Genomic DNA, 144,179 nt, shown 5'->3' with positions numbered 1-144,179 from the left:
AAACCTGGCCAGGAATCCTGGGCAAGCATGGCGTCGGCAAGTGCAACGACAATGGGCGCCTCCTGTTGGAGCTCTGCGCAGAACAGCGGCTTGTCATTACAAACACCCTTTTTCAGCCAAGGGACAGCCTTAAGACCACCTGGATGCATCCCCGATCCAAACACTGGCACCTCCTGGACTACATCCTGGTGCGAGAAAGTGACAAACGAGATGTGCTCCACACCAGGGTCATGCCTAGCGCGGAATGCCACACTGACCACCGGCTGGTTCGCTGCAAGCTCAACCTTCACTACGAGGCTCTAAAGGCTGTGTACGGCCCCTCACCCCAAGTCCAAAGCCCACTGCGCAGCTCAGACGGCAAAGTCCTCCTCAGCGACAAGATCTCCATCCTCAACCGATGGTCAGAACACTTCCAATCTCTTTTCAGTGCCAACCGCTCAGTCCAAGATTCCGCCCTGCTCCAGCTCCCTCAACAGCCCCTAAGGCTAGAGCTGGATGAGGTTCCCACCCTGGATGAGACATATAAGGCAATCGAACAACTGAAAAGTGGCAAAGCAGCAGGTATGGATGGAATCCCCCCAGAAGTCTGGAAGGCTGGCGGCAAAACTCTGCATGCCAAACTGCATGAGTTTTTCAAGCTTTGTTGGGACCAAGGTAAACTGCCTCAGGATCTTCGTGATGCCACCATCATCACCCTGTACAAAAACAAAGGTGAGAAATCAGACTGCTCAAACTACAGGGGAATCACGTTGCTCTCCATTGCAGGCAAAATCTTCGCTAGGATTCTACTAAATAGAATAATACCTAGTGTCGCCGAGAATATTCTCCCAGAATCACAGTGCGGCTTTTGCGCAAACAGAGGAACTACTGACATGGTCTTTGCCCTCAGACAGCTCCAAGAAAAGTGCAGAGAACAAAACAAAGGACTCTACATCACCTTTGTTGACCTCACCAAAGCCTTCGACACATTAAAAAGATAATACATTAAAAAGGTACATAATAAATATTGAGTGACCACAGTGCAAGAAAAGGTGGTGTTCTGACTTTGTAATAGGGAAATGATTTGATCATACAGCCTGTTTAGAAGGTTCAGCTGATGTCCCAGTGCACTTTATCATTTAAATTATATTGCTGTATTTTTCACTTCTGACATCATTGTTCTCTTGTTCGATAAACCAACAGCCTTTCATTCACCCTCAGGCACTGGCCATTTCGCCAGTTTCGTGTTGGAACCGAGGGAATTGGTCGAAGTGAACCGAGTCTGGTCGGACCGTGGAGGCGGCGATCGCCAGCGATTCCCCGCCCCACGGGCTCGGTCTTCGCGCTGGGTGGGAGCCCGGGCGAGCAACCACGGTTCTGCGACGGTGACTCGCGCGGTTTGGGAAGGTGAGATGAAGTTTTAATATCCTATTCCACTCGTACTGGTCGACATAGACACATTTAACATTCAACGGGGCTCGGGAGGGACGTCCTGTAACGTTGCCTTCAACTGGAGAGAGGCTTGGACGGGAAAATCTCCAAGCTGCTGCTTTGTGCACTTTGTAAATTTCTTTTCCATTGATTAATAATTTCCCCTTTTGAGGTTGCAGTTGGGGTAAAACCCGTATTTATTACAGCTGATGACCTGCAAAGCAACGTCGTCCAGAAATGCGACCCAACCCTTCCTTAAAGTAGAATCTGAAACATTAAAACAGGCCAAATAAACTATGGTTGGGGCCACGTATCTGGGAAATACGTTGTGAAACAAGACGCTGTTCTTCTTTGGCTTGGCTTCGCAGACGAAGATTTATGGAGGGGTAAATGTCCACGTCAACTGCAGTAAAAACAGCAAAGTGCTGCGGAAACTCAGCAGGTCCCGCAGCGTCCACCACAGAGAAAGGGTCGAGACTCTTCGACCAGGTAGGAGCAAAAACCAGGCAGGCCCCCTGCGTTTCTTCCGCAGTATTTTTTTGTTGTACTTATTAGAAAATACGCTAGGAGGACTATGTGGACGTCAAAGTGTCCACCCCTCACATCCTACGATCTGCATGTTAAGCCCCTTTCACACTTGCAGTCCCACTAAATTGGCCGTTCAGTGTCCTGGGATAGGAATGGGGGTTTGACTCTTCACGCTAGACCACTCCTAACTGGGGACACTAAACGCTTTCACACTTGCAAGGAGCCATCCCGAGGGTTTGGACTCTTCTACCTTCTACTGGTGGCATCATGGCACATTGAGCTTTAACGCTTGCAAGGAGCCATCCCCGGGGTTAGGACTCTTCTACCTTCTACTGGTGGTATCATGCCGCATTGAGCTTTTACACTTGCGAGGAGCCATCCCCAGGATTTGGACTTTTCTACCTTCTACTGGTGGCATCATGGCACATTGAGTTTTCACACTTGCAAGGAGCCATCCCCGAGGTTAGGACTCTTCTACCTTCTATTGGTGGCATCATGGCGCATTGAGCTTTCACACTTGCAAGGAGCCATCCCCGGAGTTAGGACTCTTCTACCTTCCACCGGTGCAATTACTCGTTTCACACGCCTGATTGCAACGTCGGCATCTGCAGACGAATCCGGCATTGACCTTATTTTGTTTTCACACTTGGCACTTTTAAAGGCCGATTGGCGATTGATTTCTGGGATCACTTGCAAGTGTGAAAGTGGCTTTATTTTACATTGAAAGATCACAATATGTGGATTTGAGAAACCTAAAAGCTGTAGTTGCTGGAATTTTGAGTAAAGGGAACTGCTGGAGGAATTTGGCATCCATGGGTGGAAATGATCAGTCAACAGGCACTTTCACACTTGCGTCCCACTAAATTGGCCGTTCAGTGTCCCGGGATAGGAATGGGGGTTTGGCTTTTCACATTTGACCATGCCTAACTGGGGACACTGAACACTTCCACACTTGCAAGGAGCCATCCCTGGGGTTAGGACTCTTCTACCTTCTACTGGTGGCATAATGACGGATCGAGCGATAGTGGACCTGCCCTAAATCCTGATCAATGTATTATATTTGAACAAAATTAATCATGATAATTATAACATAATTAAACTTTATGTACAGCACAGTATGAGCCCTTCAGCTCCTGTTGTCGTTGTGCTGACCTATATAAACCTTTATAAGGGACTGTGGGAAAGTGCGCGCAATAAATAGAAATAGCGCACAATTTTTAAACAGGGAGGGAAAGTTTGTCGCTCTATAGCACACTATTTATATAGTGTGGGAAAGTTGGTAGCACTATCACATACGATTTATAAATACCATGGGGAAAAACAATGGTGGACCTGCCCTCCCAGAATTCCATGCAGCAGAGAAAGGGCTGTATGCCCAGCTGCATTCATGGAGGGGTTTCTCGGCCACTGGCATTCTGGGAAGCCATTGCTTTTTCCCACGGTCTTTATAAATTGTGCACTATAGCACTACCAATTTTCCCACACTGTTTAAAAATTGTCCGCTATTGCTATTTATTTCCTCTCTCACTCTCTTCTGCTGCAACTTACCCATGGCAAAGTTTATACCTTCATTTTAATCTTTTCTTCCTTCAAATTCCTGCACTCACACAAAAACTTGGGTTATTTGAATCCCACAATGCAATTATATGTTTCACACTTGCCTGATTGCAATGCCAGCATCTGCAAACGCCGGGGATTGTACTAAGGCTACTCGGTGAATCTGGGGGACTCTCTTTTGCTTTTCTTTCTCTGACTGTAAGAAATGTGAGAGGCGAGGCGAATCTGTCTGCCTTGCAGCAGACAAAAGGGATTTTAATGTAATGGGACACTGCTTTATTATTATGACAATAAATTGAAACTTGAATCTTGAGACTCGTTCTGTGCAGTTGAAGCCTTGTCTGACCCATGATCTCTGGATACAGTCTGAAAACAAATCTTTCAGCCCACCAAATCTGTACCACCAAACATTTACACTAATCCCATATTATTCTCCTCCCTCACTTCTCCCTCCTCTCCTTGATCATCACTGTCCCCTCCCTCCCTTCTCCACCTATCACCTCCTGCCTTTGCGACCACCCATCCCCCCTCCCTTACTCTTTTGCTCAGACGCCTGGCAACATTTTTCCAAAACTTAATAAAGGCCTCAAGCCGAAATGACAGTTATGTATTTTTCTTCTTTGGCTTGGCTTCGCGGACGAAGATTTATGGAGGGGGTAAAAAGTCCACGTCAGCTGCAGGCTCGTTTGTGGCTGACAAGTCCGATGCGGGACAGGCAGACACGGTTGCAGCGGTTGCAGGGGAAAATTGGTGGGTTGGGGTTGGGTGTTGGGTTTTTCCTCCTTTGCCTTTTGTCAGTGAGGTGGGCTCTGCGGTCTTCTTCAAAGGAGGTTGCTGCCCGCCAAACTGTGGGGCGCCAAGATGCACGGTTGGAGGCGATATCAGCCCACTGGCGGTGGTCAATGTGGCAGGCACCAAGAGATTTCTTTAGGCAGTCCTTGTACCTTTTCTTTGGTGCACCTCTGTCACGGTGGCCAGTGGAGAGCTCGCCATATAACACGATCTTGGGAAGGCGATGGTCCTCCATTCTGGAGATGTGACCCATCCAGCGCAGCTGGATCTTCAGCAGCGTGGACTCAATGCTATATTTTTACTGTTGCTATATAAAGAACACTGCTTGACCTGCTGAGATTCTCCAGCTTTATGTGTTCTTACTTCAACCACAGTGTCTACAGATTTTCGTGTTTTACTTTCATATTATTCTCCCCACATTCTCATCAACTTCTCACAGATTCTGCTACATACTGAAACATGAGGGCTTATTCACAGTGGCCAATTAACCTATCTGCATGTATTTGGGATTAATGGGGCACCTGAAAATGACTCTCATAATCACAAGAGAAAATACATACATCATTGAGACAGCACTAGAGGTCAGGATTAGAGCTGTGAGGGAGCATCTATACAACTCCTAAATTAAAAAGATCTGAACAAAAACAAGAAGTATTACAGGATGATTACATTTAAAAAATTTTAAAAGAATTTCATCTATGTTTTTACAATTTAAAATTTTCTAATCCAGATAACATTGATTGAAAAGAATCATCTTTACATCTTGTGAGTCACTTAAATAATAATGGCTCATCCTAGACACACCAGATGAAAGTCCGATGTGAGATTTGTCATGTATTTAAGTGCAAATGTAAGGAAAGTTAATGAATATATAAATGTAAACTTGGGTGAAGCCGGCCGAATAATTAACAAAGATCAAAAGGTACAAAGTTCAGTACGTTAACCGTCCTTGATCATCTTCAATCTCTCTTTAAATGATGAGGCCTTTAATAAGCATATTATTGTTTTAAAAGTTAAGCAGATCACAATTTTAAAAATGAATTTGCATCATGAAATATATTGTTTCTCAAATTTAAAGTACAATTTTTAAGATGTGAATTATATAAAGCAACTTCCAGAATTAGCAATATAGAAGATACTGTCAACAATTGTTAAATTACTTAGATCAAATGATCTACTAATTCATCAGTAGCTTGTATGTCAATTTATCCTTTGCTAAGATAAGTAAAGAAAGTTGTAGTGAAACACTAAGGTCTGCAAACACTAATTGTTATAGAAACACAGAGATGTTGGAGGAACTCAGCAGGTCTTGCAGCATCCATATGAGGTAAAGATATATGACCGATGTTTCAGGCCTGAACCCTTCTTCAGGGTCTGAGTTTAAAAATAGCAGCCGGGCATCTGAATGAAAAGGCTGGGGAGAATGAATAAAAGGGCAGGGGGAGGAAACCAGACCAACAGGCAAAAGGTTTTAATTGGATATGGACAGGAAAGGTGAGAATTGATCAGAGGTGGTTTGGCTCTGAATGCAGAGCAAGGAGACACAGAAAAGGAAAGAGAGAGAGAGAGAGAGAGAAAGAGAGCATATGGATAGATTGGGTTGGAGGGAGGGGCTAATGGAAACTGGAGAAGTCGATGTTAATGCTGACTCCTTGCACATTGCCCATGATATGAGCTGTTGTTTCCCCAATTTGTGCGTGGTCTCAATCTGGCAGAGCATTAAGACCATGGACAGACATGTCATCGTGGGAATGGGTGGGGAATTGAAATGGATGGCCACTGGGAGATCCCTGCTATTGCATCGGATAGAGAAAACCTGCATTTAAATTGTAAACCAGTTCCTTTTCTAGATTTCTCCATACTCAGAGCATTCCTCCCTCATTCATCCTAATCTGCGCATGACTAAATGGAAGAAATTTAATTTGAAATTAGGCCCCTATTCTAATCTAGGTTTATTTTTAAATAATGCTAAATGTTTTAATTGTCCTCAATTTTAAATAAAGCAATAAACATCTCTTCTTTTTTGAAAATCTTTATTGTCTTCAAATTCATCTTCACTCTAACACTGAGAAGTTCTTATGAATTTTTATATTTTGACTTCTTGAATGCTTCTTTGAATCTCATCGACCAAAACTTAATTCAGTAACTGGGGTGCAATTTGACCACAGCACTGAACTGTTTGATGAAAATTGTTTCTACAATTTTATGTTGGATTTTCTTTATTGCTTGTCAAAGGCAGGATTGAACCCAACACAAGCAAATTGAACAGACCTTTTTCAAGGTTATTTCTAATAACTAGTTGCATTATTTCTCAGTGTGCTAAAATGAAATGATTCAGTTAACTTTGTTACCTTTTATGGAAATATGTTATGCAGTGTTAACTTACTAATCCGAAGGGTATCTCCCAATTTTCATTGACTTTCTTGTTTTGATTAGTTGAACCTCAATCTCATTGAAGGATTTGTTCAACATTCAAATTAACATTTTCTCTTTGTTTTAAACCGTTTTGGTTTGATTGGGATTAGAAATCACAAATTAATTCTAAAACTTGGCTCTGATACTTTTGTGGGAAGGAAAGATTCATGATTTGGAGAAAATAGGTTATCAGATTATCTTGGACAGTTCCCCAGATTCAATCTTATTTCCTCTAAATGATCAAAAAATGCAAGGTCCAGGTCACATTAGTCCTGATCCATGGTCTTGACTTGAAACATCAATCATTTTTTTTTAACCTCCACAGTTCTTCCAGGAGCTTGTTTTTGCTCCACGTTAGTCATGGACTTGAGTGCCAAGAGCCTAATGTTGGAATTACAATCTCATAAACATAATATCTAGCTGGAGTCCGCACTGTCTGTCATCAAGAATCCTGTGGTAGCACCAGCCCTAACCAAGTTGGGTCCTGAAGGACTGAGCTGTGGCAAATCGTAAATTAACAACATGAGAAATGAATCCCCTACATGGCCTCGTCCTTACCTGTGGTGGATACATTTATTTGTCCACGATAACATTGATATAAGTGACCATTGCACAGTCCTGGTGGAGACAAAATCATGTCTTCACAGAGTAGATGCCTTGTATTAGATCAGTAGTTCTCAACCTTTTTCTTTCCACTTTAAGTAATCTCTATGCCATCAGTGCTCTGTGATTAGAAAGGGATTGATTAAGGTGGTCTGTGAGTGGGAAGAGAAGGTTGAGAATCCCTGCTTGAGTAAGACCCAATTCTTACTGAAATATTTGGCTTGATAAAAATTGTCATTGGTCCATTTCCTTTGGAGTTATGAAACTGCGCACATAATGGATCAATGAGGTACGATGAAAACAGTGGTTTTCAACCTTTTTCTTTCCATCCACATACCACCTTAAGCAATCCCTTACTAATCACAGAGAACCTATGGCATAAGGAATGTGAGTGGAAAGAAAAAGGTTGTGAACCACTGAATTAGGTGATATCATCACAATTGTATTTTAATTGGAACAAATGTTGGAGCTCTTTAGGATGTAGCTGTATGTAGGTTGGTGCAGTCTTGTCAAACAGGAGGATTATAAGGGAGTTATGGACAGGTAAGAGGTTCAATATTTAGGGCTGGACATGTAAGGACAGGGATTTGGTTAATCAAGAATGACCAGAATTAAAGGAGTGATGTACTCAGAGGGTTGTGCATATGGCAGGTTGTAAACATAGGGAAGGATTTGAACACAGCTTTTATCTTTAATGTATACTTTCTTGAACTGGAAATCAAACTTGAACATGAAGATTAGAGTGATGAGTGAACAGCTTTGCATTGGTTAAGGATTGGGATATGCCCATCGCTATTCCATCATGGAATAGTCTATGAAATCTTTGGAGAAGCCTAAATCTGCCTACTGTGTGGAAGGCTAGTTTTCTTCTGGCATTAACAAGGTTAAAAGAATGCTCAGAATAGAAAATGAACTTATGTAAACTAAAAAACTTCAGGTTATCCAATATCTGTTTCCAAAAGTTCATCTTCTATCTCCTGAATCCTTTCCAATCTTTTTAGTTCCCCAATTTCTGGGTGTAGTATTGAATAATTCTGAGCACAATGTCCTCTTTTGATCTTTGTGCAACATAAAAATGTTGTTTGTACACCAGGTGGTTTGAGCTGGAGGGTTGGTCACCATATACTTATGCTAATATGTGGAAATATGGAGAGGCCTGCTGTTCCTGATTAGAACCATGAAATTTTGTTCCCATCAAAGAAAACTGGGTTTTCTGGGTTTTGATGCCTCAATGAAGTAAATAATTTGCCAATCAAAGTGGTGCCTATTTGAATAAAGTAGGAGAAGATATCAGATCACAGTTCTAATGAAAGGACCTTTCAAGTGCTCTGAACACCCCCTTGTGAAGCCACATAATCTCCCCCCTTGCGGCTAAAGACCTACTCACCTGAATGCAGCAGAAGCGCCTCCGAGACGCCAACCCTCCTCAGGAGTGCCAGGCTTCGCCGAGGCAGCTGAACGTGCAGTCGACGTAAGCAGCTGCTTGGGGGGGGGGCTGATGACTCATCAGCTGGCGACCTAACTCCCTGCTGCCTGACAGCTGCCCCCCATCCTGCTACCTGACAGATCTCACCCCACGAGGGAGGGGCGACCGGCGGGAGACGTCGGGCCAGGGGCAGCTGGCAGGAAATGTTGGGGCAGAGGTGGCCGGTGGGGAACGTAGGGGTGGTGGATTGTCAGCAGGGCAGCGGTGGCCAGCAGGGAATGGCCAGTGCGAGCTGTCACAGCCCGGCTGGCCGCTCCTGCAGCGGGGCCGCTCTCTGCGGCTCAAAATGTTACATAAGCAATGGTGGTCTTCCCTATCCATAATTCCCCCATGCAGCTGGAACTATTGTGGGAAACACAGAATGGTTCCACCTGTGTAGGGGAATATGCTATGCTGCATATTTATGATGGGTGGCGCTGCGGCACCAGTCTCCATCAGATCTGGAGGCGCTAATGAGGTGCCTCTGGATACGAATAGTCCCTTTCAGGTGGACCAGGCAACGCTGCAGCAGCCTTTTTGGGCTGCCACCTGAAAGGTGAGTCCAGGTTGGGATCCCTCCTGCTGCCATCCTCAAGGCAGAGGGTCTACCTGAAATGGCCTGAAATGTTAACTCTCACTCTTCACAGATGCTGTTTGACCTGCTGAGCATTTTCCAACATTTTTATTTTTAAACTGTACCTTCAACTAAAGCAACACCTTCAGAATTGGGAAGAAATGAAATGAAGAAATAAAATTAAAGTGATATGGAGCCAGCAATATATTAATTCATTGTGCCATCAATTTTCCACATAAAATTTGTCAAGTGATTTAATTAAAGTGTCAAGTCACTATAGATTTCTAATATGGATGAGATCTTTAAATATAGCGATGGTAATAGTGCCAAATACTTTCTGATTTGCAGTAAGTTTAGCTACTTCTATTCTCCTAAATAAAGTTTCATATGGCTACTGTGTTGAAAGTAATTTTCATTTTCTTCTTAGTTTGACTTGGATTCCTGGCTATCTCCATATTTCAAAGCTAACCCCCTGTGATCCTTATTGAGCTCAGCCTGGCCATCTAAGTGCTTTGATTCTCAATGCTAAGGGGGTTAAGAACCTTTACTGGCCTAAATCACACACTCAGCCTTAATGAAATACAGTAGTTTAATAAGTAATGTTGAATGATTTATGGTCCAACTGGTGATTTATCACAAGGATAAGCGAATATATGCAGACACTGGCTATATCACACTGTGCAGACTGCCTTCACTGTCACCACACTTATTAAATCTTTGATTTTTTTTTCTGCAGATTAATGAATTTCAGTGGCAAGTATTCATTTGAGAGTCAGGAAAACTATGAAGAATTTATGAAGGCTTTAGGTAAGGGATCGTTTGTGATGAAACCTATAACGACATTAAGAGAGGATTTTTGCCTTTTCAAGCTTTAAAGAGGAGAAAATACCAGAAATTTGTATTGGACTGATATTGAAAAGTCAATTTATTTAAACAAGGAAGAATCAAAAGATTTGTTTCAGACTTGAGAGCAGAATTAGGCCGTAAGTCTATCGTGTATGCTTTGCCATTTGGAACTGCCATTACGGCAGTTAGCACAACATCTTTAAAGCACCAACAATCGGGACCAGATCAGGGTTCGAATCCCACACTGTAAGGAGTTTGTACTTTCTCCCTGTGTCTGCATGGGTTTTCTCTGGGGGCTCTGGTTCCCTCCCACCCTTCTAAAAAGTGCTGGGGTTTAGGTTAATGGGGTGTAAATTGGGCAGCACGGACTTGTAGGGCTGAATTGGCCTGTTACAGTGCAGTATGTCTAAATGTTTAAAAAAAAATCATGGCTCATGCATTTTTCCTTTCAACCCACTTTCCTGCCTTCTCTCCCTAATCTTTGACACCCTGGCCCAATGACTTGGCCTCTCCAGTCAAAGGTGGCAACAAATTCCACAGATTCACCACCATCTGGCTGAACTAATTCACTTATTTCTGTTCAAAAGGGAAGTCCTTTTATTCTCAGACTGGGCCCTGGACTCTCCCATGACTGGAAACATCTTCACTTGATTCTAGTCGAGTAGTTTTCAACCTTTTTCTTTCTACTCACATACCACTTAAAGTAATCCCTATACCATAGGTGCCCTGTGATTAATAAGGGATTGCTTAAGGTGGTATGTGGGTGGAAAGAAAAAGGTTGAGAACCACTGATCTAGCCCTTTCAATATCCAGCACCAGGGATTTTCTGCTGCATCAGCTTTTCTAGGAAGAAAGTTTGAAATACAGTATGTGGAAGAACAACTTAATACCAATAGTTTAAAATGAGAGATCAGTAACCAATTCTGTTTATTTAATCTAGAAGGTGAATTCCACTGATAGCATATTTTAATGAAATATAATAAAATCATAATGTCCCCACTTTTTTTGTAAGTTCTCACTAGAAATTCCTATATTTATAATTTCATTTTCTAAATCCATTGAAGCCATGATTTGATGAAATACTGCCCTTTACTGTGAACTGTATAATAAATACAAAACATGTTCATTTAAACCCACCAACAAAAACTGGGTCTCAAAATACTCCAGGGACATGACAAGAGGCAGAATCAATAAGGACTTTCATCCTCGGAGTTTTGGGAGGTCTAGGCATGTTAATCTTGGTTGAATAAAATGCATCTTTATCTTGCACACACTCTCCTGACCAAATTGCACATTTGAAAGGAATACAAACATCTAAGTGTTGCAGGTAGCAGTAAAAACACAAAATTCTGGGGAGCCTCAGCAGGTCAAAGAGCGTCCTCTATGTAGCAAAGGTAAAGATACAGAACTGATGTTTCATTTGGTTTTCCTCCTTCAACAGTCCCACTTGGTTGAGCTGCCCCATTTCTCCCATTCCCCATATTTTTTTTGTGACTGATGTCCTGAGTTTGTTCACATCATTGACCAAGAGATTAATCTTTCCTACATGGACACGGCGTCCTCCTACTGGGTGTGTGGCATGCGCTTGTGACAAACAAAACAAGAAGACATGGGAAGGGCAGACATTTTCCTCCTTTGGGTTATTTGTTTTAGAACTGAAGAGCAAAAATTATTTTTCTGTGTTTGTAATGTGTATTACACATTGGGAGCTGTAGAACTTCCTGAACACTCAATTTCAGAGCTGACTGAGCAATCTGTGAGTGTGTAACTATTTGTCCGTGCTAATCTTAGTTCTGAACAATCTATTAGCTCTGCAGGACTGTTGGAAGCTGTTATTTTTGCTACTCTTGTACTATTAAAATATCCAGATGACCACCACCAAAAAAATGAAGCAGCAATTTCTATAGTATTAATCATCTTTGGATTTTGCATTAATTTGACACAATGTATTATTATTCAGGTGTACCTGAAGATGCCATTGACCATGGGAAGAAAATGAAGTTTGACACAGTGGTGGTCCAGAATGGGGATGAATTTTCATGGTCTCAAATTTATCCATGTCATACTACGACCAATCAGTTTACTATTGGGAAGGAATCTGAATTTGAGATGCTGAACTGTGAAAAGGTTAAGGTAAAGCTGGAAGTTGTATGCTGTTGATTTGCTTTTGTATTAGGTTTTTAAAGATTTGAAGTTCCATCCACTTTGAATTTCTGTCACTCTTCTGAATTAACCATTTGTGAGCCTTGACATGGAGGATGAGTGAGATTAGTGATTTGCAGTGGACTATTTTACAGTGGAAGTGTTATCACGAAGACTGATGTGGTCCAATATCCATACATTGGCGTGATCTGTGAGAGAATGCCAACCTCATACTAGGGCAGAGAATGCTGAGGATACGTCTAATATCCCGTTGGTTTGAACAGTTTATTCTATGTATGGTGAGGATTCGATGGAGTTGGTACTCATTGCTTAAGATTGTTCTCACATCAGACTTGAATTAAGTTGTAGCTGGCATCTCAAATCAGGAGCTGTCCACCTACATACTCACTGCAGTCTCTTGACCAATGGTGAAACAAATTGCCTGCCATCTTGTGATATTTTGAGAACCTTTTTTCTTAAATATAAGTTTTCTAATTTTTTTTCCAAACTTGTATATACTGGAGGAAAAACTCCATATTCTTTCAGCCTTAAACCTAATGGCATGAACATTATTTTTTCCCATTTTCCATCTCCTCCTTCCCAACTTTCATTCTTTTCATTTGAATCTTTCTCCCTACCCTGGATCATCAATTGTCTCTCCCTCCACCAGTCTATCTACCTCTCCCACCTTCTGTCCAAAACCCTACCCCTTAGCCCCTCCCCAGCTTGTTCTCTCCCCCATCCCAGATGTACTTTACATCACTCCTTCCTACCTTATTCTTGATAAAGGATCCCCAACTCAAAACATTGCCTGAACTGTTGAATTGTTCTAGCTTCTCATTATTTGCTCAAGACACCAGCATGTGTTTCTGTCACCAATTCTTTGACAATCAAAATTTAATGGCTTTTTTTTCCATTTCTGGTTCTTTCAGATAAATGAAGACTGGAATGAGAGAGTAGAGAACAAAACAGACAGTGGACAGGTTGACGTGACATGTAGTGAGGAAGGTCAAGCAGTGAAAGGAGCATAAATGTAGCCAGTTGGAGGTTTGAAATTTGTTTAATGCAACAAGTATTAGGAATAAGGGAGATGAACTTAGACATGGATCAGTATGTGGAATCAGTATGTGAAAGTTCTGAGTGAAACAATCTTGAATGGAAGTCATAATTTCAGGATATGTGGTTGCCTATTTAAGATGGATGTGGGGTGAAATTTCTCCTCTGAAGGTTTTGAATCTTTGAACTGTTGAAGAGGATTGTGACCACTGAATAAATGAAAACATTTAAAACACTTGGATACATTTTTGGTCTGCTATGAATAGGAAGGAGGATAGAAATAAGATTCAAGGTTCCTTTTATTGTTATGTAATAGTACATGGAAAAATTTACATACTGTGCATGCTATACTTTAACTTCTGTCTGTCAAAATACACAGTCGCCATTAGTGTCACCTGGCGCTCCTTAAAGAATGAGAGAAAGAGAAGCAAAAGAGAGTCCCTTCAGAGGCACGGTCTGTGGTTTCATCTTCAGCGCTTCTGCTGCCTCTGCAGCTGCAGACTCCTGTTCGATTCATCGGCAACTTGCTCCAGATCCAAACTTATGATGCGATCAGGAAACCTTCAGCACCTGAGGCTCTTCAAGAGCCCTTCTTGCCCTCAACTACCTCTTGAATCCCAGCTCCAATACTTGGTTCCCATGAGCCAGTCCCCAGCAGCCTGCAGCCAATGCAGGTCCCTGACTGCAAGATGCTCACAGCCTGTGTGGGTCCCTAAGCCACCCATTTATTTATTTTTCTTTTTTTTGGTTTGTTGTTGCAAGGTTGTTTATATGAATGTTTACACTGTGACGCTGCTGCAAAACAACAAATTCCTTGACTTGTTCATGACAATATATTCTGATTCTGAGCCCCAGGCTGGTCCACCACCATGGTGAGCATCCTGTAGGGTCATCTCCTCTCAACAGGGGTGTTCTCCCAGTTTTTCTGATGCCCTGCACCCACAGAGTCTGCAAGCCCAGCATAAGTGCTGCCATCTGGGGCACCGAACCTGCCATTGCAGGATTTTACTTTCAAACACTGTCAGCTCCCTTAACAGACCATGTATAGTCCATATCGAGACACCAGTATTAGGTCGGTGCATTTGAACCTTTCAGAATAGCACTGGGTAAAATGCTTGTGGAATATGGTTCATTTGATGCAAGGAAATAAGGGAAGCTTCAGAAGTACATGAGGGATGTCAATAGAGCAGGCTTAGTGATAGGTTCAATTGGAGAGACAGCTCAGGTAGATATGCATCTCATCATGAATTACCTTTTTCCAAATGATGCTGAATGACTTATTTTTTATTTTCTGTAGATTACTGCAAAAATAGAAGGAGAAAAACTTGTCATGAAATTTCCCAAGTACTTTCATACTGTTACAATTGAAGGGGACAAACTGATTGAAGTGAGTCATTGGTTTTAATCATTTAAATGTTCAATTTTTTTCTTTTTTTTTTCAAAACTTTATTTATTAATTTTAACATATGAAGAAAGTAAGTAATTCACGTACAGAAAAAATACAAAATAAAGTTATACAAGTACAAAGTAACATAGTTAATACAATACCAATCTCGGCATCTCTCCAGTTATTTTTTTCTTTGAAGGATTGTTTTATAGGTCTTAAAATTTTTATTCTAAACAGACTTCAGTGTCCGGCAAGATAACATTAAGAAGATTCCACACAAAAACAACTTAAGAAGATGAAAACATAAGCATCACTCAACAGTAAATATATAACTCAGGACACAGTTTTTTTTGGTAAAAGACATGGTTATATCATGGATTAAATTAAGACGTGCTCTTGGAAAAATATTTTCCAGCCTTTTTTTCTGATGCCTGCTTGAAATAATTCTAGGGAAGCCAAGAAAATTATGAGACCTCCATGCAAATCTTGTTTTGCTGAAAATTTATCTCATCCAGAACAGCTTGAAAATGAAATTTTGCTTTTTTGCTATCTGAGTGGTACTTTTCATTCTGTGGAAGCACATCAATGCAGTTTTATTACTTACTGTGTCTGAATACTTCAATAAAACAAATTGATTACAGAAACCTCTTGTGTTTTGTGAAGTTTTATCCACAACTTATGCTATTCAGTTTAAATGCACCTTGTGAATGGTATTGTGCAGGGTGCACACAAGTTCAATCAATCAATTGATATCCATGTTTTTCAAAATAATAGATCACTGAGCAGTTTGTGATCTCATTTTCCTCTGAAACTTTCCAGTGCTGGTTATTATTCTTCAACCTTGAGATTCTACAGATTATATTTGCTACTGAACGAACAGCAACTATTCTCATTTTATTACCAACATTCAGAGAACAGTAAATTAAATATGAACAGTGAAATGAAATAGAAAACACAGGGTGGTAGATATTAAGTATTTTCACCTCCCTCCATCAACTCCATGTTTACGAGAATGGACCAGCTGCTGTAGTCGAAATGAACAGGCAGCCAGTTTCTGCATCTTTAGGTAATCAATGTAGATAACTGGCATGAATATTCTCTATACATATTTGTATGGCTTCAACATTTAGATGGTCCATAAAACTCTACAGATTTTCATTCTTTGATCTTTTCACTCTTCATCATTTTCTTCATACTTTCTCGCATCTGATTTCCATTTCCTTCTCTCAACGGATGGGGTTGCCACATAATTTGCTCTTTGAGTTGATGCGAGAAGCAAAAAGGGAGTCCCCCAGAGTCACCGAGTGACTGTAGATCTGCAGCGTCCTGTCCAAACCATTGGCCACCTGAGCTCTAGATCCGAACCTCTGACACGGTCAGGAACCCTTTTGTGCCCTTGCCGCCACCTCACATCCTGGTTCCGATACCTGATCTCCAGCCAGTTTGAGCCAGACTCCTGTTCGATTCATCAGCAACTTGAGCTCCAGAGCTCAAGGGATTTTGAATAAAACCACGTCGACTCCCTCAATGGGCCATTCAAAGCCCTTGCGGAGCCGATGGTAGTCAACTGGAATTATGGACCCTGGGGGAGCGCTGCATCTCTGCTCCCTCGCTCCCCATGGGTCTGCTCTTACTTTTACCCAGAGTGTGTTCCTCTGCCATTAAACATGGTCAAGGCTGATTATCTAAATTTGGTAACCTATCCTAACCTTAACCCTTCCCCGCCCTCATCCCTTGATCCCTCCAACCCAAAGAATAATTTTCAACTTTTGATTGAATATATTTAATTATTGGGATTGTCGGCTTTCAAAGACAAAATATTCCACAGATTCACCGTTCTCTGAGAGAAGAAATCTCTCACCTCAGTTATTATGATCACCTTTACTGCAGCTAATCTATCCAGCTCATAAGTGTTCCAGAACTTCCAATTAAGAGAGTGGGAGCTTCAGAATCCCCAAGGCATTTATATATTTAATTATCTAATTTATTAGAAAGATCCAAAATTATAGAACACCAAATTATTTTGATAACTTCTAAGTGTTTGCAAAGAAATGTTACAGCCCTAATGCACAGAAGGAGGCACCAATAACAAACATTTTTCAGTGATGGCAATTGCAAAAATAATGTTGGTCAGGATAACCTGAAAAGTCACTGCCTATAATAGTTCAATGTCTTACCATCCAGTTGAACCAACAGTTCCACCGATGTCAGCTTGAATGAAATGTGAGTTCCTTGCCCACTTCCCATTTCCTTCTCTGCTGGCGGGCAGCCTCCTTTTTTTGGAACATCATAAATATTAGCTGCTGGAATACATCTTCTCTTCAAACTGATGAAAAAGTTACTGACCTGAATCATTAATGTTGTTTCTTTCTCCACAGATGTACAAAACATTGTTAAGACTATATTTGAGAATGGTATACAGTTTTGGTCACTATACTACAAGGGAGGATGTGGCAGCAAAAGAGATTCACCAGGAGGTTGCCTGGAATAGAGGGCTGTGGTTATAAACAGAGATTGGACAGGCAGGGTTTATTCTCACTGTAACATAAAAGATTGAGGGATAACTGAGGGGCAGAGATAGGATTTTTTGCCAGGACATGTACAATTTAAGGTGAAGGGGTGGCTATTTGGATCAAGTTTCCAAAAAAAGTAAAAGCATTTTCTGTGACAAAGTTTAAAATGCATATGAATAGATTCTTGACTGGGGAATTGAGGATACAGACCCAATGTGAGCAAATGGGACTAGAGCAGATGGGCCTCATGGACAGCACGAGCAACATGAGCTGTATGGGCTTTCTTTGTGCTGTGTGATATTGTCTTGACTCCTAGGAACGCAGAAGGTTACAAACATATTGCCAACCTCCCATCCATTGACTGCATTTATGTGAGGTGCTTCCTCAAGAAGGCAGTCATGAATCACCCTGGCACAAGCTCTCTCACTGATACCTTAAGGCAGAAGATCAGAAGCCTGAAGTCGAGCACCTGCTGGTTCAAGTAGAGTTTCTTTTCAATAGTTATATAAGAACTCTTACAACTCCCGCACTTGTTACACTAATCAGAGATTCCTCAGACACTGCAAAATAATTGTCTGCATTGTTACAAAGTCATTATTTTTCACAGAAGGATAACATATCTAATTTGTGAATTATCTTTTTAATTACTGTAAGTATACTATTGTTTTTAGTTTTCTTTTCCAAAGTATCTGTTCAGCTACAGCAAGTATGAAATAAAATATTCATATGAACATTGATAATAAACTCATGAACATTATTTCCTGCATTTCCAATTTTAAATGTTTAGCACCTGTGGAATTTTGCATTTGGCTGCTACTGAATACCTGCACTTGGAATTGTTTAAAGCAATTTTCAATGTTCTTAAAATTGTTTTCTTCTTGTTCATGCAAACATGGCTCTCTCGATTGCCAGTACAGTTGTCCCTTCAACCTTTAAGGGATTCAGCAAAATACAAAATTGGAACATTCTTGAGGTGTATGAGTTAATACAAATCACATTATCATTTCAAACTGTTAGTACGCCAGGGTTCTGGGGACTGTATACTCTTACACTGTGGTCTTTACAGAGGATTTCATGCAAGTTTAGCCAATGCAAACCAACCAATATGTGAGCTCTCAATGTTCTGGCAACAGAAGGGATGGTCAGCAACACCAACAGTGGTGGAAACCAAATGGAAAAACTGAATGCATCTAGATTCTAGAAGTACAAGGTACCAAGCAGATGGGAATTTTATGTATCTGGGAGATGTGTAACAAGCCACCTGTCCTTCACTATCTCTACCAGAAACTCTGCAAGTGGAACTAAAAGTAAAAGCAATGTCATTCATATCTGGAGAAAAACAATCTAACTGAAAAGACTGCAATAGGAAAGAATACTTTATTTAATGACTCCAATCAACATAGATGCGACTGATACATATTAGCATCCAAACCAAAGTTAAAATTGTTGGCTACAGGCACAAATGTGTCACAAAAATGTCCATGCTGGTTTAGGCAGGCTGACCACAGAATGTGCTAAGGCAGTGGGGGAAAAGGAATCTAGTGCATGCATCATAGAAATGGGATTGTTTTTATTCAGTAATATCTCAGTCGTCTTTTATAATTGGGTACTTTGTCTAAAACCAACAGAGAGAAACAACTAGGATAAAGTAGATAATGTCAAATCATAACAAATAAAACCATGTAGATAATGTTGTTTCTAACTTCCTGAATCTTTTATCCTTAATTTTACAGGGTTTCATGACAGCACATCCCATCACGACATGATCATTTGCCTGTGAAAAATATCCAATCCAGAGATTTTCATTTCAAAATGTATTTAGAAAATGTGCCTTAAGACACAGTTAAATTTCTCTAAATCAAATTTTGAAATTTGTTCCAACTTGTAATATCCATCTGACACTATCAGAAATTGTTGATGGCAAACAGAGTAGCAGTCTTTTAACTCTTACACTTCCAATAAATGGCTAGCATATTGGGCAAAAAACACATATTCCATATGGATTAAGGGCTCACCCCAGGAATGGTCAGAGACAATGCATCCAATAACCAAATATTAACTACTCAACTGATTTAGTCTTGGACTCAAAAGTAGAATGTAATTCAAGCACTCATGTAGAATCCATTCCAAAACTAATGCTCCTTCTTATCCCAAGCTTTTTAATTTTGAACTGCTCTCTTTTATTCTCCTCTGAAAAATATTCAACAGATATTTTTATAATTCAGTATGATGTGCAAAATTCAGATGGGCTGAGCTATTACTATTGAGCAAGTACAATTGGCTCAGTACAACTCATCTTCAGTTGACATTTGTAGCCACAAAGCTCAAATAAAATAACTAACATTCCTCCAGTTTGCCTCCGACTAGTTGCATGATACAATTAAGATAGTTTAGAGCACACATGTCAAACTCAGGCCCGTGGGCCAAATTTGGCCAGTGATATAATTATATTTGGCCCGCAAGATCATATCAAATATGTATTAGAGCTGGCCCGCTGGCCGCCACGCCAGTATAGCGCATGCACAGCTAATACTACAAATCCCAGAATGCTTTGCAAATGCTTTGGCGTCAGCCCGCTAATCGCCCCCACCTCCTCTCTTTACTTTCATTAGCATCTGCGACCTGTCGCCCAACTCACATGTAATAAACCCCTTACGAAAAATGGCCAAACTAAAGACAGGAAACAGGACCTTTCAAGGCAGGTGGGAGGCAAACTGACCCCAGAGTTTGATGAACTTGCATCTAAGAAGAGATGCCAAGTATCTGGTTTAGACCCAGGTGCATCAGAGTAAATCACAATGTAGCAAGCGAAGCTTGGATTAATATTTTCTTTGGTTCACTTTGGACTGTTCATAGTTGAAAGATTGGATTTTCATTGAAGCAAGTTGTTATTTTTTTGACTTGTTGGCTTGTGAAAAAAAATACATTTAAAAGGAGCTTAAAGGCTATAGAGAAATATTATTTATTGAATATTTTATTTCTCATTTGTTAATGCTTCTTCTGGAAAGAGTTTAACCAAAACTATTATTAAACATTTATTTTAATAAGAAAAAGTTTAACATTACTTATGTTGAAAGAAGAGAAAACATGCAGATGTTGTTGAAAATTTTCAATAAATATTTAGTTTGACCCACGACTTAGTCCAAGTTTTTAATTTTGGCCCTCTGTGAATTTGAGTTTGACACCCTTGGCTTAGAGGTTTGTGTTGGGGAACATTTTGGGTCTAGTGATCACAATACTGTTAGTTTTAGGGTAGTAATGGAAAAGAATAGAGATGGGCCAAAGGTTAAGATTCTTGATTGGAAGAAAGCAAATTTCAAGGGGATGAGAAAAGATTTGGAGGGTGTGGGATAAGATATTTTCAGGGAAGAATGTATAATAAATGGAAGATATTCAAAGGAGAAGTTCTGAGAGTGAAGAGTTGATATCTCCCTGAGAGGATTAAAGGAAAGGTTAGAAACTTAAAAAGATATTGGGAACTTGGTTTGGAGGAAGAGGGATGTGTACAACAGGTAGACACAGCCAGGAATGGATGAACTGCTTGAGGAATGTAAGGAGTGTTTAAATAATATTAAGAAGGAAATCAGAAAAGCTGAAAGGAGATATGAAGCTGCCTTGGCAATAAAAATAAATTCAAGGGTTTCTATAGGTACATTAAAAGTAAAACAATAGAGAGGGATAAAATTGGATCATTTGTAGATGAGGGGGTAGGCTCCGTGAGAAGCCAGAGGAGATAGGTGAAATTTTAAATGATTTTTTTTTTCTTCAGTATCCACTAAGGAAAAGAATATTGAATCAGATGAAGTGAAGAAATATGGTAAAGAGGTCATGGATAATATAAGAATTAATGAGGAGGTAGTTTTGGCTATATTGAAAAAGATCAAGGTGGATAAATCTTCAGGTCCTGACAAAATATTCCTTAGTATCCTAAAGGAGGTTATTGAACAAATAGTGGGGGCGTTGACAGAAATATTTAAATTGTCACTGGCCACAGGGGAAGTGCCAGAGTACTGGAGGGTGGCTCATGTTGTTCTGCTGTTCAAAAAAATGATCCAAAGTAAACCTGGTAATTATAGGCCTTTAAGTCTGATGTTGGTGGGGGGTAAATTAATGGAGAGTGTTCTTAGAGAAGGTATATAAAACTTTTTTGGAAAGACAGGTTGATTCGGAGTAGTCACCATAGTTTTGTACATGGTAGATCATGACTAACAAATCTTAGAGTTTTTTGAGGAGCTAACTAAAAAGATTGATGAGGGAAGGTGGTGGATGTTGTCTATTTGGACTTTGGTAAAGGCTTCCCCATAAGAGTTTAGTAAGGAAGGTGGAAGCATTAGGTATTACTGATGAAGTAGTGAAATGGATTCTACAATGGTTGGATGGGAGATGACAGAGTAGTGGTGGAAAATTGCTTGAAGGCCGGTGTCTAGTGGAGTGCCTCAGGGATTGGTACTGGGTCCACTGCTGTTTGTCATATATATTAATGATCTAGATGATAGGGTGGCAAATTAGATTAGTAAATTTGCAGATGATACAAAGGTTGGCAGTGTTGTGGACAGTGAAGAAGATTATCAAAGCTTACAGGGTGATATAGGATAGTTGGAAGGGTGGGCTGAAAGATGGCAGATGGAGTTTAATACTGATAAATCTGAGGTGCTACATTTTGGTAGGGATTTAGGAGTCATGGTACATTATTCCCTGAAATTTGAATCACATGTGGATAGAGTGGTGAAAAAGGCATTTAGTATGTTGGCTTTCATAAATCAGAGTATACAATACAGAGGTTGGGATGTCATGTTGAAATTGTATAAGGCATTGGTGAGGCCAAATTTGGAATATTGTGTGCTGTTTCGGTCACCGAATTACAGGAAGGATATAAACAGTATTGAGATAGTGCAGAGGAGGTTTACGAGAATTTTGCCAGGGTTTCAGTACAGGGAAAGGTTGAGCAGTCTGGGACTTTATTCCCTCGAGCACAGAAGGTTGAGGGGTGATTTGATAGAGGTATTCAAAATTATAAGGGGGACAGATAAAGTCGATGTGAATAGGCTTTTTCCACTGAGAGTGGGGGACATTCAAACAAGAGGGCATGGATTGAGAGTAAAAGCGGGAAACAAAAGGGGGAATTTCTTCACTCAGAGGGTGATGGGGGTGTGGAATGAACTTCCGGCAGAGGTGGTAGAAGCGAGATCGATGTTAATAGTCAAGGAAAGGTTGGATAGGTATATGAATGAGAGATGTGTGGAGGGTTATAGGCCAAATGCGGGTCAGTGGGACTAGGTGGGAGAAGATGTTTGGCATGGACTAGTAGGGCCAAACTGGCCTGTTTCTGTGCTGTAAATGGTTATATGGTTAACCAACCATAATAAGCAATTTTTAAATCAAGTGTAGAGAAATAGTCATTTTCTGACCATTTCTCTCCATGGATGCTGCCTCATCCACCGAGTTCCTCCAGCTTCTTATTATTTGCTCATAGATTCCAAAATCTACAGATCTTGTGTTTCTCTAATTCTCATCAATGAGTCTACAACAGACCCAAACATAGGATGAAGTAAATATTAGTGTTGGAGGTCTTTAGGAATTTTACATGCAAAACACATTTATTTTACTAGCGTGGTGCAATTACCAATTGCATCCATTGGACAATCCAAGAGTACTTTCAAAGGGAAATAGCTTGTGGAATCAAAAATCAAATTAAAATATTGAGGTTCTTGAAAAGGTGTTTTTTTTTAAATAAGTGTCACTGTAGCAGGCAGAATATGTTGTGTAACATCAGCTCAGTGAGCCTGTGGAAGGAACTACTGCTCATCCATTGTCCCAAAGAGACATTCTAAGAGAGATCCCACTTGGCAGGTGGGCTATGATTGACAGAAAAATCCTTTGCACTGATCTGTGCTTCCATAGCAGGTGGAGAAACATCAACCCAGAAGCTTCAAGGAAAATAGACAGCCCAAGGCTAAGAGAATCAGAATTTATTGTCATGAACAAGTCATGAAATTTGATATTTTACAACAGCATCATAGAGCAAACATTCATATTATAATCATCTTACAACATTACTATAAAAAAGTAAAAATAATTGTGAACGAAAAGTAAGGCAGTGTCGTTGGTTCACTGATTATTCAGGAATCTGATGGCAGCGGGGAAGAAGTTCTCCTTGTGCCGTTGAGTCCTTGTCTTCAGGCTCCTGTACATTTTTCTCGATGGTAGCAGAGTGAAGAGGTCATGGCCTGGGTGGTGGGAGTCTTTGAGGATAGAGGCTGCTTTTTTTTTTAAGACCGCCTTGTGAACATGTCCTCAATGGAGTGAAGTCTGGTGTCTGTGATGTCACAGGTAGAGTTAACAACCCTCTGGAGTTTATTCTTGTCCTGAGAAAGTCCTCAAACACCTCACAAAGTATAGCATCTGGCGAGCCTTCTTGGTGATTGCATCAACGTGGAGGCTCCAGGACAGATCCTTGAAGTTATTGACATCCAGGAATTTAAAGTTCTTGACCCTCTCCACTACGGAGTCCTCGATGAGAACTGGGTCGTGTTCTCCTGACTTCCTCCTGAAGTCCACAATCATTCTCCTGGGTTTTGCTAACTGAGTGCAAGGTTGTTGGTGTGACACCATTTAAAAAGCTGATCTATCTCCCACTTGTACTCTTCCTTGTTGCCATTTGTGATTCTGCTGACAACTGTGGGGTCACCAGCAAACTTGTAGATGGCATTGGAATTGTGTCTGGCCACACAGTACAATGGGCTGAGTATGCATCCTTAGGATGCGCCTGTGTTGATAATCAGTGAAGAGGAGACATTGTTTCCAATTCCTACTGACTGTGGTCTTCAGATGAGAAAGTCCAAGGTTTGCAGTCCAAATACTTACAGGCTAAATTGTTGAGCGATACTAGACAAGAATGCTGGCAGAGCATTTTTCTGCTCCTATTTACCAAACACACGCCGGTTGGCATTTGGGCCTTTAACAGCCTTCCAATTCTTTCTTAAATAGGAGGGTAATGGGAACAGAGTGGAAAAGGGGATGAATTTCATTGCTGTTTTAAAGAGCTGGCAAAGGTTCGATAGGCTGAATGGCATTTTTTGTGCTCTGCCACTGTTTTACGATATGAAAGAAAACACGGTGCATATTTTGTATGCTTTGTTCCATCGTTCTAAAACTTAAGAGGTGAATTGTTGGTTTGCCTTTAGTCAGCTGACTTGCTGTACATTTCTATTTTATCTGAGGCTTTTCTTGCAAAGTTACTCCAGTTCACATTTAGAGGAGTCAAGTTGAAGGACAATGACTTTGGTGTCAATGACATTATACATTTAATGGCATAAAATTATGCAATTGCCTCATATTACAGAAAGGAAAATAAAAAAATCTGGTTAATAAATCACTAAGGTGTGACTGCTGGGTCTGTATATATAATCAGGCAGCTTGGTCACTACACTCACTGACTTCTTCATCTCCAGACTCCACCTGATTGGAACCTCATCATCATGGCTTTCACTGGCAAATACGAAGTTACAAGTCAGGAAAACTATGACGATTTTATGAAGATACTAAGTAAGTTTATGTCAATTCACATTCATAGATGGGTCAAAAGGATTGTATTAGGTACAGTTAAGAAGTTATATTTGTGCAAATGATGGCCATTTTAGGGGTACAGAATTGAACTACAAAGGATCTTGTAAGTTTTGCTTCACTGTACTTTGTACCAGAGATGAATGCAAAATGGGAATGGTAATTTGAGGCCAACATTTTTGCATCACCTTCGTCGCACAAGATGCAGAGGCAGTAGTGCAACACATAGGTGCGTTGAAACCTTTAGGGAAAGACTGGATTTTCAAAGGCTTGTCACAGAGCTGTAGCTGGTAATAATTTCTTGCTCACATTGTTACACTTATCACCAGTTTTAGCTGAGTTTGCAGAGGAACCTAACTGTCACACAGTTCTGAAAAATTGTTTTTGGTTCTGATCTTTGTGGCAGATAAAGGGCAAGTCAGATTTAAAGGTGAGTTGATGTCCTTTCAAGTTTCTTTCATCTCACAAAACTGTTCGTGAATTCAAAATTTAATTTAACTTTTTAAAATCTTGATAGAACTAGCATAAACAGTCAATTAAAATACTGCACAGCTTGAAAATCTTTGCAGAATAATTGGAGCAGGCTGAAAGTTTTCATTCAGTAAGTCATAAGAATCTCAGTTTTCTTCAGGAAAATTTACCAATAAAAGAAAATGTTGGAACTACTCATAGTGAGGTAGCACCTATGGGGATATTAGATCAATGACCTTTCAGCAGAAAATGAAGGTCATCAACTTGACAGACTGTCTCCGTTACCCACTCCACTGCTATCTGACTTTCTGAGTATTGCTTTTCTATCGGGGTTCCAGCCTGCTCAGTTTTTTTTTGTTTTACACTAAACATGGAACATAATATTGGCCGGTCGAATCCATCGAACTGAAGTTTGGAAGCAGAGTGCAGCCATTTATATGAATGCTCATTTAACCCAAGTAACCGAGGAACATTTCAATGCAAACTACCTCTACTTCTGACAATAGGGGCCTTAGGTTTTCTTCTATATTTATTTAAATTTCATTGTTGTTGACACCAAAATTAAATGCTGAACAGTCTGATCAGTGATCCCTCTCAACTTGATAAATTCTATTGTTTAAAAAAGACAACATCAGTGGTTCTGATATTATTATCTGCTGGAGATTCTTTCACATTCTTCCTTAATCATTTATGCATCATTCTCCACATGCCACTCCTTTTGCCTTGTTTTTTTAATTTTTTTTATTTTTCACACTATGAACCATACTGACCAAAATACACACAAACATTTCCTTCTTGAATATATAGTGTCATTTTCTCCCCTTTTCCCCCCTCCTTTCCCTCCCTCCTTCACCCCCCCCACCCACTCAACGTTCAACATATATGATACATTAAACCCATTAAACAATGAAAATAAACAAGAAATTTGTGTCTTCTACTTTTACACACTGAGTCAGTTCATTTCGTCTTCTTCTCCTTCTGTCATTTTAGGGGGTGGAGGTCCGCGGTAGGACTTCCCTGTGGTGTTCCATGTACAGTTCCCAAATTTGTTCGAATACTGTGATGTTATTTCTTAAATTATATGTTATTTTTTCCAATGGAATACATTTATTCATTTCTATGTACCATTGCTGTACTCTCAGGCTATCTTCTGATTTCCAGGTTGACATAATACATTTTTTTGCTCCAGCTAAGGCTATCATAATAAATATTTTTTGTGCTCAATCCAAGTCGAGTCCAAGTTCTTTACTTCTTATATTACTTAGAAGAAAAATCTCTGGATTTTTTGGTATGTTGCTTTTTGTGATTTTATTTAACATCTGGTTTAGATCTTCCCAAAACGTTTCCACTTTCTCACATGCCCAAATTCCCGTTTCCTTCTTACAGCGAAAACATCTGTCTGATCCTGTTGGGTCCCATTTATTTAACTTTTGGGGCGTGGTATATAACCTGTGTATGCCTTGTTTATGAAACAATTCATATCACCTTTCACAAAGAGTCATTCAACATTGTCTGAGCTTTAAATTTCATTCATCTACCATTTTTTGACAATTAGGATTGAATTTCTAATTAACTTATATAATCAGAAACACAAAATAACACAGCCAACTATTACCCACCTTGGCTCTCTATCACTGTTCTAAGCAGTACCCTCTTTTCTTATATTCTAACCTTGACAAAAGAACTAAACATTCAGTAGTGAGTGCATGAAAGCCACAGCTGCCAAGCATATATATTTTGAGGAAAAAAAAATTATATGAACCAAAAATAAAAACTTTTTAAAGCAAGTTAGAAATTAAAAATGTGGAAGTCAACATAAGCTTAATTATTTCCCCTCAGAGTATTCTGGTGATATCATTGAGAAGGGAAGGAATGCGAAGGTCATTACGGAGGTCACCCAAAATGGAAATGATTTTACCTGGACCCAAATTTATCCTGGAGGAAAATCCATGAAGAATGCATTTGCTGTTGGCCAGGAATCAGAGATGGAAACCATGGATGGCAAAAAATTCAAGGTGAGAAGATCAGACCAAAGCTGAGGAAGATTCCCTCCCTACAATAACATAACATAACAATTACAGCACGGAAACAGGCCATTAGGCCCTTCTAGTCCGCACCGAACCAAACACCCCTTTCTAGTCCCACCTCCCTGCACAATGCCCATAACCCTCCATCTTTTTCTCATCCATATACCTGTCCAACCTTTTCTTAAATAATACAATTGACTCCACCGCCACTATTTCTCCCGGAAGCTCATTCCACACGGCTACCACTCTCTGAGTAAAGAAGTTCCCCCTCATGTTACCTCTAAACCTCTGCCCCTTAATTCTTAACTCATGTCCTCTTGTTTTAATCTTTCCTCCTCTTAACGGAAATAGTCTATCCACATCCACTCTGTCTATCCCTTTCATAATCTTAAATACTTCTATCAAATCCCCTCTCAACCTTCTACGCTCCAAAGAATAAAGACCTAATCTGTTCAATCTCTCCCTATACTCTAGATGCTTAAACCCAAGGTCTCAGAGGGTTAATATAAGCAATGAAATGTCATTGTTTCATTGCATTTGATATGGAGCTAATGAATTTCCAGGTCTCTGTGTCTTACTCATTCTCTGTGTCTTCAAAATCAGTGAGCCGAGAAAAGGTTTTACCTGATAACAGAAAATATTTTCATGTTTATTAAGATAATATCTTGTGAGTGAGCAAAGCATTAACAAATAAAACTAAGTAAGGAGACAATTATTATCAAATATCCACCTTTTTAATCACTGAACCAGCACTTCCACATGGGATCAGTGCTAAAATTACTCAAAAATGAACATTTACTCTGTCAGCTAAAGATTCCTATTTAACATTTTCTGGGGTAAAATGGTATTGTACATCCTGAAAATGCTCAATGGCTGAGTAAGAAATAACACCATAATTGCACCGCTCTACACATTCATGCCTACCAACGTGTTAGTGGTTAATATTAGGATCTAATATTTAGCCATTGAGGCAAACTTAATGTCTTAGGTTGTTCTTCTGAATGCCGGCAGCAAGAACCTCTGCTGTTGGATTCCATCTTTCCCATTCTGTAGTGAACAATACAAATGCATATTTCATCTGAGGTGATTCAATGTTATTTCATTTATAACAAATCTAAATTTTAGAAACTACTTTAAAAAAAATGATCTGATTGTTGCAAATAGGCAATATGGTTGGCGTAGCAGTTAGTGCAACCCCTTTACAGTGGCAGTGATTGGGACCTGGGTTCTAATCCCGCGCTGTCAGCGCCTGCATTGATTTTCCCTGGGGGCTGCGGTATCCTCTCACTGTTCAAAACAAATTTGGTGCAAATTGGGTGGCACAGGCTGGCCATTTACTGTACTGTTATGTCCAAATTTGAATTTAAAATAAAGATTTTCCTTGAAAATTGAATGGAAAAAAAAATCACAAAATGCTGACTCTGTTCAACTCTCCCTTTGGATTTTTTGTTTAAATAAATCAGGCAACAGTCAAAATGGAAGGAAATGCACTCGTTTGTGACTTTCCAAACTATCACCACACTTCAGAGATCTCAGGAGGAAATCTCGTTGAGGTAAGTGATTTTTTTTGAGTTAAAATTAAATTTCAAATATAAGCTGAAAATTACGCATATGCCATTTTTATGGTTTTTTTTCTGGCAGATTTCAACATGTGGTGGTGTGGTTTATAAGAGAATTAGCAAGAAAATCGCCTAACAAAACATCATTACTCCTTTTGGGATGAAAAATGCATTTCCATTGTGCATTGTTTTTCCTGCTGTATATTAAAGTTACATCATTCCTGGAATCTGGCTGCTTCTTGTCTTTAACTGTACTATGTATTTAAATGGTACATCCTAACCATTCAGGAATTGTACTGGCTCGCACAGGAACTGATAATCTCAACCATTCCCTTCTCCGATTACATTTGTTTCATCAGTTCCCAGAAAGTGAATTGCGCTCTGATGCTGTAGGTGCAAGGAAACCCATTTGGAAAAGGCTTGGAAAGAAGTCCAAATGAGATATAGGAGAGGGCTTAGTAAAAGCACAGAAATGCTGGAGGAACTCAGCCGGCCTCACAGCATCCATCGAAGGTAAAGATATAAAACCGACATTTTAGGCCTCTTCAAGGTGTGAGCAAAAAGCAGGAACGTGCCAGAGTATAAATGCTTGGAGAGAGGAAAGAAATGGCAGGGGGAAGGAGTACTGACAAAAGGTGATCATTGGACATGGAGAGGGCAGGAGAGGAAAAGTGAGAGTTGAGTAGGGGAGGGAGAGTGTAATCCAGCATGAAACACTTTTAGGTGCAGGAAGGTCGAAGTTAAGACACTTGAAAGAATAGTTGGTATGCAAATACTCATGGAATCTAAACCAGCATCATTCATGGCCTTCATAAAACAACTTGGCAAATGGAGAAAAAGAGAACTATTAAACACTTTTGTTTTAAAAACTCAGATGAGAATAACCTGAAGTCATGTGTATGTAGGAAGTCCCCATGTTACAATGGGGTTCTGTTCCTGAGAACTGTCCCTAATCTGAACAGTTGGCAAGTTGGAAATGAACAAGAACAGTGTGTAGAAAAGGATCTCAGAATCAGCTGTGATGAGAGAGCAAGGGGATGTGGGAGAGTGGCCTCCAGCCAGCTTCAATGACTCAAGGCTTCCAGCTCAGTTTGGTGTGACCGAGTCCTTGATTGTTTAAAATCAGAGAGGGAGGGGATTGGTGGGGAGGAATAAAGACGCATGGAAATGCCCTACTCCCACCCCACTGTAACCTTGTAGTAGCCAGAAAATCCATTTCCAACCATCCTACCTGTCTCACAAATGCTCAATCCATGTGTATCGGGTGTACAAGTCATGCATTCAATAACCAGACCTGTAATGATTTAATGGGTTAAGTATAGATTTTCAGTTTCAATTCACAATCCAGCTAGGATCAGTTAATCTTGGGCATATGGTCAAGAATTCAAGATTAGCTTGGCCAAAATTCTCATATTAAAAAAGTGCATGTGTTCGATGGGATACTCCCTGTGGAAAACCCTGATAACATTTATTATAAAGAACAATCATGTCAGCAAAGTTCCTAAACATACCAAAGGAAATGACAGTCAACTTCAAGGTGAAGTGAATCCCAACAAGGGGATAGGCATTCACCAGGGTCTCTTGGTATGAAGAATATTTGGTTCACGTAGGAATAATCGACTTTGGAGGGGAAAGATTTAAACTGGGGCAATGGAGATGGACTACTGCCAATATCACAGCCTTGTGGGACACAGAAGAAAACAAGTTATAGCATGGGTGGAGAAATAGCTAGGAAGGAAAAGCTTCAGTTTCCAGGGGCATTGGCTCAAGGTGATGGGTTGAATTATTCTCAATATTCAATACCCTTATGACACTTCCAGAAAGGAGGGTTTAAAATAATATCAAGAGGATAGATACCAGGTTGGAACACCAAAGCGGGAAAACTAAGCGTTTGTACAATCTGTAGAGACAAGTACTACCAAGGAAAGAATAGTTCAGAAATGGGGGGTATTGAAAGTGGTAAATAAGAAGCAGTTTAATAAAATAGAAAAAAAACAAGTTAAATGTGAACAATATGGCTGGGATCTATAAAAATGTGGATTTCGAGGGTAAAGAACAACAAATGGAATAGATTACACAGATCACTTCAAAATCAGAATTTACAAAATTTGGTGCTTTGGTCCGGGCTGCTGGGAGTACAAGTGCAGCCCAGCAGCCTGCAATAAACCAGTCTGCTCACTGAGCTAAACACATCTGGTTGTGTGTGTGTGTGTGTGTGTGTGTGTGTGTGTGTGTGTGTGTGTGTGTGTGTGTGTGTGTGTGTGTGTGTGTGTGTGTGTGTGTGTGTTATTGCTGAAGTAGTGTAGGTGCCACTACAATTGGTGACCCCGACTGGTTCAAACATCTTTGAACCCATCATGAGCCAGCCTGGGATCAGCGCTATAGCTGTGAAACTGCCTGAATTCTGAGTTCAGGAGCCGGAGGCTCAGTTTCAACTCTGACACGACCAAATTCTACCATGTGGTCACTGCCCTGGACCAGGCCTCCACCAGACGCGTGCTGCACCGCCGAGGACAAATATGAGACCATCAAGCGAGTGCTTACTAGGTCCCTCGGACTATCCAGACACCAGCGGGCTGCTCAGATGCTGCACCTCGACGCCCTGGGGGACAGGTCCCCGATGGAGCTGATGGATGAAATGCTCGTGCTCATGGGAGATCACACCAACTGCCCACTCTTCGAACGCATCTTCCTCGACCATATGCCCGGGGACATCTGGCCGCTGCTAGTCCAGGAGAGCTTCACCGACATCAGGAATGTCACCCAGGAGGCCCAAGAGCTATGGCTCGCATGATTCCCAGAGGGCTCAGTGGTCCAGCAGGTCACGAGGCACGGGCATGACCACGCCAAGCCTGGTAGAGCACCTGGCCCCTGCAGGGCCCCCAAAGAGCATAACCAAGGCCACTGCATCCGCTCCAAGTCTCTACTTCTACCACCAGCGCTGGGGAGCCAAGGCTCAGAAGTGTCGTCAGCCCTGCTCGTTCCAGGGAAATGACCAGGCCAGCAACTGTTAATGGCTGCGGCGGTTGGCCAAGGACACAGCCTCCTCTACCGGCAGTTCCTCGTTGACACTGAAGCCCAGATCTGCGTCATCCCGGCCATGGCCATAGAGTCCAGGAACCGATGTCGTGGACCTCACCTCTGTTGGCCAAAGTAACGGCAATCTGGACATATGGAGACAAGACAGTACACTTCCAGATCAGCCAACAGATTTCGCGTGGAGGTTCACCATCTCGTCCCTCCCAACTGCCATCCTGGGTGCAGACTTCCTCCTCGCACATGGGCTTCTGGTGGACATTCGGAGGTAGGCGCCTGCTGGACACCCGTACCTTCCAGGCCGTTCGCCTCGACGCCTCCCGCTCGGAGCAACCACAGATGGCCACGATCAGCACGCCCAGAGACAAGTTCCAGCGAATCCTGGACAAGTTCCCGACACTCCTCAGGCCACAGATCTCCACTGCCTCACCGCACCATGGGGTGTTCCACCACATCCCTGCCCAGGGCCCACCGGTTCACGCCAAGGCACGCTGGCTCCTGCGTGACAAGCTCCAGGTAGTGAAGGAGGAGTTTGCACACCTATTGGAGCTGGAGATCATTCGGCGGTCTGACAGCCCGTGGGCCTCGCTGTTCCTCCTGGTCCTGAAAGCCTCTGGCAGCTGGCGTCCATGTGGAGACTATCAACGCTTAACGAAGCAACCGTTCCTGACTGTTACCCCATCCCTCACATCCAAGACTTTACGGCCAACCTGCATGATGTGAAGGTTTTCTCCAAGGTTGACCTTATGAGCGGATATCACCAGATCCCGGTGCACCCGAGGACATACCCAAGATGGCCATCATCACCCCCTTTAACTTGTTTTAATTCCTGCACATGCCGTTTGGGCTCAAGAACGCCGCTCAGACCTTCCAGTGCCTCATGGACTCTGTGGGCAGGTACTTGGATTTCGTCTTTATTTATTTGGACAACATCCTCATCTCCAGCAAGGACCGGGTGCAACACAAGGCCCATCTACGTTCCCTTTTCTCCCAGCTGGCCGACTTCCGCCTTAACATCAACCCGGCCAAGTGCCAGTTCGGGAAAAAGTCCATACAGTTCCTGGGCCATACCATCACGACCAAAGGAGCCATGCCCGTCACTGCGAAGGTTGTTGCTATCAGGGAGTTCCCACGCCCAGTCAGCATTAAGGGGCTGCAGGAGTTTGCGGTATGGTCAACTTTTACAACCGCTTCATCCCGGGAGCTGCGCGCATCATGCAGCCACTATTCGCCCTCTTCACGACCAAACACAAGAAGGTCGCTTGGAATCCAGAAGCCTGCGCCGCATTCGAGGCCACCAAGGACGCCCTCGCGAAGGCCACCATGCTCGCTCACCCGCACACCGACCTGCATATGGCACTCTCTGCCGGTGCCGTCATGGAGCAGCAGGTGAATGAACATTGGAAGCCGCTGGCATTCTTCAGCCGCCTGCTCCGCCCACCGAAATGCAAGTATAGTGCCTTCGACCGTGAGTTACTGGGCACGTACTTGGCGGTATTTCCACTATTTTTTTGGAGGGGAGGACTTTTACCATCTTCACTGACCATGATCCCCTCACCCAGGCACTCGCGATAGCAAAGGATCCCTGGTCAGCCCGCCAGCAGCATTACCTCTCCTTAGTGTCGGACTTTACTACCGATATTTGGCACAAGGCGGGGAAGGACAATGTGGTTACCGATGCACTCTCACGACCGGCCATCTGCGTGCTGACGCACGGCCTCGACTTTGACCAGCTCGCTCGGGACCAGGAATCTGATGAGGAGACCGCCATCACGGGCCTGCGGTTCTGAGACCTCCCAACTCCGAGTGGTGAAGGCACCATCCTGTGCGATATCTCCCCGCAGCCAGTGGTTCCCCAGGAGTGGCACAAGCAGGTCTTCCATCACATCCACGACCTTTCACATCCGTCCATCAAATCCACAGTCTGGATGGTGGCAGAATGGTTCGAATAGCATGGATTGCGGAAGCAGATCACGGGCTGGGCCAGAATGTGCACCCATTGCCAGACGTCAAAGGTGCACAGGCACACTAGGGCGCCTGTACAGGAGTTCGAGTACGTCTGGGAACAGATCAGCCACATTCACATGGACATAGTCGGGCCCTTACCCATTTCCCGGGACAACCGTTACCTGTTTACGATGGTAAACTGCACCACTCGCTGGCCCGAGGTGATCCCGATGCCAGACCCCTCCACCGACTCCTGCTCCCAAGCACTGTTGCATGGTTGGGTCGCCCGGTTCGACGTCCCGGGTCACCTCACCAGCGATCAGGGTGCCCAGTTCACATCTGCACTCTGGGCACAGCTCGTCAACAGGTTGGGGATCCAGCTACACCGCACCACAGCCTACCACCTGCAGGCCAATGGATTGGTCGAACGTCTGCACCGCCACCTTAAGTCGGCACTCATGGCCCGCTTCACCAGTCCTGACTGGGCAGATGAACTGCCTTGGGTGCTCCTGGGCATCCAATCCACTCCAAAGGAAGATCTGCAGGCATCATCAGCTGAGCTGGTCTACGGTGTGCCGCTGGCACTACCTGGTGAGTTTGTCAAAGCACCTCATAATCCCTCACTACTTCCTCACCTCAGGGCAAACTTGAATTCGTTCAAACCCCCACCACCACCTAGGCATGGCACCCACCCGTCTCACATTCCCGGCGAACTGCTTTCCGTGGTGTACGTTTTCGTTCAGTGGGGCCCGACCGCGGTACCTCTGCAGCGACCGTACGAGGGTCCATACTGGGTTGTTTAGCATTCTGGCTCGACATTCACACTGGACATTGGCGGCAGGTGGGAGCTGTTTAACATGGACAGGCTGATGCCAGCGCACCTCGATCCCACTGAGCCCGTGGTCGTTGCCCAGCCCAAGAAGCGAGGACGTCTGGCGAAAAAGGACATTGGCGCCAGTTCTGGTGGGGGTGGGGGGGACTGTGTGGTGGCTCACCACGAGGCAGGCATACTGGCTCCGCTTGTAAGCCACGCAGCGGGGCAGCCAGCCAAAAAGGCGCCGTCAGGGGTTTCTTCCAGCACGGGGCTCAGAAACTCGTGCTGGGGGACCACATGATGCCCAGGTGATGCCAGCGCCCTCCAGCGTGGTTCTCAGATATGTCAGCATTGGGAGTATAAGTGCAACCCAGCATGTGGAGTTTGATATGTGTATCCTGGAATAGATGTACAGGCCAGTATTTAACGAACACTGCTTGCCACATACTTGGCAAGTGAGGCCTGGAGGGGCAACAGGCAGAAGCTCTGTTGTGGAACTTACTATGCCTTTCCTCTGTTGCCTCTTTGGACTTTTTCTTAGCAGCGTCCACATCTTTCTGATGACGTCCCTCCACTGTGAGTGATCCTCCCATGTTGATGGGACAATGTCAGCTTTCTTGAGGCTCCTGTGCAGAACATTCTTGTACTGTAGTCACTGGCCTCGTTTTTGGGAACGACTGGACAGTTGGCTGTACAACATGTCCTTGGGCAGTCTTCGAACAGGCATTCTGACAACGTGTCCTGCCCAGCGCAGTTGGGCTGACATCACCAAGGTTGAAACTGTTGCCATTTCAGCTCGAGAAAAGACATTGGAGAACTTGTCTCACCAGGTGATCTTCATCAGAGGAAGTAGGTGACGCTGCTGCCGTTGGTCAAGCTGATATGAGCACCACTTCTCACATCCATATAGCAAGGCTGATACGACAAAGACCCTGTGCACCTTGCACTCGGTGGCCAACCTGAAATTCTGTGACCAAATCTGATCTTTCAGCTGATCAAAGGCCACGCAGGCCTTTCTAGTTCCTGACTCAATCTCGACATCGAGAGAAGCTGAGGATGTTATTGCTCTGCCCCAGGAACCAAAACTTGTTGGTAGCATCGAGACGAGTGTCATCAATGAGGACAGTTTGTTCTTCATCGCTTGAGCCAGAGGTTGGTTGGTACAAAACTTCCATCTTTCTCATGCAGTTTGTCAGTCCGTAGCTCTAAGCGGCTCTGGCAGACTGACTGATGATTTGCTGGCAATTTAGATGATCTTAGAGGAAATTAAATTTTATATTTTCATGAGATTGGTTCAGTGCACATGGTCTAATAATTAATTGAGCTATTGTGAGGATAAGTATCATTAGAATAGCTTCTAATATTTTTAAGTGCCCTATCTAATTAAATAAATTGCAACCACACTGAACAGCGAAGATTTTGCTTCCTGAATACTTTTAAGTGTTATTGTGGACTTTGGGCACAACAAAATCACCCTAAAATTTTCTTATCACTTTTTTTTTAGATATAGCCTATTTTTGTGATTTCCTGTCATTTTTAAAGTCTACTTCAAGCAGACAAAACCATGAAGTGGAACATGTCATTACAAATTCATTTTCTGGATTGGCACTTGAACTTCTTCCCTGGTGATCTTGGAGATGTCAGTGATGAATATGGTGAAAGGTTTCACCAGGACATTGCGACCATTGAAAAGTGGCAACTGGAATCCATCAGTGCTGGCCAACTATTTTTAGATATTGACAAGCAAGGCATCAAATGCCGAGTGCAAAAGAAAATCAGTGGCAAAATATTTCCAGGTGAGTTAAACTTGCACCATGTGTCAGCATCATTATGCAATTAAACATGCTAAATTCAATAAAAGTTAAGTAAATGTTTCTCCAACTTCCTACATGATGCAGCAAATCTGAAATTATCTTTTGTGTTCAGCTTGAAATTGTCTATCATTATCTTTTTAGAAAGCCAATCAGTGTAATTTGCACCTCTATAAAAAATGAAATTAAAAAATTGAAACATGTGTTTTCATCTTAAGACTAAATATTATTAATCACACAGTCTGCTGCCACAAAATTGATAGCCCATTCCCATTTTAATCCAAAAACACAACCTTTTGCAAAAATTCAACTAAAATAATAGCTTCCTAAATAGGGACCTCATGTGACTGACAGCATCTGATCCTAAATCACTCACCACCAAAATTTTTCTTCCTATTGCATCAGAAATTCCACACATCAAGGCAAAGGGAAAACACCAATTTTGTAAAGGAAATTCATTCAGATTCGTATCATTCTGCAGTTTGTAGAATAATTTGAATGTTTCAGCTTAACCACTGAAGAATGCTGAATATCCTCTCTGTAATATGTTTGTGTACTGTTTACCTTCAATAATGCTGCATAGGCAAATCTTTATTCACTGTTCAAAATTAAGTTTTAATCCACATGTTTTTTTTTGTTGTCTGACCCTGTCCAATATTAATACTTGATTTAGCTGCCCGAGCTTGAGGCTGGCAATAACAATGTCAATATTAGCAGGATTTCTCCAGGCATAGTTACAGCTCGCAACTACTGTATGAGAAAAAAATTGGCAAAGGAATCTTCTCACTGCCCAAAGGAGAATTAGTTGTTCAGTTGACTGATTTGCCTCAAGATAAAGGAGAGCATAGTAAATGATAGAAATATCCAGTTGATACCACTTAAATTGTTCAGGTGTGCTATCTTGTAATATACTGAAAGATGTTCCAGATGTCAAAAGCAACCACATTTAATCTCAGTGACAGCTTTGAGAGCTAATGAGCCTCACTGGCTAGTAGCACAACCAGCCACTTGGAGTCAGTGGGTAAAGCATCAAGGGAGGATCACTTTTGAGTCCTTTAATAATAAAATGGAGAGGGTGTTCATCCAATCATTGATTCTAATGGAAACAACTGCCAGCTAAGCATAATCTGCTGGAGCAACTCAGTGGATCAAGCAGCATCAGTGAGAGAAAAAGAATGGTGAACATTTTGAGTGAAACCCATTATGGAGACTGGCTTCTCTTCTTCTATGTTTAACCAATGTAAAGATTGCAGGGTTGGTGGGGAATATATGGAATCAGTGGACTAGGTCAGGATGAAACCTGGACAGGGCAGCCAGATGCCAGACCAATGGAGAAAAAGGGCAGGAAAAAGTCAGTTGGAGGAAGATGTCACACAGGGTGGAGTGGGTGATCAGAAGACAAAGGGAAGATGAGAATGGTGGTATGGAGATGGAGCTGAAGCAACTGTCTAAAATGGAAGAGAGACTATTTTGAATGAATGCATTCAAACACCAAGGACATGCCTTCTTATTGCCATGTCAATTCAGTCCTTCATACTGGGAGATGGTTTAGGGAAGTCCAAAGGCTGGTTCAGTGTTTTCTTTAATTGACTTTATTTTTGTATTTTAAATATCCTGCTTCCATTTAATTTTAGATCTGTCAATTGAATTGTAATGAATTGATTGATTAACCAATGGGAAACAGCCATTGGCAGCAACAAAAAAAAAAGCACTTCCTTGCAATAGTAACAAAAATCATTGCCACTTGTATCATGCTTCTGAGATCCTGCAATATCTATACACAGTCTGGGGATCCTCCTCAGTGCTAAACAAAACAATGCTTGCATGTGAACCTGAACTCCATGTTAAATGCTGAGTTCTTTAACTTGGCGTATGCACCTTCAGTCCCATTTCACAAACATTTTGCTTCGTAGAATTCTGGAAAATATCTCTGCCTCACCCCCAAGCCCCTACTATGGACACAAATAACATTGACAACACCCTCTTCTTCAGTAGATGAGTGTAAAGTGCTCACTCCGTGTCACTGCCATGCTCTGTGCTGCCCACAAATATTTGTTTTTATTTCTAAATCTCTTCATAGTTCTTGAATGATCTTTAATTTATAAATATTTTTCACAGCTTTTTGGTTTCCTTTTAAGTGCCGGCAGAATCACAAAATGCAATAAGTGTACAAGGAGTGAGATCAGCTCATTGAGTGGTGTCACACCAACAACCTTGTGCTCAATGTTAGCAAAACCAAGGAGGTGATTGCGAACTTCAGGAGGAAGTTGGGGGAACTCAACACAGTCCGCATTTAGGGCTCAGTAGTGGAGAAGGTTCAAATTCCTGGGTGTCAACATCTCTGAGGATCTGTCCTGGAGCCTCCGTGTTATATGTAATTTGTTTGTCCTTTTTCCTTGATGCCAATACCATTCTTTTTGTTCTGTCTTAAGCTGCCAAGCTAGTATTTTGTGTGTTTTTTCTCCTAGCTCATAATTCTGTTTTGTCTTCATTATGTTCTTCACCACCTTGTATGTTTGTAGTGTTTCATATTTTATTTTTTTGTCTGCCAATTCTCTTCTTTTTGTTGTATCTTCCCTTGTTGCTAATTCTTTTTCTGTACTTGCTATTTCCCTTTCCAGCTGTTCTATTTCCCGATTGTAGACCTTCTTCATCTTAGTTACATAACTTATTATCTGCCCTCTGATGAACGCTTTCATTGCATCCCATAGTATAAATTTATCTTTCACTGATTCCGTATTTATTTCAAAGTACATTTTAATTTGTCGCTCAATGAATTCTCTAAAATCCTGTCTTTTAAGTAGCATGGAGTTTAATCTCCATCTATACATTCTTGGTGGGATGTCCTCCAGCTCTATTGCTAATAACAGGGGTGAATGATCCGATAACAATCTAGCTTTATATTCTGTTTTTCTAACTCTTCCTTGGATGTGGGCTGACAACAGGAACAGGTCTATCCTTGAGTATGTTTTGTGTCTACCTGAATAATATGAGTATTCCTTGTCCTTTGGGTGTTGTCTCCTCCATATATCCAAAAGTTGCATTTCCTGCATCGATTTAACCATAAATTTGGTTACTTTGTTCTTACTGCTAGTCTTTTGTCCAGTTTTGTCCATCTTTGAGTCCAAATTAAGGTTAAAGTCCCCTCCTATCAGTATATTCCCCTGCATATCTGCAATCTTCAAAAAGATATCTTGCATAAATTTTTGATTCTCTTCATTAGGTGCATATACATTGAGCAAATTCCAAAATTCTGAATATATCTGACACTTTATCATTACGTACCTCCCTGCTGGATCTATTATTTCCTCTTCTATTTTGAATTATACATTTTTATTGATTAATATAGCTACTCCTCTAGCTTTTGAATTATATGATGCTGTCGTTACCTGCCCTACCCAGTCTGTCCTTAATTTCTTGTGTTCCCCTTCAGTTAGATGTGTTTCCTGCACAAATGCGATATCAAATTTTTCTTTCTTCAGTAAATTTAACAGCCTCTTCCTTTTGATTTGGTTATGTATTCCGTTAATATTTATAGTCATATAGTTCAACATGGCCATTTCATACTTTGTTTACCTCTCATTTCCTCTTCCTCATCACCACCTTTCCTCCTTATCCATTTCTGTTTTTTTTGAACACACTGTAAGACAACACTTCTAAAACATAAAATATTTCCACTATTCCCACATCTAAAATTCCCTTAACCACAAATGTCCCCTAGTTCTTACTTATACATTATTTTTCTTCTTTATATGAAGTTTGTCGTCATTCTTGTTCTTGTTATATCTCTTCATCTCTCTGTCTGTTTTGCAGACGTTCTGCAAATTGTCGTGCTTTTTCCGGATCCGAGAACAGTCTGCTTTGCTGCCCCGGGATAAATATTTTAAGCACCGCTGGATATCTTAACATAAATTTATAGCCTTTCTTCCATAGGATCGATTTTTGTCTTCTCTCATTTTTTTCATTGCCTTCTCCAATATATTTTCTCTTGTCGTATATCTCAGGAATTTTACTAGAATGGATCTTGGTTTTTGTTGTGGCTGTGGTTTTGGAGCTAATGTTCTGTGTGCCCTTTCTATTTCCATTCCTTCCTGTATTCCTAGGACCCTGGGGATCCATTCTTTTATAAATTCTTTCATATCTTTGCCTTCTTCATCTTCCTTAAGGCCCACTATCTTTATATTGTTTCTCCTATTACAGTTTTCCATTATATCCACCTTCTGAGCTAACAACTCCTGTGTTTCTTTAACTTTTTTTATCAGTTTCTTCCAATTTTCTTTTTAAGTCGTCCACTTCCATTTCTGCGGCTGTTTCTCGTTCTTCCACCTTGTCTACTCTTTTCCCTATTTCTGTCATGACCATCTCTAATTACTCACTTTTTCTTCTGTACCTTTTATTCTTTTTATTTCATTAAATTCTCATGTCTGCCATTCTTTTACTGCTTCCATATATTCTTGAAATTTTTTTAAATCTATGTACAGTCCATTGCCTTTATCTTCTATTTCTCTGTGCAGAGTTTGATGTTCTCCTTCTTCTTCTGTGTCTGCTCTAGGGTTTGTGTCTTCTTCATCTCTTCCTTGTATTTGTGTCTCTTCTGACTTTCTTGTTGGGCTGTTTGTCTCAGTTTGTTGGGTAGTATTTTTTTTTATTATGGTGTCTTGATGTTGGTCCTCTTCCTCTGGGCTGGTCATCTGTTGAGTCTCTAATTTCCTTTTTTCATTCTCCTCCCTCCCATTCCCATTATTTTCTATATCTTCCTGCTGGGAGCCCTGCTGTTGGGTCTTACTCAGCTGTTCAAGCTTTGGAGTTCCACTGCATAGCTGGTCCCCCCTCCCGTCGGTGTTCTCTTTGTCGTGTGCATCGCGCACCTCTGTTTGGCTCTGTGAGCCATCTTTGTAGTCCTGTGGTGAGTGCGTCGCGACCCTGCAGGGTTACACTGACCTCAGGGAGTGGGCTCCTCTTTCCATGGCGGGTCCCTGCTTCTTCGTACAGGTAAGGCCTTCACCTTTCTCTTCAGGTGTCTTTCCTTCTTTTCTTCTTGTTGTTTTTGGCTTTTCTTTCTTTGGTGCATTTCCTCCACACCTTTATTTTTTTTATTTGCTGTGGTTTGTGTGTCTGGGACTTTGCTTTTTCTTTACTTTTTTCCTTCTTTTCTGGAAAGGGCTCCATGTTGATGCATCACAAAGAAGGCTCACCAGCGGCTATGCTTTGTGAGGTGTTTGAGGAGATTCAGTTTGTCACCGAAGACTCTCAGAAACTTCTACAGGTGTACCGTGGAGAGCATTCTGACTGGTTGGAGGCACCAATAGTCAGGACAAGAATAAACACCAGAGGGTTGTTAACTTGGTTTGCAACATCACAGGTACCAGACTTCACTCCATTGAGGACATCTCTATGAGGCAGTGTCTTTTTTTTAAAAAAAAAAGCATCCTCTACCCTCAAAGACCCCCACCACCATTGGGGGAAAAGGTGCAGGAGCCTAAAGGCAAGCACTCAGTAGCATAAGGACAGCTTCTTCCACGCTGCCATCAGATTCCTGAATAATCAATGAACCAAAGACACTGCCTTACTTTTCATGCCCTGTTATTTTCACTTATATTTATTGGTGTAAGATGGTTTATAATATGATTGTTTGCACTAATGATGTCAGTGCCCTCCAGCGCAGGTTTCTGAGCCCCATGCTGGAAGGAAGGGAAACCCCCGACTGCACCATTTTGGCAGGCTGCCCCACGGCGTGACTTACAAGTGGGGCCGGTTCGCCTGCCTCGTAGTAAGCCACCACACCCTCATATTTATCTCCTCAATCTAACTGGATAAAGCCTACTCACATCCACTGTCTAGACCCCTCAATCTTGTAAACCATTATCAAATCTCCCCTCATTCTTCTTTTCTCCAAGGATTAAAGTCCTAACCTGTTTAATCTTTCTTTCCTTGTAACCAAACCCCCTGAAGACCTGCCAACATCCTAGTAAATCTTTCTGCCCTTTTTCAATCTTATTGATATCTTCCTGTAGTTAGGCAACCAGAACTGCAATTTTCCAAATTTGGCCTCACCAATGTCTTAAAAAAACATAACATCACAATTCCTATACTTTGATTTATAAAGGGCAAAAATACCAAAAGCTTTCTTTACAATCCTGTCCACCTGCGATGCCACCTTCATGGAACAATGTATCTGTATTCCCAGGTCTCCTCCGCACCCCTCAGTGCCCTACCATTTACTGTGCATGTCCTACCTTCGTTTGCCCTTCCAAAATGCATCACCTTACACTTGTCTGCATAAAACTCCATCTGCTATTTTTTGGCCCATCCTCCCAGATGGTCCAGGTCCCTCTGCAAGCTTTTAAAATCTTCCTTGCTGTCCATAACAACTCCTATCTTTGTGTTATCACATTATCATTGTTGTTTGTTTTCTATATCAATGGTTCCAGCACCAATCCCTGAGGCACACCAGTCCCTGAGGCACATGTCACTAGTCACATGGTTCCAGTCTGCTAGGCAACTATTCCACCACTTATTTTTCTGTAACCTATTCTCATTAGCTCTAACATGATTTCCCTGCCTCTCATCTGTACCAGGGTAATTTTTTTAGCAGCGAAGAACCTACCAACCAACACTCTTTAAGAGGTGGGGAAAAAGCTGAGAAAACTGGCATGGTTATGGGAGAATGGATAGCACTACAAGTCCTGTTTTTGGCCATAGATCTTACCCCCATTTCTGTCTGTCTCCTGACTCCCCAAATCAAGCCACACACCCAAATCATGATCTTACTACACTCATAGCCCTTACCCCAGACCCAGCCCTGGTCAAACACCTAATCTGCAGTCCACCTCAGAAACAGCTGCACACTGGCCTGAATTTGTGGTCCTCAGCTCAAGCTGAGGACACCCTCCATTGTAAACCCCAGTCCCAATCAGACACCTGATCAGTGACATGTCTGGCTAATGTTCTAGCCCTCCAGCTTTGACTGCACCCCTGCCTATGTACCCAACTACTTACCCTCCTCCACCATTTTGCTCCTTCAAGCTTGTCACTGGTTTCTTAATTTACAATTTATAAAATATGTATATTACTTTAAGTTCATATAGATGTGCAAGACCCAGTGTGGACCAACTGTTGAGAAGTGCTGATGTGCAGAAAGTAACATCACAGGGGTATCCATTCTCGGTGCTCAATTTAGCATACAAAGGTTGGAGTTGAGACAATTAAAATAAATCTGTTCATAGAACATATATTTCTGTCATAATTAATTGTATAAACTCACATGAATGAAGGCATATAAATATTTAAATATATATTAGTGCCATTTGCATCCATTTAATGTTTCATCTAAAAATGGAAATTTCCATGGAATATACAAATATACCAATAAAAGTGGTGTACACTATTTGATATGTCTGGTTATATTGTTCTTTCAACCTCTGCAGCTAGTTTTACGGTGACAATCTTCAATAGAGGATGTTTTGGTGGAAGCCCTTTTTGCGACATTGCTTCAGTGATATGTAAAAAGTGTAAAACAGCTCCCTCTTCAGGACCCTTTAACAAACAGCATCTATACCAAATGTTTCCTTTTATCAATGCAGGAAGTACTCTTAGGATTCAGGTCAGCCAGCATCTGTAGAGCAAATCCCTGAAGTCCGCGATCATTCATTCGAATATTTGCCATATTTTACTTTGGAATGCTGTTGAAAGCATCCACCCAAATTTCAAACCGTCAATGTTCAGCTAATTCACATCGTTATTGTTTACCACTTGTCTCAAGATCATGACATTTAACCTTTAGTATTTCCAGCCAATCTGGGTTTAAAATTCCTTCACTCCGGTGACAAGTGTGGGATGCTACAGCATCAGAGGCTCTTGACAATTGGGATTCTCTTTTTCAGTGTGCTTCCTCCATTCTATCCTCACGTGGGGAAAATGTGCCCAACAGGATGATCTTTTGCTTGTGAAACATACGATAGGCTGCAGACACTGTGATTGAACACCAAAACGCTGGAGGAACTCAGCTGCACTATTCAGCAACTACAGCAGACAAAGATATATTGCTGACGCTTCAGGACTGAGCCCTTCAAGGGAAAAAAAATCAGATAAGGCAGAAGCAGGAGATATCAGAAAGTCACAGAATTTAAACAACCGGAGACAAATCCAGGACCAACAAAAGGTGTTAATTGGATGTGATAAGGGACGAAGTGTAATGAAACTAGTTTCTGCAGCTGCAAGGCTGAGAACCTGCTTGTTTTTTAAGAATCAGCAGACATAATCTAATTTACACCATGAGGCCCAGAATACATATTTAGTAGACACCCTAAATTCCACCATGGGGCCCAGGATGCAGTTGAATCAGAAGACATTATCTAAATTGACACTATGGGGCCCAGGGATGCATATGAATCAGTAGACATTATCCAACTTCCACCATGAGGCCCAGAGACGCAGTTGTCTTTTGTTGGTCGCAGACTGTCAGGAGACCTTGAAGATAATTAAATCATTTGTTCAAAGAGATAAGATCTGAAGTAAACAACTTTTGGGTAATATAACCCATGGTCCCACTGCTGAAGTTTGAGAGTCTCCAAGAGGTGGCAACATCTCTCAGCAAGAAGAACTTCAAGAGTCCAGCTAACGTCCCGGTCGAGGGAGGTAGAGAAGCTGCTATGGCGCCCCGACAACCTATACAAGCGTGCAGTCGTTGCCTCGCTTCGGCAGTATAATTGGGAAGGGCTTGCATATTGTAGTTTGAATTCAGCTTTAGATTTAGTAATAAAGCCTTGTATAAACTGAAATGCTCTAGGTGTGTATTTTCTTTTGGTAGCTCAAACACTGTGACCAATCTAAAATGAACAAAATGAGAGGTATAAGTTTACCCAAGACAATGACTAGGTATCATGAAAGGAGACTACATGGAGAGACTACAGGGTGGGGGTGATTAATGATAGCTAGAGAAGCCGATATTAATGCTATCTGGTTGAAGGGTGCCCAGTCGGAGGGCAAGGTGTTGTTCCTCCAATTTATGGGTGGTCTCAGTCTGGCAGTACATGAGACCATAGACAGATCCTTGCTGACATGTTCTATAGCAGAAGTGGCCAAATTTGCCACATACGATAAACTTCAGATGTTTGAGAGACACAAGACATTAAAAAAAATATTATAATCATTTCACTGACATGCAGATTTAGTTACAAATATTTTATGTAAAATTAAGAAATGCATGCAACAATTCATTTATGTAGTTTTTAAACTGCTAATTTGTAATAGTTTCAAATAATCAAAAAGTACACATACAGTATATACTCATGTAATAGTCACATTTTGTGGACCAATTTTTAGGGTAAAATTTAGGGGAGGGGGGGAAACTATTACACATGTACTACTTTTGACCATGGTGCTTGTTGTATCTTTGGGGCATTGGGTACTGTAATGGAGAGGCAGCATTCACCACCTGGTGGCGCTGCTGTGCTCTTGTTCAGAGGACACTACCTGCCAATCAAGATCAAAGATACCCCAAGCCATCAAGGTGATTCTTACAATTGGTCCACCTGAATCACCAGGTGCTGGAGTCCGGACAACCTGCCCAGACCTTCATCCAATTGGCCCAAGTGAAACACCTTGGCTGACCCCTGCACCTGGCTTCAAGCCAATGGCCACAGCAGCCAACAGGGCCCCGCCTGCCCCCCCCCCCCCCAATACTGCCATCAGAACTATAAAGGGCCACATGCCCCTTTGTTCTGCCTCTTCTGGACTCCTCGTGGCATGCAAGTAACACCTTTCGCACTGGGTTGGGGTGAGTCCCAAGGTTAGGTAGCAAGAGCCTTCTCTGTATCGGTCAAGGGGTGGGGACACATAGTATCACCTTGATCCTGACTGTTGAATGTGTGTATTCATGTAATTTCCCCCAGTCTTCTGGAAGTTTCTCCCTCATTATCCAAAGTGTTCATTTACCCCTTGCGTATTGTGTATGTGTGCATAGGCTTGCCTAGCACATTGACCCTGTTCTGTTTGCATCCCCAAAATAAACATGTGTTTTGTACCTTGACTTTGGTCTGGTTCTTAACCTGTGGGACCCACACGAACCCTTACAACAGGAACTCTGATGGGTGATTGGGCGTCTGGGTTGCAAGTCCATGTTCAGGGCATCGGGAGCTCCGGTAGGTGGGTGGCCAGGGGATCAGGAGCTCGGATGGGCAGGTGGCTAAACCATCAGGAGCTCGGATGGGCAAGGTCAAAATAGGATGGGGTCGACTTTTATATGGTATCAACTATTACATGCGTATATGCAGTATACATACCAAATATTTTCAATCGCATCCCATGCCCACTAACACTATCTTTGTGAACACCGATTTGTACGATTCCTGTCTCAGCCAACACATTTCTGCGAGCCCAACATTATATGTCAGAGAGCTGCATGTGGCTTTCCAGCCGTGGTTTGGCCACCTGTCTATAGGAATAAAAATAAAAACATTCCATCTCCTTTCATAATTATTCAAATCAAGGATATTACAATGTTACAAGCTGTTTTTTTTTAATTTATCAACCAATAAGAGCTGATGTGAAGCAGGAAGGAAGAAGCACTGTCGCAAGTTTTCAAATAGTTACATTAGTGAAGGACAAGTAGATTAGTCGAACATCAGAATGGTACACAGTGGCACAAAGTTCACTTATTGAAAAACAACAGATTAGAATGAAATAATTGCCACTGAATCAAATTTCATGGATAATTTGCAACCAGACTTTGACAAATAAACACCATGGAATATAGTATGCAGTTCTGTATTTTACATTAACACATGCAATGAACTCAGCAAAGCCAAACCAACACAGCCTACCTTCAAGCTTGAATATTTGGCAAACATTGCTGTTGAAGACAATGCTAAATTTCTGCAAGGGCTTATTATCCCAGTAAACTCACTTGAACTGGTTGGTTCTCTTTGCTGATGCCTATCCAGAAATAATGTAAGAACACTCATTTGTATTGTGATGGATCAAAGTCAGGTAGACAGTTTTGTTAAAACTCATAAGGAAGTATATGAGCTTAGGTGTGCTAGTCATGGTTTCTAGCTAATCACCTTGCAGTTGATCGAGGCTGGCACTAAAGGGCAGCCAAGAGGAGTGGATTGCAAACAAGCCTCATGATATTGTTGAGCTGCATGAAAACCAGTTTTACATGAGGTTACAAAATCCTCGTTGGCTTGGGTTGCAGTATTTTATCATTGGAAAGCAGAGATGAAAGACAGACGAACAAGGCAAAAAACAGGATCTAGTCAGGAAACTGTATATGCAGTAACATGAATACAGAGACAAATTAAGTTTAAATGATGAGAACAGGTTTAAATATTCTGGCATTTATTTTTTTTAATGTACACAAGATTTCACATCAGTCATGTGCTTAAACTTCAATTAGCCAGATCTACTGTTTGTTTAAATACTAGGAAATATTAGTGTATCACTCAGCAGGTAACTGACTCTTTCTTGCATTACAGTTCTGGAAAATTAGCAGTTATTTGGCAAACTTCACCAAATTAAAGAAATCTCTTTTAAACAGTGTGGAATAAAATGAATTTTGTATAGCAGAATGGAACTACAACAACATTTTTGGTCATGAGTTAGTTCACTTGGTTTTTCACGGGTTAAACATTTTGTAGCATTTTCAAAGCTTCACAATTCCTTCACAAATTCATTAGAATGCATTTTACATCATACAGTCCTGTCTGATACAATGTGTATTACCCTATTTCTATCCAGTAAACAAGTTACTGATTGTAATGTCTATTGAATAGGATATGTGTATAGCACCACATACATAATACATCACAATTCGAGTGCCCGGTTATCGCAAAGTCTCAAACAAAGTCTGCATTTGAAAGAAGACAGTATCATCCTCGGTCAAGCAAAGTCTCAAACAAAGTCTGCATTTGAAAGAAGATATATTATATTAGGTCAACCAATCGAGTAAATGTTGTGTGGAAGACTTCCAAGCTCTTAATTGGCAAGCCACACAATAGGACTTTATTCACATTCCTCATCACATTTCATACAGTTTAGATTGATCCATGTCACAACTCACAACACAAGATGCTAATTTTAATTAGCAAAAGATTGTAAGTTCAAATTGGCATTCATTACTTCTTTGATGGTACTCTACACAATTTATATTATGAAGTATTAAACAAATTGGTAATACTTAAATGCAGAAGGCACTTTAAACACCATTGCATGTGAAATCTTCCTGGGTAGCACCCTTCAATGTATGTATTTTGTAATTAGATTGTTTCATTGTCTAAAAATATTTTAGGTAAAAAAAATACCATAATAACCAAAAACTTTGAGATTGAGGTCAGAAATGTGTGAGAGGTTTAAAAAAAGTTCTGCATGGGAGTTCATCCCAACATTATATTTAACAAGCTCTTTAAAAAAATAAATAATTTATCAAAAGTCAAATTTTTGGACACACTAAAACTATCTCTATACTTTTAAAAGTACAAGATGCTTACTCAGCACACATTTGATGGCAAGTGCAGTTATGTCATAACAGCATGCTGACTGAATTTCAGCTGTCTCCAATTGTACTGTCAATTAAGAAATGGAACTTGCCCTCTAGCTGCTCCAATCCATGTAAAGCAACAGCAATGCGTGATCCAAAATAATTTGTGCAATAACCCAGCGTGGGCAATCCAAAGTTGTTTCATCACTTGCAACAGTAGATTATTATTCCACATGCACTAAAGCATTTCCAAAAACTACTGTGGTTCCAAATTAAACTTCAAGCCATTAAATTATTTGGCATGCGTTTGCTTGCATTCACTTCCACACGATCACCAGTAAAACAGATACTGAAACAACCATTTCATTGGGACAAGCCTTGATGTGACACAAAAGGAAAAAAAAGACTTTTAAAATGATATCATTGCACAATTCACTCGAAAGGACTTAAAATTTTCACTGCATTAAAAAAACATATATATGGTGAACATTTTAAGTCTTTTTTGTGGTAACGAAGTAAATTACATTCACCTACAATTTCAAAATTATGGCTAAGGTCCAATCACATAAATCTGGAAAAGAGGTTTCTTTAAACTCATTTTTCTTCCTTTTCAGGAAATGTAAACCCTCTGATATTTTGGTAATTTTTAATACATGAGGATGGATCACGAACGTTAGAGAAAATTTCTGGCACAGAGACCATCACCGCCAAGCCTCATTCCATCCACAAATGTACAATCCTGCAGTGAACTTTAGGATAAGTTACCGGAATGGAGTCTGGACTAATAAATATTTCCTTGCTCAGTAATTTGGGCTCCTGTAGCCTTGGGGTCCAGCAACCACCATTGGATGGATATGGTTAAATTACGTAGCGCAGAACCAAATAATAGCTTGCTTTTTCAATTGGATAATAATACTGACTTATATAGGATAATTAAAAAATTTAAACAATTCTACAGTGCCAATTTTTGCATATTCTACTGTTCTCAATAAGAGCGGTAAATAAAAGGACACTGAAAACAAAAACTGCTGCATAGTCTCAAAAACAAAAGGTTTATGAAGGTGGTGACTAGTTGATCATTAGGTTTGATAGTTCTAATTCACATATTAGTGAAAGATTTAAAACCTTACTGCTTAAATGAATTTCATTTGTTAGTTTACAATAAAGCCTGTTTAAGACAATCAAGCGCTGTTCTCAAAAATAGGCATTTTAAAAATAGCAGGTAAAGCCTTTTGCATAAAAATATACAAAATGAAAATTGTGAAGGTATATGTTTATGCTCTGGCACTGCTATTTGTTGCCTTCAATACTAAGGAATCAAAATACAAGCCAAATACAAGTTATTCCGAGGTAATTATCATACATTTATGTTAGGCAACAAGACTGCAAGAGGTATTAAATACATTTTCCCTTATGTAAAATCTTATAACCTGAATAAATTTATTGAGTTCACCTTTGCATTCGTAATGCAAATCTTTCCTCATTTACACACAGGAGACTGCAGATGCTGGAATCGAAAGCCAATACTATTTGGTGGAGGAACCCAGTGGGTCTAGCAACATCAGGGAGAGAAAAAGGATGGCTGGCCTTTCAAAGCTGAGATTATTCCTCAGCACTAAGTATAAAGAAGCAATGTCTGAAGGACAGGGTGTGAGGGGTGAGACAGGGGCCCCCACCCAGGATTGGTCAACCAGAGGTGATAATATGACAGAGGCAGATGAGTTTGTAAATGCCAGAGGGTCAAGAGAAACAAAAAATGGGCCAAGTGGAGGAAGATAAGCCATACAGGATGATTAGAAGTCAAAGGCTGCCAGCATTGGATAGTTTAGATGACAAGATGGGGGACTGTTTCACAGAACATCTACGCTCTGTCCACAATAGTCATCCTAAGCTCCCGTTGTATGACATTTTAATTTGCCTTCCTATTTGCACACTTACCACTGACAGGGTGATGCCCAATATAAGCTAGAGGATCAACACTTCATTCAACTGGGCACTCTGCAGCCCAATGGTACGAACACAGAATTTTCTAATTTCCAGTAATTAAGCCCCCTCTCTCTTCTGTACTATTTCTGCTCTCCCCTTCCACCTCCCCATTTTCATCTCCCCTCTCTTTGGTTACACCTTCCCACCCCCATCTCTTTCATCTCAACTCCCTCACCCCTCTGGTTCCATCTGGTCGCTCCAGACCACCATTCTCACCTTGTGAGATTCCAGCACTGGCAGCCTTCGTTTGTTCCTCCCCTGATCCATTTGCTTTCCTTGCCTCTGCCTAGCCTCTCTGCCAGCCCTCTACCTGTCATATTTAACCATTGCCTGGTTAGTTAATCCAACGTGTGGCCCCTATCTCACTCACCCTGTCCTCTTTACGCTGCTTCTGTACAACTTTCCTTAGTCCTGATTAAGAGTTTTGGGTCGAAACCTCAACCATTATTTTTTTCTCACTGATGCTGCTTTACCCTCCAAGTCCTTGCAGCAGATTGACTTTGTCTGGTTTGATCATGTCAGCTCCCTGGATGCCCCTTCAATAAACCAGCAGACTTCTCTTGATCCCTTTACAAAGCAGTGACGGAGTAATTATGAATCAAAATATTGTTTAATATTTTACTAATCTATCGTCTAAAGAGCTCAACTTTTAAACTTCCAAATCTCAGTAGGCTTTCCTTCCTGAAGAGCAGAATGATAACCCAGTGAAAACAGCTCTCACGTCATTCACATCCCCCAACTCTCCCTGCAAATGAAGTTAAAATTCACAAATGTAAGAGGAAACCATTGTCTAGTAAAGGTTACAATTCTTACTGTGATTAGTAGCATTCTTAATGCAAGAGTTGGACATCTACATCACTGCTTTGCCTGTTATTCAACTGAAACAAGGTACAGTGCTGTAAACAGTATAAAGTGAAGGTACAGCTTAGATACAAACCATATTGCACTTGGAAATGTCTCAATAGCCCCTGGGCTATACATCAGGATATCACAGGCAGCCAGTGATAAATTAAAACAAGTGGGGGCAACAGCATCATCTTCAAGTTTAAAAAAAACTGTGCCCCCAAATAGCTTTTATGTAAACAATATAAAAATGTCACAGTAATAACAGCCCTTTATGTGAGTTAAGGCAGCAGCTTAAAAATGCTCTTTACAAAAAAATTCTTCAAATCTATCAAAATATTTTATATGGCTTCCTGACATCCCATTGGACTACTTTGTCTCAAAAATGTCTGTTGAGAATACCAAATTGGGTGCATTCTCAGAGTCTCAAATAATTAGCATACTTCCATCACAGGAAATTTAACAAAAGCTACACTGTTAATGCACTCTTTTGCATATCCAAAATAAAAAGTTCAATCCATGTAACAAATTGTATCTCTTCTGAGAGACAGCTTCCACGGTCAAGAAGTAGCTGGCACTTAACAGTTCAGAAGGATGTCAAAAAATAATGTTCGTACTTGTCATCTGTCAAAGCAACCAGTTGTATATGTGTGATGTCCACTTAAGAAATTACCACCATAAGCCACAGTTATGCAGTGTCTTGGTTCTGTGGTTATGGCAACCTGCATAGCAATGGGTCCCTGAACAGGTAGTGCCCTTACCGTCGGTTGTATACTGGCCTGCAAACTTGGGTACGACTGTAGAGCATAGTTGCTGCCAGCACTTCCTGAGACAATAGTAGCCCGGCGGCCCTGCACATGGCTCCTATGGGCCTGCATTGAAGCCTGAGGTTGCAATGGTGAATGGAACTGTACCAGCTGGGATGTGGAGTTCTGGGTGAGATGTTGGTACGGAGTCTGCTGGAACAGAAGCTGCGGAGAGGATTGGGGTTGATGCTGCTGTTGTACTGTCGTTTGCTGCTGTAGAGATGACTGTTGTCCTTTGGTTTTGTTGGCTTCTTTAACATCATTATCATGGGCACTGGGACAAAACACAACACTTCAAATCAGATGCTCTCTAATATATTTTGCATTTTGACCAGCTACTGGCAAGATAATAGGTCAAGTTTCAACAGGCCTTTATGGCCCACAATCCTGCACCGCTCAAATACTGTATATTCACTCATATAATGCCCACATGCATATAACACGCAGAAAATCAAATTGTGTAAAAACATTTTCGTATAGCATTAACTGGTGTAGTTTTCTAAATTCCAACTGACAAAAGCAATTTGCGTTTAATTGGGACAGGAGACAAAATATTCCCATTGTCCCAAATGTTTGCCACAGTTAATCTCCTGCTATTTGCATCCATTCAACTTCTTCCAGGTGTTAATTAGCCATTATATTAGGCCATTTCGTGTCAGGCCTCTGCCTGACGGTTGGCAATAAGAGTGGATCGAAAACTTAAAACTTACCTTTCAGATAGCAGCCCTAAAAGGCTCCACCAGCATCCCATTCATATTGAGAGGTGCCTCATAGTGCCCTCTGGAGCCAATGGAGGCAGAGCGACTGGTGCCGTAGCGTCACCCGTCATAAACATGCCGCAGAGCAATGGCCGTCTTCCCTACCCATAATCCCCCCACGCAGCTAGAACCACTGTGGTTCCCAGAACAGTTTCAGCTGCCTTGGGGATAATGGGTAGTAGGGAAGACAGATTATTGCTCTGCCACATTTTGAGCCACAGAGAGTGGCCCTGAAGCAGCCCGCACTAGCCACCCCCTGATGGCTCTCATCGGCTCCTGTCTGCCACTCCTGCCTGGAGGGAGAGGAGTGAGTCGGGAAATTGGTCGCAGACTGATGGCATCATCAGCCCGCCCCTAACCAGCCGCTTGCAGTGGCTGTACATTCAGGTCAGTTGGCAGAGCACAGTGCTCCGCCGATTATCCTTCCCTGAGAAGGGTTCGAATCGGCCACAGCACATTCAGAAAGGTATGTATGTCTTTAGGCGGAAGGGTGGAGACCCTCCGCCTTTAATGACAGGTATTTTCCCTGCTTGAAAATGCCTATCGATGATATCCTCCTGCAACACATTAACAAGCTTTGGAGTGAATCAATTAAACAGATCGAAGACGGGCTTCAGAGTTAAGCAGATTTTTAATCGTTAATTTAAAAAACCTTTCTTTAAAAGAAACTTTGTCTTGTTAATCTCCTCCCTCAGGGGACATGTCTGTGCAATTAACATTGATAAGGTGCACTGCCCTAGCCAGACGTCCTGTTTCTCGGAATAAATACCATGGCACTCAGTCCAAAGAGATACTCCCAAAATCAAAATTTTGAATTTTGTATGTACTCAATTCCCCACACTCGCTTTAAATTGTGTGCATTTTTCATTGCCAACTATTACATTCCTATGCTAGCTATAAATTGAGTGCTTCTTTCATGAAAACAGGCATGTCATGGCCCAAAAGCTAGATGGCCCCAGTTAGAGTCTGACTTGAAGGAGTGGGTTATTAGTCATAAGGCTTTTTCAGGTGCATTCTACGCTAAGAATGCGCCTGAAGAAGCAGAAGCAGCCTTTTAAATTGCCGTTCAGGTGGCAGCGTTTGAAGTGCAACGCTGGCCCCCTGAAGGCCACAGCTGCGCAGGATGCAGCTCTGAGCAGACTCCGGCTCCTGCCCAGTGTCAGCTGTGATCAGCAGCCTGACCCTTTAACATCCGCTTTCAGTCAGCTGCATTCAGATGGTTGGGGGACCCACTGAGCTGAGCTGATTATCCCTCTTGGAGGAGGGTTACGTAGCTCGCCTCAAGAGCACCTCCTGCACATTCAGGTGGCCTCAAAACAGCCGCATATTGCCTAAACATACGGCTTTACATGCGGGGCAATTGGCCACCTGAAAGTGCCTAAAGAGAACAAAAATCAGGCTGCATCTACAGTCGTCATTCAGATAAAAGACCATTGGCATGTGAAAGAGGCATCCTGTTTTTCAAAGCAGGATTCCCCTAGATATCAAAGTTCATTAAGTGAAACTGATTGTCGATTAAAAAAAACCAAAACAACTGCATTTCAGTAATTTCCAGATGAAGGGAAACAAAAAAAAACACTGATTTTCGCAACTTCGTCACCATTGAAATATGTGAACTTAAAATCACACCTGTGGACGTCATTAACATGGATGAAGTCCCAATGGCCTTTGACACCCCTGCTACAAGAAATGTGACTGCCTCTGGAACAAGAATCGTGGTTATAAACACGACCAGACATGAAAGGTTGAGTTTTACTGTAGTCCTTGGCTTCAGTGGCACTAAATTGAAGCCAATTATCATATTTAAAAGAGTAATATTGCCATAAGAAAAAAATGCCCAATCCTGCAATTGTGCACCTGTAACAAGGTTAGATGGACTCCAATGTTATGAAACTGTGGGTAGAAAGGTGTTACAGGCCCAGATCAGGCAGTCTCCCCTCTCCCCCCTCCCCCAAATAAATTGTTACTCATATTTGATTCCATGGCAGCTCACGGAGAGCGTTCAGCACAAAAGACTTTGGCTTTGTACAAAAAAATTGTTCCCCATGATGCAAGATACCAAAGTTTACTCACAATAAGAGCACTGCCCCAAATTTTATCCCATTGTACTTTAGCCATTACTTCCTATATATCTTTAAGCTGCAAAAAAAAAAAAAAACCACAATACACCTCAGTATTGAGAGCTCTAAGCAATACTATTTCAACATTGGTGCAAATCTTCCAAGTCACTCAAGAAGTACAAATTGAGTTGTAATGGAAGTTAAACATCCAAATGACAATGTTAATCAAAAAAGGTAGTTCCAAGGTTGCAATTTTCTAGTTCTCTTTGACCAGTTTTTTTTTGTTGAATGGTTTCAATTTCAAGGAGTGCAACAAAAGTTCCAAGCATGATTTAAACATTTAAATCTTTCAGTTAATTGTGAACGTAAAAATTACACTGGAGGGAACACAGAACCAAGTGTACACAGGACTAGCTGACTTTTCCATGGAAGCTGCATTTCAGAGACAAATATTTCTTTATACATTCACTTATTTCTCTCTGGATAGTAAGCCCTCTGTCATGTGTCGTAAGATTACCAGAAAGAACTGTGTGGATGCCTGAAGGTTCATAATTAAGGCGTTAAACCCAGAGAGGTTTTCGGGAACAGAAATTAATAAGTTTCAATAAATTGCTCTACTCTGAAAACAACCAATTTCTATTCACCAAATTCTGAAGGAACGAGGATAAAGATGGGAAAAGTGAGTGAGAGAAGTATTGAGGAGAGGGAAAAGTTGAAGGTAAAATGAAGACAGGGAAAGAATGGGGTAGGGGAAGATGGGAAAGGAATGAATATACTGGTGTGTGGGGGGGGGGGCACAAGGCAAAAAAAGTAGAAAAGCAAAATATTCAAATTGAGTTTTATTTTTGTTTACTAATTTTATTCTGGGCATATGCACTATGTACTTAAATCAACATGGAACTTACTTCAAGCAACCAAAACAGGAAAGATATTCATAGGTGGAAATATATATTTTCAATTTATTAATCTGAACCATAGACACTAATATCCCTCTCAAGTATCATGGCCTTGTATCTGTTAAACTGAATTTCTCAGCGACATTACTGCGCCTGGTATTACCAAGGCCTAGAAACACAAGTGGGTAAAAATGCTACTGCAAATTACCAAGCACAACTTGAAAACATCACCAGAAACACTTCAGTATTATTCTGCGAGCAGCAATGACCAATTTAATTAAGATAATTAGACTCTCAAGATGAGAAGGCAGTTAACTTGTTTGGATGCTGGATTGGAACAATAGTTATTAACAAAATTTCTCACATTGTTTGTGGATCAACAGGTGCAGCTGAAATTCAAACTACAATAAATGCACTGTCTCTGGAAATATCCGCTATACATTATTAAAACAATTTTTAGTTGAGGTTTCAATTTTCTTGTTAAGTAGTTTATATGCAATAGTGCAGGGTCCTATTTATTCTGCTTATCTTTCCATATTTCAGTAGTACAAAGTTGAAAAAAATCTAAATGCTGGAAATTTAAAATTAAAATAGAACATGTTCTAATGAAAGGTCTTCAACCTGAAATGTTAACTTCACTTCTCATCCCACAGATGCAACATGATCTACCGAGCATTTCCAGCATTTTGTTTTCATTGAAAAAGAATGGTTTATGTCCACGCACCAGGCATTGTAGTCAAAGCCTCTAATTTATTCAAGCATGCTCCATCAACATATTACCTGAAGATAATGAACATGCCAAACACTTTCAAAAAGGCGGTGCTTCACATGTTAAATACTCAATGTTAGATTTAGCAACATTCTCATGTTCTTGCACTTTTAACAATCAAAAGGATGTATGTTGTGATTCAGCATTGTTTAAGTAACATTAGAACAAGGTGCAGTAAGATTTTCTAGCACTGCTTAAATTCCATTCAGAGCTTACAAAAATTGTACAAGGAATAAAACACACTCTTAAATAACTTCCTCTTTTCAAGTGGGGGAAAAAAGTGGATGCAACTTACATCAGCATGAGCTCAACACATGGAGTCAAGTGCTCCCATGTATATCCAGTCAGCAAGTGAAGATGAGTGGTCAGAGATGGACTGATGTGTAAACAAATGCGAGATGCTGTTATGCAGGCTGCAGCAACCAGTGACGGACGAAAACTCAGAAAGTTGTGATCTTAAAAAAGAGTAGCACACAATATCAATCATCGGAAAGAAATGACTCATTAAATCCATAATTTCAGTTCAACTTCTGAATCTAATATCTTGATTTAAATTTGAATGCTTTTGTTTTCTGCATTCAGGTGCAGAAACAAGTCCTTTCTTCATTGAGTATGTGCCAACTACTGCACTAATTATGACTAATCCCATATTATTTTTTCCCACGTTATCAACAACTTATTCAAGATTCTATTATTCACTTTAAAATATTACATTATTTTCTTTGCTCATTCAAAATTATTCAGTCTGCAATCCAATGTTCTTTGTAGTCATCCTGCTCTTTTCTCCATGGACCTAGATCAGGTCCAAGTTTTTTTAAAGCACTTAGAAGTGTGCAGGCATATACAGATATAATCTATTTGATAATGAAATCCCATTGATTTATTACCCTTCGCCATCCCTAAATAGCAGTATCCCCATTAAACTCTGGATTACAAGGCAAAATGAGAGCATTCACTATTTTGTTTTTACCTCTGCCACAAATTATTCAAAAAGGAAAAGCAAACAAATGAACAAATTTTCACTTGTATTAGTTGCTCTTTACATCTTGGATAATATTCTAAGGTGCTTCACAATCAACATGTTTATTGAGAATAGCATCTAGCACGGCAGCATCCACATTAAATGTTTTTTTCTGGTGCTACTGGTGAAGAAGTGAACAGCTTTCAATGTGCTTGCTGTGGAACGAGAGTGAGGCCCATTAGCTGGATGAGTTATGTGAAAGATGGCATTTATGATAATGTAATTTTGTTTCACGTTTTACTACATAGAGCAATGATTTTTAACCTTTTTTCCCCACTCACATCTTCTTTCTTTGGCTTGGCTTCGCGGACGAAGATTTATGGAGGGGTAATGTCCACGTCAGCTGCAGGCTCGTCTGTGGCTGACAAGTCCGATGCGGGACAGACAGACACGGTTGCAGCGGTTGCAAGGGAAAATTGGTTGGTTGGGGTTGGGTGTTATGTTTTTCCTCCTTTGTCTTTTGTCAGTGAGGTGGGCTCTGCGGTCTTCTTCAAAGGAGGTTGCTGCCTGCCGAACTGTGAGGCGCCAAGATGCACAGTTTGAGGCGATATTAGCCCACTGGCGGTGGACAATGTGGCAGGCATCAAGAGATTTCTTTAGGCAGTCCTTGTACCTCTTCTTTGGTGCACCTCTGTCTCGGTGGCCAGTGGAGAGCTCGCCATAGAACACGATCTTGGGAAGGCGATGGTCCTCCATTCTGGAGACGTGACATACCCACCGCAGTTGGATCTTCAGCAGCGTGGATTCGATGCTGTCAGCCTCTGCCATCTCAAGTACTTCGATGTTGGTGATGAAGTCGCTCCAATGAATGTTGAGGATGGAGCGGAGACAACGCTGGTGGAAGCCTTCTAGGAGCCATAGGTGATGCCGGTAGAGGACCCATGATTCGGAGCCGAACAGGAGTGTGGGTATGACAACGGCTCTGTATACGCTAATCTTTGAGGTTTTTCAGTTGGTTGTTTTTCCAGACTCTTTTGTATAGTCTTCCAAGGCGCTATTTGCCTTGGCGAGTCTGTTGAGATAGATAACAGACTCGCCACTCACATACCACCTTAAGTAATCCCTATGCCATAGATGCTCTGATTAATAATTACTTAAAGTGGTACTTGAGTGGAAAGAAAAAGGTTGAAAACCAGTGTTTTCACCATACCTAATTGACTTGTTATATGCACCATTTCATAACTCCAAAAGAAATGGGCCAATGACAATTTTTCTCAAGCAAAATATTTCAGTAGCAAATGAGCCGTGAGGAGTGGTTTTCAACCTTTTTTCCCCCCATTCACATACCACTTTAAGCAATCCCTTACTAATCACAGAGCACCTATGGCATAGGGAATATTTAAAGTGGTCTGTGAGTGGAGAGAAAAAGGTTGAGATAGAGGCACTCTTTCCTGCAATGCGCCTGCAACAAAACAAACCGATCATCTGGAGTCTCATTTATCTCAGAATCTTAACTGCAAATTACTCAATGGTCCACATTTTCTAATCACCTGATCTTCAGCAAAGTTAGCTGAACATAGATGAAATCAACTAAGAGGGCAGTTGGAATGCTACATTTTACCCTGATGCAGATTGAATCCCCCCAAAGGTGCATATCTGGAAATTGTGAGCACGCACAAATGTGATTTTTTTTTCGCCTGATGAACATCTATTTGGGAGTGGTATCAAAGGTCACCCAATTCCTGGGGAATCCTACCTTCATAAATTCAATGCCTTAGGACAACAAGAAAAGCTGCCACATGGATGGCAAATGGGGTGTTCTGCAAGTTTTGCTTGTGCTTCGAAACACATTAATCAGGGGAGGCGAGAATTAAGTGGCACTCTAGTATTAGTGTAAGATATTATCAAACTCATTTTCTTAAACATACCTTGAAGTGACACTTCTAAAAAATAATGGGCATATTTTTCCATGAAGGCTTTGGTTTTGACAACAGAGGTAAGTGGCCATCCGTTGTGAAGGTCACTCTCATGTACGGAGCCTGAGAGGTAGTAGACAATGAAATGTGCAGCTGTGGGCATACAGAGGTTCCAGTTGAAAGTCTCGAGCAGCAAAAGCTCCATCTGGAGCAGATCTCGCTTGTTCAGCACCAGGTGCAGGCTGCTCATGAAGCCCAGGCTGTTGAGCTGCTCCAACTTTGGCACCCGATCTTCTTTCTCTTCAAATTTGCCTTGAGACAGGAAATTAAAAGTCAGACTTATTTGCAACATTCTATATCACAAACCTTAAACAAAAGAGAAATTCAGAGTTAAAGGCCATTTTTGTTTAAAGACAGCAGTCACTTTAGTTATTGAATACATTTATTCAGGACTGTCAGGCTTCTTCCCATAGGCTATGAGATTGTTAAACAGTATCCTGTAATGGAGTAATCATCCAAAACTATTTATATTTACTTCAAATTGCAATTTAATGTAAACGTGATTATTTTGTGCGTGTGTGTACCATGGTCAAGTGGAACACCATTTTGCCTGGTTGCACATGCAAGGTCAGATTTGAACTTACTGCAGGGTCCCCCTTACTGAAAGAGTAGATTCTTCTGTCAGAGCTAAAAGAAATCCAGGTGTTTTCATCTACTGATACTTACCGATTCTTAATCTGGGATTATTTTTAAATAAAGAAAAATACTTGTGTATTTACAAAAAGAGAAAAAGATGGTGTAAATCAAATCAGAGCTTTGTCATTTTGCGAATGCCAGCACATAGCAGCAAACATCATGCTTGTTACCTCAGTGAAGAAATGAGAGGCAGGGTGGAAATGCATTTTAAAACCTGGATTCAAAATGTTTGTTATGAACTAAACAAAGGTCAGGCAAACACTTAAGAGTTTCTGATTGTCCACCTAGCAACAAAAGCACATGCCCTTTTCACAGCTTGGCATTTCAAAGCATTATTCATCCATTAGAGTCTAGACAAGCCTAGCACAGCAAGGTCATACAATGCGATATTACTAGATAAACTGTTTCAATTTGTGGAGATTGAAGACTAAATACTGCTCAGGTCATTAGGAACAATTTCACTGGTCTTGAAAATGTAATGGATTTCTTGAAGTCAGATGGAGGCCAACTCACAGTCCAGACAGAGTTTAATATTTCAAATAAAGCCAATATTAAGAGAGCATAATTCGTGCAGTAGGTAGCACAACAGTATTACAGCGTCAGCAACTCTGGTTCAAATGCGGCATCGTCTGTAAGGAGTTTGAATGTTGTCACCGCGTCTGTGTGGATTTCCTCCAGTTTCCTCCCATGCTCCAAAGACGTATAGAGTTAATAGATTAATTGGTCACATGGGTGCATTTAGGTGACATGTTTGTGGGCTGAAAGGGCCTGTAACCATGCTGTATATCTAAGTAAAAATTTTTTTTAAATCTTAAAAGAAATTCAATCCTCTTCATGGAACACTGGAGCACCAGACTACGGTGTTGTGCTCAAGACTCTGTGATGGGACTTGAACTCATCTGACTACCTGAACAAATTAAATCCAAGTTGCACTTACTACGTTAGTTACAAAATTTGGCAAGACAAGAGTCAAAATTCTGAGTGAAATGGTTTCAGACAAAACAAAAATATTTTTTAAGCAGTGGATTTTCTAGTCACAGCATTATCATTCTACTATACTTTAATTGAAGATGAATGGACTGAATAGTGGCAGGTTACAGATCAAAGAACACAAGAATATATCAATACTCATTTAAAAATTCTGATTCCTTTTGGATGCAATTATTCCATTAATTAACTCTCCAAATTTTCTGTTCAGGTGTTGGCTTTCATAATGATTCTATATTCAATGCTCAGATATTCCCATATTGCCTGACAGTTTATTCACTCAAAGTGAACTGGATGCTTGAATGCACAGTTTCTTTATAATTTTCATTCAAATTAAACTTGCAGACCCTGTGCTTCCAGTCAGAACAGCTGCAGTAATTGTCCTCTGCATGAATAAGCTCGTATATACAGATTTGCTTCTTCTGACATGATTTATTTTACATACTTTGCATTCTTGATAGTATTTCGCTAAATTATATACAGAATAGAAGCATCCCTTCATAATCATGAATCAAGGCTAACTGGCAGTGCAGCAGATGGCATTTCTTTTTTTAAAGATGGGTTTTGTACTGAAGCTATCAAGTCAATGCATTTTAATCAGTTCATCCTTGGAAAAGATGTGTGTATGCACATCCATCCTCCCACTTCAAAGACAGGGAAAGGCATTATGACCAGAGAACATTATGTAAATACCAAAGAGCACAAATATTGTCTTGCATATATACGAAAACTGAGAAAAGATAAATAATCCAATATTTCAATAGCACACCTTGTGGAGACATATGAAACAGAAGCATCTCTCACATTAGAATCACTGAATTTTACAGTACAGATGGACTATGGAAGATGGCAGTAAAAAAGGAAGCTATTTGGACTAATTCTACTTTGCACTGGCTCTTAGTTTATTATATGTCCAGGTACTTTATAAAAAGATGATGGAGTCTTGCCTCCACCAGTCTTTTGCAGATCGAGTTCTACACTCTCACTAGTATTTGAGGTAGTGTGGCGTTCCATATTTTTCCTTAAATTCTCTGCCTTTTAAATCCAGCTCAGCAGCTTCAGGCCTGTTAAACTTGAATAAATTATCCTTACCTCCTTTGTTCTGAAGAATACAACTCAAGCTTAGTCAATCTCTCCTCAGCATATTCTTCAGTCCAAGAATTCTCAAATCTCTTCTGCGATTTTTCGACTGCCATAAGAACTGTCAGTTCTTATGTAGCAGCACTGATTTACCCATTTTACACACAATTATGCACTCACTCGTTTCTTTCAGCACAAAATGGTCAACTTTCTTTATTCCTCTTCAGACATCACACTGCATTTCTCCAACTCCAAAAACACCACCCAGCCAAACCCCTTTGCCACAAGCGTGATCGTGACATTCTCACTCTCCTCCTCCTGTGCCCAAGATTCATCCCCCATATGATGGCTGCTTAATATCTTGCATGGACACTATTATTCCTGCGCTTCATCAGTGACAGCGACTGGCACTGCTCCCGACGCAGGTCAGCATGTGACCATGGCACTACTCACCATGTCCACGTACCCATCTAATTCAGAGTTCAAATTTGTCAGAGTACGTATATGAAATCATAAACAAGCCTGAGATGCTTTTTCTTGCAAGCCATGCAGAATTTTTACTCATCAGTATTCGTAAACTGTGCTCAAGAAAGAGAGGCATACAAATGAGGGAAATGTAAGCAAAGAAAGAAATTCAAATGACTGTGAAATATGAAAAAAAAAGTTGTAGAGGGCTGCACTGATCCGTAAGCGAACTGGGTCACGGAGGTGCGGTGTCGCACTGGGCTGACATCACGATGGTCTTGGTGGAGGAGGGGAGGAACCACAATGGATCATGGTGCTGATAAGCTCCCGGAGCAAAATTATACATTCAGTTTGAAATTATAATATGCTGGTATGGTGTAAGCATGCACGTGCCATTCCAAAAATTGTACATTTCTTTTGTTCGATGCAAGGTTAATACAAAAGGATATTAATTCCATTATCCGAACTTAACTCCTTCACTTGACCACGTCTGGTGATAAAACGTCGAAGAACATTGGTAAAAGAACCTATAAACAAAATTTCAACAGAAACCAAAGGGAATTATCTTTGTTACTGCTGTGTCAGATATAAGCACAAGAAAGAACAAAGAAACAATGGAAAAAGATCAGACTGTTCAGGAAAGCTGTTTGTATTGCAAAGATAAACATGCTTTAGAAAAATATTAATGGTTTAAACCGTCTCTCCCCTGTCTCATTAACTCGCTCAATCTCTTCCCCCCCCCCACCCCACCCCACCCCCAACCCCGAGGCCGGTGTGGTAACTGGTGATGCAGTTGGCGTGGGTGTCGGAATGCTGTTGGTCTGGACTGGGACGCATGGGGGCTACGGTAGGTTTGCAGTCGCAATCAGCAGCTCCAGCACCTGGTCGGCTAGCACAGGGGTTAGCAATGAAGGAACATAAGAAATAGGAGGAGTAGGCCATTCGGCCTGTCAAGCCTGCTTCGCCATTCAATAAGATCATGGCTGATCTGATCAAAGACTCAACTCCACCTACCTGCCTTTTCCCCATATCCCTTAATTCTTTTTTATGTAAAAATCTATCAAATTGAACCGTAAATAAGTTTAATGAAGTAGCCTCAACTGCTTCCCTGGGAGTGAATTCCACAGATCCCTCAATAGTTTTTCCTCATCTCCAACTTAAATCTACTCCCCTGAACCTTGAGGCTGTGTCCCCTAGTTCTGGTCTCACCTACCAGTGAAAATAATTTTACTGCCTCTATCTTATCTATCCTTTTCTGTTTAATACAATATGGATGTCTTTCTGGAAATAAAGATTACTGGGAAAAAAGTGAAATATTACAGGTAAGTGAAGGAGATTATTCAGTTTATAAGAATATTATTAATTTGAAGTGGACTGATCGAATTAAATGTCTGGGTATAATTTTGAATGTTAATTATCAATCTTTATATAAATTGTATGCTCCGTTAATGAAAAAAATTAATACTGATTTGATTAAATGGAAAGATTTACCTATTAATTTAATGGATAAATACAATTAAGAGGAATATCTTTCCGTGTATACAATATTTGTTTCAATCTATTCCGTATTTACTTGATAATTTTTTTTTCGAGATTTAAATAAAATGGTTAGGGAGTTTTTATGGAGGGGTAAATTTTTGAGAGTAGCTTTGAATAAATTAACTTGGAAATATGAGTTAGGGGGATTACGTTTACCACATTTTCAAAATTATTATGAGGCAGCCCAACTTAAATTTATTAGTTCATTGATGGATTTGGTACGGCCTCCTAGTTGGGCTAAAATTGAGATGGCAAGTATTTCTGAATTTGAAATACATCAATTTTTGTTTAGGTGGAATATGAATTTGTTACAACAATATAATGTGCCTATACTAAAACATTTAATGAAGTTATGGATAAAGAAAAATAAAATGATAGGTTCTAGGGGTAAATTATTGGCTTTGACTCCATTGTATAATCAACTTATTTCTTTTTCAATACATAATCAAAGTTTATTGCATTGGAGATTTAAAGGTGTGAAAAATTTAGGAGATTGTTTTAAAGAGGGTAAATTTTATCTTTTAATCAGATGAGGGAAGATTTTGGTATTGATAAGAATTCTTAATTTCTGTATTATCAAATTCAATCTTTGGTAAAACGTACATTTGGTAGAGATATGATGTTTGGCCTGGAAGTCAGCCTGAAGAAAACTGAGGTCCTCCATCAGCCAGCTCCCCACCATGACTACCAGCTCCCCCACATCTCCATCGGGCACACAAAACGGTCAACCAGTTTACCTATCTCGGCTGCACCATTTCATCGGATGCAAGGATCGACAATGAGATAGACAACAGACTCGCCAAGGCAAATAGCGCCTTGAGAAGACTACACAAAAGAGTCTAGAAAAACAACCAACTGAAAAACCTCACAAAGATAAGCGTATACAGAGCTGTTGTCATACCCACACTCCTGTTCGGCTCCGAATCATGGGTCCTCTACCGGCATCACCTACGGCTCCTAGAACACTTCCACCAACATTGTCTCCTCTCCATCCTCAACATTCATTGGAGCGACTTCATCCCTAACATCGAAGTACTCGAGATGGCAGAGGCCGACAGCATCGAATCCACGCTGTTGAAGATCCAACTGCGCTGGGTAGGTCACGTCTCCAGAATGGAGGACCATCGCCTCCCCAAGATCGTGTTATATGGTGAGCTCTCCACTGGCCATCATGTCAGAGGTGCACCAAAGAAGAGGTACAAGGACTGCCTAAAGAAATCTCTTGGTGCCTGCCACATTGACCACCGCCAGTGGGCTGATATCGCCTCAAACCGTGCATCTTGGCGCCTCACAGTTCGGCGGGAAGAACCTCCTTTGAAGAAGACCGCAGAGCCCATCTCACTGACAAAAGACAAAGGAGGAAAAACCCAACACCCAACCCCAACCCACCAATTTTCCCCTGCAACCGCTGCAACCGTGTCTGCCTGTCCCGCATCGGACTTATCAGCCACAAACGAGCCTGCAGCTGACGTGGATATTTATCCCTCCATAAATCTTCGTCCGCGAAGCCAAGCCAAAGAAGAAGATTTTGCCTAAAATGATTAAATTTGAGACCTCTTATGAAGGTACCAGAGAAGGATTATATTTCATTTATGTATCAAATATTACAGGATGGTATGGATAAAAAGGGTTGGGATAGATCTAAAATTAAATGGGAAGCAGATATGGTTTTACTTTTTCTGAAGAGGATTGGTTAGATATTTGTTATGATAGTGTAACTAGATTGATAAATGCACATTATGCAATGATTAATTACAATTTTTTACATCAATTATATTTGACACCTGAAAAATTTAAAAATATGGTTTTAATGAATCAGATTTGTGTTTTAGATGTGGTGATACAGTTGGAACTTTTTTTCATGCTGTTTCTTTTTGGAAGAAAATTCAATCGCTTTTAGAATATCTGTATAAGATTAAAATAGTTTTAGACCCAACAGTATTTTTATTGGGTAGTTTGCAACCTCTGAAAGGCTTGGGATTAGATAAGTATGTGGAAAGATACAAATATGATTGATATTAATAGATGGCATAATGAGATGAAATATTGTTTAATAATGGAAAAAATTATGTTTCACATGATAATTATAATTTTTTTATTAATAAGTGGCTGTTATACTCAGAATATTTACATTTCAATTTATATTGATTAGATTTTAATATGTATATTTAACTTTTTTTATATTCTTTCTTTTTTCTTTTTTTATGGCTCTCCTTAGGAGAGTTTTGGCTGAGGGGGGGAATCTTTTTTTTTAATATATATATAAAAAATGTTCATGTTTAATTGCTGTATATGTCATATATTAGTTGATTTTTGAATGAATAAATAAAGTTTTTTTAAAAATCTATCCTTTTCATAATTTTATGTTTCTACAAGATCTCCTCTCATTCTTCTGAATTTGAGTGAGTATAATCCCAGGTGATTTAGTCTCTCCTCGTAGGTCAACCCCCTCATCTCCGGGATCAACCTGGTGAACCTTCTCTGGAATGCTTCCAAGGCCTGTATATCCTTCTTCAAGTATGGAGACCAGAACAGGTGCACCCTCTCCAATACCTCAAATAGTTTCAACATGACCTATCTGCTCTTGAATTCAATTCCTCTAGCAATGAAGGCCAACATTCCATTTGCATTCTTAATTACCTGTTGTACCTGCAACCCAACTTTTTTGTGATTCATGCACAAGCACTCCCAAGTCCTTCTGCACAAGTCTTTCACTATTTAAATAATAATCATGTCTATTTTTCCTGCCACATTTACTAACGTTGTACTTCATCTGCCTGACATTTGCTCACTCACCTAACTTAATTCTATCCTTCTGCAGCCTCCCCAATCCTCTGTACAATTTGCTTTTCCACTCAATTTAGTATCATCTGTAAACTTGGCTACACTACACTCTGTCCCCTCTTCCAAATCATTAACGTAAATGGTGAACAGCTGCAGGCCAAGCACCGACCTCCGCAGCACCCCACTTACCACTGTCTGCCAATCAGAAAAACATCCATTTGTCTGTCTTCTGTCAGTTAACCAATGCTCAATCCACGCCAATATACTTCCCCCAACTCCATTCATCTGTATCTTATTGATAAATCTTGTGCAACACCTTATAAAACGCTTTCTGGAAAACCAAATATACAAAATCAACCTGTTCCCTTCTATCTACTTCACCCCATTATATCCTCAAAGAACTCCAGCAAGTTTGTCAAACAAGCCCTGTCCTTTCTGAATCCATGCTGCATCTGCCTGATGGAACCCCTTCATTCTAAATGCCTCACTGTTTCATCCTTAATGATAGCTTCAAGCATTTTCCCGACTGTAGACATTAAACTAACTGGTCGATAGTTACCAGTCTTCGCCTATAACCCCTTTTAAAAAGTGGTGTGATTTTGCTGACTTCCAATCTGCCCAAAATCCAGAGAATTTTGGTAAATGACTACCAACACGTCGACTCTAACTCCCACCATTTCCTTCAGTACCCAGAGATGCATCCCATCAGGACCAGGGGATTTGTCCATTTTCAGTTCCATTAATTTGCTCATCATTATCTCTTTTGTAACAATTATTTTATCAAGACCCTATCGTCACTCTTCGGCCTGCTGGACGTGTCTTCCATTGTGAAGAGTGTCAAAATAGCTATTCAATACCTCAGCCATTTCCTCAATTCTCAATATCAATTTCCCTTTCTCATCTTCCAAGGGACCTATGTTGACTCCAGCCACCCTCTTGCATTTTATATATTTATAAATTATTTTGTTATCTGTTTTTATACTTTGTGCTAATTTTCCTTCATAATCCTTATTTCTCGTTTAGTTGTCTTTTGTTGCCTTTTAAAGTTTTACCAATCCTTCAGTTTCCCACTACTCTTGGCAACTTTGTCCACGAGCTTTTAATTTTATACTTTCCTTTATTTCCTTAGTTAACCAAGGCTGGCTCTTCCCTCTCTTACCTCCCTTATTTTTAACAGGAATGTATTTTTTGCTGAGCACTGTGAAAAATCTCTGAAAGTTTTCCAATGTACCTCAACTGTTCTGCCAATTAGCCTGTGCTCCCAGTCCACACTGACCAAATTCCTCCCTCATCCTGCTGTAATCTCCCCTGTTCAAGCATAATACACTAGTTTTAGATCTAACTATTGTACCTTCCATCTGTTTGAGAAATTCAGTCATACTATGATTGCCCTTTCCAAGAGGGCCCCCAACTACTAGATCATTAATTTTACTTTTTTCATTGCACAATACTAGATCTAAAATAACATTCTCCCTTTTTGGTTCCTTAACGTAATGTTCAAGAAAGCTATCACCGATGCATTCTATGAAGTCATCCTCCAGACTCCCTCGACCAACTTGATTTTCCCCAATCGACATGGAAGTTAAAGTCCCCCACAACAACTGCTGTTCCATTCTTACATGCCTCAGTTATTGCTCTATTAATTGCCTGTGCCACTGTGCTATTGTTATTTGGTGGGGAATAGTTAACACCCATTAATGATTTTTTTCCCCTTAACTATTCTTTATCTCTACCCAGATGGACTCAATATTCTGCTCCTTAGATTTTGTATCGTCTCTCACTATTGCCCTGATCTCATTCTTATGAGCACACCCTCCCCACCACCACCTTTACCTTCCTAACTTTGTTTTACCTAATACCCTTGAATATTTAATTCTCAATTATGCCTATTTTGCAACCATGTTTCTGTTATGACCTGGATACTGATTTGCGCCTCAAGTTTCTAATACTATGGGCATGCCGATAAAGTGCCCTTATGTTCATTGTCCTTTTAGAATCAAGTGATCTCTGCATCCTTTGCTTTTGACTTTTCTGCCCTCTAATTTTCTTTTCTCTTTCCTAACTCTAGCTTTGGTCTCTACCATCTTTCTCATTCTTTCTTCGTAGGTTCCCATCTCCCTGCCCCTTTAGTTTAAACTTTCCCCAACAGCACTAGCAAACAACGTCCCTAGGACATTGATCCTGACCCTGTCCAGATGTAGACCGTCTGGTTTGTACTGGTCCCATCTGTCCCAAGAATATGAAACCCTCCCTCCTGCGCCACCGTTCAAGTCACATTTTCATTTTAACTATCCTGCTATTTCTACTCTGGCTATCTTGTGGCACCAGTAGTAATCCTGAGATTATTACTTTTGGGATTCTACTCCTCATCTTCTAGTTCCCTAAATTCAGCTTGTAGGACCTTATCCCATTTTCCTCCTATTTTGTTGGAACCAATATGAACCACGACAGCTGGTTCAAAATGTCCTGTGGCCACTCCGAGACATCCCTGACCCTTGCACTGGGGTCCCATTTGCAAGCCACAGAAGCTCCAGTCTGTTTCTCTTACTATAGAATCCCCTATAACTATTGCGCTACCACTCTTTTTCCCCACCTTCTTACACAGCATGATCCTGGCTACTGCTGCCTTCTCCCTCAACAATATCCAAAGCGGTATATCTGTCTTGGAGGGAGATGACCACAGGAGACTCCCGCACTACCTTCCTGTTACTGTCGGTCACTCAATCCCTATCTTTCTCTATTCTCTTAAGCTGCAGAGTAACCAACTCACTAAATGTGCTATCGGCCACATTCTCAGCATCCTGGATGCTCCAAAGAGAGTCAATCCACAGCTCCAGTGCCATCATGTGGTCTATCAGGAGCTGCAGCTGGATACACCTCCTGCACACGTAGTCCTCACAGTCAGTCTCCCCGAGTTCCCACATGGCATGGCAGGAGCATGACACAAGTGTAGGAAGCTTGGGCCTGTGGGCAGCAGGGGCCAGGATGCAAACCCATATAAAGGAGCTCACCCTCTGGGCAGCCAGAGCCGAGGTGGATACCAGCAATAGAGGATTGAGAGATCTGGCCTGTGGGCAGCTGGGGGCAGGTTGGAAACCTGCTTCTGGAAGGTTGGTGATGGTGGGCATTTGGGGTCTGAGAGGTCGGTGATATTTGTATTTGCAATTTGGTTAATGTTCAGTTGAAACAAAATAATCATTCTGAAGAAGTGGGATTTTGCAAGCACACCACGCTCGAACTGGAAATTGATGCCATTCTACTTCCGGTCAGCTTCCAGCTTGTAACTACAGGGCTGCGATTTCCAAGAGCTCCCAAAAGGGCTCCATAAGCTAAAAAGTTTGGGAATCCCTGGTGTAAACAATTCCCAAATAGTGCAATTCTTGTAATGTAAATTATGAACTGTACAACTACAATTTTGGCAAGGGGGCATTTGAAATAAATTGGAGCCAAGCAAATAAATGAGCCATAAATGTTGCAAATAAAATATTTTTGATTTTCTTGCTTGTGGCCTGGGAGATTTTTGCATTCTTCCTTTGTTCAATATTAAGCAGTAGATAAACAAATAACATTAGAACTGAAAAGCAATAAGAGAATGAATAGAGGGTAGTGGAGGCTACTCATTTGTTTGGTTTCAAAGAGCATTAATTTATTTTTTCGGCAATACTTTATACCAAAATCAGGGTTCCCCGGCTAGGAGTTCCGCGAGAAACAGTGATAAATAGGCTAATGCATTTTTGAGTAATTTTATATTTGTAATTTCACTATAGACGGACAGCATATAGTCAGCCTACGACTCATCTCACTTCTCTCTCTCCAAGTCACTCATCCCTCTCCCTCATGACCCCTTGAGGGCAGGAGCGGCCAGTGGGGGCCGTCAGGGCGGGGCAGCCGGGCCAGTGGGAGCCGTCAGGCCAGTGGAGCGACGTCAGGGACCGGCAGCGACGTCAGGGACCGGCAGCGACGTCAGGGACCGGCAGCGACGTCAGGGACCGGCAGCGACGTCAGGGACCGGCAGCGACGTCAGGGACCGGCAGCGACGTCAGGGACCGGCAGCGACGTCAGGGACCGGCAGCGACGTCAGGGACCGGCAGCGACGTCAGGGACCGGCAGCGACGTCAGGGACCGGCAGCGACGTCAGGGACCGGCAGCGACGTCAGGGACCGGCAGCGACGTCAGGGGCCGGCAGCGACGTCAGGGGCCGGCAGCGACGTCAGGGGCCGGCAGCGACGTCAGGGGCCGGCAGCGACGTCAGGGGCCGGCAGCGACGTCAGGGGCCGGCAGCGACGTCAGGGGCCGGCAGCGACGTCAGGGGCCGGCAGCGACGTCAGGGGCCGGCAGCGACGTCAGGGGCCGGCAGCGACGTCAGGGGCCGGCAGCGACGTCAGGGACCGGCAGCGACGTCAGGGACCGGCAGCGACGTCAGGGACCGGCAGCGACGTCAGGGACCGGCAGCGACGTCAGGGACCGGCAGCGACGTCAGGGACCGGCAGCGACGTCAGGGGGCAGACTGTGACAGCCCCACCATCTGCTCTGGCCTCTCACCACCCTGCTTCAGTCTTTGGGGCACCTCGTTGGTGCCAGTGGCTCAATTCGCAGCACAGCAATGACCGTCTACCCTACCCATAATCTCCCATAGAGCTGGAATCATTCTGGGCAATGCAGAGCAGTTCCAGCTGCATATGGGGGGGGGGTGGAATTATGGGTAGGGAAGACAGCATTGATCTGCTGCTTATTTATCACGGGTGACGCAACAGCAACAGTTGCCCCGCCTACAGTGGATCCAGATTTCGCACCGAGGCACTGCTCTGCATAAAAGTGGGTGAATTGAAAATTTTTATCAGTGTTTGAAGCCAGTCTCAAAACAGAGGCCCGGCATTAAAAACACCTACTGAATCATGCACTCTCTCTGAACTCAGCACTTCCAGTCATGTCCCTCACATGACCTCCAAGCTCATTGTTTCTCAACCCCACACTGCAAGTTCTACTTCTGGCCAAGATCCACAAACCCAATTGAATCAGCAGACTCGTTAGCCTCTTTTAAACTGCAGCATCTGGGTAGCCCTCCTGGTACCCAGGTGCGATTCCTGGTGATTTAAGGGGGATCCCACCTCTGTAATAACATGTTATGTACTCACGGGAAGTACGGTCGGATGTTCAGATGCTGACTGCCTGGTGATGCACGCACGCAAGCACTGAGGTCACCGGAATAGGTGGGTCGCCCATTTTCCTCCCTGACTACCTCTGAGGTAGGTTACGGACCTGGTTGGATTACCAAGTTCGCCTCGCAGGCGCCTCCTGCGCATTCAAGTGGCCTCCTGACAGCCGAATATTGCCATAATATGTGACTTTACAAGCAGGGAATTTGACCACCTGAAAATGCCTATTGATTACAAATGGTCCAAAGCCATCGCCAATCGTCGTCTGCCCAGAAGCTGGTGATTCACCCAGACTAAACCTGCATGGTGCCCAGGCAAGAAAGTCTCTCACAGCCCCATGCTGCTCAAAGATGTTGTAAACATAAAATCATCTACATGCCGGGGGTGGGGGGGGGGGGCGGTGGTGGACACTTGCTTGGTCAGCTTAGATCAGAAAGCTTTCAACTGGATATCACACAGCTGGCAACCCCAAACATGAGATAATGGAGCAGCACAGTAAAAGGAGAGCCAGTGGAAAAGTGCAAATGGGCTCAATGATAAGAAATGAAAACTGCTCATTGCTAAACTGGAAGTTGCAGCTCGTTCAAATCATAGATAGATTTACATATTTTGTTGTGGGTGGTGAGATGCAAAGTGATGAGACACACATAGCTGGAGATTAAAAGTATTTTTCCCCTAGAGTTCTTAAAAGCAATCAAACTTCACGTGTGTTGGAAACCCTCAAAACCTGACTATTGTAAAGTTCTAAGATTTGGCTCCCATCTTCTTAAAAGCTTCAGATCATCCAAAGCTCTGTTGCTTCCATCTTGCCTGTACCAAGTATCATGCTTACTTCGTATCCAAACCCTCTGTAATGGAAGATTTAAACCGTGTTTCTTACTTTTGCAGCCTTTGCGTCTGCAAGGCTGAGAACCTGCTTGTTGCTATGAATTAGTAGACACACCTAAATCCTAAATTCCACCATGGGACCCAGGATGCAGTTGAATCAGAAGACATTATCTAAATTTACACTATATGGGCCCAGGGATGCATATGAATCAGTAGACATTATCCAACTTCCACCATGAGGCCCAGAGATGCAGTTGTCTTTTGTTGGTCGCAGACTGTCAGGAGACCTTGAAGATAATTAAATTATTTGTTCAAAGAGATAAGATCTGAAGTAAACAACTTTTGGGTAATATAACCCATGGTCCCACTGCTGAAGTTTGAGAGTCTCCAAGAGGTGGCAACATCTCTCAGCAAGAAGAGTCCAGTTAACATCCCGGTCGAGGGAGGTAGAGAAGCAGCTACCGGTGCCCCGACAACCAATACAAGTGTGCAGTCGTTGCCTCGCTTCGGCAGTTGGGACCAGTCCAGGCGTTGATAAGTATAATTGGGAAGGGCTTGCATATTGTAGTGTGAATTCAGCTTTAGATTTTAGTAATAAAGCCTTGTATAAATTGAACTGCTCTCTGTGTGTGTGTGTGTGTGTGTGTGTGTGTGTGTGTGTGTGTGTGTGTGTGTGTGTGTGTGTGTGTGTGTGTGTGTGTGTGTCTATTTTCTTTTGGTAGCTCAAACACTGTGACCAATCTAAAACGAACAAAATGAGAGGTATAAGTTTACCCAAGACAATTGGCGCTGCGAGCAGGATTGGTCTCAAGATGTTTCGCCAAAAGAAAGAAGTGAGCCCTGAGCAGTTCTTGATTCCAGGATGGACTTTCAAAGACGATGGGTTTGGCATGTTGGCCATTACCCTGTCTTTGTTGGGACCACCCATTAGTTGGGATGAGAAGTTAGACCCATCAAGTGCACCTCTGGGAGAGTGGGTTGCTACTCTCCTTCGAGAAAGTAAATTACCTGGTAAAAAGGGGACACTGACGGACGGTTTTTGGCTGCTGGCCACAGCCTTACGCCACTCCGTTCAGCGTGAAGCAGAATCAGTTTAGCGAGAAGTAGAATCTCAGCATAAGAGAGAGCAATTAGAGGAGGAGCTAGAAGCCATGCGACAACGCTGTTCCATGATGAGCGAGATTGTTCGCACCAGTCAGGACCGAGCCAAAGAATGGGAGGATAAGCATGTCCAAACGATCTGCCTTAATATTAAACTCCGGCAGCAGCTCTGTGCAGATAAAGAAAGGCATGGAGTAGAACCCGATCCACATCGTATTCATGCCATGATAAGGAATGGCGACGATCCTGACGTAATTGATGAATGGGACGGGAATATCTGGAATGATGACCATAGTAATAATGCAGATACTCAGCATGTGCCTAACATAGTGCCCTCTCCACCTGCTGTTCACACCTGGCCCATAAGGCAGCAGACTTCCCAAACAGACAGAAGGGGGATGATGTAAGGGTAGAGATTGAAGGGATGGATACCCCAATCTCCCAAGCGGACCCAGGGGAAAATACCCAAACCCCTGCTTATGCTCAATGGCCTAGCCCCTCTACGGATGGCTTAGGCCTCATCCCGTCCACTGGGCAAAGGATCCTGTGGGCCAAAGTGGGAGCAGGGGTCAAGAGCAGTCAATAATACGTGACTTCTCTATAAAAGAGCTGGCTGCCATTGGAGATCGATATAGGCAAAAGGCAGGAGAAACTCTGGCAGCCTGGCTCCTGCGTGTTTGGGAGCAAGGAGGGCGTAATGTATATTTAACCCCTGAGGAATTGTTGGGATTAGGAACATTGACTACTGATAACCGGGTCACTGCTGAGCTGTGGGGTAGAGGAAAAGAGGTGGATTACTTACTTGCCACTCTAGGGGATGCCCTGCTACGAGTATACCCATCACCAGTAGATTGGGATTTACATTTACAGAACAATTGGGGGACCCCAGAGGAGGATATAGCAGTAATTCGTTAACAGGCCCTGGCCTCTGCCTTGTATGCAGGGCGTTTGAGGCTGTGGGTACATGGGGAGAGCCCTGACGAAGAGATATTCACGCCCGGAATGCATACCCGATTGGTTCGTTCCGCCCAACCCACTACACAGGGACTGGTTCTGACCGTAACTAGTCCGCTAAATGGGCACCCTGTGTCTGAGGCGGTGCCCACCTTAACTGGGCTTAGAGAATTAGAGTTGGAAAGTAAGATCCACTCACGTACAACCCAGGTTAAATCAGACAAGCAGGATGAAAGGAGAGGGACTGCTGCTCATAACGGATCGACAAGAAAGGACCTTTTTCTAACTTTGTTAAAGTTAGGCATACCTAAAAGTGATATTAATGGGAAACCTACTGCGGTCCTTTATAAGAGGAAGGCAGGGGAACATCTTCCCCAGCTGCTGAATCCTCCTGGCCCAACTGTGCCCTCTGCTCCCCCTGCTGCTTCTATCGAGCTGGCTTCTCCTGCTCCAGTTATCCGTGATGAGATACAACAAATGGTTAACAAGGCTCTTATGGATAATAGTGGCATGTGGGCCTGGAAGCCCCCGATCCCTACTAAAGCATGAGGGTGTGGGCAGGGCCCCTGTGTCTACTCTATTGAGACACAGCGGATACACGGGGACCCATAGCCCTACATACCGTTAACAATCCATTGGGGTGGGGGTAATGACCGCCAATATTTGGCCTTGGTCGACACCGGTGCGGAGCACTCGGTGATTCCGGGTAACCCTGACCTCTGGACTGGACCGACATTTCAAATAGAGGGGATGGGAGGAGCGATCACCCTGGCGAAGGAAATAAAAGTCCGCGCCACGATGGGTTGATGGCCCTTCCCCTATATGGTTACATGCCCTGGTGGCTGCCACTGACGAGTGTATCCTGGGTATTAATATGTTGGCCGGTATGGCCCTTAATACTAGCCAAGGGGGATTTGCATTTGGAATTCGGACTATTACTAAAAGACTAGTGGTGGGTCGGGCGAAGTAGGATCCTGTGATGGTGCCTCTCTCCCCCCCCCCCCCCCCCCCCACCGAAACCAGTATCCATTCCACAATTACTGTCACCATCGATGCTTTGCAAGAAGAAGGGGTAGTGAGGCCCGCAACATCGCCCTTTAATAGCCCTGTTTGGCCGGTCCAGAAGCCGGATGGCTCCTGGAGAATGACAGTTGACTATCGTTTTTTGAACAAACATGCCCCACCACTGGCTTCGGCAGTTCCGGACATTGTTACCCTTATTGAAAACATTGCTACTGGGAACTCAGGAACATGGTATGGTGTCATTGATCTCGCTAATGTCTTCTTCAGTATTCTTATAGACGAGGTCTCACAGGATCAGTTCGCCTTTACCTGGAAGGGGCGCCAGTATACCTTCACCCACCTCCCTCAGGGCTATGCACACTCTCCCACTATTTGCCACAGCCTAATTGCCAATGATTTGGAGACGGTGCCAGTATCACCTTCCCTCTCAATTCACCATTATATTGATGATGTGATGATCCAAGGGGCCACGGAAGAGATTATACAGAAAGCAGAACAAGACGACGCCTGGTTTACTGATGGTAGCAGCCGGTGGGTGCAAGGAAAGCAGAAGTGGAAGGCGGTGGCTTACCATCCCAGGTCAGGAACTCACTTATTGGAGGAGGGGGATAATGGCTCCCAGTCAGTATGCTGAATTGAAGGCAGTCACTTACCACTAGACCGCCATGATCACCCTCTTCGCTTGTTTACTGATACTGGGCTGTGGCTATTGGACTAGTGGTATGGATACCTGATTGGCAAAAGAATGACTGGCTGACACATGACCACCCAGTATGGGGCAAACAGTTGTGGCAGCTGTTGTGGGATGCTTCCCATCATCATGAGATAACCATATATCATGTTGACGCCGCAGTAGTAGATCAGCTTGCCACTAACAGCCACGCCGATACCGTCCCCCTGGCTCGAACAGAGTGGCCATTTGGGGGAGAAGGGATCAGCTATGTGGGCCCGTACACATGCCTTGCCCATCCATCAGGACGATGTCCGCATGGTCGTGTGGACATGCCTAGCATGCTAGCTTGTGAAGTCCCGCACTGATCCTCCTGGTCCGCACGGCCAAATAAGACGGAGAGCTCGCTATGCCAGACTGTATGGGTAAACGTTACGTCCTAGTAATGGTTGACACCTTTTCGGCCCTGGTTTTTGCTTTTCCCACCAAGACAACTGACCAAGCTAGCACTATCCAAGGACTAAACCATTTAATTTCTCATTATGATGTACCAGAGGAAATTCAGTCTGATAATGGCTCGCACTTCTCCGGGAAGGCAATCTGTGATTGGGCAATTGACAACAGTATCTTATGGGTCCATCATATTCCTTATTACCCGCAGGCTGCCGGGTTAGTTGAACGAATGAACGGCTTACTGAAGGAACAAATTCATTTGTTAACACCATTGGGGACCTTGAAGGGGTGGTGCCATGTGCTGCAGCAGGCAGTCAACAATTTGAATCATCGCCCTTTGAAGGGAGGTACACCTTTCCACCGTCTTCTTCACGCTTCTGAACTACAGCCTATTCCAGAGGAAAAAAAGTCATTGCCCCCCATTCCCGAGCCAGAGAATGTCGGTCAAAAGGTATGGGTGGCACCAACAGGTAGTGGCCCTCCTGTAAAAGGGGAAATAGTGACACCTGCCCAGGGTAACACTCGGTGGGTAGCTATTGAGGGACAGGATGGTTTAGTTTGTTTAAATACTGAATGCTTACGGCATCGTGAGTGACATATATCAGGCTTCTTTGTTCCAGGTCCTCCATCTTGTGCTCCTGCTGATCTGGCTTAACCGCTGCTTTGATGCCAGCAATTGGATTTGTAATGTCGAGGACATTCCGAGGGAATTGCCCGTGGGGGACACAGCCTGATGTATCCACTAATATATCTGATATTGTTAAGCAGGTTTCAAAATCTGTTTGTGAGCTTCAGTGTCTGGGTATTGTGGCCCACAAGGATAGTTTGAATCCTTTTTCATGGTCAACTGGTATATTTGGGGGGTTGGGCCACAATATTCTCCATTGGTTGCTCGCATTATTGCTTATTTTTGTGCTTATTATAGTTTTAGTTTCTTTTTTTCGCTCCTTCTGTACTCAAATGCTTGTAAGATCTGATAAGTAACATGCTGCGACCAAGAGGTGGAATGTAATGGAAGATTTAAACCGTGTTTCTTACTTTTGCAGCCTTTGCGTCTGCAAGGCTGAGAACCTGCTTGTTGCATATGAATTAGTAGACACGCCTAAATTCCACCATGGGGCCCAGGATGCATTCAGAAGTCATTATCTAAATTTATACTATATGGGGCCCAGGGATGCATATGAATCAGTAGACATATCCAACTTCCACCATGAGGCCCAGAGATGCAGTTGTCTTTTGTTGGTCGCAGACTGTCAGGAGACCTTGAAGATAATTAAATCATTTGTTCAAAGAGATAAGATCTGAAGTAAACAACTTTTGGGTAATATAACCCATGGTCCCACTGCTGAAGTTTAAGAGTCTCCAAGAGGTGGCAACATCTCTCAGCAAGAAGAACTTCAAGTCCAGTTAACATCCCAGTCGAGGGAGGTAGAGAAGCAGCTACCGGTGACCCGACAACCTATACAAGTGTGCAGTTGTTGCCTCGCTTCGGCAGTTGGGACCAGTCCAGGCGTTAATAAGTATAATTGGGAAGGGCTTACATATTGTAGTGTGAATTCAGCTTTAGATTTAGTAATAAAGCCTTGTATAAACTGAACTGCTCTCGGTGTGTGTGTATCTATTTTCTTTCGGTAGCTCAAACACTGTGACCAATCTAAAACGAACAAAATGAGAGGTATAAGTTTACCCAAGACACCCTTATGGGGCCTAAACAAAATTAGAAAATTCTGGATGCACTCAGCACATCAAAGCTGAAGCAGTGGGGGAAGAAATTTAATGTTTTATAGCTCATGAAACTCTTCACCAAAAATGTAAAAGTCAAGAAACAGGAAGGGTAAAGAGAGCAGGGGAAGTAAATGGTGGGTTGCAGAACAAACAATTACTTTTTTAAAATTGCAGCTGGAATTTTTAAAAATGGCAGCTGGAATACAGCCTTTTTTTTCTACAGGGGAAGAGAAAAATGTCTCCACCAATCACTTCCCTTTCCACATAGTATTTTCTCATGCCAAGGATGTAATTGCCTTTTAACTTTTCCATTCCCCACCCTCCAGGAAACCAAACATTCCTTCAGTGAAAAGGCAATTTACCTGGACTCCCAAGTTAATGTATTATGTTTGGTGCTTACAGTATATAGTCTCATACTTGCTAAAATTATACTGCCCATTAAATACATAATTTGTGTCAACTTTTCCAAATTTGTTTGTTTTAATTAAATTAAGCATTGACTAAAAATTACTAAACTCATTGAAGTGTTGCTGCACTTGGAAGAATCTTTTGAGGCCCCAAATAATGATTCCAGAGAAGTTGCAAGGGATTGGGACAGGTGCCAAGGGAGCGCTTGGTGGGAAGGGATGTGTGGACAAGGGAATCGTGAAGGGAGCAATCCCTAAGTGGAGAGGGGAAGATACTTGTCGTGTTGGGATCCCATTGTAGGTGGTGGAAATTGCAGAGAATATGTTGGATGCAGAGGCTGGAGGGGTGGGAAGGATGAGGTGAACCCTATATTACCAACACCTTACATTCCATCTCTTCAGTCTTCAACCAGTATCAACCTCCCATTTCTGTTAATCCCCCTCCCCTAGTCTTTCTTTCCATACCATTATCTTCATTCTTCCAGCTCTCCACCAACTTCCCTTCTATCAGAGAGCTGCCTTTCTCAGCCTTCTGCCATTTCCCCTTATCATTTTCCCAATTTCTCTTTTACCCTCCCACTTATATCCACTTAATAGCTCATACCCTGTGTTCCTGTTCCCCTTCCCCTCACTTTTTATTCAATGATCTGCCCAGTTTTCATAATCAGGCCCAAAACATTGACTGCCTTTAACTTTCGATGGATACTATGTGACCTGTGCTTCTCCAGCACATTTGTGTACTGAACGAGTTTGGAGATGTTGTTCTTCATAACTTTGGAATCAATCACTTTCACTGCAGTACCATTGTTAAACAGAGACAGGTGAGAGATGAGCAAGATCTCAAAATCATAAATTAATGTTTGTTTTTATAATGGCAGAGTTAAATTTGTCCTAAATATACGAACACCTGTTCTTCAATTAGCACAATTTACATCAATACAAATCAATTTCTGACAGACTCAAAAATTCTCATACAATTGACAATGCCACCTTCAGAAATTATGTTCTCTATCCCAGCACATCTATGTTGACCATCAGTACCTATCTGTACTAATAATCCTAGTTACCAGGACTTCAGTCTTCTATGTCACTGTGATTCAACTGTCCACCCAGATACTTCAAAAATCTTAAGAATACCTATTTCCAGCATCCTCCTAGTGAATTTATTTTTCATCACATCCCCTCAACTCTCAGCCCCCTCTCTGGTTTTAAATGTTTCATTATGAGGAAATTTTTTCTCTACCAATCATGCCTAATAGTTTCCACAACTCTTTAAACCCCATTCAGCATCTTGTGCACTGAGGAAAACAAATTCTGCCTAACTGACAGTCTATTCTCTCCAACATCCCAATTAATCGCTGCTCCCTTTATAGTGCAATCACATCCTTCCTATCATGTGACACCTAGAACTGTACATGATGCTCTAGATGTGACCTAACCAGAATTTTATACATTTATTCCTGTGGTTCTCAACCTTTTTCTCTCCACTCACATACCACTTTAGGTAATCTCTATGCCATCGTTGCTCTGAAAGGGATTGCTTAAGGTGATATGTGAGTGGAAAAAGGTTGAGAATCTTTGCTTGAGAAAAATTATCATTGACCCATTTCCTATGGAGTTATGAAACCGTCCACATAACGAATCAATGAGGAACAATTAAAACAGTGGTTTTCAAATTTTTTCTTTCCACCAAAATACCACCTTAAGCAATCCCTTACTAATCACAGAGCACCTATGGCATAGGGCAGGGGTGTCAAACTCAAATTCACGGAGGGCCAAAATTAAAAACTTGGACTAAGTCAAGGGCCGAACTAAATATTTATTGAAAATTTTCAACAACATCTGCATGTTTTCTCTTCTTTCAACATATGTAATGTTAAACTTTTTCTTATTAAAATAAATGTTTAATAATAGTTTTGGATAAACTCTTTCCAGAAGCATTAACAAATGAGAAATAAAATATTCAATAAATAATATTTCTCTATAGAGGATTTGTCAAATGTTGCTAATGTGCTGTCGAATAGTAAAATCTGAGGGCTATTGAGAATGTGGGAGAATAACATGATTCCTGAAACAATCCAATGGGTGACTGACTGTGGGCATGAACTCTAGCAGGGTTATTTGCCATGCCCTTTTTCCATTGGTACAGATATCCTTTGATTTACACACTTTTCAAGTTTTATGCCTAATGAGCTTGTATCCAGGTGCAGGACCATTTTTAACCAGGAATATATTTATCACTGTGACATGAAACTATTGGAAGATCGTTTTATCCTGAGATTAAAGTTCATAATCCTTACTCAGGCCTGTGTGCAGGAGGGCGGGGTTTGCGGGCGATCGGGTTGGACAACGACAGTGCGGGGGCATCGGCTCTCGCTGCAGGGCGGCATCTCGGCGGATCAGCGGCCCCGTCACCGTGAGTCGCAGGTCGGCCTGTGGCAGGGAGGGGGAGTGGGCAACGGTCCTGGCGAGGTCAGGCCCGAGGCCTCCGGTTCTGGGCGCTGGGAAGCGGCCAGGCCCCAAAACCAGAGTCCACAGTGAGACCCTGCAACGTAAACAGAGGAGGTGGGGGCGATTAGCGGGCTGACGCCAATGCATTCTGGGATTTATAGTATTAGCTGTGGATGCACTATACTGGCGCGGTGGCCAGCGGGCCACCTCTAATACATTTTTGAAATGATCTTGCGGGCCAAATATAATTATATCGCGGGCCAAATTTGGCCCGCGGGCCAGAGTTTGACATGTGTGGCATAGGGAATACTTAACGTGGTATATGAGTGGAAAGAAAAAGGTTGAGAACCACTGATTTATTCCATTGATAATACCATATGTAATCTGAGTATTTGACTTCTAAGCAATAAATTAACACCTAGATTTTGGATAGATTGCTCGAACAACTTCACCTTGCAGTTTTCAGTTCTGTTACTTTTGTAAATCAGCACAGTGTATTCCAAGCAATGAACACCTATATTAATTGATGAAACAGCTATATTATATGAATTCCTTCTGCAGTATTCTAATTAGCTGGAGGTCTCAGTAAAAGCAGATGTTTTAATTTTTTTTTAAAACTCACTCAACTAATTTCATTCCTTATTGGTTTCACTTTAAGTTGTTGGTTTGGGAGCACTTTAACCAGCCGTAACTTGGGAGCAACAGGAAGTGCTATATCTTGGTAATTAAAAAAAAAAGGGAAAATTGCAAAATGGTAGGGTGAAAAACATAGATGTCTTTCAAAAAGAGTACAGCTTTTGTGGCAAAGCTAGATTTTCCTAGTTGAGAGAGGACCAAGAAAATCAACAGTTCTTAGCTATCAGCTTCTCCAGTCTGTGCATCAATGAACTTGATATGGGATATTTACAGCTCAAAAGAAATTCAGTACAGCATTCCCCTAAGTCCTCATCTGCTTTTCCCATACATAGCTGCAATATGCAACTCCAGTGACCAGAATTGGGTACAATACTTTAGTTGTGTTTGATGCAGGTTAAACACAATTTGCCTCCATTTGTACTCTGCCTCAATTTGTATTAGTTTTGCTTTGTTAATCACTCCGTCAATACATCCATGCCACTTTCAAAGATTGCACACACCGGTATATGCCCAGGTCATTCTATTTCTGCACAGCCTTTTAAATTGTACTACTGTACAGTATTTACTTCACATCAGGCTGCAATATACAGTAAGATCCCCATATCCGGAATTCAAGCAATCAGTAACACAAGAAAATGACAAAAAAAAGGAAATAACGAATAAAAAAATCAAATGTTTAAAATTGTAAAAGTAAATGCTCTCCAAAGCCACACACAACCATAATGAGATAGTAAACTGGATTTGACATTGGATGTACATGAGAAGTCAGAGAGTGGCAGTGGATAATTGCCTATCAGATTAGAGGCCTCAGATCAGGGCTGGGTCCATTAATGTTTGTCATCTATATTAATGATCTGGATGATAATGTGGTAAATTGGATCAGCAAGTTTTCAGATGATACAAAGATTGGAGCTGTTATGGACAATGAGGAAGGCTGTCAAAGCTTGCAGAGGGATCTGGACCAGCTGGAAAAATGGCAGATGGAATTTAATGCAAACAAGTGTGAGGAGTTGCATTTTGGAAGGACAAACCAACAAAGTACATATATGGTAAATGGTAGAGCACTGAGGAGTGCGGTAGAACAGACGGATCTGGGAATACAGATGCATAATTCCTTGAAAGTGGCTGTCACAGGTAAATAGGATGGTAAAGAGAGCTTTTGGCATATTGGCTTTCACAAATCAAAGCATTGAGTATAGGGGTTGGGATGTTATGGTAAATTTGGAGTGTTGTGTGCAGTTTTGGTCACCTAACTACAGGAAAGATCAATAAGAATGAAAGAGGACAGTTTACTAGGATGCTGCCCAGACTTCAGGAAACAAGTTAGAGTTAAAGGCTAAATTTATTCCCTGGATCATAGAAAAATGAGAGGAGATTTGATAGAGGTATTTAAAATTATGAGGGGTGCAGACAGTAAATATAGGTAAGGTTTTTCCACTGAAGGTAGGTGAGATATAAACCAGAGGATATGGGTTAAAATTGAAAGGGGAAAAGTTTAGGGAGTAGTAGGCGTGTGGAACGAGCTGCCAGCGGGAGTAGTGAATGTGGGGCTAATTTTAACATGCAAGAAGAATTTAGATGGGTACATGGATGGGAGGGGTGTGGAGGACTATGGACTGATGCAGGTCAGTGGGACTGGACAGAATAATAGTTTGACACAGACTAGGCAGGACAAAGGGCCTATTTCTGAGTTGAAATGTTCTATGGCTCTATGAAGGCATTTGATTGTTTTTCCTTATCTTTGTTTTTATATTTGCAGTCCGCTTGGGGTATTCATGAATTTCTTTTATGGTTAAATCTACTTGAACTGTTTTAAATGACAACAGCCTACTCCACTTCATGAGCATATCTAGGCCAATGAAACTCATTGAGGCAGCACAAGGCAAAACTGCAGATAAAGACCACAGAGCAAGTTCAGCACATTTTGACCCATGTTTTCCTTGATCTTCCAGCCAAAGTCATCACTTCCTACATTTAAAATTTCATCTGCCACTTGCCACTCATTCTATTAACCCACTTCTTGTGATCTAAAACTGTCACTGTTTACCATCCTTGTGTCAGTTGTAAATTGGGACCTGTACTTTATATATCAAAAACAGCAATGGTCTCAGCACTGCCCCATTACCGGGGCTTACCAAAGTCCATCAACATGAACAACTTGCCTCTCTTTGCTTCTTGCCATTAACCTGATTACCATCTGTGATGATAATGTCTAATTATATAGGTCTCAAATCTGCAAACCAAGCTTCCATTTGGAATTCTGCTACAACTTCAGAGAAATCAATAAAAAAAATTGTATAGAATAGAATCGGTCAATGCTCTGCTAGCACCCAGCTGTAATCCAAAAGCTCTAGAAAATACAACTATAAAACTCAAAATTAGACTTAAAATTTAATACCCAACAAAATGTTGCCCCAGGGGCAAATTACAGTGGCCAATTAATCTACCAACCTGCACATCTTTGGGATGTAGGAGGAAACCAGATCACCCAGGGAAAACGTGTGGTCATAGGAAGAACATGCAAAGACCATAAAGACAGAACCTGAGAGTAGGGTCAAACCCAATTTCCTGGCACTGGGGTGCATGCACATTTGGGCTCATACTGTGTACATAATGTCACAGCTGGAGCAGCTACCCCCTCTGTGCCAGGGAATTGATTTTGACCCTTCCCTCTGGTGCTACCTGTGTTGTGTTTGCATGTTCTCCCTGCAATCACACAAGTCGTAGGTGAGTGGTGGAATCTGGGGGAACTGGTGAGAATGAGGGAAGAATTAAAAGATGGGATTAATGTTGGATTAGTGTAAATAGAGAGTTGATGGTCACCATATTCTTGGTGGGCTGAAGGGTTGGCCAGTGTGAAAAGGAAAAAAAGGAAAGTGTCCACAAAGTCCAATTTCAACCATCGAGTTTTTGAACTTCCAGGTTTTACAGTTAAGGGTTATCACTGGAGCCTTTGTCATCTACAATAAAACCGATACCAGTGACTGAAAATGAGTAAAACTGGCTCTGCATTTATTTAATGAGCACAATTTCCCCAGTAGTGTTAGCAAAATGTCCTTCTCTGTGTAGATATTAGGGGAATCCAAAGTGGTCAATATTGACCTCTTTTTGGGGGAAGGGGGTTGATTGGACTATCCAAAGGGTTGAAAAATGCTGGGGTGGTGGGGTTGAAAGAATTGTAAAGCCCAAGGTCGCTACTCCTGCCCGGAAGCCTGATATGACTTCTTCGATGTGGACGGCTCCACACCTGATGTTGAGAATGGAGTCACCGTCACCTACACTGGTTGCAGCCGATGCTGAAGACTTGGACCCAGCTCCATTTGGCATATACCTGGCCAGTTATTGTAATCGCTTGCTTGTTGTAAAGCCTTAGCTTTATTTTCAAGTTTGCAACAAAAATCTCCTTAATTATTATTAATTTTATAATTTATTTATTGCACATACCTGGATATCTATGACGGATCAAGGATACCACGAAGGGGATTGATGGTCTAAAAAGTTTGGAGACTCCTGATCTAGATTTTGAAAAGTGAACCCTGTGGAGCACCTTGAACTGAATGAGACCCAAGTGAATGCAGGAGGTGGTACAACAAATACCTTCATTTCCATTTTTATAGGGCTTCATCTGATATTCCAACTGAGAAATCTGACAGGCAGCCTTCTGCCAGGAGTGCTTGGATACATTGGATAAGGCATTTAGATTTTGTGGGCTGTGCAGTCTTCACTGAGTGTAAGCACCAAGTTGATAGCGCCAAGTTGATCACCCCCAACCCTCTCGCAACATAAAAACAAATCAGCATAAACGCCTGTATACTTTCAACACTTGTCCCCATATTAAGACTAAGCCATTGGGACAACACTTTACATTCACGTGGTCTAAGCGTCCTTACCCCTAAATGTCAAGGGCTTGGAGAGTGATCTTACGTAGAAAAGAAACATCACCATTCCTCCTGCGAATTTTGAATTAGGTTTACAGGCACATTGAAAGGCACCTCGGTCAGCTCTGCTTCGAACAGTCCAATGAATTTACTTATAAATTTAACAGTTATAATACCATATTTTGCAAGTCTTGGAATTCCTCCTTAACAATGTTTGGTGACTAATTTAAGACAAGAATGCCCAACAAGCGTTAGCACTCCTTTACATGCACTATAATCAGTTGTTTTCCAATGTCTTGACATACAATCTTGTTTCTTCAGCTGACAGGAAATCTTTCACCTCGTCTTTGTAAGTGATTCGTAGACAGGCTGGGTGTAGATTAACGCATATTGGACCCCCTGCAGGATACACAGCTCCCATCTGACAGCGTTGAACTCTGCCCAGGCTCGGGCCACTTTCGCAGTAATATTGGTGGGGGGAACTGAGATAGTCATCTCTTTCAGTTTTACCTTGCAGCATTCTCTAGCAAGGCACAGGACAGCCATACAATCACTGAAGTCTGGCCACAATGGCCCTGTGGGCGCTTCCCGGCCCTGGTAGTGTGCTCATTCCACTAGTGGCTCTTAATCCAGTCAGAATCTGTTTTAATAAATCTGATACTGTGTTGTTACTTGTGCTGTTGGTTTCTTCAGGGAATCCCTGCCTTCCTGATGTTATTTCCCCAGAACCTCATCTATTTTCCAGTTTTATCATATCGGTGGTGAGAATTTTAATTTTATTTTTGCATTAAGCAGATGTCATTAATACACCCCAACATTGAACGTTCTATTTCCCCAACAATATCTTTAATTTCTCTCAGTCTGGTGTGTGTGGATACTTTTTTGGCCATGGGTTGCATTTTTACAGTAGGCCTTTTTATAGCATAGAAAAGCTAATGTACAGGTGGATATTCTTCATGAGCCTGAGCTCCCAAATTATACCCAAATGACCTACTGTAAAGATTAAAACCTTGTTTCGTTAACTTTGTGCCTGTCTCTTTAAGAGAACCATTGTTTGTAGTGTTACCATAGTGACTATCATGTAATATGTTGTAATATCTGCCCAGACTAACATCTTGCTCATTATTCAACCAGATATGAGGGAAGTGTGAACACGAGAGTTTTCTTTGAATTTTTTTGCATTTCTTTAAAGTTTGTGTATCTCTTTAAAAGCTTCTTTATATACGTTTATATCTTTATCATACAGTAAATGTTATTCATCATTATGAAAGTCTTAATACGAATCTATACGAAAGATTATCAACAAATTAAAGCTACATAAAATAACAGGATTAAAGATATTGAAATTTGGGATATCAGCTCACGCCTTGGATGATGACACTTTGAAATTAGGATATATTAGAATAAGGAAAGTGTCGTCTCTACCTACAACCCCCAGTACGCTTTTGAAGAGTGGAAGGAAACCGAAGCCCCTGGGGGAAAATCCACAGAGACATGAGGAAAACTCCTTAGAGACAGTGCAGGATTCAAACCCCGGTCCTGATCGACCACTGGCGCTGTTACAGCACTTTGCTACCAACTACGCTAACCATGCCACCCTCTCCACAAATATTTTTACAACATTCAGTCAGCACTGCTAGCTTTAGCCACTCAAAATCAGTTATCTGATCTTTTGTGGTCTGACTGTCAGCTACCCGCGGCTGTTTCTACTTTTTAACCTTCTTGTTAGGCATTTCAACACTTCAAAATCCACTATACTTCAATGCTTTGCCAGCCATAATCAAATAGTACAACAATGCCTGGATTGCTATAACATTTATTAATACAATTCACAGGAGCTCTGTGGGTTGTGACCAACAGGGTAACAATTAGAGTTGTTCTCATAATATCACCTAACCTCTGGAAAAAATACCTCAGCTCATGGTTCTTAAAATGAGCCAAAATTTAAAAAAAATGTAAGAATAATGATCACAATTATGTTTTTATGCACAAAATTTAATCTGATCGTTCTTTCAGTCCTAACCCAGATCATTACACCAGTAAATCAGTGTAGACCAGGAATCTACCTGATGCTTTTTGTGGCCTTCATGCAAGTAATAGGTTAACCTTACTTTTCCAGGAAGTAATACAAAACCTAATTGTAGGTGAATTTTTAAATCTCAATGATATTTTTCACATCATTAAATCATTTCTAGATCACACTACAAACCCCATGATTTTCAAAGCAAATAAAACACGACTTTGTGCATTTAAATATGTAATTACATATTCCCTGAAGGAGAGAGGGGGTAGATGACGATGCACTGAAGCAGTTTAGGCTTCCATCTTCTCAACCACTCAGATTTTAGGCCTGTTTACACAATACCAAGTTCAGTCCACCTGAAGCACTTAACACATTATCAGAGAAGTTGAACAGTTGCTGTCTGTCCAGACAATGTGGAGTGATCCTGTGCAAAAATAGGAGATTATTTCATGCTGCTGGGTCAAATTGTTAATAAACAAAATCTGAATGGTTGAGAAGGTGGGAAGCCTAAATTCAATTGCTGTTAACTTGGCATCACGGATTGGGAAGTGAATTAGACAAAATAATTTATTTAGCATTTCCCTCTGGTCAGTACAAACTGTCAAGGGATACCATTCTCTCATATGACAATGAAGTAACCCAAGATCATACTGCCCAGTAAAATGTTATCATTGCCAAAACACAAGGTTGAACTATTTGGTTTTTAATACAGTAGCCCAAATGTCCTAAAGAGGGTGCTAGTACTTCTCTAAAATTTTGTCACATTGCTATTTCCACTTTTTTTTAATTTAGAGATACAGCACAGTAACAGACCAATTAACCCACACACCCGGTACGTTTTGAAGAGTGGAAGGAAACCAAAGCCCCCGGGGGATAACTCATGCAGACATGAGAAGAACCTACAAACTCCTTACATACAGTGCAGGATTCGATCCCCGGTCCCAATCACTGGCGCTGTAAAGGCGTTGCACTAACCGCTGCACCAACTAGATAGCCCCACTTTTTATAAAACATGAACTCAATTTCTACAGAAAGAATAGCACCCTGTATTTCAGCGTACAAGTTGAGTCATAAAACCCAAAAAATCTCTCAAAAAAGGGGTCGACATAAGTCAGATATACTTTTGAGACCTTAAATTCAGCTCAAAATCCAATCTGAGCTGATTGGATGTATAAGGCGACCCTTGAAAAACCAAATAACACTAACTGCGACAGATTTTCATTGAGATTTTTATTGAAAACAACACAATTAGCACCTTGCAAAATCACTCATTGCCTGAAAACAACACATTTAGAATCCTTCATAATCACTCTCTATCATTGTCTAAAGCAAAGATGGCAGCAAGCACATCTATACTGTTTAAACAATCACATGGGTCCCAGCCTCTATCTGTGGTTTCAGCTTCCTCATCAGTGTCCCACAATAAATCATCTTCCGTGCCATCAATTGCACAAGAGATACTGCACTTTTTAAATGATTTTAATCGCAATCTCTAACTTTGTCCCATGCCTTGAGCACGAAGTCATATAGCATAAGTGATGCAGCATGCATTTCCCTGCCTTTCGTAAACAACTTTTCTGCACTCAACATCCAATTCCGTTCCTCACGCACATGGTCTTTGAATGGCTTGTTCAGGCAGCCATCAAGAGGTTGCAATAAAGTTGTCAAACCACCCACCCAGGATAACATCATGTAATGCTCATCTACTTTTAGTGTTCTCAGTTACGTGGCTGTGAAACATATCCTAGACCTGCAAACTCCATTCTTTGCCTGTTCTACACATTGTCTATCCATAGTTTTACACCATTTTCATCCATCCATCGTTTTTCATGAAAATATACAAAATTACTTGCAAAGAATTTCATTTTTAGTCTTTGTCCTGTCAGCCATGCACAATAACACCACAGTAAACCTGGTCCTTTTGTGGCCTGTACTTCTGGTTTTCAGTTTTAACACCTTTCCATTCCACTGTTCTATTGCCTATTATGTCAAAATTCACGGGAGTTTTGTCCATATTTTTAATATTTGCCAATGCAAACTGGTGTTTCTGCTGGTTCTGTATAATAAACTGATAAAAAATTTCAACTTTATGATCAAGATCTTTTGGTAGTTTCTGTGCCATTTTAATATCAGATTTTTCCTGTTCATTTAACGATTGCACCAGCCTACTGAAACCTCAAAATCATCACTGATATCTGGGTGCAACTTGGCCCACTGCAGTGCAAATGTTCTTATTTTATTTCAGGTGAATATGTAGCAATCTTGCCTCTGTTCACATACCCATACTGCAACGTACTTTTCCAACTCTGGCCAACGAGTGATTCCTTTTCTCAAATAACATTGCCTTTTTGGTATGTTTTTTTCTAATGTCTCTTTCTTCCGCCAATCTCTAACCAACTTCTCATGCACATCAAATTTTCTTGCAGCAGTGCAGTTGTTGGTTTTATTGCCCATTTCTATCACTTTCAACTTAAAGCTCGCTTCATATTTTTGTTGCTTGCTGTATTGTGTCGATGGACCCTCCATGATAGCAATCACCACCAGCCAATGTCAATCCACACAATCTATGGGGATTGATGCATATGCCAGTCAATGGCCCATCTCAGGCATCATGAGGTTTGGGGGTCGACTTATACACCAGTCAACAGGGCACCTCAGGCAGTAAGAAAATTGGGGTCAACTTTTATGCCAGATATACCACAAAACCCTTAAAATGAGGCTGGCTGGGGTCGACTTGTACATCTGTCAACTTAAACGCTGAAATATACGGTAATACAAATCGAAGGAACTATTAGTTTCACACTGCTGTCTATCTGTCTAAAGTGCAAAATTCCTAGGAAAAGCAAAAACAAGTAAGAAATAAATTTAGTTACCTTATATGCAGGCAGTGGAAAGGAATAGAAGGATGGAATGTGCAAGTTTTGATTTTAAGTTGCTCTTTGATAACTGATTCCAAACATTTAGCTTTGTAAAACCCATCTCATTTGTAGTTTCAGTTCCTCAGTTCCAATAATAACGTACAATAACAAGAATCTTGACCACTTTAAAATGAAAGGGATAGAGTCCCAGTTTTGTGTGACCTTCATCAGTCGTGGTCGACCATGGGTGCTGTGCCTCTGGTAGTCACTGGTTTGCTAAACACTGTCAACTGTAGCTATTGAGACTGATCCTGGAATGGCAGGCTCTGCCATAGTTGCTGCATGTGTAGGGCATTGTTGAATTGTTGTCCACTGTGTTCTCCTTTTAGCTCTCCGCTCCTCAAACCAACTCTAGATTACTCTCTCGTCTTGATCTAGGTGTTGTTGAAGAACACCTCGCCCTTTGTTGCAGTCATCTGCTGTGTCGTCCCAGCAATGATTTTTAAGTCGTGCTTGCAGAGGTCCCTGAAGCAAAGCTGGGGTCTACTACCATTGCTCTTACCTATTGCTAGTTCTCTGTTGACTTTTGGCAGCCTACATCCATGGTAGAGTCACAGTTGCACAGCACAGAAACAAGCCCTTTGATGCTGGCCAATGCATTTTCCTGAATTTGTTCTCTTTGTCTACATTTGACCCATATGGCTCTAAACATTTATTTTCCCTTCCATGTACCTGTTCACAAGTTTGCTTTAAACATTATAGTTGTACTCTCATCTACCATTTATTCTGGCAGCTTGTTCCATATGTGAAACACCCTATGTATGAAAAGGATACCCCTCACGGTCCCTACAAGTCTTTCCCTTTTACCTTAAACCAATACCGTCTAGTTTTAAACTCTATACCTCAGAAAAAGATTGGCAATTCAGCTTACCTCTGGCGCCTCCCTCCCACCCCAATTTTATAAATTTCTAAAAGATCACCCATCAATCTCCTGTGCTGCAGAAAAACAGTTACAGCTTATGTAGTCTCTTTATACAAGCCCTCCAGAACCCAGCAACATCCTTGTGAATTTCTGCTGCTTCCTTCTTTAAAGTGTACATTAAAGTGTACAATATTCCGGGTGGAGTCTTACTATTTTCTACAGCTGTAATATGACATACCAACTCTTATATTCAATGTCTCATCCTTAAGGTATGCCATATGCTTTCTTTGGATGACATGCAGCATTATATTTAAATAGTGTTTGCAAATGTTATCTGTTTAAGATAAAGCAGGTTTATCTTGCTGATGTCGCTACCATAATTCCCAGCTGCTTTCAGGGTTCCTTACCCAAACCATCTAACCTCAGCCAAAAAGGTTCCCTGAAGTACTGCCAGAGGCCCATATGTATCCACCTTAGTGAACACAAAATACAGTATTTAAAGATTCCAATCAGTGTTTTAGATGAGAAATGAAACTAAAAACCTTGTTTGTTTTATGTGGCAGACTCAAAAAAAATCTCACTTCATTACCTCAAGGAGAAACAGCAGGGGATTTTCTTCTGGTGGCTGGGCAACATTTAATCCTCAATCAACATCTTGAATTTAAATTGACTGGTCATCTGCATACGTCTCTAAAACCTTGTAAAATTGGAACATGGGTTTGATGAAGGTGCTTTACAATTTTGCCTTTTGTTCCCCAAGGGCAAATTACTGAATTACATAATGGTTCCAGCACAGAAGGTCATTCAACTTGTCAATGTTTAAAATTTTCCTCATGGCCCTGCAAATTATTTCCTTTCAGATATACATCTAGTTCTTTCTTGACACTGCAACTGAATCTGCATCTAATATTATTCATGGCAATCCATTCCAGACTAACCACCAAATTGGAACAACCTAAAACATCTGTCTGCACTACCTACAGGGTGCTGAACATCATTTTTTATTTGCACATAATGTAACTGAATACTCATCTCTCCTTTTATATTATTATCTTTTTAGGTCTTGACATATTGTAGTAACTTAATTTATACTATTGTTGCTGGTGTATTGTACACATCTGTGTGGCTGCAATGAGCAAATATTTCAATGCATTTGTACATTTCTTTTTTCTTTGGCTTGGCTTCGCGGACGAAGATTTATGGAGGGGTAACGTCCACGTCAGCTGCAGGCTCGTTTGTGGCTGACAAGTCCGACGCAGGACAGGCAGACACGGTTGCAGCGGTTGCAAGAGAAAATTGGTGGGTTGGGGTTGGGTGTTGGGTTTTTCCTCCTTTGTCTTTTGTCAGTAAGGTGGGCTCTGCGGTCTTCTTCAAAGGAGGTTGCTGTTCGCCGAACTGTGAGGCGCCAAGATGCATGGTTTGAGGCGATATCAGCCCACTGGCGGTGGTCAATGTGGCAGGCACCAAGAGATTTCTTTAGGCAGTCCTTGTACCTCTTCTTTGGTGCACCTCTGTCTCAATGGCCAGTGGAGAGCAGTGCTTATATATATGACAGACTCTCACCCTTATTCATTGTGGTATAGACGTTTTTCCTCTTTTTTTTTTGCCAAGCACCTTCATTCTCAGTTCTTGAATTTGTTGCCAGTGGGAAGTGATGCTGGTGCACTTCACCATTTTAAACAATATCAGGCCACTCAATCTTCCATTCCAAGGAGAAGAACCCCATCTTCTCTACTGACTGAAGTCTCTTTTTTTTAAAATCATGTTGGTAAGCCTCTTCTACATTCTCCTCAAAACCATCACATCTTTCCTGTAATGTGGGGCTTTAAAACTGGACATCCTACTCCTGTTGTGGCTAAGCCACAGACATTGAGAACAGCACAGGAAAGGGGCCTTCAGTCCAGCATGCCTATGCAACCATGATGCCAAATTAAACTAAGATTCATTGTTACTTTCTTGTTAAATATTTGGATCCTATTGTCTATCAACAAAGGTAACTTCAAGATGAATTTTCCAGTTTCACATACAAGTTTTAGAATGTAGAATATATTCTAACTGCCAGTGAATATAGCACAAGAATGCTTAATTCATACTTACGAGCTGTGGCTGAACATTACTTCTGAACTCAATATAATTTCAAGTCATGGATGAATAACTCTCTCACAAACATTATAGAAGTTACAAGCATATTCTTTCGTATTGAGTGAAATGTGGTCCCCACCATTACTGCAACTGGACAGAATTGCAAATTCTCAACTTCCTTACTTTTAAGAAAACAACAATTTTTGGACGTTACATGAATATTTAAAGTAGAAATGTAAAACTCTGGATAAGAATTATCCCAGAAGTACTCATGGGTAGGTTTAGGAAACATTAAAATAAATTAATCTATTTTACCCTTTGTAAGGTACTAGATTCCATAGTCTTTCAATTATATCAATATGCAAGAAAATGTCAGCTAAGCCCAGGAAGAAATCTCGTTTATCAATACAAATCTTTTTCGCAAGTTAATTTGTATAGACAAAACGCAAAATGGAAAGTCAAAGCCAAGAACAATGGCATTTGGCATTTACTACAAATGAGGACTTTAGTCCATTGAAAAATACTTGAAAATAATGGTGAGAAATAGTGCAATCTTTTATTATGCATTCTCATTATCATTCAACAGAAAGTTCCAAGTTATTGTCAGAGAACATCATGCACAAGTCCGAGATTATTTTTCCCCCAAGGCCAGGCAGAATTTCTACTTATAAACTAAATATAAACTCTAAATATAAACTCTACTCAAGAAAAAAATATACACAAATAAGAAATGTGAACAAACTGACTGTGCGATGCAGAAAAAAATTAAATATTCTATTCAGTAATTCAGACATACAGTATGGTAACAGGCCACTTCAGCCCATGAATCTGTACCATCAAATTTACACCCAATTAACCTACACTCCCGGTACTTTTCGAATGGTGGGAGGAAACCAGAATCCCTGGGAAAAGCCCATGTAGACATGGGGAGAACATGCAAATTCTTTACAGTGTGGGATTTGAACCTCAGTCCTGATTGCTGGCACTGCAAAGGCATTGCGCTAATCTCTGCACTAACTGTGCCACCCAGTAATAATGTGCAGAGTCTTTAATTGAGTCTGAGTCTGTTGTTTCAGAGCCTGATGGTAGAGAGAGAAATTGTTCCTGAACCTGGTAGTGCAAATCTTGTGGTACCTATACCTCTTTCTACCTATACCTCTTTCTTGATGGTAGCAGTGAGAACAGAGCATGTCCTGGGAAGTGTTGATCCTTAGTCTTTGCTGCTGCTCTTTGACAGCAGGATTCCATGTAAATTTTCCCGATGACGGGGAAAGATTTAACTGTGGGCTACGCCCACCATGGCTTTCTGATCAGAGGTATTAGTGCTCCCATACCAGGCTGTGGCCGGTCAGCAGACTTTCCACCACACACTTACAGAAGTTTACCACAGTTTCCGATATCATAACAAACCTCTCCAAACTACTGGTGAATTTGAAAGCTTGATGTGCTTTCTTAACAACGTTATTAGTATGTTGTTCCAGGAAAGATTCACTGAGATAGTGAGTGAGGAAATTAAATTTGCTCACCCTTTCCACCTCTGAAAACACTGCAGTCACATGTCTATCTCTGCCCATCTAGACATTCAGCCAATTCGACCCTACGAGTCCATGCCACCCAATTTACACCCCAGTATATTTTTGAAGGGTAGAAGGAAACCATTGGCCCCGGATAAAACCCACTCAGACTCAGGGAGAACATACAAACTCCTTACAGAAAGCACGGGTTTCAAACCCATGTCCGCCCAATTGCTGGCGCTGTAAAGGTGTTGCGCTAATCACTATGCCAACTGTGCCACCCCAAAGACATTTAAGTAGAGCTCTAGAAATCTGTTTGTGGGTGTAGAGATTGATAGTTGACCAATTGGAGCAGAATGGATTAGCTAACATTAGGACAAGGTTTCAAGTCAAATCCCTTCATGGAGACCAAGATTAAAAAGGTAGAATTTCATCTAATAAATGGGGAATCACATCCAATGGCCTGTTGGAAGGAGCAATAGTTTTTTCTTAATTCTGCAACCACAGAGATTCGTGCCCAAGATGGAAGTGCCTGTGGTGGGCAGCATACGCTGAGGGGTTGCATACTCCAGAGAAGCAGCTGACTGGTGCAGGGCACGAGAATAGAGAACACTATCTCCCCTTAACCCCCCCCACCCCGACAACCGCTGTAGAGGACACACGTGGAAGTCAATCCTACAGAGGTGATTATGGCAGCAGACTAGCAGGGGGCTTAATGGATGAAGGACTCACAGACTGCAGGTAAAAAGAAACTGGTAAAAACCAAAAACTAGTTAATCTTACAAATTTTGATGGTAATTAAGAACCCATAAAGAAACAAAGTTAAGATTCATTTCAGTAATGGAACATCTAATTTTTCCCTCCAAAGTCAGACATGCCTTCATATCAGACAACCAATGATTATGAGTGGGAGGGACAGCATCTTTTCATCTCATTAAAATGGTCCTTGCGATAAGGGGTTGTGAAGCAGTCAGAATTAAACCAGATGGCCCACTTATTCCAAAGAGAGCAATAAAAGGATTTGGCGTCAAATTAATATTAAAAACTAAAGACAAGGTACAAAATACCCCTTCCCAAAAATTGGGAAGAGAAGAACATAACCAAAACATATGTTAGTGTACCTTTAGTTATACATTTATCACATTTTGAAAAGTGATTACAATAGAATTCGGCTGTGCGGAATTTGATTCCTTATAAAAGTCTTCATGAATAGTATCCACACATTAAAAATTCTTCACTAATTGTGAATGACTTACAAATTACAGCATTAAGGTTCAGAGACACAAGACCTAAATGCATCTTTCTTCATCTCCCATTTCATTGCACATTTATATGGCCCATCAAAAAAAGCTGAAAATGATAGGGATGTTCAATCACATTCAACTAGCAAATCTTGAGGACTAATTAACAGGTGTCAAAAAAGTTTTTAAATAAAAATAAATTATTTTCACATTGAAAATGCACAATTAAGCCTATTGCCTCCCAACAGACCAGGTTATGCACAATCTTTAACGAGATTATAAAATTAAATTTGCTTTAAAATTTTTTGGAACATGTCCTTGCAGCACGGCTGTCGTGAAGGCATTAATAGTTGTCCCATGGCTCTCACAATAGAAATAATAAATACCCCCTATTCCTGGTCGCTACCCATCAATCATTTGCTGAAGTGCAAAAGTGATCAAAGACCTGGGTGAGTTACAATGTTACCTATCCCTCTTTTCCCAAACTATTGTTGAAAGACATACTGGCATTTACAATCTGAAAGATGACAAACTGAATGAAGTATCAGATAACTGATCAAGCCCTTGCTCAGCAAATTGGCAATTTGCAATTCTAGAGAAAGCAATCACTTCAGGACATGCAAAAAGAACAGTTCCGTGGGGGGGGGGAGCTAGAGAAGGGAAGTGCTACGATGACGGGTACAACAAAGATACTATAAATGCACTTTTGAGTTAATTAGATGCCAAAGTTTCATGAGTAGGCAACTGTACAAAAAAATTCTCTTTAAAAATCAAGGTTGAATTTAAACATTTAATGCACTCCAAACCCTCTGATAAAGAACACTCCTCTCAATCTTTAGTAAATTCTTTAGATTTATTCTTGAGAGAATTACTAAAAGCTGCAGAAGTTTTTAATTTTGGGCAGAAATGTTTAATCAATAGACACTTTCAAGCAGTGAAAACACCCATAAGTAAAGGCAGAGGTTCTTCGCTCTTATGCCTAAAAGACTTTCCTCTCTGAATGTGCCATAGCTGGCTCCAATTCCAACCCATAATCAGCGGAGCGCTGTGCTCCGCCACCTGCCCTGAATGTACAGCTGCAGCAAGCAGCTTGTTAGGGGTGGGCTGATGACGCCGTCAGCCTGCGACCCATCTCCCCACTCAACCCTCTCCATCCTTGATCCCCTCAAGACAGGGGTGGGTGAGGAGTCACATGATGGAGTAGTGGCCGGTTGGGAACATCAGCCCTCTCCAGGAAAATAGGAAAAAGCAAAGCATAACAAAAATAGAATATAAGAAATAGAAGATAAAGATACAGAGAAGAGAAAGAAGATGGCTTCCAAGAAGGAGAAAGCAAGAACTGGAAAAGTAAAAAAGTCACCAGAGAAGAAAGAAGGGCTTACCTGCAATGAAGGAACAGGACGCTGTGGCGACGAGGAGCACCCGACCCCCTAGATCAGTGCCTGCCCTACAGAGTCGTGACCCACCAGCCGGTGCACTACAAAAATGGCTCTCGGAGTCCTCGCACATGCCCACCTCTAACCAGCCACTTCCGACAGCTATACATTCAAGACAGGCAGCAGAGCACTGCGCTCCACTGATTATCTTTCCCCAAGAAGGCCATGGCGCATTCAGAAAGATAAGTCTCTAGGTGCAAGAGTGGAGAACCTCAGCCATTACAGTCGGGCATTTTCTTTGCTTGAAATGGCCCTAGACAGAATGTCCTGTTTATAGGAATGCCATGGCATTCAGTACAAAAAGATATTTCCAAGATCAAAATTTTCCACCCCCACTATAAATTGTGCCCATTCTTTCATTGCCGCTATTACATTCTCAAGCTTGCTAATAATATTCCCATGCGCGCTTTAAATTGTCTTTCCCATAGCCTTTATAAATTGTATCCGTTCTTTCACTGCTGCTATTATATTCATACTCGCTATAATATTCCCGCACTCGCTATAAATTGCTGGCATGTCTTTCCCACGGCCGCTATTAGTTGTGCATGTTCTTTCAATGCCACTATTATATTCCCATGCTTGCTAATATTCCCATGCCCACTATAAATTGCTGGTTTGACTTTCTCATGCTAGTTATTAATTGTGTGCGTTCTTTCAACATGTAAAAATATTCTCACAAAGCACACACGCATACAACACGTGGGGGGTGTGGGGGAGAGATAATACCTGGTTTGTAAAATTATATGCATTAACATACTGTAATAGCATTTCAACATAGTTCAGTCCTTTCTGGGAAATTTGAGAGACATGGTGACATGCTTCAGGTATAAATAAATGAAAGTTTATTGGTCCTGTGGTGGTTTATTGTTAGGGCTTAGGACGTGCAAGAGCCTGATGGCTATTGGACAAAAACAATTCTTGGGGCACCAAGAGAGTAAGTATGACCAGGGTGTTAGACATCCTTAATGAAATTTGCAGACCTCGATGCATCTCCATACATGGATGTTTTATTGCAATAAACTTTTACATTAAGTTGGTTACTTGGTTGACAGAACAATTTCGGTCAACCCCATAGCACTTTGTTCAATATACAGGAAGCAGTCTAATAATTGTTACAGAATAAGCTAATAAAATTATGATAAAATATATCTTAAAAGGGGTAAGATTTTGAGGTTTAGTTATCAGGTCACATTTCTCAAATAAACATCTCATTTGCCATGCAAAAGCTAGACTGTGTCTACAGTTGGCTTTGCAGAGACAATGGAAAGTGCATGTAATAGTTTTACAAGGAGGTGTTAATGGAACAGCATGTTTGAAGAGCATCCAGGCTCAAGAACTCAGAACTCTTTTGCTTCTAAACTGGTGCCAGAGTTTTAAATGTCTGGTTGAAGTTGGTGTCCTAAGAGGGACCAAGTGGTTTTGCAAAGTGTGAGAAAACATCCATTGTTTGTTAGAGTATTCTGCAACAGCTTGTGTGAATGCTACAATACCCCATTTCAAGATGGGTTTTAAGTTCTGAGTTCAGCCAATTCTAAATCTCTGTAGTCAATTGAAGAGGGTATGACTGGCTATTGTGTTTTTCCTGAAATAGGAGAAAAAGAAGAACTCCTTGTGGTAACCTGGAAGAGGTTATCTTTTGGAAAAACCCAAGAGTGGCCAAGTTTCTTCAGTAAGTCACTTCAGTTGCTGATTGAAGGAGATCAGTTTGTGGGTCCAACGAACAATGAATCTCTCTCTAAACCAACAAAGACCTTCTTAAGCAGTAACAACAAGTTAAAACACCAGAGCCTAGCGAATAGAATATCTGTTCAATTCTGTGCACAGTATGGAAGATTGCCTGATACCAGTCAACTTGGAGGAGTGAAAAGTGAATGATTGGACAGTGAAAAATAACTTTCCTGAACCCACACACATGCGTTTAGAATTAGAAGGGGGTTAAGTTAGTTTAATAGTAATAATTTAAGTATTTATCTTACTATTATGTATTTAGAAAATAAAACCAATTCTGTTGAAGTAGCCATTGTCTTGGAGAATTCTGTTACTGCTACCTTTTTAGTCCTTTGGGCTTGTAACATAATCAATAAAAACATCGTCCAATAGAGCAACAAATACTGCAGGTACAATTCCACGACAGCACAGTGGGACAGTGGGTAGAGTTGTTCTTTTGGAATCTGGTTTGATCCTGATAAGTGCTGCCCAGAGTTTGCACATTCTCCTAGTAGCTGCATGGATTTTCCATGGCTGCTTCTTTCTTCCTATATCACAAAGGCATGCATTGTGGCAAGTTAATTGGTTGCTGTAAATTGCCTCGAAGGTGTAGGTGAGCAGTAGAATCTGGGGGACTTGATGGGAAAACGAAGAGGTCTTTTTTAATATATATTAACAGAATTAGTGCCAACAGGTGGTTGATGGTCATTACAAATTTGGTGGGTAGAAGTGCCTGCTTTGATGCTGCATATCCAGGACTCTTATTTACAACAGGACATAAGATGGTAGAAGAAGCTTCAGAATCTGCAAGGCAAATAAACCAAGGGAATATACAATCATCACTCCTATTCTCAAATAGGAATTCGTTATTTCGGATGGAAAGATGCAGGTCAGTTGATGGCAAGATCAACTTCAGTCGTGACACCTTTGCATGTAATTAATTCACGATCAATCAAATAACACACAAAAAGCCTGCTTCAGAATTACAAGAGGTCATTGAATTCTTGCAGAACTTTAAATCCAGCAAGGTGTCATTGCTTAATTAACTAAAACCTTCATACTACAGCAATAAACAAGGCTCACTTGTAAATTGCTGGCTGCAGAAATAAAAAGGCTACTGTAGCAGTAAACTAGAAAAGGAGTGCTACATCATGTTGGCTCAGACAGACAAATGGATCCTGCATCAGAATCAAGCACATGGAGACAGGTACCCAATGACAATATACAGAGATCATTCCAAATAATGACAGTTTTAAATCAAAATTGCTTTACACCTAGTATGCTTATCCAGGCAAAATCCTTCACAAGTTTTAGCTTAAAGATTTATATACATCCAAGTGTCACACAACATGAAAATGGATCTATGCCCTACCGAATCTGCATTAACCATCAAGTACACATTTATTCTAATATATTTATTCTCCTATTCCCATCAATTATTCCCCCCCCCCCCCCAGATTCTACCACTCACCTACATATTATAGGCCAATTGACTAATTGACTCACACATCTTTAGTATAATGGATTGTTGTGGAATAATTAAATGCTTTTAGATGTTTGCACTTGTGGGGAAAGCAAAAGTCAGTTTTACACTGAAGAAATCAAATTTAAAATGAAATTTATTTCTACTGGCTCATTACCACAGGGCTTGCATTAGGAAATATAGCATTGATGCATTTAATGAGTGCCGGATAAGAATGAGGGAAGAGCATCAGGAAGAACAGTAAAGGGAGCTCAAGTTGGCACAAGCTCCGATATGAACTGGATAGAAGAATGGTCTATCATTGAATTGCATCTTACCACTTTTTTTACATTTGCCAGAATCTGAATAGTAGAAAAGCAGATCGAGGTGGTCTTACCCGACCAGTGAGGACTCATATTTTACATAAAAGCTCAAATTTCAATTTCAATTGTTAATTCTCCTTGTGATAATGGGCTGGAGGCTAAAATAATCATCAGAAATACTCTACCACAAAAGGCTGCTGAGAGGCCAAATCATTAAAAGGTTTTCAATAACAATTTAGATATACTTCTAAATGCAAACAAGACCAAGAGGAGAATGCAGAAACCAGATAAACAAGTCTTTATGATCAGCTGTGACTTTTCTGGGCTGAAGCGCCAACTCCATTCTGTTCTTGCAAAGATGTACTTAGCACCTTGTACAATCTCAGGAATTACTGCTGTAATGTGCGAAATGCAGCAGTCAATGTTTGCACAAACAGCAATGAGATCATCAGATTTTATTGATGTTTTAGAAAGATCTATTTAAGACACCAGAAGATTCCACTGTTCTGTGTTGTGTGATGTCGATTGTGAGACGAGTATTGAGCAATATCAAGAGTTGCTATTGAGTTGTTCAAAATAATATAGGATCGTTTACATCTGTTCATGCGGGTGCTCATATTTAATCTCTAATGCACAAGGTAACATGTCTTAGCAGAGTCGACTGTACATCAAGAGCAAAAAATTCAATCCTCCTGCCAGGGGAAGCAGCCTCTTAAGATCCACTTTATCAATCCCTCCCAGACATTTGCATTTCAGTGAGATAATGACTCATTGTTCTAAAGTCCAGACCAATCCTATTTAATTGTTCCACAGGGAGAAAGATGCTTTCCAATAATGCAGTGAATATACACTGAAGCAAGTACTACCTCAAATGAGATACAACTTGTTATCTCAGTTTTTGGATACAACATAAGCATTATATCCAAGACTGAGTTAATTCAATGCTACTTACACTTGTTTGTACTGAGGTACAATAGCCACTGAAGTTGTCCCCATCACCTGCTTTATACTGAAGTGACACTGTACATCCTCTTGTTAGAGCAATCAAAACATCAGAATACTCATCATGTGGTGTCACCAAAGCTCTGCATTACTGCAACAAAACTACCTTCTATTGTTTTACATCTTTGAAATATTGACCAACATATTATTTGCTTTTAATTTAATGCTGCAGCTCCATGAAATTTCCTGTGTTTCATGTACAAGTATCTGACCATTTACTAGCTTCTCAAATTTTAAACACATGCTGTCTTCCTATTCTTTTCAGCTCAACAATTAAACTCACCTTTCCTCACATTCCAATTCATCCACTACCAGTTCATCCATCACTTTATCTAATTCCTTTGTAGGCATTCTCTTTCTCACAGCTCAGTCACCTAGGTTTATGGACTGGCAAACAACACAAATCCCCTCTGTGAGGCATACATGCAAAGGTAGAGATGAAAGCTCCTAGAAACACAATTATAGAAACATGCCTCTGGGCACAGGTGTTTGGAAAAAGATTTGATCACATTCCATCTGCAAAACTGGTATTGTCAGACTGCAAATCTAGAAAACAAATCAAATCCACTCTTTAATTCAATACTTCAAGGAAAAATTATACAAGTGCCAGCAATATTATTTCCTAACAATTCTCAATAATAACCCTTTGCCAATTTAGCTCTTGCCTCCAATATGTTCTTGCCATGCAGTTTGAAGGTTTGATATACTGGTCAGCGTCAAGGGATCAAACTTCACTGAGATGACCACTAAATCTACTGACATTTATCATTAAATAATTTCAAAGTTCGAGGACATAGATGAAGGGGAGAGTAAGCTTTGAAGGGCCTCAATGGACTACTAGCACACTTTCCTCTCTGACTCCACCCTTTTACAACAGATGAAAAGGAAAATGTCAAAAGCAAAATGGCAGTATTGTTTGTTTTCATTAAATAAAGAATGTGCCTCAGAAATACTTGGTGGGAGAGCTGGAAAGGCAATTCAAACAGTTTAATTTATCTGCAATTCATGAAAGATACATTGGCCTTGGAGATGGAGTATGTACAACATTGGCCTTGGAGATGGAGTATGTAGAGCATTGGCCTTGGAGATGGAGTATGTAGAGCATTGGCCTTGGAGATGGAGTATGTGGAGCATTGGCCTTGGAGATGGAGTATGTAGAGCATTGGCCTTGGAGATGGAGTACGTAGAGCATTGGCCTTGGAGATGGAGTATGTACAGCATTGAGGAAGCCAAATAATACAAGCTTTTAAAAAATTGCTTTTCATTTTGTTGGACCTAAAAGGCTCAGGGGGTGATCTGAGGCATTAAAATTGTGAGAGTTTCAATTAGTAGACACTTGCTCTAGCCTAAGGAATCTAATAACTTTAAATTATGCCTCGAGTATCAACTAAAATCTGGAGGCTCTTTTTCTGTTTACATAGACAAGGCTCAAGGATTACTTCACAAGCAGGCATGATGGATTCAAGACAGGTAAAGACAAGTAAATTACTTGAAGTACTGATTAACCTTGGTGTAAGTGAATTACAAAGCAAGCTTATGTGGGTTGAATGGCTGAAGGGGGGAGGGATTGAAGGGGGGAGGGATTGAAGGGGGGAGGGATTGAAGGGGGGAGGGATTGAAGGGGGGAGGGATTGAAGGGGGGAGGGATTGAAGGGGGGAGGGATTGAAGGGGGGAGGGATTGAAGGGGGGAGGGATTGAAGGGGGGAGGGATTGAAGGGGGGAGGGATTGAAGGGGGGAGGGATTGAAGGGGGGAGGGATTGAAGGGGGGAGGGATTGAAGGGGGGAGGGATTGAAGGGGGGAGGGATTGAAGGGGGGAGGGATTGAAGGGGGGAGGGATTGAAGGGGGGAGGGATTGAAGGGGGGAGGGATTGAAGGGGGGAGGGATTGAAGGGGGGAGGGATTGAAGGGGGGAGGGCAGGGTCTGTGCAGCAGCAAGATGACAATCCCTTTCTTTACCTTTGAGAATTTCTGTCAGTGCACTCAATGAATATAAGCAGTCTTTTCTTCCCCCAACATTAAACAGTAGAACTCTGCTAACAGCAAAGGGATAGTGACCTTTTCCACAAAATGCTTTAAGCCCATGTTATCTGCTGCTGGAGAGACCTTTCTGCTACTGAGTAGAATTGTGACAATAAAAAGAGTTGATCAAAGGGCATTATTACAAAGAAACATTTAAATTCATTAAGCTTGCCTCAATGGCAATAAGGAAATGTGTGATGTATAACCACAGAAAAACAGGCCATTTGATCCTTCTGGTCTGTGCCGACCAATAAAACTAGATAGTCCTACTGACCTCCACTCATTCCATAACCCTCCAGACCTCTCTTATCAATGTATTTATCCAATTTATTTTTAAAACTGAAGATTGAATCTACATTCACTACATCAGATGGCAGTTCATTCCACTGAGTGAAAAAACTTTCCCCAAATGTTCCCCTTATACCTCTCCCCTTTCAACCTAAAGCTATGACCTCTCATATTTATCTCCCCCAATCTACACCCTACTCACAGCCACACTGTCTAAACCCTTCATAATTTTATAAACCTCTATCAAGTCTCCTGCCATTCTTCTTCGTTTCAAGAGTATAGGCCTAACCAGTTTAATCTTTTCTGGTCACTCAAATTTTGCACTAAAAGTTAGCTTTACAAGTTTACATGACAGCAAAAGATTTCCAGAAAACAAGGGCAAGGGCCTAGTCTTCAACACTCCCCCATATTTTCTCAGATTTACAACAAAGAATGCTTCAGCAAAATGAATCTTCTAAATATTTTTTTCTAAACAAATACTTCCCAATTAAAAATACAACTAAATTATACAGGCCAAGAGAACAATCTATTCTTATTGCAGAAAGAAGACTTTTCCATTTTTCCAGACAGATAAATATTTAAATGTACAATTTAAAGAAATCTATCATCTTTTGAGATGTCTTAACTTATTAATTTATCAATGACCCATTTCATACCTTCTTTCAAATTTTAATCAAAGCAGAAGTTCACAAAAAATGTTTTCCACAATACTTCGTTGTTCTGCGCCCTCCCACTCGTCCCAATCCTGAAAATCTTTACAACTCGACTGTATGAAGGCCATTGAAAAATGTTAAACTTAAAAATAAAAAGTACCGAAAGTGTTAAAAGCCACTCAATAGATTAACACTTCAGACTGAATCTTTGAGTCAATCCATTGAAATTTTGTAAATTAAAGGCCCTTTTATAGAGGAAAAAAGGCAAATGTAAAGACATCTCCGTAAAAGGTTTGAAGGTGGATGGACTGCTGGAATATGTTCCTGCTTCCATTTGCTTAGTGGAGTACACTTAAAGGTAGAGTGCAGTTGCTCCCCCTCTCCATAAAAGGAATGCCGCTGAACGTTGCTGCAAAGGGGAGGGCTGATGACATCGCCATCAGGTCAATAGAGTATGCTGGAGAAACTCAGCAGGTCAATAAAATAAAAATACACAATGCTAGACCCATCTGTGAAAGCACACATTTGACATCATGGTGGCGGGCAGCGCTACTGTTCCACACACCCCCACCTTTTTCAGCTCTGGAAGCCAGCTCCCATAATTGCAATGCAGGATCTGCATTGTCGATTGTCACCATAAAAGGTAAAATTGTCTTTTACTTGAGCAGGCTTTATTTAATGCAGAGTTTCACCATAAAAAGGCCTTAAGAGACTTACAAGAATATGCTCATTTCATTTCCATTTGAACAGATTAGGTACTCTCAGAATACCAAAAGAACAAGCATTTTACATTTCTGTAGCATCTTTCATGCCATCATGACATTTCAAAGTGTTGGATGGTCTACATACTTTAAGTACAATCATTAATCCAAAGGAAAATGCAATGGCCAATTTATACACAGCAAGGAACAAGAATAATGAGATAAATCATCTGAAAATCTGTTTTGAGCAATATTGCTGAGATAATTGCTAAAATACCAGATAAACTCCCCTTCTTTTTCCCCCCCCCCCCCCCCCCCGATCAGAAGGAACACACTGTCCTCCTAAAGAGACAGACTTGCATTCAAAATTTAGCATGTGCTAAATGTTACACAATTAGTCTGTTATTGCTCAATTAAAATTCTGAATCATGGCTCTAACCCACAACTTTCTGATAGAGTTAAAGTTGGAAGCTTTAACAGCATCAACAGAAGGGTTCCAAGGATATTGAATTAGGAAAGCTTTGTCCACACCCTAGCTGTGTAAGGGACATTAACAAAGGTCAGGAAACAATTTGCTGCAGTGTCTATATAACCTGTCTCTAAATGCCGACTCATAAAAATATAGTCTATGTGTTAATGAAACAGCAAACCCAGATTCTATCAAAACAAAGTTTTACACAAGTAGCAAAATGAAATTTTGTCAGATTTCCAAAAATTCCTTGCACCAATCACCAGTGATTCTATGCAATTTTACCCAAATCATGGCACAAATATTGCTTGAAACAGGCTGTGATGATATCTTGCAATAAAACCAGATTTTGTTTTAAATTCTTTGACTTAGTTCAATTTTAAAAATCTATCAAAGCAATCATTGCTTTTGCAACTGACGTGAACATTACAAAAACCTCCACTAACTCAATTTCAAAGCAGTAGGGCAAGTGGTCTCCTGATACTCTGAAGTTAAGATTTACCTATCTACATTTCAAATGTTTACATTTCCGGTAGACTGGGTACAGCTTTGCCTATATTAATCGTAGCTTTCTGTGCACTGGTTAAAAATTCCATCCAAAATAGCAGACAAGCAGCATAGATGCAAAATGCAGCTATTGCAATGAGCCTGATGACTGCAATGCTAATACATTCATAATGATCCAACAGGTTCAATGTCATCATATAACCAGATAACAATTACAGCATAGAAACATGATTCCCAACAACTGAAATGCATCAGTTAGAATCAGCTGTACAGTACAGAAATAGTACAGTACATGCCCAGCTTGGCCACATCAACCATTTGCACTAATCTCATTTGCCTGCATTAGCACCAGATCCTTCCATGCCACTCTAGATTAGGGGAAAAGGCATTTTTGACCATCTACTTCTGATATTATTCCATTTCTCAAAGAAAATTTTGACAGCACATTCATCACAACACAGAAAAATTGGGAGATTGATCCTCAATTTTATGAAAGTTAGAAAAGTTTGTCTTGACTGCCCTGAAAATGAGTTAAGTGCTCCAATGTCATACATTAATTGGCAATAATTTGGAACAGGATGAATACAAAATGACAATTCATTGGATCAAATGCACAGTTCATCTGCAACTTCATTGTAAAATAACAGATACCAAAACCCAGGAACTCAATTTTCAAAATTAATCTTAACTCAGCCCAATGAAAAGAATCATACTTACTAGCAAGGAGGAGGCAAGAAAGGGCAATAACATAAAGTTGCTTTGCTGCCACATCGTAGTGGTCCATGAAGAGATCTAGTAAATAAACAGCGAGGTGTCGTGCTGTGGGGCATAGCTGGTAGCGATTGCTCAGGATGGCAAGGAGGTCAGCAAAATAGCGGCGCAAGCCAATCTGTGGTGAATGGGCCTTGTAGACAGGCAGCTTCAGTTCCTATATACACAATGCAAAAGAGCAGGGAAAAGAAGAGACTGCGTCAAGTGTGTACGTCTTCACAGAAAGAAGACCTCGAAGCTCTCGCTTACCACCTGCTAGTAAGTTCTGGCTGCTTAGCAACAAAGTACAATTTTTTTTTAAAAGTACAGAACAGTTGTCCACATTGGATTTAGTCAAGGAGGAGAAAAAAAGATTGCAAAGCATAGCCAGTCATTGGGAGGTGTGTCATTGTGGCCGTAAAATCTCAACATGAAACAATGCACACACCCTCAAGCAGAGTACCAGGGCACGCTCCAGTAAGCTCCAAGCTTTTCAGAGCCTGTGTCAAATGGCACTTTTGGCAATGAGTGAACAGCTGCATGCTGAGCTGGGTGAAGCCAGAACTTTGAAGCTTACAGGTGACCCTCATTATGGTAAATAAAAAGTCACATTTCAGACAACTGTGGAACTGGTTACAGTGACACCCGATAGGACAAAAAAAATCCATGATTGTCATTTGACCCCTTTCCAATTGTTTTCCCTCGACACCCGCTTCAATTTCCATCACCCATTTAGAGCTCCTGGTGAGATAAAAAGGAGTGCCAAACTAGTGTTTGTTGTTTTAACAGCTTCACGTAGTTTACTTTTCCCATGGTCTGAATTCAAAAACCAAATTGGAATCTCAGAAATTCCTGGTGGAAATGACAATTTCAACTCTAGAAAATTAAGATCTGAAAAATCAAACGTTTTTGCTGAATCAGAAAAAAAATTAAGTACAATATATACGACTCAGTTTTTAAAATCAAACCACTTAATCTGGTCATTTTTAAAAGGCTAATTTCAAAGTTTTCACTAAATTAAAGTTGTAGTAAATTAAACATGGTCCGGTTCATAAATTAATTTAGATTCAGAAAAGTCCATACAGCCCAAAACAAAAATTACAACCAGTTAATTTGAATAGCTTTAGATACTTTTAAAATAATTTCCTGGTTTGAAAGTTATTTTCTAATTTTGGTTTTGAAAAATCCACACAATGCCGGTTTCTTTTTCATACAGTTTCCCATGAAAGTCAACACTAGATTTTCTAGCTAAGGCATTTGATAAAATAGAACAGATATTCCTTAAGGAACAAGCATCATCTCCCTTGGTAGGTTACATAACCTATCTGTTATTCCACCTACAGTGACACAGGACCCGCATTTGAGGGGTTAATTCTCAGTGAATTTATTTAATTCTGAAAACCAAGAATTAACTGAGAGTATTCAAATTGAACTTCACTGCATCTATCCACATCTCAAAATAACAGAACAGTTGAATATAATTTAAGGCAGGCCTCAACTTCAAGCATGGAGTAGAATACAATCCTTCAGAATACATACATAGTTCAGTGATTATGTTCATTTGCAGTGGCCACAAAAATCCTAATTCGTATAGTTTGCAACATTAAAATGCACCCTGGTGCTGAAACAATCGCAGATAATGTTTCGAATGTTTGAAGCAACCTTGCCCGAGATCATACCATTTTTATTTCAGCCTTGCATTGGGACTTCAGTGAAGTAACTTGAGTCCTAATCCCAACCGCTCAAACATTCAGATGGCATAAACACATCACTTGGACCACGAAAGATAAAGAATTGTTGAAATATATTGCAATTAAACAAAGATAAGGTCACTGATAAAGGATTGAAATAATGTATTTTTAAAAAAACTCTCATTTCTCCCATTCAATTCTGATTTGGAAGGATGCATGTTTTTTTTTCAAACTACTTCACCTTGAAATTATAGTGATGGACTGATTTCTAGTAACCGACTCAGGAGTTCTTTGGAAGTTTCAAAGAACTTGAAGGGCACTGAAAGTCCTCGTTTTTTTTTAAAAAAAGCCTATATTAGGATATCAAATAAAAATGTTGACCCCCCCCCCCCCAACATCTGCCCCCCCCCCCCCTCATGAGCATCACTTTAGAGTCTCATTCGGACTCAACCATCACCTTTGAAATGCCACTTTTCTTTTAAAACTAGATTTTTTAAGTGATGGCAAAGGGATCAAATCTGTTTTACGGGCGAGAACCGGGCTCGGGAAAAGTTTCAAAGCCTGAAAGGCCTGGAACTAACTGGCATTAGAATGATTTGATATTTCGAAGAGCTCCTTCTAAACAGGCAACATTGTTCCACGCGGAACAGTTAACAATGAATCAATCGACCACTCCGTTCGCTCGAGTAACTTTCCCCCAACTTTTCCAGACCCTTCGCACCGAACAAAAGGGGCCGTGAGGACCGACGGCTCGGGCCGGGCCGGGCGGACAGGCGGTTCGATGATAACGGACCGCACCAACAAGCCCCCCTCACCCACCCCGCCCGCCCGCCCGAGGTGAACGCGCAGACCTTGACTCTCAGCGCCTGGTGGATGTCGCCCGCCAGCTGCCCCTTCCACCACTGCTCCTCCGGCTCCATCCTTCCCATCCACACAAAGAGGCCCTTCCCGCTACGAGAGCACGGGCATCCGCCGGCGGCCGGAGGGGGGCAATCGGATCCGCCCCTTCAAGCGGCGGCCGCAGCCGATGCCACAGGAAGAAGCAGCCACCACACACAACCCCACCCCCCCCCCCCCCAGGACCTCAGCTCCGAGCGAAGCGCAAGCCGCCACAGCTCGGGCCGGTCGCCGAAAGCATCCTCGGCGCATGCGTCGACAGCACGCCTGCCATCCCCGGCTGGAGGGGCGGGGCCAAGAGGGAGAGGGAGAGGGAGAGAGAGAGAGAGAGAAGGTGGGACCAGAGCGTGGGTGGGGCCAGAGTTGGGGGGAGGGACGGAACGTGGGCGGGGCCATAGGGGGACGGACGGAACGTGGGCGGGGCCAGAGTAGGGGGAGGGACGGAACGTGGGCGGGGCCAGAGTAGGGGGGAGGGACGGAGCGTGGGCGGGGACAGAGTAGGGGGAGGGCCGGAACGTGGGCGGGGCCAGAGTAGGGGGAGGGACGGAGCGTGGACGGGGCCAGAGTAGGGAGAGGGACGGAACGTGGGCGGGGCCAGAGTAGGGGGTGGGACGGAGCGTGGGCGGGGCCAGAGTAGGGGGAGGGACGGAGCGTGGGCGGGGCCAGAGTAGGGAGAGGGGCGGAACGTGGGCGGGGCCAGAGTAGGGGGAGGGACGGAGCGTGGACGGGGCCAGAGTAGGGAGAGGGACGGAACGTGGGCGGGGCCAGAGTAGGGGGTGGGACGGAGCGTGGGCGGGGCCATAGGGGAGGGGCGGAACGTGGGCGGGGCCAGAGTAGGGGGAGGGACGGAGCGTGGGCGGGGCCAGAGTAGGGGGAGGGACGGAGCGTGGGCGGGGCCAGAGTAGGGGGAGGGACGGAACGTGGGCGGGGCCAGAGTAGGGGGAGGGACGGAGCGTGGGCGGGGCCAGAGTAGGGGGAGGGACGGAGCGTGGGCGGGGCCAGAGTAGGGGGAGGGACGGAACGTGGGCGGGGCCAGAGTAGGGGGAGGGACGGAACGTGGGCGGGGCCAGAGTAGGGGGAGGGACGGAGCGTGGGCGGGGCCAGAGTAGGGGGAGGGACGGAGCGTGGGCGGGGCCAGAGTAGGGGTTGGGGTGGAGGAGGGGAAGGGCCGGAGCCGGGATAGGAGAGTCTGGAAAAAGATGGCGGGACCAGTGGTTGAGGTCAATAACTCCAAAAGACTGCACGAACTAACTGATAGGCTTTTATTAGCTTTAGAACTAAAGCACATCCATGCTGCTCGACTGTTCTGCCTGAGCAAAGAGCTGTGGAACATTCTGGAGTCTGTGGGAAGAGATGGGTATGCCCCATGTTTTTTTTAAAGAGTTCAGAGATGTTGATACTGTTGCAAATTAAGTCTATCAGGTAGATTTGTTTTTCACTGTGACCGTCATAATTTGGGCTGCAATTGTGGCGCAGTGGCAAGGACTTGGGCAGACTGGGGCACCTGTGTGCCATCATCGGCGTTGGGCTGGTGGGTATGCGGCACCGAGTCTCGCGTGTCCTCTGTTGGGGGTGAGGTGATGTGCCATGGCCCTGGTGCATCATGGGTGGTTAGGGGTGAGGGGGGTATGGATTGAAAGGCTTTCCCTTTCCACTTGCCCGTTGCCACGGAGGGGTGTGTGATAGTACAGATCTATCACCAATGTACATAGTGTATATAGTTACTGTATCTAGACTGTGCTTACAGCAATTGGCTGAGAGCTAAGCCACACCTATTGTCTGGGCCTTAAAGGGTTGTGTCCCTAGCCAGGACGGATCATTCCAGACTGGTCGGCCACCTGTGAAGAGCTCCGGTCTTTTGCTAATAAAAGCCTTGGTTTGGATCAACAAGTCTTTGGTTCTTTCGACGAGCTCTACAGGGTGTAGCTGGCCGTCCTGTTTGTGGCAATGCCTCTGGCCAGCAGGTACTGGCCCAGCTCGTCGCTCATGAAAGAGGACCCCCGGTGGCTATGGACAAAGCAGTAAAAATACAATGCTAGAGAAACTCAGCAGGTCAAACAGTGTCCTTGTGGTAAACCACTGTTATGCTATGACACACCTCCCAAGACCGATCCTACCCATAGTCCCTTGCATGCTTCCCATTTCACTCTGCCTTGATCAATGAGGTTGATGGCTGTTCCAATCTAGAAAAGCCTATCAGTTTCACAACATCAATCTTTTGTGATTATTGATGGCAAAGGTAAAAATACATAACCAACATTTTGGGCTTCAGCCCTTTATCAAGGTATATTGTAACCCAAGATGTCGGTTATGTATTTTCACTTTTGCTATATACGTACACTGTTTGTCCAGCTGAGTTTCTCAACCATGGTGTTTATAGATTTTTGTGTTTTACTAGAAGAAAGGCAAAGGAGGAAAAACCCAACACCCAACCCCAACCAACCAATTTTCCCCTGCAACCGCTGCAACCGTGTCTGCCTGTCCCGCAATCGGACTTATCAGCCACAAACGAGCCTGCAGCTGATGTGGACATTTACCCCCTCCATAAATCTTTGTCCGCGAAGCCAAGCCAAAGAAAGAAATTCAGGGAAGAGATGGAACCAAATGCCAAGGAGAGGATCACAGATGAGAAATGTGCTGGAACAAAGTAAAATCAGAAAAAGCAGGGGGCACTTAGCAAGGCAGGCATCAGCCAGGTGGAGCAATTTCAATTCTCAACCAAGTGCAGAGAGATTTCTCCTCTACACTCTGTTAGGTCTGCTTTGTTCATGAATGAGTGAGACAAACACCAGACTGAGTCGAAATCAGGGTTCTTTGTTCTTTATTACCGGATTGTAACACTTGCGACTAACCATGTTAGTCGGAGAATGCATTCTGCCGTTATCAGCAAAATGGTGATTTTTTATACCCTTGGATATGTGCTTAGAACATCATCATATCATTACTTGTCCAATGACTAAAACTGTTGCTATCCTTTCCCTTCTAGCTTCCTGCCTCTCAATCCATCAATGTCTCTCTTATCTTGTAAGTACAAGGATGCATTCACATCTTGTTACAGCCCTGTACATTCCCATCTCATGATGTTTTACCTAACAGGAGTACAAGGACACCTCCCCTTCTTGTTACAGCCCTGTACAGGGTAACTCCCTACACATTCCCATCTCATGATGTTTTACCTTACAACTCTTAAGTCCTGATAAAGGATTCTGGCCCAAATTGTTGACAATTCTTCTTCTCCCATTGATGCTGCTTGACCCACTGAGTTTCTCCAGCAGATTGCTTGCTGCTTATATGCAGCCTTCTGTTTTTCAAAAAAATTAATTTCATCGGTAATTTGCTGAAGTTACTTTAATCGTTGAATGTGATACTGGCCAGAATAAAGCTGTTCAGTGCCAACAGCAGCACAACTCAACTGGCAGATACTCCATATCACCAGTGGTGATTCAAGTGCCTGAGGTCTTGCTTGTAATAACTTCATGACCTGCATAACCAGCACCTCACTGTAATGAATAAGATGTGATCAAGCTACTCAGGTGATGACCTCTTTCTATTGTTCTTCGGTACCCTGTGAAGATGACAGCACTGAGCTGCTTGTCAGAGCTTGTCTGCACATGCTTTTTATGTGACAGAACACAATAGCACAGTCTAACCAAGAAATCAGAGAATGTGGTTAGTGTATGGATCACCATTCACAGATGCACGATTGTCAATTCTGATCAACATTAAAATATCTATTGCAGTCTCTGGGATCAGATACATTGTTCATGCTCTCATTTTTGTTTTGCAGATCATTTCTCTCCTGCCAGCATGGCTGGCAGACTCTTTAATATTCCTCTCCTATTAAATGATGTTTTAGTGTAACAACCCAGGGTCAAGTATCCCTTGGTACAAAAATCTTCATTCTATGCTGCTTTGTTCATTGGGAATTTTCCCCAGTGAATATCAAATTTCACTCAGCTTGTTATTGGCCACTCACCTCTTGGACACCAATTCACTTCATTGCTGCTGTGCCTGCTATCAGCCCTTCGTGAATATTGGGCCTCACAACTATAACCACCATCTACCTTTCTCTCTCTGCTGAGGTTTTGAGAACAAGAAATTGTAAAGATTGTGTGAGGGTTGCCAGAAGGCACCAAACAGCAGAAATTTGGGGCTTTCTCAAATCAGTCGGCAGTAGAAAGTGCTGTTTGGCATTTTTTGGCTCTTTTTGCTGCTTCTTGCACACTTTTAATTTTTTTTTAATCTGGTGCCAAATCTGGCAGCCAACTTGCTGCCAGAGGTAGGTTAGATCTTTAAACATCTGCCACTTTGATGTCAGCTGCTAAATGTGTATACTGCAAACCTAATCGTGTCACAGTCCTTTGTGTCTTCACGTGATCGATAAGAAAAGCTACTCAGTTTGGTATATATAATAATGTTCAATGATAAATCAAAGTGTGTTTTCAGTTGTCCTGAACTTCCCTCTTAGTGGTACCTAGAGAGACTAGTGGCAGATTGACTTAGAAGATGGCTTTTCACAACCTCAGCCCTGAAAGCCCAGGTGTTGACTATATTATGGGCTGGCTGGTGACAAACAAACAGAAGGAGCATTGGCAAAGTGGCTCAGTTGGGACGACAAAAGCGATCTATCTGACCAGGTCATTCATCTATTTTGGACGTTCTCTGGGGTTTTCTCCAGAAAATGTAATGGGGGTTTAGGTTAATAGGATGTAAATTGGGCAGCATGGACTCGTGGGCCAAAAAGGGCCTGTTACTGAGCTGTATGTCTAAAAATAAATAAATAAATAAAATCTGAAATTGATTGGTGGAGGGACTGCCTCTGTGAATGCAGAGCTGTAGAAACAGATGCAGAGGGAAAAGGAAAGAGAGAGGTAGAGGAAAGAAGAAATAGGGAAAGATGGGTGGGAGGAGCTAATGGAAACCGGTCATATCTATGTTAATGCCATTTGGTGGAAGATCCCCAGACAGAACATGAGATATTGTTTCTCTAATTTTCAAATGGTCTCAGTCTGGCAATGCACAAGACCATGGATAGACATGGAAATGAGGCAGGAACTGAAATAGGTTGCCACTGGGAGGTGCCCGCTATTGAGGAAGACAGAGCTGAGGTTCTCAACAAAGTGATCTCCCAATCTGTATCCAGTCTCTCCATTGTAGAGGAGATGACAACCAGAGCACTAGATGGCCAGAGCACAGAGCAGTAGATGACCCCTGCAGATTCACAAGTGAAGTGTTGCTTCACTTGGAAGGATTGTGTAGGTCCCTGGATGGTGGTGAGGGAGGAGGTGCAGTCACAGTATCAAGGGGACAATTGGTGGGAAGGGAAGAGTGGCTGAGGGAGTCACAGAGAGAGTGATCCCTGCCAAAGATGAAGCAGCAGAAGAGGAGATGTGTCTGGTAGTGGGTGGCAGAAATTGCAGAGAATGACACATTGAATGTGAAGGTTAATGGGGTTATAGGAGAAGACAAATGGAATCCTGTCCTTGTCAAGCATGGGAGCAAAGGGGGCCAGGGCAGATGTGCGGTTATTGGAGAATATATGGTTGAGGGCTTAGTTGATGGTAGAGGAGGGGAAGCTATGTTTTTGAAGAAGGTGGTTATCTCAGACATCTGCATGGAAGGCCTCTACCTTGAATCAGATGTTATGGAGACTGAGGAATTGTGAGAAAGGAATGGCATTCTACCAAGGGACATGATGTGCTGAGATGTAGACAAAGAAGCTGTGGGAGTTTGTGGATTTATAGAAAGCGTCGGTTGACAGTTTGTCTCCCAAGATGAAAACAGAGATCAAGAAAGGAGAGAATGTTGCTAGGAGTGGACTGAGTGAATTGAGCTCGGGGTGGAAGTTGGCAAAGTGGATAAAGTCAACGAACTATATCTCAAGGCACACCTAAGTACATTGAGGATTTTCCTTCAAAGGGATCAATGACAGTGCAGTACATTGTTTTCTTTCTTTCTTCAGCTTTATTGTCAGCGACCTGAGGTGGAAATAGATAAGAAATTACAAGAAACCGAGAGCACACAAAAGACTGCAGATGTTCGAATCTGAAGCCAAGCACAGGCTGTTGGAGGAACTTAGCAGGTTGAACTGCATCAGGAACTGCAGGGACTCAGCAAGTCAGGCACCAGTCACAAAGAGAAATGGATAGTTAGATTTTGGGTCGGGAGCCTTTGTCAAGACCTGCCTCAAACCTGTGCCATAATTCAGTATGTCATGGCTGACCTCAACATTCCTTATAATCCTTAATTCATTGATATTTCAAACATGATTCTTTCACCATCTTATATCAATGTAATGATCCACCATTCCTCTGATTAAAACTGAAGGATAATCAGTAAGGGAAATGAAAGGTACTGGAGAGCAGGATTTGCAGAAGGTTGGATCAGCCATAACCTTACATAGTGGAGCAGCCCCAAATGACATACTCCTGTCCCTATTCCTTTGATTCTATGGAAATTGGACATTGCTATTGACTCCTGCATTCACTAATAAATTCTCTTTGAAACAATGATTTATTAAATGGGCAAAATGACCCTATTAAATTCAGTGTGTTTCATTTTAAGTTTATTTTTTTCCCATATTACTTGCTGTCCTTAGCTTTGCATATTATTATTGTGTTAATAATAACAAATAAAATGTTACTTCCCAAATAAATGATGTCTTTTATTTCATGTTTCAATACGTTTAAGCCCTCACACAACAATGTCAACTGGTTATCTACATGGATATTACCTGTAATCTTAAGATCCCAACTACAGATCTCCAATGCAAAAAAAAACAGACCCAATGCCATAACATACACAAATGAATCCAATGTCTGTCTCATCAATTAAATAGCCTCCTACACATGCATCATAATCCATTTTAATAAAATATAGTACTGCCAAAGTAAGAGCAAAAAAGTCAAGATTTCAATTCAGGGAGGAAGTAGCTAGAAACCAGATACAAAGCAGTATGCCATAAATTTGGACACTTTTATAATACAAATTGATCAACCTACCATAAGTGTATTTGTCTTCCACACCCAATGCCATGAGGGATGGCTGTTCATTTTGTGAGTATTGTGTCTTTGGCTTGGCTTCGCGGACGAAGATTTACGGATGGGGTAAATGTCCACGTCAGCTGCAGGCTCGTTTGTGGCTGACAAGTCCGAATGCTTATCTATCCCACGATGCTATATTGAGCACAAGGGGATATTTGCTGCGTGTTTTTCCACATAGGAGCTCAAATCTTGAATTTAGCAGTTCACATATGTTCAATGAGTCCGCAGCCCCAAATACAAAAGGCATGGGATCACGTCCTGGTGTCACAAAAGCCCAGAAGGGATTTAATTTCCTAAATTTCACTTCTATGCCTGTGGTTGAACTCTCACTGAACCAGTTGGCTAGGAATCAAGAGCTTTAGGTTAGTGGTTAAAAAGATGGGGGGGGGGGGGGGGGGGTGGGGGGAGGGTGAGATAAGCTAAAGTAAGTTTAAGATTATTGGCCATGTCTGTCCCTGCTTCTGCTCTTCACTTGGAATCTCTGGTTGTTTCTCTATTAAAACCAAACAATCAACATAATGAAAACAGACTTAACTACATTCTTTTGCTGTCCTTTTCAGACCTCGCAAATCATTGGAGTTAAAATGGAGAGCAACATGAAGACAAGAGTGGCTATCCTTTTCCTTGTTTTAGATCTGAGCACTCCATTCTTTCCTGCCTCCCAGTCTTCCCAAATCAATGATTTTAAAATTGTTTTTTTGTATTTATGATACAATACCTTTATTATCATTTAAGACCAGATTGTAAAACAGTACACAGTAATAAACAAAATAACATTCCTCCAACCAATAATGCTATACCTACACATCACAAGGTTACACATAAACAACATAGACAACACAAGACTCTGCCATTCTTACACCAGACAAAAGGAAAAACAAACCACAAGAAACTTAAACACACATACACAGAGCTACATAGTGAATTTTAAAAATGCAAACAATACATTAAAGGATGAAAAACTAGACAGCAGTCACAGTGGAGACAAGTTACATTTCCGTAGACAGATTTTAAAGTCTAGTAGCTTGAAGTGAAGAACCGCCACACAGCCCACATGTCCATACGGGCCCGTAAGCTTCGGCACAATAGCGATAGACTCAACGACCTCCTCTCCAACCCTACCATCCGCTGCAGGACCCCACTCTCCAAGACAGCACAGCGTCCAGAACCTCCGGGCCGGCACTCGACATGGTAACTTCCAACACTTCCACCGCAGAACACACAGACCTCCAGATCCTTCCAGCCAGGTGCATGATGCAGCTGCTCTGGCACACCTCTGCAAAGCGAACGACGTCGAAGTCTGGAGGCCTAGTCCCCACAACATCACAGCAGACCAGGCTGCGCAGCCCTGCAGCTTTCTTCCATATGTCTGTATCTTACTTCGCAGTTCACACATTTCCACAGCTCCACATCTCCACAGTGCTCTACCATCCAATGTCCATCAATTAAGAATTGTTGCATAGCACCTTACTTAACTGTAGCATCAGGTTTGGAGAAGCCGTTGCAGCTACTGCTGCGCCGCCATCATCCGGAACCGGGTCATTTGTACTGGAACCTATTCAAAGCAAGCCAACAATCAGTGCATTGAGGAGCAAAAATAACAATATACTTTACTGAATTGGGAAGATAATTAAGAATGGCCATCATACAAGAAATAATTATCTTGAAAGCTTCCAGTTGATATAAAATCTAAAAATTTCACCACAATTTTTCAGGTGAAATCCAAAGACCCAAACTAATCTACAAATGGTTCCAGGCTACACCTTGTGGCTGATTTTGCATTCTCTAGGGTAGACTAGCAAAATATAATTAAGGCCCACAGTCACTTTTCTGAGACAACCAGACTGGATACTAAATGTAACCTTGTCAATGCATCAACCCAGAGAATATTTTACTTTGAACATGTATCGGTTTCTTGAGACATCCTTCTGTCTCTACCTTAATGTTGGTATTATTTTAGTTCAATTAAGCATTATTATCGTTGAGTGAAATCAAGAGCAGATATTTAAAAAAGAGATTGAATAATTTTTGGAGCATCTTTGAACATCTGTTCTTCATAGTACAAAGTGTAGGTTTTCTAGAAGATTTGTTCTTCTTCAATTTCGTTAAGATATTCTTGATCAACATAAACCATAAAGCCAGTGAACAAACTATCTGCCCAATGAGGATCATGGAACAAGCCATTCTGTTCAGAATAGAATATCTGCAACCAAACTTCATCCTTGCGTTTTAAGTACATGATCGTAGAACCAGAAGCCACATCATAGTTCCCAGTGTTAGCATCAAATGTCTTTATACGATATTGCCCATTGTGCACCAGCCCAATGGCAAGATGCTTATTTGCCAAAGTAATATCATAGGAGAAGTAGTAGATGCCAGGAATACTACATACAAATTTGCCATTGGAAGCATTGTAGTGTCCTCCTTCATTTAAAAGAACTTTGTCAAATTTGATGGGCATGCGTTCTTTCGGATAGCTGTATGTGATGGCCACAGAGAAGGCAGATCTTGCTGTATTCATGCCACATTTGCAGGTTCCAGGCAAACCAGGCTCACCATTGTTTCCACTGGTGCCTTTTGGTCCACGAATTCCTGAACTACCTTGAACTCCTCTAAGACCCCTCGGTCCTCGGGGGCCTGCTTTACCAATAGCTCCCCGAATCCCCTTCATGCCAGGGTTTCCACTTTTTCCTGGTTTTCCTCTGTCACCTAAAAAGAGAATATTGTTTTATTGCTCTCCACTATTTGTAATCCTATAGTTATGGAGATTTGGTGTTGAGGGGACTATCATGACCAAAAGTATGGCCTGTGTAAAAGTCAACCCCACCCCCCAAATTTGACCCAAAAATTGGTCCCAAAAAATGTAACTATTATATGACTATATTCATAATATATCATTATGGACCATGGTCATTTTCTTGAGATAACCAGACTGGATACTAAATATAACCTTGTCAATGCATCAACCCAGAGAATATTTTACTTTGAAAATGTATTGGTTGTTTTGTCACATTCTTCTGGAGATGTTATTTCATTCAATTTAACACTATTATCACTGAGTGAAATTCAGAGCAGATATTTAAAAAAGAGATTGAATGATTTTTGGAGCATCTTTGAAGATCTGCTGTACATGGTACAAAGTGTCGATTTTCTAGAAGATTTGCTCTTCAATTTCGTTAAGATGGTCCTGATGAACATAAACCATAAAACCAGTGAAGAAACCATCTACCCAGTGAGGATCATAGAACAAGCCATTCTGTTCAGAATAGAAGGTCTACAACCAAACTTCATCTTTACGATTTAAGTACATGATCATAGAACCAGAAACCTCACCATAGTTGTGTGCGCGCATGTGCATGTGTGTGTGTGTGTGTGTGTGTGTGTGTGTGTGCACAGGCGCACATAACTACTTGGAAGTGTAAAAGACGAGTATATTTAATACATATTTATAAAAGGGTTGTACTATCCATGTTCACTTTGTAACAGTGCTCACTGAATGTATCAAGCTAACTGTTTTTGACAACCAGTGTTCTCAATTCTGATGAATGATGCTGGAAAGAATGCAACTATTTTACCTTCTTCTCCCTTTTCTCCCTTTTGACCATCTTTTCCATCCATGCCATCTTTTCCAGGAACTCCTATTCTTCCAACAGGGCCAGCAGTTCCAGGATAACCTGGAGGCCCACGAACTCCTGGAAGGCCAGGTGCACTGCAAATAAGCTGGGAGGGATGAATTGTAATGAATGACTTCCAATGCGTGGGGAGTTGATTGGCAACATAGGTTGTGGAGCATGCAAGTAGGACCAGCCAGAGCATCATCAAATCTAGGAAGGAAAGTAAACATCGCTTATTATGTATTGCCCTTAGCAGCTTTTCAGTGATCCCAAAATCCACAAACATTTCCTAACTATGTAAAAATTTCTTAGTTCAAAAATGTACAGTTGCCAAATGTGAAATAGGCTGTTTCTGAAATTATATATATGTAGATTTTTTAAAAACCTACACAATCATTTGAAAATAAGTTGATTTTTGTCCTGAGTGCAACAGAGCAGTTGAAACTGACCTTCGCCAAGTCATGTTGTGGCCATTGGAAGAGAAAGGAAATCAAGCAGAACCGCTAATATTGTTGAAAGCCACTGGATACAATTTGAAAGAGCAATTTGAGAAAGGTATAGATTGTCTCATGTCTTTTGAGCATCTATCTATTAAATTCAATCTTCAAGTTCCCAATTTTTTAAGTATTTGCAGATTAGGAATTTTTGTATACCCAAATAATAACTTTTCCTCATGCTCAGAAAGTAGATGTTGTCAATTAATTTTTCTCTTGCATCCTTCCCAGAAGGGCTTAATTTCTCAGTTTTATGATATTATATTGAAATTACATCAGGTCCCAATTGATAAGAGTAAAAGAGCATGGAAACAGGATTTACAATTAACTATTTCTGATGATTTGTGGGAACGGATTTTTAAACTTGTTAATACATCCTCAACCTGAATCCGCCATTCATTCATCCAATTTAAGGTTGCACATAGGGTACACTTATCTAAAGATAAATTGGCACAAATATTTCCAGTGTCAACCCCCATTGTGACAGGTGTAACAACGGGGTGGCATCGTTATTTCCACTTATTTTTATTTTGTCCAGGATTGGAATCTTATTGGAAAGAAATTTTTAACACTTTATCTACAATTTTAATTTACAGCCATATCCAATTACGGCATTATTTGGAATGGTGATGGAAGATACTCTCATCTGTCGTCATCCGATCACCATGTTGTGGCATTCACAACACTTATGGCTGGAAGATCTATTTTGCTTCAGTGGAAAGATTTCAATTCTACCAACTGATGTCCAGTGGATGTGCCAAACTTTAGGTTGTTTAAGTTTAGAGAAGATCAAATGTGCTACAACTGATTGCTTGATAGAATGTAGCACCCATTTATGATTTTTTTTTCATGCTTTTTAAACCTGCTTTAATACAATATGTTTTATTATTGTTTTTCCATTCAAGTCAACTTTTTATTTATGTTACGGAACATTTTCTTGTTTATTAATGAATTTTATTGTTTTAAGGCACCCCAAATTCTAATTTCTACCATTAAGTTATGGGGTCAAGCTACATTATTTAGTTCAGGATTAGATTGTTAGTATAAATTATAGATCTTTCCTACAGTTTTTATTATTTGAACAATAGAGCTGTAGGGAATCAATTACAGTTTGTTTATAATGTATATCTGTTTGATTTATAATCCATAACCTCGCATTCTATATATTATGTTTCTTTTTTTGTATGGTTAAAATTAATAAAACGATTGGAAAAGAAAAAAGAGCAATTCTGAAGAAGCGATGGAGGCATATAGAAACTTAAGGAAGGTTAAGTTTACAGCCATATCCAATTACGGCATTATTTGGAATGGTGATGGAAGATACTCATCTGTCGTCATCCGATCACCATGTTGTGGCATTCACAACACTTATGGCTGGAAGATCTATTTTGCTTCAGTGGAAAGATTTCAATTCAACCAACTGATGTCCAGTGGATGTGGACATTTACCCATTGTTTTAGATGTACATATAAAGAGTGGTCTCATAGGCAAGATGTCACAAAAGGAGGAAATCCAAACATAAGAGCTTGAGTCTGTACATGGTTCCCAGAGTGGCTTTACTCATATGGCCAGTTTATTGCATCCATTTTTTTCCCATGTTTAGATGTCTTCATGCCTGATATTCTGAGAGGATATAAAATGGATGACTCTGTAATGGAGTACACTCACAGTGGCATTATTTAAAAAGTATTTTGCCTTAAATTATGATAACATCAGACCATTTTTCTGAAAATACAGGATGTAACAATTTACAAATCAGTAGAATTATTGATGAGGGCCACAGAAGCTTTTATGTTAACCCTAAGGGATCCTATTAAATGTATATATTTCTGAAAGCCAAGAAACAGGTCCAACACCTTACATTTAGTATCTAATGAGGCTGTAATGCGTGTCGAAAGAACCAAAGACTTGTTGATCCAAATCAAGGCTTTTATTAACTAAAAGACTGGAGCATATCACAAGTAGGTCGACCAGTCCAGAATGACCTGGTCTGGCTAGGAGCAATCCTTTAAGACCTGCCAGTAGGTGTGGCTACACTCTCAGCCAATCACAGTCATCCTACACTACCATCTGTACATATGTACTTATACACATTGGTGATAGAATCTGTACTATCACAGAGGCTACATTTTTAAGGTAACTATTTTTAATGCATGACTTTCTCTGATTACATCCAAGTTGGTTTGAATTTGTTGTTTCTTCCAGCGACTTCAAAAATTGCTTCTTTTAAAGTAAACATTACTATTTATTCCACAGTGAAGTTTAGGCAAGAAGGGCCACATAAGAATTGTTCCCCAAATTCAATTCAATTCTCATGGCCCCTATCAACAAGGACACATCTCAATGGTAAGCCAACATTCTTTTTGATTTCACTGTTTAAGAACAGAGTTGGGATCTGTTGTTGAAGAGTTAATACTCATTTATACTTGTCAATTTATTTATTTTATGTAAAATTACCAGTGTTAATTTTTAATTTGAATTCATTATTTTCTGTCATACACCATGGAAACAGGTCTGTTGTTACACCATGTCAGAGCCAGCCATCGAGCACTTGTCTGTACAAACCCTATTGTCCATTGGCCAATGTTGCAAAATGCTCCATTATTTTGATGTGAGAAGGATGGCACATTAGAAGGATATTTATCTTCAATTATGTATAATACAGATTTGATGGTAGGAAAAAAAATTCTCGTTTCAGTTCTTCTTGTGTCGTGTTCAGTTTATATTAAGGTTCCATGGGACAAATGCAAAAAAAAAAGCATTTGTATGACATATTTAAAAACTTCAAGATGTCCCAAAGATTTTACAAGCAGACGTTCATGTACCACTGTCAGGGAAGGAAGCATGGGAACAATTTCTATTCATCACTTTCCATCGACCACTTCAACTTTCTCTCAGAGCAACATACTGTATAGACAAAAGCTGTAGGGACCTTGTGTCTTGGAAAACACTATGCAAATTAACTTTTTAAAATATTCTCTTAAGTATCCTTACAGTTCCCTTTAGAAAGTTACCACTGAAAATATGGTGTCAATAGAGGCCCAGTTGGAAGCATTTTCACCTAAGTTAGAAGGCTGAGCATTCAGCATACAATCCAGAAACCTGGGCATTAAAAACCTAGATTGATAGGTGCAACAATTAGAGGTGCTGTCTTGCCAAGATGTTAAACCAGGCTCACTTATCTTCAAGCAGACGTAAAAGACCACAAAAGCAGCGGGGAAGGAATGGTTCCAAGTCTGAATTTCTCTTGTTCCATTAATTCTGTTTGAAAATATGTAAATGCCTCACAGTTTTTGTCAAGTCCATGTGGAGTTTGTGCCTTCTTACTGTGTGTTTCCTCCAGATGCTCCAGAGTCTTCCTACATATGAAAGACATGCAGATTGGAAGGTTCATTGGCCACTGTAAATTACTCCTGGTGGGTAGGTGAGTGGTAGATTCCAGAGGACTTGATGGGGATGTTGGGAGAATAAAAATGGTTTAATGTAGGATTAATGCTTGATGGTTAATGTGGACTCAATGGACCAAAGGATCAGTTTCCATTCATTTCTCTGTGGCTATGGTAATGACAAAGTTTATGCCAGTCCAACAGCATCAAGAAACTTTAGCCAAGCACATTCTTTCCCATCCCAGCCAACTGATGCCCCAAACACAGCCCAACAATAGTTCCCCCTCGACCCTTCCATTGTCTAACTGACAAGACATTAAGACTCAATAAGTGCAGAATGTGAAATAATAGATTGAAAATTCAAATTTCTTCCAGGCCAGACTCCTCAACTGTATTAAATATAACCTGTAAATATATATACATGCTTTTTTTAATTTATTGTGGGGGACCCCCCCCCCCCCCACTTTTCGTGGGGCCCTAGTTCAGCTGCACTGGAAAAAAAATCTGTAGTACCCCCTTCCCTTAGTGCCCTAAGCACGTGCTTATTTTGCTTAATGATTAATCCAGGCCTGTTTCCCATCCATCTGCTCCCAGCAGTTTGGAATTTAAAAATTCCCTCCATAAAAAAATGAATCCAACAATCATTTCCCATTAGTTTCTGGTCCTGTTTATAACTGCACTTAGTTTGAAAAGCAAATCTCAATCTCAATTTCCATTTAGAGAGAAATTTAAAGTTGCAAATGGTCTTAAATGCTTAAAACATTCACAGTAGAAACATTTTTAACAATGAGATACAGAATGAAATGCCATTATTAATGAACGATGGGATAATCAAAGTTGTGGCTTTTAAGGAATATAGAGGGGAAAAGGGGTTCAAGGAGAGGATTCCTTTATACAAAATCAAAATTGCTGCAGTGGAGTCAATAAAATAGGGATTCATCAGATCCTAGAATAAAAGATATTACAGGTATTTCCCTCTTTGAAGCTGTATATCTATTATAGACATTTAGTGCAGTTACCCATGGAACACTTTGCCTGAAATATGCCTTTAAATAACAACCACCTTGAAAGGATTGTTGGGTGAAAACATTTGGGCTGCAGATTGCATTCACAGTCTATGCAACATTAGTTGAATTCATCCATAATCATTTGGTATACTACAATTAATCTCTGAACCTCCCTGGTTAGGGACGAGGATTAGGGACAAGTAGTAGTAAGTTTGGGATTCCCACCCCTCACTATTTACAATGATGTAAAGGTCGGGTATGTGAACATCTTGTGTATAACCCAATAGTCTGACAAAGCTTCCTGTCTACTCTGATACATAAAGTATAATTTGTTTTGAAGTGTGAGGTCACCATATCCATGAAATCAACTTGTATCATGTACAATTAATCTTCAAATACACAGAGGTGCATGTGTTTCAAGGCAGAGTTTAAAGGAAGGGCTATTGGAGTTGGGAGTGGGACAGAGAATACTAGAGAACGGCTTCAAGAGTGCATATTCAGATTAGTGATTTACTGAAAACTAGATTGCAACAATTCCAAATTACTGCTGACACAACCCTCAAGAAATTTGGCAGTGATGGCGATATTTAAGGAAATTCCTTATTAACGTAAACACAATCACCTGGGATAAATCACGTTTAATTAACAGCAGTTCCAACTTTAAGCAGCAGATGCTAAACATCCACATGTAAAACCTGTTAGTAATCGGTACAAGACATACAGACCAAACAAATCAGGGTGAGAATGACACCTCTCATAACTTGCAAAAGTGAAACCCAAATGTTCTCCAGGCCCCGAGCATAAGTTGCATGCTCTCCAAGTGGGAAACTGCAATCAAGATGTATTATAACTTGGTTTTAGGTTTCAATAGTAATTAAGCAGAGAGATCTGAGTGCCAAATGGACACTGGCTTGTTGGTCAGACTGGGAATGAAAGCCATGCAAACCCACCTACAGTTAAGTTCTAGGGTGCAGGGATAAGGGAAGCAAATGCAACGTTATTATTTTTTTCCCTCAGGGACCAAGAAATAGAATTTCTGCTTCTGAATTCTTTAATGAACCCTCCAAATTGCACAATAGTTGTATCCATTTATACTTGAAGTTTTGAAATCAGGACCAAGGTCGAGAATTTGAATGGACTTATAGAGGAGCAACATCTATATAAATGATGTCAGAAAATATGAAAGAATTTTGCCAGCACAGAGCAATCATGTATTAAAAAGAACCAGGCTCAAACACATATTAAATCAAATGACATAAAAAGCAATAGACTAGATGAACTTAGTCTTGATGAAGGTTTCTGACCCAAAACTGATCAATTGTAGATAAAGACGTGTTATATATGCATTGAATTCTCATGTTGAGAAAAACTAAACCCATTGGAGTAACACAATATATTGGTGACGGTGCCACAGAATGATTGGGTAATTCCAATGGTAGTGGTATCTCAGTAAGACAGACCATTCAGATTATAAAATGACTTCTAATAGAATTGTATGAGAGGCAAGCCCTGCAAAAGGTAGTGGACACATCCCAGTACATCACAGGCAAAACTCTCCCCACTTTTGAGAACATCTACATGGAACTTTGTATTGAAGAGCAGCATGGTCCACACCACCCAAAACATACTCAGTCATTGCTGCTTCATCAGAATGAGGTACAGGTGCCACAGGACTTGTACCTCCAGGTTCAGGAATAGCTGCTATCCCTCAATCATCAGATTCCTGAACAACAGATTTTTTCGGAACCTCATTTAACATCTCTTACTTTTCTCATTATTTATTATTGAATATTCATATTTCTGTATTTGCAGAGATGTTTACATTTCTTTCTTTTATACATGTATTTTTTTTCTTCTCGAGGACAGTTTAGAGTTACCAGTAATTTACAAAATCTGCCTGGCCTGCAGAAAAAAGAATCTCAGGGTTGCATGTGATGTCATGTGTATTCTCTGGCAATAAATCTGAACTTTGAACATTAATAGCGCAGTGGATAACTGACAATAACCCCTACTGAAGTCTCGATTTATCTGCAGAACTTTACCACATTAGACCTGTTTCATGCCATTACACAGCTTGATATTGATGACAGGAGCAAGAAGACCAACTCAAATTGAAAACTAACATCAACGTGGAGAAGTAATTACTATACAGGGCATAGCCTCATAAAGATGACATACTAACTGCAAGTGACATGGAAAATAAGGAAAATCTGTTGATACCTGAGGAAATTAATATAGAACCAATCTTTTAAAAAAAAGCAAACATGTCTCGAGGAGAAAGAAGTGACTTATTTTGGCTTGTGAGTTTAGGAAAATGTCCTGCAGCCAGTTAAAAGGGATCACAGGTTGTCACCAGAGCTGGAAAACAATGTAATATTTCTGCTCATATCTTGGGATGAACTAACATGGCATTAGATTTATACCCGACCTTGCTACAGATTTGACTCCATTTTTGTTTATATTCAGAAATTAAACATGACTCTGGGGGAAAGATCAGCAAAGGATATGTGACGTGTAAGAAAAGTCTCAGGATTGAGTCCTTTTTGGTGCATTCTACTGCCAATCATATGCTAAAACTTGTATGTGACGCCTCTGTGGGCTAGGGCAGCAAGTAGCCATCGACAATCCTCTGCCTGAATATCAGGCCCATCGGCCAGAAGTGAGTAAGAGAGAATGAGGTGCTAGCGATTCAGAGTTGCATGGGTTTACCAGTAGTTACTAGTTAGAATATTGGGAAGGAGCCATGAGAACCTTACAGACAAAAAAAAGACAGAACTTATAATGGGAAATAAAGAAATGGAGATAAGATACAACCAGATACATTCTGTCTGTCTTCATAGAAAAATACATTCTCTCAGAAATAGTTGAGGACCAATGGTCCAGTGTAAATATGTAAAAAATACAACTTGAGAAGTAGATGAGTGTGAACACCAATAAACTATCTATATCTCTCAACTTTGAAGGAGATGCTCATCTTTCCTAGATCCTGGAAGATTTCCTGCAGGGAAAGTAGCTAATGTGACCCCAGAATTTAACATAGGAGGGAAGGGGTAAACTAGGAGCTAATAATCTGTGGTTAGTTGGACAATTACTAGAATCCATAATAAATAATGTGATATCAATGCGGAAAATTAATTTACTCCAATCAATCGTATTACCATGGAAGAAAACAGTGAGGGAATCATTTATTGTAGTTTTTTTAAGGATGTTTCTAATAGAATGAATTATGTAAAATCAATGGATTTTCAGAATACTTTGATAAGGTCTCATGCAGAAGGTTGGTCATTCTTTTAAATAGAGGACATAGCATGGAATGCAAGTTATGAGATCATAGCCATAGGAGCAGAAAATAGCCATTCAATCCACTGAGTTTACTTTGCCATTTGAATCATGGCACATTTATTTTTCCTCTCAACCCCATTTTATTGCATTCTCCCCATATTATGATCTTACGCAATTGAGCTCGGGGGGGGGGGGTCGGTGGTGGTGGGGGTGAAAGGGGGAGGAGTGGCGTCAGGGAAAATATCACCACTGTGTTCAGGCAGGGTAGACCTGAGGTCACGTCTACTGAGGCAATATGGTTAGAGCTGAGGAACGGAAAAGGTATGACCACACTCATGGGGTTGTATTGTAGACCACCCAATGGTGAGTGAGAATTGGAGGAGCAAATCTGTAGAGATAGTAGACAGCTGCCAGAAATATAAGGTTGTAATAGTAGAAGATTTTTAACTTTCCACACATTGACTGGGACTCCCATACTCTAAAAGGGATGGATGGCTTGGAGTTTGTCAAATGTGTTTACAGAAGTTTTCTAAATCAATGTATAGAGGTACCAATAAGAGAGAGTGCCATACTGGATCTCCTATTAGGGAACGTAAGAGGACAGGTGATAGAGGTATGTGTAGGGGAACATTTTTGGGTCCAGTGATCATGATGCCTATTAGTTTCAAATTAATTTTAGAGAAGGATATGTCTGGGCCTCAGGCTAGAGATTGTAAATTGGAGAAAGGCCAATTTTGTGGAAAAGAGAAAGGAGCTAGAATGCGTGAATTGGGATCAATTGTTTTTCGACAATGATGTGCGAGATAAGTTGAGGACCTTCAAAGAAGAAATTTTGAAAGTACAAAGTTTGTATGTTCCTGACAGGATCAAAGACAAGGTTAGAAGGCATAAGGAACCTTGGTTTCCAAGGGATATTGGGGATCCAGTTTGGAAGAAGAGAGTGGTGTATAACAGATATAGGCAACATAGAACAAATGAGGTACTTGAGGAGTTTAAACAATGCAAGGAAATCCTCAAGAAACAAAATCAAGAAAGACACGAGTTTGCTTTGGAAAACAATGTGAAGGAAAATCCTAAGGGTTTTTACAAGTATATTAAGAGCAAAAGGATCGTCATGGACAAAATTGGTCTTCTTGAAGATTAAAGTGGTTAGCTTTGTATGGAGCCAAAAGAGATGGGGTAGATCTTAAATGTTTTTTTTCCATCAATATTCACTCCTGGTCCTGCTGATTAGTTCCTCCTGTGCTCAACTTCTTCCTTGCAATCCTCATTGCCAAGTGACCTAATCAAACATAAAAATCTTGTAATTATTTTCATATGTTTAACATTGAATTATGGACAATTAGCTATGGGTTTCAATGGTGTGTCATATCTTGGTGCTTGATTTTAAAAAATCTCTCGAGTTTTAATTTCTTTGTTTAAGACAACATATGGATACATTGTAGTCTGCAGCCTTATTAACAAACTATAGAATTAATTGGATTTGAGCTGTTATTACTTATAAGATTTTAAAATGAAGATGAATATGTTACATTATTGGTTCCAAACATCCCATTTAATCTTATTCCCAAAACCAACATGTTCTTATTTTCCAGAAAAAAATTGTGGTTTTTAATCATGCTTTCCCATTTATTTCTTGGCATTGTCCTCATAATATACCCAGAAATAATTCTATTAAATAAACACAGTTGCCCAAGCAAATATAACATGCCTCACTGCAACAATTCACACCATTCCAAAGCTGCTATTATTTTGAGCCATAACTTACTGCAATTGGCCATTACATTTTCTCTAAAGCGGCTTCAAATCCAAATTAGAATAATTTATGTACTTTACATTTCCTCTGACCCTTCACGACACAGCCAGAACTAAAAGATGCGCACAACATACAGGATAAATTGCATGGTGAATTAATTTAATAATTTTTGGTAATGACACAACGAAAGAAAACAAGCTTCTTACAGCAGAACATTTAATGCACAGAATTCTCCCTGTCATTTGCATTATGATCATCCAACAAAAGTGTAATACACAAACATGCTGAAAAAACTCAGCAGGTCACGCAGCATTATTCAAGTTCAAGTTTATTTATCATTTGTAACAACCTCAAGTAACAAACTTTGAGTCTCAACATGGACAAGACAAAAGACTTCAGGAGAACCAGGAATGACCACCCTCCACCACTCATCAACAACTCTGTAGAGGAGAGAGTGGAGACCACGAAGTTCCTTGGAGTTCATTTAACTAGTGACCTATTGTGGACACTCAACATCTCCTGACTTGCTAGGAAGGTGCAACAGCGACTGCACTTCCTGAGAAGATTAAAGTGGGCAAGGCTACTGCCATTATTATGTCAACCTACAGGAGCTCAATCAAGAACTTCCTGGCTGGCTGTATCACAGTATGTTATGGTCGCTGCAGAGAAATACATTGGAGGTCAATCCATAAGAGTGGCAGAGAAGATCAATAGATGTGATCTACCAGGATTGTTTTCTGAAAAGGGCACGCAAAATCATTGAGACCCCTTCCCCCCTGCACACAGCATTTTACATCTGCTCCCGTTGGGAAAGAGCTCAGAGCTAGCACCACCAGACTCAGAAAATAGAAGATTGTTTTGAAACTGGCAGATTTATTATGTTTGAATGAATAAAGAATAAATGTAATGTCTCAAATAACACTTTTTTTTGTTATTATCAAGTTAAGGCTCTTTTGATTGATAAATTAGATACTAGTTTGATACTACCTACACAGAATGAATTAGAACTATTGACTTGTAATGATAATGTGAATGTTTATTTTGGTGATGCTTCAATAACTTCCAAAGGAAGCTCCTAAATTACGAATGCATAAATTAAGATGGGAGGTTGATTTAAATAGACAAATAGATGAGAATAGTTGGATGCAATTATGTAAAGAAAATTTGATGAAAATTATTAATGTTAGGTATAGATTGGTTCAATAAAATTCTTTTCATCAATTACATTTAACTTCTCAAAAATTTTTTAAAAATTGAACCCTACGTTATTAGATTTATGTTTTAGATGTAGACAGGAAGTTAAATTTTTTTTTGCATTCTATTTGGAAGTGACCCAAGGTTAAAAAATCTTTAGTTAGAAGCTGAAATTTTTTTGGAGAAAATAATAAGGGTTAAGCTCCCACAGGATCTGCTGTTATTTTTGTTGGGTAATATTAAAGCAATGAGTCCTAAATGGAGGTTAACCATGCATCAAATTGAATTTTTACAAGTTGCTTTAGCTCTTTCTAGAAAGTGCATAGCCATTACTTGGAAATCAGATAGAAATTTAGGGATGGAGAGCTTGTATGCCGAACTTCATAGTTGTATTCCACTTGAGAGGATAACATAATTTATGTAATAAATATCAGTTTTTTTTTGAAAATAGAGCACCCATATTTGCAATATGTTGGTTTGAAAATTTAATGGACTCTCTGAAGACCTCATCTATTGGCAATCACATGCTCCATTATTAATAATAAGATTTTCTGATGTACATTTTTTCTTGACATTTTCCAGTTTTTCCTCTTTTCTTTGTTTGGGTATATTCTGATGGGGAGGGGGAGTGGAGGGAGGAAGGGACAGGAGTTATATATGTATTCCACATGTATTATTTTTAAAGTTTTATTGAAAATGTATTCATTGATGTGGTTTAAAAATTCTTAAATAAAATATTTTTAAAAGGGTATAGCAACATCAGTGGAACGGCTCCATCTGTAGGGGAATTAAAATGAGTCCAGTGTGTCTGGGAGGTGTGCTTTAATGTGTTCTGTCACCAGACAGAATTCACTGTCTGTGTATTGTTCGGATGGCTGGCTCCTCCCTTGGCTCCAACCTCACCTACCCTAATATAAATCCTGGTTTTCCCACCTTACCTCAGATTCACCCGAGGACTATTGTATTTACTGGCCACTGATTGTAAGCTATTAAAAGCCTGTTTGTACTCTTCACTTGTCTCTGAGTGCAATCAGTCACGTTAGAATTTTAATAGCAAGATGACTGCCCTTTCACTTTATTTTCACCCTGTTCGGGTATTTCAGCTATATCCATAATGACCAGGGATCATCATTTATGAGTGAAGAGCTATGCCAGTATCTGCTCATGAGAGGCATTGCCTCAAACAGGACAACTAGGTACAATCCCCAGGGGAATGGACAAGTTGAAAAAGAGAACATGATGGTATGGAAGGCTGTGAAATTAACTCTCTGGACCAAAGGCCTTCCAGACTCACGCTAGCAAGAAGTCGTACCCGCTGCACTCCACTCCATAAGGTTGCTCCTCTGTACTGTGACCAACACAACTCCTCACGAACTCATGTTCACTTTCCAGAGGAAATCGACATCTGGGATCACTCTTCTGACTAGGCTAATGGCACTGGGGCTAATCCTGCTGAGAAAGCACATGAGGAGCCTCAAGACAGGCCCCCTGATCGAGAGGGTGCTCCTGCTTCAAACCCACCCAACATATGCCTACATGGCATACCCTATACTCTGATGGCTGAGAGGACACTGTCTTGATCAGAGACCTGGCATCTGCTGGAAATGAAGATCTGATGCCTCAAACGAGCCAGGAACTACCAACACACACCCCAGGGTTCCAGATGACTTTGCTCGGGAAGTGGGCAAATCACTCTGCGGCCAGAGCCAGAGCCCTTGAGACCCAGTAACTCAGCACCACAGGGGATCCAGGAAGTTCAGTAAGCCCAAAGTTCTCTAGTACTGAGGTGCTCAACCAGAATAATTAGGCCTCCTGACAGATTCAATGTAAATATTTGTAAACTATTATTTTTTTGAATGAATGGTCTCTGCTTTTCACCCACAGGTTCTCTTCTGAAGGAAGGGGTGATGCAGTGAACTGAAATTCACTGTCTGTGAGTTGTTCTGATGGCTGGCTCCTCCCTTGGCTCCATCCTCACCTACCCCAATATAAACTCTGGTTTTCCCGCCTTATCTCAGATTCACCTAAGGACTATGGTATCTACCAGCCATTGATTGTAAGCTATTAAAAGCATGTTGTACTCCTCACTTGTCTCTAAGCGAAATCAGTCATGTTACACACTCGAAGAATTTCATAATGGTGGAGGTCAGTGCCACTGGGAGATAGTCAGAGAGCCCTGTTACTGTTGACCTGATTGGTACCAGGATAATGGTGGCTGTCCTGAAACCCACAGGGACGATGGACTGCTGCAGTGAGGTGTTGGAGATGTTCATAAGGACCTCCATCAGTTGGTCTGCAAAGTCCTTCAATACCTGATCAGGTATGTTTTCTGGTCCCGCTGCCTTGTGTGGGCTCACCTTGGATCAGGTTCTCCTTATTCGAGAGACACAGAGCTTTCTTTGGTGTCAGCCTGTTCTTCTCATTAAATTGTGCATAGAAGATGTTTAGTCTGTCCAGAAAGGAGATGTTGTTGTCTTTGAATGCAAGGTTGTCTTGTGGTCTGCTATAGTTTTGATCCCTTACCACATGCGGCTCATGTTGCCGGTGTGGCACAGCTGACCATGGATCTTCTATGAGTACCCATGCTTTTCCTTCTGCATTGTACGGGAGAGTTCAGCCCAGACTGATATCAGTGCCATCTCATCTCCTCTCCTAAAGTCAGCATCATAAGCTCCGAGAAGTGCAGGGACCCCTGAGTTCAACCATGGTTTCTAATTACCCCTGGTTGTTCAGCATTTGATCTCGAGGCCATCCTCGATGCACATTCTAATGTAGCCAGTCACTAAGCTTGTGCACTCCTCAATATTTACATGACTGTTGTAGGTGGCTGCCTCCCTGAAACCACTCTAATTTGTAGTCTCAAAGCAGTACTGTAGCGCTGCTATGGTTCTTCCCCCCAGTCCCCTCACCCGCCACATCCTGATCTCCCTGGAAACAAGCTTTGTTCATTTTGCCAAGGTCTGTATGTTGGAGCTAGCAGGACAGATATATGATCCAAATAGCAAAGTGGGAGTAAAGGTCAGCCTTGTACGCACCAGCGTGTACACTCAGTCTAGGGCAGTGGTTCTCAACCATTTTCTTTCCACTCACATACCACTTTAAGTATTCTCTATGCCATAGGTAAGGCATAGGAAAGAAAAAGGTTTGAAAACCACTGTTTTAATTGTACCTAATTGACTCGTTATGTGCACAGTTTCATAACTCCAAAGGAAATGGGCCAATGACAATTTTTCCCAAGCAAAATATTTCAGTAACAATTGGGTCTAGAGAAGTGATTCTCAACCTTCCCTTCCCACTCATAGACCACTTTAAGCAATCCCTTACTGATCACAGAGCACCAATGGCATAGGGATTACTTTAAGCGTTCTGTGAGTGGAAAGAAAAAAGTTGAGAACCACTGGTCTCGGGTGCTCTTTCCTTTGGTGGCAAAGTGGACATGGTGTTTAAACCACGTTAAGTCTGTTTTCAGGTTGGCATGGTTGAAATCGCCAGCTACAATTATGGCACCATCAGGGTTGGATGTCTGGGTTTCACAGATGGCACCATAAAGCGCCTTCATTGCTGCATCCTCTTTGCTGAAGGCAGATAATAAACTGCGGCAATCAGCATGGCTGTGAATTCCCTGGGCAGGTAGCAAGGTCTGCCTTTCACCATCTGGCACACTATCTCTGCAGAGCAGAAGGTTTTACAAAAGAGATATTTAAGCACCAGTTCTCACTGCACAGTCCCCTTCCTAAATTCTTGCCAGAAGCAGATGTGTCTCTGTCTGCCCTGAAGGAGATAAGGCCATCCAGCTGGATTGCTAAATCTGCAATGGAGTCCTGGAGCCATGTTTTTGTAATCACCAGAGCACAGCAGCCCTACAGTTCTTTCTGGTTCCGATGCAGCCTCAGGTCATCCATTTTCTTCTCCAGTGATCTTGCATTTGCAAAAGAGCTTGTCAGGACCACATGTTTAACTCACAGGCTAACCCCAACACTGATCCACTTGCAATGCTCTGTCTTCTTGCATAGTGCTTCCGATGGTCACCCACACATCTCCAGCGATCCACTCCCTGGATTGCTGCAGTTGGCTCCCTTCAGTCAGTAAGTTAAAACTGATCAGTAACTTATCAATCTGATCCTCTTGTTTGTAAATCTGCTTTGTATTTCTTAGTTTGTCTAGGGTTACATGATCATACACAATACATAATAGGCAGGAGATTTCACCGTTGTATGGGGCTGAAGTGACCACTGCAACTTCGTGCACTGCCATTTTTTTTAGGTACAAGGAGTCCATGGGTAACGAATTTCCAAATTATGGACAACTCGTACTTATGAACAAATTGGGCCCCCAATTCATGCATGCACATCATGTTACCTCATGAATGCCCCTTCCGGTAGATATTAATGGAACGAGAGTAAGTGTTAACTTTTAATCATGATCTTTTTTCTAATCTAAACTGTTTTAAGAACTGTTTCTTTAATTTGCTTTTACAGAATTAAGACAAACATTTGACTAACTGACGCTAAACAAGAACTTTATGTACCTGTTCCAACTTAACTACAAATTCGACTTAAAGACAGACGTAGGGACGGATCTTGTTCGTAACTCAGGGACTCCCTGTATAGCCCTTTGTTAATATCTGAGAAGGGAGCAGGCCTGAACGATTGGTTACTCTTTACTTCCTATGATTGCTTCATGACCTGATGAGTTTCTCCAGCATGTTTGTCTATTGCACTCAGCCCCAGACCAGACTTTCTTGATTAACACAATTATCCAACAAAAGTGTGACAGAAAAACCACAGATTAAATCTAAAAACACAAGTTTATTATTTGCATTTTATCTTTTTGTAATGAACTTTTGAGCCTATCACTGGTGACACCAGGGTTTATTTTCACTCTCTAATTATCCATGAACTAAGAAATCAGTCAAGAGTTTAATCATAATTGATGCAGCCGGAATCACATACCGTGTTAGGCCAAACCAAGTAAAGCTGAGAGATTTCCTCTTCTGGACATTCATGAACCAAATTTTTTGTTTTAACAACAATCTGTCAGTTTTAAGATTTCAAGGTGATTCTTTTTATTTAAATCCCTTTTATTGTTAGTTAATGGGATTGAATTTTCCCAGCTGATATACTGGGATTTGAACTCGTGTTTCAGAATCAATGGCCCACAATCTTTGCATCTTGTCCTGTGATTTAAGCTATGCTTTCATGATGAATTCTGTTACTGACATCAAATTCTTCTACATTCTGTACCATAAAGTCCCATCAAAATTTGGAGGCAGCTTCAACTAACTGCCAATTCTCATACTCCGTCAGAGGGATTCCCTTCACTCAAGGCTAACAAAGGAAATTTCACTCTGTTTTACAATTGTCCATAACACGTTTCTGCCTCAAATTGTACCTTAACATGCCACATTTATACCGAAACATTGTGAAAAATGCATAATTAAGAATGTTAGAGATATTTTACAGCAACAGTGCAAAGAACCACAGAACACTACAGCACAAAAAAGGCCCTTTGGCCCATCTCATCCTTGCTAAACTAGTCCCATCAACCATCACTTAATTACACCCCTCCATACTCTTCCCATTCATGCACCTATCCAATTGACTCAAATGTCAAAATTGAACATGCATTCACCACCACCACTTGCAACTCATTCCACACTCTTATGCACCCTCTGAGCAAAGAAGTTCCCCCAAATATTGTCCTTAAATATTTTGACCCTCAAGGTCGCCACACAGGTTGATAGGAGGGTTAAGAAAGCCTATGGGATGCTGGGCTTCATTAATAGGATGATTGAATTCAGGAGTAGAGAGGTCATGTTGCAACTCTACAAATCTCTGGTGAGACCACATGTGGAATATGCGGCCACCTCATAGGAAGGATGTGGAAGCTATGGAGAGAGTGCAAAGGAGATTTACCAGGATGTGGCCTGGATTGGAAAACAAGTTTTATGAGGCAAGGTTGGCAGAGCTGGGACTTTTCTCTTTGGAGTGTTGAAAAATGAAAGGAGATTTGATAGAGGTCTACAAGATTATGAGAAGCAGAGATAGGGTGGACATTCAGCACCTGTTTCCCAGGGCAAGATCAGCAAACACTAGAGGACATATGCACAAAGTTAGGGGAGGTAAGTTAGAGGAGACATCAGGGGTAAAAATATTTTAAACACGGAGAGTTGTGAGTGCCTGGAATGCCTTGCCTGGGATGGTGGTGGAGGCTGAAACATTAGGGGCATTTAAAAAACTCTTAGTCAGACACGTGGATGAAGAATATATAGAGGATTAAGGGGTAGGGTGGGTTTAGTACTAGGGATATTTGGGTTCACACAATATTGAGGGCCGAAGGGCCTTTACTGTGCTATAGTGTTCTATGTTCACCCTTACACCATGTCCCCTGTTTCTTCTCACCCAACCTCAGTGGGAAAAGTATGTTTGCATTTACTCTATCTATACCCTCATAATTTTGATTACCTCCATCAAATCTCCCCTCATTCTCCAATGCTCCATGGAATAAAGTCCTAACCTATTGTTGAACCTTTAACCCAGCTCTTCAAGTCATGGCAATGTCCTTGCACACTTTCTCTGCACTTTTTCATTCTTATTGATAGCTTGCCTATGGGCATGTGACCAAAACTGCACAGACAAATCTGAGAAAAGAAAAAACTGAGACTCAAGTCAGGGATTAGTCTCGTAAGGTGGTCTTGGCTTTTCAGTTTTTAATTCTAACTGCTGATATTTTATCAGATGTGACACACTGCCAAAATATTAATGGCAGCTTGTTCAAAGTTGCAGCAAAATTTTACATTGATATCAACTACAGTCAATTCTTTCTATGCTGTAAGCAAAGCTAATGAGCCAAAACATTGATAACTTAAAACATTTCTTAAAACTTTTAATCATAACAATTAAAAAATAATGACAGAGAAATAATCACAAATCACCTGATGTACCAGATGTTTCCTCCAGAGGTTAACATGGGTAACAATCTATTTCTAATATTAGCTAGACCTGGATGTCTGGCAGAGATATGAACAAAAGTTTAAGATAAAAACATGCAAACAAACTCACCAGTTTACAGTTGTGTGGTCGGTGTAGTTCCAGCGATGTTTAAAGTGAGTAACTCAGCTAGTACGTACAAAAAGCTGTTTCAAACATGTGGTCAAGAAAGCACTTTGTTCTTTTTTTGTTGTCATATGGCAATTGTTTTCAAACACTATTTTCTTTGTGTTAATCCTTCAAAAACAGAACACATCAACACAGATCAGAGACATGCACTTTCTTCCTAAACCCCTTTCCAACTCAAAAGAGCTTTTTGGTCTATCCCCTTCTCTCTTCCTCTTTCCAGTACATTCTTTTCCCACAACGTAATGAATTGGAAAACCTCCCACTTATGTCACATGTACAGTAGTTGGAAACGTTGACTGCATTAAGAATAAGACGGCACATGTTAGCACTGGTCAGAAAGAGTTGGTTTACATCTGCTGCATGAAGTTGATTTGACAGTTCACTCCAGATGAATTTGTAGATTTTATTCCTGGATTCACATTTTTCTTCTTTAGCTTTGATCTGAAACACCCAGATTAAAAAGTTTTAAACTCTAGCCTTTTTTACATGGTGAAGCCGCCTTATTACCCAAAAGAGAAAGCTGAAAGGTGGATTCAGCGTTTACGCTGCCGAGCCCTTTTACGTAGGGGGTCCTGTTTTCCAGGGCAAAACAGGTGGGATGTGAGTCGCAGCAGCACTGCCCTCTGCTCAATGCCAGATTAAGGTATTGTGGGGCCCTACATAGTGCCGGCTGGCACATATGCAGTGAAGGGGAAGTGTGACGGCAGCACGAAGACGAGGTCAGAGGAATCGATTTTGGGCCATTACAACTATTTCATTCTGTAAAATGAAGCTGGAGATTAGAATTATTTAAAGCAACATAATTTCCAACATACAGCATGTTTAAATATTAATTTATTGATACTGGAAAGTTGATTATCCTTACATTGAATATTTTTATTTAAAAAATGGATATTGTCATTACTTGTGACAACTCTCTCCTCCATGTTAAACAGCAAAAGATTAAATAATTAGCCATCTATGCGCTTCTGTGGACGTGCTACTAAAAATCAGGAATAGATGGAAAGATTTCTTAAGAGTTACAAAGGACTGCATCACATTTTCAAACCAGCTAACTTGCTGCCTGCCTTGCAGCACCTTTAAGGAATTGTTCTATTTTGTTGCTACTGGTTCTCTTGGCATTTTTTTGACACCACATCGATTAAGCGACATCGATTCCAGATTAGCTCCCTGGTCACAGTCGCAATGGACTCCTCATCAGACCGATCTGACCTTATTGACTTCAGTTGGAAAAAATAAAGGCTGTTCACACTTCCAAGCAGACTATTGCGGCTAATAATTAAGTAATCATAATGCACCTCCTGGAATAACCAGTCTGCAAACTTGCCTCCGAATGCAATAAGCTCACATCTCTTTTTGCTAAGTATTGGGAGGTGTCACATTGTTAGTTTTCTGTCTTGTTATGCTCCTGTTCGGGGCAAACAACTTTTCACCATTGAGTCTTCCAGGTAACCAGAAACCAAGAGTAATACCGTAAAGAATCTGCCGCATTAAAACAAAACTTACGGTGGCTGGCAGCTGGCTCAATGGCCAACTTCATTACTCATAATCCCCCACTGACACTGGCGGAGCGGTTCCAGCTGTGCGGGGGATTATGGGTAATGAAGACGGGCATTGCTCCTGCATTGAGGCGTCGCCGCGAACTGCCAGGGTGACCCCAAAGTTGTCCAATCAGATGCTGGAGCGGCACTCCGGTGAGCTCCGGCAACACTTCACCCCTGCTACTGTGATTTTAGCCAATTATCATCTTTATGTGGGGTTATTAACACAGACTATCAATGTGGTATTCATAGCCGCTGCACAAAGATGAAAACAAAAATGTTTAAGTTCATAATTCATCTTTTCTTTGGCTTGGCTTCGCGGGCGAAGATTTATGGAGGGGGTAAAAAGTCCACGTCAGCTGCAGGCTCGTTTGTGGCTGACCAGTCCGATGCGGGACAGGCAGACACGATTGCAGCGGTTGCAAGGGAAAATTGGTTGGTTGGGGTTGGGTGTTGGGTTTTTCCTCCTTTGCCTTTTGTCAGTGAGGTGGGCTCTGCGGTCTTCTTCAAAGGAGGCTGCTGCCCGCCAAACTGTGAGGCGCCAAGATGCACGGTTTGAGGCGTTATCAGCCCACTGGCGGTGGTCAATGTGGCAGGCACCAAGAGATTTCTTTAGGCAGTCCTTGTACCTTTTCTTTGGTGCACCTCTGTCACGGTGGCCAGTGGAGAGCTCGCCATATAATACGATCTTGGGAAGGCGATGGTCCTCCATTCTGGAGACGTGACCCATCCAGCGCAGCTGGATCTTCAGCAGCGTGGACTCGATGCTGTCGACCTCTGCCATCTCGAGTACCTCGACGTTAGGGGTGTGAGCGCTCCAATGGATGTTGAGGATGGAGCGGAGACAACGCTGGTGGAAGCGTTCTAGGAGCCGTAGGTGGTGCCGGTAGAGGACCCATGATTCGGAGCCGAACAGGAGTGTGGGTATGACAACGGCTCTGTATACGCTTATCTTTGTGAGGTTTTTCAGTTGGTTGTTTTTCCAGACTCTTTTGTGTAGTCTTCCAAAGGCGCTATTTGCCTTGGCGAGTCTGTTGTCTATCTCATTGTCGATCCTTGCATCTGATGAAATGGTGCAGCCGAGATAGGTAAACTGGTTGACCGTTTTGAGTTTTGTGTGCCCGATGGAGATGTGGGGGGGCTGGTAGTCATGGTGGGGAGCTGGCTGATGGAGGACCTCAGTTTTCTTCAGGCTGACTTCCAGGCCAAACATTTTGGCAGTTTCCGCAAAGCAGGACGTCAAGCGCTGAAGAGCTGGCTCTGAATGGGCAACTGATAATTCATAGTACTGTCATAAACAACAGGGCCCCTTTAAAATATGGAGCCCTGAGCACATTCTACTTTGGCTCCCACGATAATCTGTCCTACCTCTCCTGTGATGTAGAACATGTGTGCCGGGCAGTTTGTGACAGAAAGCAGTCTTCAGGGCCATATGGCTCTCAGCGAACACCAGCCTCTGTCCCTGAACATTACGCTTTCTGAACTCCACTTCCTCTTACATTCACCCTTCACCCGGCATCACTCCCCTGAACATTGCTCCCCAGAACATCGCCCCCCCCCCGAACATTGACATGTGGATCCACTTTTTTTGCATTTATGCAGGTAAGTGAAGCATAGGAAATCCAGAGATAATCTGTCTTGAAGACTTGATGTGAAATGGGCTGTTGAAGCAACCATTCTAGATTAATTCCTTCAGTTAACTCTGGCAATACAAGTAATTCTGAAAAAAAATCAAGAAGAGATTGCAGATATAGGAATACAGAGCAAGAAAATAAAACAGCTGGAGGAATTCAAAGGGTGAAGCAGCATCCGTGGGGGAGAAAGCTTACTGATGCAGGCATTGGTGTATGGGCACTCTTTAGTTAAAGGGGGTAAGAGAGGATGATTAGCCTGAAATTTTACACGGGGACCACATTGCGTCCAGGCTGGCCACCTCACATCTCACCTCCAGGCCTAGACATAGTGCTGCCTCCTCCATGAACCGGCTGCTGTGGTGCTGAATGAGCTGAGTTGAGGGGGGGTGGTGGGATGGAGGAGGTGCAGAACAGGCTGAAGGGGGGGGGGTGCTGAATGGGTGGGGGTGTGCTGATATACGGCATCCCTGATCTTCTCTGCTGCCACCAGCCCCCTCGTCACAGCTTGCAGGCCCACCACGCTGTCCATACACATCAACCTTGTTGAGTGGGGGGGGCACCCCAGCCTGAATAGGAATGTACAGGTGGCCATGGTGCGCTGGCCCACGGGGGGGGGGGGGGGGGAGTGGGCCATTATCAGGCTCAACCTTGATGATGAGGTTCTGCAGGTGGGTCACATCGACTAAAGCAATGCATCTGCTGCTACTCATGCCAGAACTATATGCTGTGTAGCATTAGCC

At 41.4% G+C, this 144,179-nt stretch overlaps 4 protein-coding genes and 1 long non-coding RNA gene across 11 annotated transcripts; 3 read left to right on the top strand and 2 right to left on the bottom strand.

Annotated features, from left to right (window-relative positions):
- Positions 1 to 1,206: 1,206 nt before the first annotated feature.
- LOC138743460 (gastrotropin-like) lies at positions 1,207 to 15,419 on the top strand. Of its 2 annotated transcripts, XM_069898877.1 has the most exons (6): positions 1,207 to 1,386; positions 1,779 to 1,899; positions 10,081 to 10,151; positions 12,151 to 12,323; positions 14,686 to 14,775; positions 15,013 to 15,419. In XM_069898877.1, exons 3-6 carry the CDS (start codon positions 10,085 to 10,087, stop codon positions 15,064 to 15,066), a joined length of 384 nt encoding a protein of 127 aa, XP_069754978.1. In that variant the 5' UTR covers positions 1,207 to 1,386; positions 1,779 to 1,899; positions 10,081 to 10,084; the 3' UTR covers positions 15,067 to 15,419. The 2 variants fall into 2 exon arrangements, with proteins under 2 accessions (XP_069754978.1, XP_069754977.1); XM_069898876.1 differs by lacking the exon at positions 1,779 to 1,899.
- A 9,326-nt stretch (positions 15,420 to 24,745) lies between these two features.
- LOC138743459 (gastrotropin-like) lies at positions 24,746 to 29,101 on the top strand. Its single transcript, XM_069898874.1, has 4 exons — positions 24,746 to 24,833; positions 27,162 to 27,337; positions 28,813 to 28,902; positions 28,991 to 29,101. Exons 1-4 carry the CDS (start codon positions 24,767 to 24,769, stop codon positions 29,042 to 29,044), a joined length of 387 nt encoding a protein of 128 aa, XP_069754975.1. The 5' UTR covers positions 24,746 to 24,766; the 3' UTR covers positions 29,045 to 29,101.
- An 18,738-nt stretch (positions 29,102 to 47,839) lies between these two features.
- Positions 47,840 to 111,730, bottom strand: ccnjl (cyclin J-like). Of its 5 annotated transcripts, none has more exons than XM_069898870.1 (6): positions 111,325 to 111,730; positions 108,750 to 108,960; positions 60,002 to 60,301; positions 57,408 to 57,567; positions 52,585 to 52,903; positions 47,840 to 49,371 (listed from the first exon to the last, which is right to left on the bottom strand). In XM_069898870.1, exons 1-6 carry the CDS (start codon positions 111,400 to 111,402, stop codon positions 49,312 to 49,314), a joined length of 1,128 nt encoding a protein of 375 aa, XP_069754971.1. In that variant the 5' UTR covers positions 111,403 to 111,730; the 3' UTR covers positions 47,840 to 49,311. The 5 variants fall into 5 exon arrangements, with proteins under 5 accessions (XP_069754971.1, XP_069754972.1, XP_069754970.1 ...); XM_069898871.1 differs by having other exon boundaries at positions 47,840 to 48,419; positions 111,325 to 111,729; XM_069898869.1 differs by adding an exon at positions 110,462 to 110,553 and having other exon boundaries at positions 47,840 to 52,903; positions 111,325 to 111,411.
- Positions 111,113 to 118,015, top strand: LOC138743458 (uncharacterized). Of its 2 annotated transcripts, none has more exons than XR_011344908.1 (3): positions 111,113 to 111,704; positions 112,640 to 112,727; positions 117,333 to 118,015. It is a non-coding gene; the product is annotated as an uncharacterized lncRNA (long non-coding RNA). The 2 variants fall into 2 exon arrangements; XR_011344909.1 differs by having other exon boundaries at positions 111,114 to 111,310.
- A 1,859-nt stretch (positions 118,016 to 119,874) lies between these two features.
- Positions 119,875 to 140,478, bottom strand: c1qtnf2 (C1q and TNF related 2). The gene is made up of 3 exons (XM_069898873.1): positions 140,208 to 140,478; positions 121,989 to 122,237; positions 119,875 to 121,122 (listed from the first exon to the last, which is right to left on the bottom strand). The coding sequence occupies exons 2-3, from the start codon at positions 122,230 to 122,232 to the stop codon at positions 120,491 to 120,493; spliced, it is 876 nt and encodes a 291-aa protein (XP_069754974.1). The 5' UTR covers positions 122,233 to 122,237; positions 140,208 to 140,478; the 3' UTR covers positions 119,875 to 120,490.
- Between the last annotated feature and the right edge of the window lie 3,701 nt (positions 140,479 to 144,179).

Source organism: Narcine bancroftii, chromosome 9, assembly GCF_036971445.1.
Source record: "Narcine bancroftii isolate sNarBan1 chromosome 9, sNarBan1.hap1, whole genome shotgun sequence".
NCBI classification, from domain to species: Eukaryota; Metazoa; Chordata; class Chondrichthyes; order Torpediniformes; family Narcinidae; genus Narcine; species Narcine bancroftii.
The sequence above is the reverse complement of the archived record's forward strand: the minus strand, read 5'-3'. Positions and strand labels throughout refer to the sequence as shown.

What these genes read in the sequence shown, in the direction of transcription:
- LOC138743460 (XM_069898876.1), top strand. Translation starts at nt 10,085, where the DNA reads ATGAATTTCAGTGGCAAGTATTCATTTGAGAGTCAGGAAAACTATGAA. An exon ending in AGAATTTATGAAGGCTTTAG is followed by an intron (nt 10,152 to 12,150) that starts GTAAGGGATCGT and finishes ATTATTATTCAG; the next exon opens with GTGTACCTGAAGATGCCATT. An exon ending in AAGGGGACAAACTGATTGAA is followed by an intron (nt 14,776 to 15,012) that starts GTGAGTCATTGG and finishes TATTCTAAACAG; the next exon opens with ACTTCAGTGTCCGGCAAGAT.
- LOC138743459 (XM_069898874.1), top strand. Translation starts at nt 24,767, where the DNA reads ATGGCTTTCACTGGCAAATACGAAGTTACAAGTCAGGAAAACTATGAC. An exon ending in CGATTTTATGAAGATACTAA is followed by an intron (nt 24,834 to 27,161) that starts GTAAGTTTATGT and finishes ATTTCCCCTCAG; the next exon opens with AGTATTCTGGTGATATCATT. An exon ending in TGGATGGCAAAAAATTCAAG is followed by an intron (nt 27,338 to 28,812) that starts GTGAGAAGATCA and finishes TAAATAAATCAG; the next exon opens with GCAACAGTCAAAATGGAAGG.
- ccnjl (XM_069898868.1), bottom strand. Translation starts at nt 111,402, where the DNA reads ATGGGAAGGATGGAGCCGGAGGAGCAGTGGTGGAAGGGGCAGCTGGCG. An exon ending in TTCTTGCCTCCTCCTTGCTA is followed by an intron (nt 60,302 to 108,749) that starts GTAAGTATGATT and finishes TCCTGTCTCAAG; the next exon opens with GCAAATTTGAAGAGAAAGAA. An exon ending in TGTGTTGAGCTCATGCTGAT is followed by an intron (nt 52,904 to 57,407) that starts GTAAGTTGCATC and finishes GTTTTGTCCCAG; the next exon opens with TGCCCATGATAATGATGTTA.
- c1qtnf2 (XM_069898873.1), bottom strand. Translation starts at nt 122,232, where the DNA reads ATGATGCTCTGGCTGGTCCTACTTGCATGCTCCACAACCTATGTTGCC. An exon ending in GGGAGAAAAGGGAGAAGAAG is followed by an intron (nt 121,123 to 121,988) that starts GTAAAATAGTTG and finishes TTCTCTTTTTAG; the next exon opens with GTGACAGAGGAAAACCAGGA.